The sequence below is a fragment of the Castor canadensis genome, chromosome 8, assembly GCF_047511655.1.
Source record: "Castor canadensis chromosome 8, mCasCan1.hap1v2, whole genome shotgun sequence".
NCBI lineage: Eukaryota > Metazoa > Chordata > Mammalia > Rodentia > Castoridae > Castor > Castor canadensis.
Window position 1 is genome coordinate 19527058 of NC_133393.1, and position 113375 is coordinate 19640432.

At 49.4% G+C, this 113375-nt stretch overlaps 2 protein-coding genes and 1 non-coding gene across 6 annotated transcripts; 1 reads left to right on the top strand and 2 right to left on the bottom strand.

The window, feature by feature from the left end:
- The first annotated feature begins 26674 nt into the window (after positions 1-26674).
- Bnip5 (BCL2 interacting protein 5) lies at positions 26675-46883 on the top strand. 2 transcript variants are annotated; one of them, XM_074082326.1, is made up of 12 exons: positions 26675-26967; positions 33742-34352; positions 35241-35360; positions 37227-37291; positions 37516-37735; positions 38403-38534; positions 39599-39660; positions 39905-40145; positions 40846-40971; positions 41704-41768; positions 43229-43477; positions 44443-46883. In XM_074082326.1, the coding sequence occupies exons 2-12, from the start codon at positions 33746-33748 to the stop codon at positions 44500-44502; spliced, it is 1947 nt and encodes a 648-aa protein (XP_073938427.1). In that variant the 5' UTR covers positions 26675-26967; positions 33742-33745; the 3' UTR covers positions 44503-46883. The 2 variants fall into 2 exon arrangements, with proteins under 2 accessions (XP_073938427.1, XP_020024516.2); XM_020168927.2 differs by having other exon boundaries at positions 45080-46883.
- Positions 46450-46522, bottom strand: Trnaa-agc (transfer RNA alanine (anticodon AGC)). The gene has a single exon. It is a non-coding gene; the product is annotated as a tRNA-Ala (tRNA).
- A 589-nt stretch (positions 46884-47472) lies between the features above and the next one.
- Positions 47473-91695, bottom strand: Pnpla1 (patatin like domain 1, omega-hydroxyceramide transacylase). 3 transcript variants are annotated; one of them, XM_074082329.1, is made up of 10 exons: positions 90137-90924; positions 68552-68784; positions 67305-67370; positions 66202-66411; positions 65231-65291; positions 60086-60676; positions 57786-57870; positions 56613-56735; positions 50219-50323; positions 47473-49679 (listed from the first exon to the last, which is right to left on the bottom strand). In XM_074082329.1, exons 2-10 carry the CDS (start codon positions 68702-68704, stop codon positions 49562-49564), a joined length of 1512 nt encoding a protein of 503 aa, XP_073938430.1. In that variant the 5' UTR covers positions 68705-68784; positions 90137-90924; the 3' UTR covers positions 47473-49561. The 3 variants fall into 3 exon arrangements, with proteins under 3 accessions (XP_073938430.1, XP_073938428.1, XP_073938429.1); XM_074082327.1 differs by lacking the exon at positions 90137-90924 and adding an exon at positions 90953-91695 and having other exon boundaries at positions 47474-49679; XM_074082328.1 differs by lacking the exon at positions 90137-90924 and adding an exon at positions 90953-91695 and having other exon boundaries at positions 47474-49683.
- Positions 91696-113375: the final 21680 nt, after the last annotated feature.

Here is a 113375-nt window from a genome sequence, read left to right on the forward strand (position 1 = left end):
AGGCTGCAAGAGAGAAAAAACAAGTAACATACAAAGGTAAACCCATCAAAATCACAGCAGACTTCTCAACAGAAACATTAAAAGCAAGAAGAGCGTGGGGTGAGATCTTCCGGGCACTGAATGAAAATAACTTCAACCCCAGGATACTCTACCCAGCAAAGCTATCATTCAAAATAGATGGAGCAATAAAAGTCTTCCATGATAAGCAGAAACTAAAACAATATGTGACCACAAAGCCACCATTACAAAAGATTCTGCAAGGGATCCTGCACACAGAAAGTGACACCCAACTTAACCATGAAAAGGCAGGCAGCACCAAACCACAGGATAAGAAAAAGCAAGACAGTAGAGAGTAACATCAAGTTAGGTACACACAATCAAACCTTCAAACAACTAAGATAACTAAATGGCAGGAATCACCACATACCTATCAGTACTAACACTTAATGTTAATGGACTTAATTCACCCATCAAAAGACACCGTTTGACAAAATGGATTAAAAAAGAAGATCCAACAATTTGTTGCTTACAGGAGACTCATCTCACCGACAGAAATAAGCATATGCTTAGGATGAAAGGCTGGAAGAAGATTTACCAAGCCAATGGCCCCCGAAAACAAGCAGGAGTAGCAATACTTATCTCTGACAAAGTAGACTTCAAACCTACATTGATCAAACGAGATAAAGAAGGACATTCCATACTAATAAAAGGGGAAATAGACCAAAAGGAAATAATAATCATCAATCTGTACGCACCCAATGTCAACGCACCCAATTTCATCAAACATACCCTGAAAGACCTAAAAGCATATATAAACGCCAACACAGTGGTTGTGGGAGACTTTAACACTCCATTATCATCAATAGATAGGTCATCCAAACAAAAACTCAATAAAGAAATCCAAGATCTAAAATATGCAATAGATCAAGTGGACCTAGTAGATGTCTACAGAACATTTCATCCAACCTCTACACAATATACATTCTTCTCAGCAGCCCATGGAACCTTCTCCAAAATAGATCATATCCTAGGGCACAAAGCAAGCCTCAGCAAATATAAGAAAATAGAAATAATACCATGCATACGATCTGACCACAATGCAGTAAAAGTAGAACTCAACAACAAAAGTAAAGACAAAAAACATGCAAACAGCTGGAAACTAAATAACTCATTACTTAATGAAGAATGGATCATCGATGCAATAAAAGAGGAAATTAAAAAGTTCCTAGAAGTCAATGAAAATGAAAACACAACCTACCGGAACCTATGGGACACAGCTAAGGCAGTCTTGAGAGGAAAGTTTATAGCCATGAGTGCATATATTAAAAAGATTGAAAGATCCAAAATCAATGACCTAATGATACATCTCAAACTCCTAGAAAAACAAGAACAAGCAAATCCCAAAACAAATAGAAGGAGAGAAATAATAAAAATAAGAGCTGAAATCAACGAAATAGAAACCAAAAAAACCATACAAAGAATTAATGAAACAAAAAGTTGGTTCTTTGAAAAAAATAAACAAGATCGATAGACCCCTGGCAAACCTGACTAAAATGAGGAGAGAAAAAACCCAAATTAGTAGAATCAGGAATGCAAAAGGGGAGATAACAACAAACACCATGGAAGTCCAGGAAATCATCAGAGACTACTTTGAGAACCTATATTCAAATAAATTTGTAAATCTAAAAGAAATGGACAGATTTCTAGATACATATGATCATCCAAAACTGAACCAAGAGGAAATTAATCACCTGAATAGACCTATAACACAAAATGAAATTGAAGCAGCAATCAAGAGTCTCCCCAAAAAGAAAAGTCCAGGACCTGATGGATTCTCTGCTGAATTCTATCAGACCTTTAAAGAAGAACTGATACCAACCCTCCTTAAACTGTTCCATGAAATAGAAAGGGAAGGAAAACTGCCAAACACATTTTATGAAGCCACTATTACACTTATCCCAAAACCAGGCAAAGACACCTCCAAAAAGGAGAACTATAGGCCAATCTCCTTAATGAACATTGATGCAAAAATCCTCAACAAAATAATGGCAAATCGAATTCAGCAACACATCAAAAAGATTATTCACCACGACCAGGTAGGCTTCATCCCAGGGATGCAGGGGTGGTTCAACATACGAAAATCAATAAACGTAATAAACCACATTAACAGAAGCAAAGACAAAAACCACTTGATCATCTCAATAAATGCAGAAAAAGCCTTTGATAAGATCCAACATCATTTCATGATAAAAGCTCTAAGAAAACTAGGAATAGAAGGAAAGTTCCTCAACATTATAAAAGCTATATATGACAAACCTACAGCCAGCATTATACTTAACGGAGAAAAATTAAAACCATTCCCTCTAAAATCAGGAACCAGACAAGGATGCCCACTATCTCCACTCCTATTCAACATAGTACTGGAATTCCTAGCCAGAGCAATTAGGCAAGAAGAAGGAATAAAAGGAATACAAATAGGTAAAGAAACTGTCAAAATATCCCTATTTGCAGACAACATGATCCTATACCTTAAAGACCCAAAAAACTCTACTCAGAAGCTTCTAGACATCATCAATAGCTATAGCAAAGTAGCAGGATATAAAATCAACATAGAAAAATCATTAGCACTTCTATACACTAACAATGAGCAAACGGAAAAAGAATGTATGAAAACAATTCCATTTACAATAGCCTCAAAAAAAAATCAAATACCTAGGTGTAAACCTAACAAAAGATGTGAAAGACCTCTACAAGGAAAACTATACACTTCTGAAGAAAGAGATTGAGGAAGACTATAGAAAGTGGAGAGATCTCCCATGCTCATGGATTGGTAGAATCAACATAGTAAAAATTTCTATACTCCCAAAAGTAATCTACATGTTTAATGCAATTCCCATCAAAATTCCAATGACATTCATCAAAGAGATTGAAAAATCTACTGTTAAATTTATATGGAAACACAAGAGGCCACGAATAGCCAAGGCAATACTCAGTCAAAAGAACAATGCAGGAGGTATCACAATACCTGACTTCAAACTATATTACAAAGCAATAATAATAAAAACAGCATGGTACTGGCACAAAAACAGACATGAAGACCAGTGGAACAGAATAGAGGATCCAGATATGAAGCCACACAACTATAAGCAACTTATCTTTGACAAAGGAGCTAAAAATATACGATGGAGAAATAGCAGCCTCTTCAACAAAAACTGCTGGGAAAACTGGTTAGCAGTCTGCAAAAAACTGAAACTAGATCCATGTATATCACCCTATACCAAGATTAACTCAAAATGGATCAAGGATCTTAATATCAGACCCCAAACTCTTAAGTTGATACAAGAAAGAGTAGGAAATACTCTGGAGTTAGTAGGTATAGGTAAGAACTTTCTCAATGAAACCCCAGCAGCACAGCAACTAAGAGATAGCATAGATAAATGGGACCTCATAAAACTAAAAAGCTTCTGTTCATCAAAAGAAATGGTCTCTAAACTGAAGAGAACACCCACAGAGTGGGAGAAAATATTTGCCAATTATACATCAGACAAAGGACTGATAACCAGAATATACAGGGAACTTAAAAAACTAAATTCTCCCAAAACTAATGAACCAATAAAGAAATGGGCATGTGAACTAAACAGAACTTTCTCAAAAGAAGAAATTCAAATGGCCAGAAAACACATGAAAAAATGCTCACCATCTCTAGCAATAAAGGAAATGCAAATTAAAACCACACTAAGATTCCACCTCACCCCTGTTAGAATAGCCATCATCAGCAACACCACCAACAACAGGTGTTGGCGAGGATGCGGGGAAAAAGGAACCCTCTTACACTGTTGGTGGGAATGTAGACTAGTACAACCACTCTGGAAAAAAATTTGGAGGCTACTTAAAAAGCTGGACATCGATCTACCATTTGATCCAGCAATACCACTCTTGGGGATATACCCAAAAGACTGTTACTCCAGAGGCACCTGCACATCCATGTTTATTGCGGCACTATTCACAATAGCCAAGTTATGGAAACAGCCAAGATGCCCCAGCACTGACGAATGGATTAAGAAAATGTGGTATCTATACACAATGGAATTTTATGCAGCCATGAAGAAGAACGAAATGTTATCATTCGCTGGTAAATGGATGGAATTGGAGAACATCATTCTGAGTGAGGTTAGCCTGGCTCAAAAGACCAAAAATCGTATGTTCTCCCTCATATGTGGACATTAGGTCAAGGGCAAACACAACAATGGGATTGGACTATGAGCACATGATAAAAGCGAGAGCACACAAGCGAGGGGTGAGGATAGGTAAGACACCTAAAAAACTAGCTAGCATTTGTTGCCCTTAATGCAGAGAAACTAAAGCAGATACCTTAAAGCAACTGAGGCCAATAGGAAAAGGGGACCAGGAACTAGAGAAAAGGTTAGATCAAAAAGAATTAACCTAGAAGGTAACACCCATGCACAGGAAATCAATGTGAGTCAATGCCCTGTATAGCTATCCTTATCTCAACCAGCAAAACCCCTTGTTCCTTCCTATTATTGCTTATACTCTCTCTACAACAAAATTAGAGATAAGGGCAAAATAGTTTCTGCTGGGTATTGAGGGGGGGAGCGGGAGGGGGTGGAGTGGGTGGTAAGGGAGGGGGTGGGGGCAGGGGGGAGAAATGAACCAAGCCTTGTATGCACATATGAATAATAAAAGAAAAATGAAAAAAAAAAAAAAAAAGAACACAGCAACAAGAAAAAAAAAAAAAAAAAAAGAATGTCATGTTTTCCTGGCTGGCAGTGAGTAACTCATCAACTTAGGTCTTGATCAGTTACAAAAAGAGAAAAGAGACTTTGACAAAGCAAATCTGAACTGCAGCCAACAGCAGAAGTTCCCAGTGAAACAAGGCCTGACAGTGTGGCTGACATTTTTGCCTGGTAAAGTGTGAGGCCTGAGTTCAAACTCCAATACAGCAAAACAAAACAAAATAAACAGAAGAGAAACAGAAGTGTGCAGCTCTGTCAAGTCAGCATTCTGAGGAAGCACTGTCCTGACTGTCCAAATTCATCCATTCCACTTAAGATGAGGGGAATCTGTCTGGATCAAAACCTAGTTCCCCCAGGAGGAAGCCAGTGCTGATGAATCCGCTCCCATGGTGGCCGTCAGGGAAATCCAGGGGTAGCAGATGAGCTGTAGGCTCAGTGGTTCACTGCTGGAGTCATTTGTTCCTCAGTCACATACAGTTGGGTCAGTGGAGCAGGGGTGGGATCCTCTCCAGGGGACAGAGGCTCTGCCATCTTCTTCATGTGATTTCCGCGTGGGGATGGGGCGGGGAAGGGAGCTGACATCCCGCCAGCAGGTAGGGGAAGAGAGAGCCGGGAGGATTGGGAGGTGACTTTATGGGATGGGCCTTAGTGGGCTCCATCATTTTTATCTGGTTTGTTGTCAGAACTCAGGCTGGTGGCATGTCCAATACAACCCTGGTCTGAGTGACTTTGTACCCTTACTCACATGTTCTCCACCCTTCTTTATCCTGCTCAGTGGCAGGAGGTGGTCATTATGGATTGCACCAGTCTTCTCAAGTGGTCCCTGTTGTTAAGTTTCCATTACGTGCAATCATGCGAGGTCCTAATGGATGTACACCATAATTAGAAAGGCCGGGAGGGAGGAGACCAGCCTGCCCACAGCTGCCTCTCTCTCTCCCTGCCCCTTGCCCATTGGGAGGCTGTATGCTAAGTCACAAGACACAGAGATCATTTGGTCTCCTGAGCAGCCAGGCATGGTGTATATGCCTGTAATCCCGGTACTCAGGAGGCTGAGGCAGGGGGATCTCTTGACTTTTGGTCAAGTCATCGGCAGAAGACTGGCCAAGGAGGCTATCACCCTAGTCCCTCCTCACCAGTTCCCACAGGTTGGCATGTTCCTCTATCTGAGGTCACAGTTTCTGTCCACTGCTCTGTCCTTACAGTCATTCTTTCCAAGTTGTGCCACAGCTCCTGCCCGGCACCGTCTAGGCTGAGGGGTCATAGCCCCAGAGGACAGTAGTGTCACTTGTTGGTTTTCCTGCACACTGCTGGCAACTAAATGCACTCATTACTGAACGCTCCACAGTGATCCTTCCTTCCATGGCCCCAACTGACCCATACCGACGCAAAGCGGCCGAAAATGCAGCCCGGACCTGGGCCGCACACTGGACGGGGATGCTGGTGGGCAGCAAACACCCTGCCCGTTTACGCTATGCTTTCTTGGCCTCACAGCATAGGCATGTGGGTATGTGACCTTAGGCCATGCCTCTTCTCTACACCCCAGTTCCTCCATCTGTAGGACAAGTGGGTGAACACCAGGACATCTTTTTAAGTGACATTCAGCCTGTCCAGTAACTAATGGTATCCTGGTTTCCCTGAGAGTCCTGGCTTTCTACAAGTGGATACAACTTCAGATATCTTTTTCCTTCTGCCTCTAAAAAAGAGCTTATCCCATAATGCATTGCCTGCCATGTATCTTCTTCTGATTTCCCATCAAAATTTCTCCATCCTGCGTTCCAGCTCCTAAGCCTTCTCAGTGCTTTGATAAATTAGGGTGGGATGATGTTTGCAGGGTGGGAAGAGGGTCCCTCAAACTTCCCTCAATATTATGTCTTCCCTTGAAATGTGGATCTTCACAGGACAGTGACATAATCTCTAGAGAAACTGGCAATGAGCTAGCAAAGACATGAGCCCAGCCTCCCTCTTGCCACACACCTGGTGACCTCTGAAAGTGAGTCTTGTCCTTCCCTACCACAGTCTCCTGCCTCTGGCAGTGGGAGAGGAGCTTGTAACCTGGTCAGACCACTAACAGACTATACCCATGACCTCAGTAACTGGTCCAGGTGTCCTGCCGACAGGACAGGGCACTCAGAGTCCTGAGACTATTTAACAGGGCTTACTGAAGATTTGCCCCAAGGTGGTGGTGTCTCTGTCCTCTGCTAAGAAGGGATGCCCCAGGGGCAAGGGAGGTGGGTGAAATCCTGGTAGGACTGTGCTCTACTTCCAATCTGGGGATCTCTGAGCTGTCCCAAGCCCTGTGGCTCTCCTGCAATTCTTTGACAAACCCAACAGCTTGCTAAAAGCAACCTCCTCTTCCTGAAGATGATTTGAGATGGGGTTCTGTGTCCACAATTAAGAAAACTCCACTTTTTGAGGAGCAGGTACAATTTTTGGACAATCAAAGAATTGTGTTAGGCCTGCCACTTCTCTGTCTTAGGAGGTGAGTTCCTGTATCTAGATGTTTTCAAGAAGAGACACCCCTTTGTCTGGGGGTGGCTCAGAGGAAATCCCTGCGTTGGAGCTCAAAAGAGATGTAACTGCATGGAGTCAGCTATTACCAGTAATGACCATAGTCGCTTCCTGAGAGAGGTTTTGTTTTTTTTAATTTTTATTTTATTCATATGTGCATACAATGTTTGGGTCATTTCTCCCCCTTCCCCCACCCCCTCCTTACCCTCCCCCGCCCCCTCCCTCTCCCCCCCTACCCCCTTGTTACCCGGCAGAAACTATTTTGCCCTTATTTCTAATTTTGTTGAAGAGAGAGTATAGGCAATAATAGGAAGGAACAGGGGTTTTTGCTGGTTGAGATAAGGGTAGCTATACAGGGCATTGACTCACATTAATTTCCTGTGCGTGTGTGTTACCTTCTAGGTTAATTCTTTTTGATCTCACCTTTTCTCTAGTTCCTGGTCCCCTTTTCCTATTGGCCTCAGTTGCTTTAAAGTATCTGCTTTAGTTTCTCTGCATTGATGGCAACAAATGCTAGCTAGTTTTTTGGGTGTCTTACCTATCCTCATACCTCCCTGTGTGCTCTCTGTGAGGGGGTAAAGGCTAGTATTTGAGTATGGCCAAGACTCCACTCAAATCCATAGATCAGGAGTTTGATTATCAGTGTAATACACTATGTCAATAAAGTGAAAGACAAAACCCACAGGTCTGTCTCAATAGACACAGAAAAGCATTTGACCAACGACAAAGGCTTTTGTGATAAAATACTCAAAAGTTAAGACCTGAAGGAGAGCCTCCTCAGCCTGACCAAGGCCATGTACAAGCTGCCACTTATGGAGGGAGATGAGATGCTTATCCTAATAGCAAGAGGTTCTAGCCAGGACAGCTAAGCAAGGAAAAGAAAGCAAAGGCCAACAGACTGAAAAGGAAGAAGTAAAACTGTGTGCTCCTAGATGACACAACATTGTATGCAAGAAACCTGAAGGAGCTAATACACAAGTTCGGTAAGGTTGCAGGATACAAGGCCAATTTACAAATGTCTGTTGAATTGCTACATGCCAACAATGAACATTTGAAAATGAAATGAAAGACAATTCCATTCAAAAAAGCATCAGAAAGAATAAAATACTATCTGAGCCCAGTAGCTCATGTCTGTAATCCCAGCTACTCAGGAGGCAGATATTGAGAAGACAACAATTTGAGGTCAGCCTAGGCAAAAAGTTAGTGAGATCCCATCTCAATCAATAAAAAACTGGGTGTGGTGGTGTATGCCTGTATTACAGCTACATGGGAGGCATGAGGAGGAGGATCCCAGTCCAGGTCATCCCAGGCAAAATGCAAGACCCTACCTCAGAAATAACCAAAGCAAAAAAGGCTGGTAGAGTGGCTCAGGTGGTAGAGCACCTGTCTAGCGATCCAGAGCCCTGAGTTCAAACCCCAGTGCTGCCAAACAAAATAAAATAAAATCATATTTAAAATGAGATACAAGATATACACTCTGAAAAACTACGAATCATTATTGAAAAAAATTAAAGGAGACCTATAAATGCACAGACATCTCATGTTCTTGGATTGGGTGACTTAATATTGTTAAAATGACAATAGTTGCCGGGCGCTTGTGGCTCACACCTGTTACCCTAGCTACTCAGGAGGCTGAGATCGGGAGGATCTTGGTTCAAGGCCAGTCCAGGTAAATAGTTTGTGAGATCCCATCTCCAAAAATAGCCAGAGCAAAATGACTGGAGGTTTGGCTCAAGCGGTAGAGAGCTTGCTTTGCAAGTGCAAAGCCCTGAGTTCAAGCCACATCCCACCAAAAAAAAAAAAAAGGTGTCAATACTTCCTAAACTGAGCTACACATTTAGTGTACTCCCTATCAAAGTTTTTTTTTTTTCAGAAAATGGACAAGCTGATCCTAACTTATATAGAATTCCTAGCAATTACATCCTAAAAATAAAGTCAAGGACCAGCTGGGCACCAGTGCTCACACCTGTAATCCTAGTCACTCAGGTGGCAGAGAGTAGGAGGATTGTGGTTCAAGTCCAGCTTGGGCAAATAGTTCATGACACCCTGTCTCAAAAATACCCATCACAAAAACCCTGAGACTAGGGCTGGGAGTGGCTCAAGCAGCACAACAGCCCGCCTAGCAGTGCAAAGCCCTGAGTTCAAACTCCAGCACAAGAAACAAACAAAAAAGTCAAAGGACACACATATCCTGATTTCAAAACTTATTACAAAGCCACAGTAATCAAAACAGTGTGGAACTAGGATAAGGATGTAGATTAATGAGGTGGAATGGGTGTCTTGACGCAACACAAACTTCTAGGGCAACTGATTTTCGCCCAGTGCCAGTGCCATCAATCGGGAAAGGACGGCTTCTTCAACAAGAGATACTGGGGGAGCCAGGTCTCCTCGTGCAAAAGAATGAAGACACACCTTTCTCACACCACACACACAAATTAACCTGAGATATATCAAAGGCATACGTGTGGGAGCTAAAACTGTACAGCTCTAAGACGAAAATGTAGGCACCTGTGTGACCTTGGATTCTGCAGTCACGTCTGGACACTTTTTTCTTTTTTTTGGTGACACTGGGGTTTGAACTCAAGGCCTCATGCTTGCTAGGCTTGCTAGGCAGGAGCTCTACCACTTGAGACACTCCTTTTTGTGTTAGGTATTTTCGAGATAGGGTTTTGAGAACAATTTCCCCGGGGCTGGCTTTGAACCGTGATCTTTCTGATCTCTGCCTCCGGAGTAGCTGGGATTACAGGCATAGCCACAGGTGCCCAGCTATGAAGAATTCTAATAAATCAATAATAAAAAAAGACATATGAACCAGTTAGAAAATGGACAAAGGACATGGACAGCAATTCCTCTAAAGAAGATGGGCAGCTAGCCAGGAGCACGCGGGAAGGTGCTCACATCACTGCGCACTGGGGAAATGAGTGTCAGAGCAGGATGAGGCTCGTCACACCTGCCAGGATGGCTGTAATAGAAAGACGAGGAGTAATGCGTGTCGGAGATGACGACGGGGAGAAACTGTAACCCTCACACATTGCCGGAGGGGCGCAAGTGGTGAAGTTACTATGGAAAACAGTTAAATAGTCTCTCAAAAAGTGAAAACTGCCTTACCACGTGGCCCAGCAACTCCACTCTGGAGTATATACCCAAGAGAACTGAAAACATGTTGACACACAAATTCACCCACAAATGTCCATAGCACCAGCATCCGTAACAGCCAAGAGTAAAAACAATCCCCGTGTCCATTGACTGAAGAATGGTGGTCTATCCGCACATTGGAATATTATTCGGTCAAGAAAGGACTAAAGTTCTATTGCCTGCTGTAACACGGATGAACCTTGTAAACATTATGCTGAGTGAAAGAAACCAGTATGACTGCACTTAGGAGATGGCCAGTATAGGCAAATCCACAGAGACAGTCGATGGATGATTGCCGAAGGCTGAGGACAGGGGGTGACTGCTAGTGTTTTGGGATTTATTTTGAAGCTGAGAGAAATGTTCTGGAAGTACAGTAGTGATCCGTGCAGGACTCTGTGAACGTATTGAAAAACACAGAATGGTAAGCTAGGTACTGTGCTCTTGCCTATTATCCCAGCTACTTGGGAGGCTGAGATTAGGAGGATTGAGGTTTGGGGCCAGACCCCCATCTCCAAAATAACCAGAGCAAAATGGACTGGAGGTGTGGCTCAGCAGTACAGTGCCTGCTTTCAAGCCTCAGTCCCACCGAAAACAAACAAATGAACATGGAATTGTACATTTTTCAGAGTGAACCTTACAGCGTGTGAGTTAGATCTTAATAAAGCTGTTATTTATAAAAAACAAAATAAAACCCAAACAGGTTTATGAGCAAACAGAGCCTCTGTGTGACATGGCAGCTTCCCCAAAGGGGCAGCAGGTCGGGGGTCACGTTCCCAGGCCAGGAAGAACGGGGAGCAATATACAGATTATAAACTCAGGTTTGGAATCCTGAGGGTCATGGCTTCAACTCCTACTTGCACCTCTTATGAACTTTGGAATATTGGAAAGTTGACTCAACTTCTCCTGAGCTCTCATCTGTAAAATGAGAATTATTCTTACTTTGTAGGGTTCTTTTGAGAATTAACTGCTTGATATCTTGGATTATTCAATAGATGATAGGAACTTTTTATTGTTTTCTCTTGGACCCAAAGGAAAAATGTCTTTGGAAGGTGACTTTGACCTTGGACTAAAGGTGGAATGAGCTGGCCCTGTTTAAATGAGTACACAAATGGATTTTGGGTTCTAGCTTCAGCTAGAGGGCTGTGGAGGACCCTGTGCAGGCACAGGGGTGGTCAGTGCAGGAAGAAGGCGGATGGAGGAGAAAGGTTGAAGCCCCTCAGCCTCCCATGAGTGTGAGGTTAGAGCCAAACGCTTTGCTGTGTGGCCAGGTCACAGACCAGGTAAGTTATTATCACATTTTGCTGCCACGACTTTCTCCCTTGCTCTGGGAAGGAGCTGGGGGCCCTCTGCAGTCTCAGATGTAAGTGTGAACCCCACTTTGGCCAGGACCCCCCCTTTGCTGAGTCAGTAATTCTGCATTTGTTTGAGTTTTTTTTTTTTTTGGTGGCACTAGGGTTTGAACTCAGGAGCTCAAGCTTGCTGGGCAGGGAACTGTGCATTTGAATGAACAAAAGCAGCTAGTGTTATTAGGGCCACATTTTAGTGGGGTTGCTATCTGGTTCTTTGGAACAGCAATGATTTTTACTTCATCCTTTGTGTACTTTCCAGACTGTCTACAGAGACAGATATCGGATTCGAATGTGGTCAAGAAACCATAACCAGCAAACAAGACTCATGACCGGCGCCCTTTGTCCAGGCTTTTCTCCCTCTTATCTTCCTGGCTCCCTGGAGATAAAGAGTGTTTGTTGCCTGAATCAATGGGAGTTCAGTTTCAGGAAATAGAAACCCTTGTAGTCAGTTTATTTCCAGCAGGAAGGAGTCAGGGGCTGACAGAGTCCCTGGAAGGCTGGAGGGATGGGTTCCAGGAACAGTTTACCTCAGCTGTGATGCAGACAGCATGGAGCCACGGTGGCCCTGTGTGGCAGACAGCTGGCATGCTGGCTCGTGACTGAAAACACTCAACTTCAACTTGACCTTGCTTGTTCCAGCAGGAAAATGCCCCACACCCTGCTTCTTCCCCACAAATCCTGGTCAGGGCACCTCCTTGCCAGTTTCTAGGTCATGGCTGAAACTCTAGCTGCAAAGGAGCTGGGAAGGTGCCCTTGACGGAGGTGGGGATGGATGTGGAAGAGGCCAGCCCACCAGGACAGGCCTCCATTCATCAAGATTTTAACATTTAATTAGGCTCAACACCTACTTGACATCATTAATCATCCTTTCACTTTTGTCTGTATAAAATTATATTTATAGATGCCTACTGATGGCATGTATTAACTTGCCCTGAAGCCCCAACTCTGAACACGTGACCCTTGAAAGGGGGAAGTGGGTTTCAGTGGAGGGGTCCCCGGGTCCAGTTCTCAGGGCCTGTGACCAGCTGATGTTGACCCCAATGTCCTCCAAGCAAGGTGAAGCTCAGGAGTTTGGTGGAGGAAGACAGCTTCCAGATTTTTCTCCTGCTTGATGAGCACTTCCAGGAGGAAGGGAAATTTCTTGTTAAGTGGCATTTTTTCCACCAATAAGGAGTCAGCTACTCCAGAGCAAGCATAGCAGCTGAGTGGCGTGTAAGAAAGTGCTTACCTCCATCATAATTAAATAAAGGCAAATTAAAACGAGTGTGGCTCATACACACTCAAGTTCAATGCTGTCCACAGTGGGACCCTGTGAGGAAGACCCGATCTGGAGGGGGCAAAAGATGCAAACTTTGGAAGGGAATTTTGTTTATTTATTTTGGTGGGACTGGGGTTTGCATTCTACTGCCCGAGCCACAACCCCAGTCCATTTTGCTCTGGTTATTTTGGAGACAGGGCTCCAGAACTATTTGCCCAGGCTGACCTCGAACTGCGATCCTCCTGATCTTAGCCTCCCAAGTAGCTGGGATTACAGGAGTGAGCCACTGGCACCGAGTGGAATTTTATCTTTTAATTTATCTTTTGGTGGTGCTGGGAATGGATCCCAGGGCCTCGTAGGCAAGAGCTCCACCCGTGAGCCACACCCCAGCCCCGGCAGGGGAGGTGACCCACTCTATTTCTGAGAATGTGCCTTTCTGAAATGTATCCACAGAGATGCTCTCAGAAGCGCTGCTTCTAGTGACAAAGTGTGGGAAGTTCTAAAAGTCTGGTGGTGGGTTTGGATAAGGAAATGCAATCAGCATAAGGAGAAGTCCATCTGGAGGCAACAGGTGGGAGTGACACGTGGTGCCCTACAGACACAGGGCTGGGACTTTGGGACCATCACCAGATGGAGATGCTGCCCTTGTCTGTGAACATTTGCAGCTGGTAAAAGCATCGTTTGAGCACTGGTGGAGTGGCTCAAGTGGTAGAACACCTACCTCACAAACCTGAGGCCCTGAGTTCAAAACGCAGTACTGCCAAAAAAAAAAAAGCATCATTTGAGGGTACAGTAAAGCTTACTTTCTTCTGTTCTGCAAGGTAATTTCAAAAAAAAATATTTCAAGGAATGAGACGGACAGCATGGGATATTCACCATAAAATGACAGGATATCAATGTCATGAAGACATGAAAATCTATGTCAAATGTGTCATTAGGATTTTATTTACTGCTCTGTGCCTCCATGGGGAGAGGAAAGTCTTTGTTGTCTGCCATCTTGGGTTTACAAGAGGCGGGGGTGCTGCCTTGGGGAGGAGGCAGTGACATCAGTGGGGACATGCTGACTTTTGTCCTCCTCCCCATGTCCTTCCCCCATTCTTGCCTGCCTAGGTGGGGGTGGGAGTGGGGAGGTCCAGGTTCCACCCCAGCTGTGGAAAGTTTCAAGAAGAAAGTCCACCAGCTGACAGCCATGAGCAGAGTGGGTAAAATGCAGGTGTCCCTCGATGTCACCTGGTGTGGAAAACGCCAGGAGTTTCCTGGAGTCCCGCACCCTTCTGTTCACCGTTTAAAACAAGAAACTAGCTCGAGGTGTGGCTCAAGTGGTAGAGCACCTGCCTAGCAAACCTGAGGCCCCAAGTTCAAGGCCCACCACCACCACTTCCACCAAGAACCACCCCCACTAAAAATATAAAACCCTAAGAAGCTACTTGAGAGTTGGAAGGGAAGCAGGAATCTCCCTTGTTCTGTAGCCTGACAACTCCCTGAAGATAATGTTTATTGTGACATTACCACAAACAAAAAAACTGAAAAAAACCAGCCCTCCTCCCCACTGACAAATGATGCTACTGATCCATGATGCTGGGTGTGGAGACAAAAGGGCCTTAGGGAGCTCACTCGACACAGTGGCCATCTCTGAGGTATGGGTGCTCTGTGGGTCTCGTGCATGGGTCACTGTGGCAGTATGACAGCCAAAGTGGCCCTGTGGGCCTGCCTGCCTGCCGAGAACCTTTGTTCTGGGGCTGGGATGTGGCTCAGTGGTAGGGCCCTCGCCTAGCACGTTCAGGACCCTGGGTTTGATCCCAGAAGAAAAACAAGAGGTTCTTGTTTTGATAGACTTTAAAGTCTGTCCCGAATCATTTATTTTCAGCTTGTGGGCGTTCTTACTTATCAGCTGAGGGGGCAGTCACCTGCTAATGCAAAGGACCTGCCCTTCTCTGAAACTGGGCTCCTTCCAGCCAAGGCCTGATGTCTGTCCCCTGCCACCTGCCCACATTCCCTGGAATTGCAGCTCACTTGGCTCAGAAAGCCTGGCCCTCAACTTTCACCTTGTGGCCACCTCTGCAGGGAGTCCTGGTTGGCTGGACTCAAGGGAAGGTCAGGCTGACTAAGAATGGAAGTCCCAAGGGCTGAAAGAGATGCTCTGATTTCGGCTTCAGTTTCCTCGAAAGAGGTTTTCAATTTTTTTTTTTTTATATTTCAAGATAGCTTATGTCATTTTATTTGATAATTTTTTAGGGCCATGAAGGGAACTTTTTCTTTTTTTTTTGCAGTACTGGGGTTTGAACTTAGGGCCTATACCTTGAGCCACTCCACCAGCTCTTGTTTTGTGTTAGTTATTTACGAGGTAGGGTCTTGAAAACTATTTGTCCAGCTGGCTTCGAACCGTGCTCCTCCTGATCTCTGTCTCCTGAGTAGCTAGGATTACAGGCATGAGCCACAGTGACCTGCTGAAGGGAACACTTTGAAAAGGAGGATCTTCAGGCCCTGCTATCTGTCTGGCACCACCCCTTCTGCTTGGCCATCACGCAGTGGTCCTGAGGGTGGGGAGGGGAGATTCCCGTGGACTCCTGATTCATAGGACTCAGGCAGCTGAACCAGGCGCCCCCATTGCAGCCATCTGGGTGGGACCCCTAGGCCCCGGGGGGCTGAGTGCAAAGCAGTGTATTAGCTTCATTCCGCTGCTGTAACGAGTTACACAAACTCACGGTGGCAGAGATGTGTTCTTTTGTAGGAGGCCAGAGGCCTCAAAGCATTGGCAGCAGAGGCTAGCTGCCTCTGGAGGCTCTGAGGGAGAATCTGTCCCATGCCTTCTCCTGGCTTCTGGAAGGAGTTTTTTCTTTCTTTTTTTCTTTTTTGCGGTAGTGGAGTTTGAACTCAGGACCTATGCCTTAAACCACTCCACCAATCCTTTTTTGTGAAGGTTTTTTTCGAGATAGGGTCTCATGAACTATTTGCCTAGGCTGGCCTTGAATGTCGATCCTCCTGATCTCTGCCTCCTGAAGTGCTGGGATTACAGGCATGAGCCTGTACTTGGCAGGATTTACGTTGGTATTGTGGCTGGGACATTCTGAGCCATTGTTCAATCACACACTGTAACTGGTTAGATAGAAATTAAGTAACTAGTAAATAGAAAGCATTAGCAAACAACAGTGTCTTTTTGATGGGTACTCATTTTGCAGACGGGCTCTTTTATTTATGCTATTAACTAAAAGCTTTCATTTCATCCCGATTTGCTAGGTGTGTAATAATTCTGCCTTTGTCTTTTTCAACTTATATATTTATCTATTGTTCTATCTATCTATCGTCTATCTCTCTATCTGTCATCTATCATCCGTCTATCTATCAATTATCTATCTATCTATCGATCATCTATCACCCATCTACTATCTATCATCTATCATTTACACCTGTCTTCTTTTCATTGTGTAAGTACGGGAGACAGGAGACCTGCCCTCCCCAGAGGTTGGGGCGCCATGCAGCACTGCTGGCCAGCACGGTGTCACACGCAGGTCTCTGAACTCACCCATCTTGCAGAACTAACTTTATACCCATTATGCAGTAACTCGCCACTTCTGGTCCCCCAGAGCCCGAAAGCACCATTCAACCTTCTGCTTCTGTGAAGTGTGACTGCTGTAGACCCCAGTGGGAGTGGACCCAGGCAGTGTCCGTCGGGCTCTGACTGGATCGTTTCAGTCACCTCTCAAGGTTTCTCTGCATCGTCACGCCCGGCAATGTCTTTTTTCATGAGTGAATGGTATTCCATGGTATGCATAGAAGACATTTTCTTTATTCATCCATCAATGGACATTTAGGGTGTCTTCATATCTTTGCTACTGTGAAGAAATTTTGCAGTGAACGTGGGCATACAGATATCTCTTTGAGACTACAATTTCAATTTTTTCACATAAATACCTAGAAATCTATTTTTAACATTTTGAGGAACTTCCAGACTTTTACACAGTGGCTGCACCATTTTGCATTCCCATTACCTATCTTTAGTTTATCTTGTATTTCAATCACATGTCTTACTGCATTGTCAGAAATTCTAGAACTGATGGTACCTGATTTCGTGATGAATGCCTCCCTTTCTTCCTGCTTCCAGTTGGAGCATCTCCAGTGGCTCACTTCACTATGGTGTACGTTTTCAGGTTTTTGAAGAGTTTTTCCTTGCTTGCTTCTTTTCTTGTTTTTGAGTTTTTCTCAGAGCCTTCAGTGCAGGTCGTGGGGTAACATAACGGGCCAGGGTCCCTCTTGTATGGATGATGAATTATTTTGCCCACGTCTTCCTGTCCCAGAGGAACAGCCTGCTGGGCATCTTTTTGCATGTGTTTTCACAAACTGGGTGCTGTGTTTTGCATGCTTCTGTTTTTACTTTGCATAAAAGTCTCTGAGTACGACCGCTAGGAGTTTGGGATGCTTCCTGCTTACCACGTGTGTCAACTGGGAGCCTCCGATGCCCCAGAAGTCTCTGGGGCCATTACTGCACGGACATGTCCTCCACACTACCACAGGGCAGCTGTGGGTCCTTGGACTAGTGGCCTTTGGAGGCTCTGTGAGAATTTTGGGGGCCTATTGCTAGGAGTGGAATTGCTGGTTCCCGGGGAAAAGTACACACTTTGATTCATAATGTGTGATCCCAGAGAGAATGGCTGCACAGTCCACACACCTTCCCCTGCCAGCAGGGCATGGATGCCCATGTTCCCATGTGTGTCCTGGTCGTACACAAAATCTGGTGAAGAACAAAGAAACCAAACACTTGCGTTTCAGGAAACCCTTTCTCCCTCCCATCCCCAAAGTCAACCAGCCTTGGCTAGTTTCTGCTTTGCCAGTGATCACTTTCATTAATCTAAATAATGTTTTGAATATTATTTAAGATAAATAATTTTATCTTGCAAAAGAATTATCCTTCTGTGTCTCCTTTCTGAAATTCTCATCAGGATTGGCACCCATGCAGACATTGTCAAACGTTTTTGCTGGAAACCTGTGGCTGAGGCTTCTCAACAGTAACTCTTACCTGGCCCTAAATCATCTTTGGGGCTGGAGGTGCGGCCCAGTGGTAGCACACCTGCCTAGGATTCCCGAGGCTCTGTTCTCAATGCCCACCACTGTAAAAAAAAAAAAAAAAAAAAAAAAATCATCTTTGATTCCCTAAGACATGATAGCTGAGTTAGTTACTGCACTTTCAAGTTTAATGGACTGCTTGTTATGGGCAAATACTGGGCCTTACTGCCTGTAGCGATCCTGTCATTTCCCTGATAACAACTTAAAACACCCAAGTCATAACTCAATATTAATCAAGGTCCACAAGATACAGTCCCTCACCTATTTTTTGTATGGCCCACCAGTCTTAAGAATGGCTTTTTTTTTTTGGCAGTACTGAGGTTTGAACTCAGAGCCTATACCTTGAGCCACTCCACCAGCCCTTTTTTGTGACAGGTTTTTTTGAGATAGGGCCTTGTGGAGCTATTTGCCTGGGCTGGCGTGGAACCGCGATCCTCCTGATGTCTGCCTCCTGAGTAGCTGGGATTACAGGTGTGAGTCCTCGGTGCCCAGCTAAGAATGGCTTTTAAGGACAGGAAGTGTGGCTTAAATGGTAGAGCACCTGTATTGCAAGCACAAAGCCTTGAGTTAAAACAGTAGTCCCACCAAAAAAACAGCTTTTAAACCTGGTACACATGCCGATAATCCCAGCTACTCAGGAGGCAGAGATGGATCCAGGCTAGCCCAGGCAAAAGTTAGCAAGACCCCATCTCTCCCACAACAAGCTGGGTGTGGGGTGTGCGCCTGTGGTCCCAACTATTCAGGAGGTGGAGTAGAAAGATCTCAGTCCAAAATCAGCCTGGGCAAAAGTCAAAAACAAATTCCAAAGCAAAAGGTCTGGGGATAGGCCTAAATTTGTAGAACTCCCGCTTTGTAAGCTCAAGGCCGAATCCAATCCCTCAAAGGGGAAAAAAAAAGGAAGAAAGGAAAAAGAAAATAATGGCTTGTTCATTTTTAAATGTTTGAAAAAAATTCTTTTTTTTTTTCTGTACTGGGATTTGAACTCAGGGTCTCACTCTTCTGAACAGGCACTCTGCTGTCTGAGCCACGCGCACAGCCCTTTTGCTCTGGTTATTTTGGAGATGGGGGTCTCACTTTTTGCCCAGGCCAGACTAGACTGAGAGCCTCCTATTTTATGCTTCCTGTCTTCACCAGAATCCGACTTTTTTCCTTCTTCTGTTGAGATGGGATCTTAAACTTTTTTCCCAGGTTGGCCTTAAACTATGATCCTCCCCATTTCAGCCTCCCAAGTAGCTAAGATTACAGGTGTGAGCCACTGGTGCCTGGCTGAAAAAGTAATTTTTTTAAAAGAGTAATTCAAGATGTGAAATTCATATGACATTCAGATCTCAGAACCCATAAATAAGAGTCTTTTTGGAAGCCAGCCTTGCTGTGTGTTTCAGGGTTATCTCTGGCTGCTTTCTGGTTCTGAACACGGATGTGAAGTTGTCACCAAAATCCCAAAACTGCAGGCTGAAAATCCTATTCTGCAACTCTTACAGAGAGCTTTGCCCCTCCCCTGGTATAAATGATTCAATCAACAATCCTCAAGGGCAAGCTGCTCTTGTCCTGTGGACATTTACTGTCCCGCTAGGGAAATGCAGCACAGGGTGATAACTGCTGGGATGGAGCCATAGCGGGATGGGGTTATCTCTACCCTGGGGAGATCAAGAAAGGCTTCCCAGAGGTGGTGCTGTCTAAGTGGAGACCCAAAGATTGAGAAGGAACCAACCCAATGAAGAAGGCTGAGGAGGCGGGAGCTGGCAAGAGGAATGTTCCAGACAGAGAGCAGCGCCCACCTGCAGAGCCAGGATCAGGGAGACATTTGCATTATATTTGCATCAAAAGCTTATTTGTAGTTGGCCAAGCTTAGTTTGCATATGAATGAAAATTTGCCTATTTAGCACTCTTGGTGATACAAGCCAGGAAGGGGGAAGGTCAGGTCATAACTCATTCGTTTGTTCACTCATTCATTCAACTCATATTGACTTTGCCTTCTGAGCAGATCTCTGCCTATGGCCCCGGTGGTCCCGTGAGAAAACCTCTGGACCGAAGAAGCGATTTGCATGAGTTTGTGTGACACAGGGCCAGGCAAGGGGTTCGGACACCTGAGGGCTGAGAACCGTGCTTGGATATTGATAAGGAGTCACATTGTGGATGGCCCAGGTTCACAGCACGACTTGTGACACGTGGGGATCTGAAGAATCCCCAGTCTCACCATCCAACGCCAAGAACTCCTCCACCTGACACAGGGAAGGAGGTGATGACACTTAGCCCAGTCTCCAGCCGTTGATGACACAGGGATTTCCTATGCTGAGCACCCCATGTACACAGACCCCAGTGACAGTGGTCTCGGGACCCCCAAGGGTCCTGCCCACCCTCCCATCTGGAGGGGGCACTTTGGCTTTGCTTTGCATTAATAAACCTGCTCCTGCTTAGGTCTCTTCTGTCTGTCCTTGAATTCTTTCTCAGGAGACCAAGAACTTTCTGGTCCCTAGACCCAGCGACAAAGGCTCTGGAAACATGGGAGGGAGGGCCCACTTCACTTCCCTCCCCCTCTCCCATTGCCACCTGGTCATTTCCCCAGCCTCCCTTGCAGCTACGGCTGGAATTATCACCCAACTTTGCTCAATAAGACAGGTGACATCTGCTGAGAAATGTCTGAAAAAGTCTTCTGATTATAGGTGATGTCACACATGACACCATCACTTCCCCTCTTGCTTGCCTTTGCATGGAATTGTGAAGGTGGCACAATAGAATCTGTGGCAGCCTTGCTGTGATCATGAGGTAATGAGTATCTGCACAAAACTGGTCATTGAACTGCTGCACCAAACCTGGGACTGCCTGCCTTCAGGGGACTCCTAGCTACACAAGGTCACTGTGTGTTGTTGCTGATACCAGAGGTTCTGAGCTGCTGGCAATTTCACACCCGGGGACACCTGGGCACGTGTGGAGACATTTCTGGTTTTCACTACTATCGTCTAGAGGCCAGAGGCCAGGGGTGCTGCTGTATCTCCTGCACTGCATAGATGGCCTCTCCCTCCAAAAAATTATTACCTAGTCTAAAACATCAGTAGAGCCACGAGGAAAACCCCCAGCTTTCTTGGCTGATACAAACTGTGAGAGGTGACCAGGGCCATGGGAGGGTGAACAGGTCAAAGTCCCCTGAGGGTGCAGGAAACAGGAGTTCATAGAGGAATTCCTGCTGGTTTCATTCATGTAACACTGGCAGGCTTAGGGCAAATCCCACGGGAGAGCTGTGGACTCCCGTCCCACAGGTGAGACTCCAGTGTGGCGCCTCTAGAGCTATGGCTGCCTCTACCCAGTGCCTGCTGTGCCCCACAAGAGTCACCTCACTAGAGTTTCCCAGTGTCCTGCAAGGTGGTTGTTGTCACTGGAGTTTTAAGGCAAAAGTCCCAGCTCTGAGAATCCTGACAGATGAGGCTCCCCGATACACCATTACAGACAAGTAGTGGTGAGGGCAGAGAAAGGAGATTTATTTGAGTATGGCCACATTGAGAAGAACAGATGAAGGGGTTCAGTGACCCCAAGTTGGTCTTGGGGTACCGAGATGAGCCTTAGGCTCAAACAGAGGAAGAATTGGGGCAGGGGCAAGAGGCATGCAGAACTTCGCAGTTGCAGTCAAAGTGCGTCTGGTTGATTATCATCTCAGTTCTGGTTCTGTGAGGTGGCCCCTGAGGGGACATGTTTGCTCCTGCTTTAGGGATGAGCTCATCGTGGGGTGATCTGGCCATGAGGCTCTGCTGTTCCCAGAATCCAAGGTGACAATGACTGGAAACTTTCAGGAGCCTTTTTGAAGGTCTGGAGCAGGGCATCATGAAAGCTGACAGCCTCTGGTACCTGTATCTTTGTGCCTTCAGCAGTGGGGAGTGATGAGATAGATGGCAAGCACTAGTTTTTAGGCAAACACTCTGTGGGTGATTAACACGTCTACATGCAGAGCTAAGCAGGAGCTGACCCGAACTTTTAAGACAAAGGAAACAGATGGAAAATGAGGCAGGCAGGCCAGCCTTTCGTCCTGTTTTTAGTCACCTGGTGGGCCCAAGTGAGGAGTCGGTGCTTTTCAGCAAAAGTAGGTTCTAGGTATCTGGTGTCATGTCACTTATTCCCATTGCAAAGCTGGAAAAACTGAGGCTCAGAGGTGACAAGGGGTAATAGCATGCTTTGTGAAGACTGATTGTCGGGGCGTTTTTGTTTTTTATTGACACAGGGTCTCACTATGTAGCCCAGGTAGCTCAGGCTGGCCTTGAACTCATGCTTCTCCTGCCTCAGCCTCCCAAGAGCTGGGATTAGAGGTATGCAGCACCACACGTGACTGACTGGTAGGTTTTAATTTGCCATTACTAGGAAAATCACTTAAACATTTTACCTTTTTGAACCTCAAGTTCCTGATCTGTGAATAGCCATCTGTACTTTCTAAACATTATTGAATGGGCTTATTAAGATAATAACTTAGGTAGAAGCTCTTAGCACAGGGCCTGTTACAAGGTGAACCTTTTGCAAATGGCTGCTGTTGTGACAATGACCAGTGCGCCCCCAGGGGGCAGGCAGTGGGGTTGCTCTGCCCAATGTCAAAGCCAGGTTTTACTGCCTGAGTTGCCCACCTGCAGCAGGGACCCAGGACTGAGACAGGAGATTCTGGGAGCCATAGGGAGCCAGCAGAGGGTCAGGAATGGCCAGGAGGCCAGGGGGCCTGGGCGGGAGTCAACAGTCACTGATCACTTTAGGCAGAGACTGAAAGGATATTCTGAGATTACACTGGTCCTCCGTCCCGACCAGGCCTGAGTGGTGAGGTCACAGTCCTTTCTGTCCACCTGACTGAGGAGGGGAGACCTATCACCTGGAAGCCCAGTGGGTTGGAGCTGATTCTAGACAGAGGGTGTGGCCCTGGAAGGAGGGTGTGGTCACCAGTTTGGTCTTTGCCCTGAGGTCACCAATGGCTGGAGCCTCAGGTCTACAGGTGAATTCCTTTGTCAGAATGGGGACAGATTTCTGCGAAGCAGGGTTCCACACCTAGAGAGAGTCCCTTGGGAAATTTCTTAGCTTGGTTCCCAGAACCGCTTCTGAGACTGGCTCCCCCTCACCCAGCCCTCTTCACTGGTGCTGTCACTTTCACTCAAGGCCAAATTCATCTGGGGACCCCATGGAGGTGGGCTAGACAGGCACAGGGGATAAAGGCTGACTGTGTGGTGGGTAGGGACTGATGGCACCACAGGGCTGTATTATAGCAGGCCTTCATAAACGTGTGACCACTCCGGCAGTAAAAACCAAGACCAGGTGCTAGTGGCTCATGCCTGTAATCCTGGTTACCAGGGAGGCCTCTGCTACACAAGAGGATCACAGTTCAAAGCTAAGCCAGGCAAATAGTTCATGAGACCCTAACTCAAAAGTACCCAACACAAAAAGGGCTGGTGGAGTAGCTCAAGGGTAAGAGTGCCTGCCTTGCAAGCATGAGGCTCTGAGTTCAAATTCCAGTAGAAGCAAACAAAACTAAATCAAACCACTCCAAACCAGCTGAGACAAAACATGGCCAGCCAAGACCACAGCTAACTTTTCTTTACTTCACACGAATAGTGTTTGCATATCATTAGCCTCACTCCCATCATGCATTCGATGCCCCAACTCATTCAGAAATCCCATATGAGGACAGAAAATGGAGTAGACCCTATTCTGGGCCAGTCCTACCCACCCCCATCTTGATTTAGGGATAACTCTCCATGCCTTGAAATCCTGAGGGCCTGTTTCTTTCTTGGGGAGCCCACACTGCTCCTTGGGGTGCAATAAAGCTCTCTCTCTCAAGTTGTGCTTTGTCTCCTCTCTGAACTCTGTCTGTGATTGGGACAGGAACCTGGAGGCACCAGATGGAGGTCCTGGCCTTCCTGCCAGCAGCATCCAGTTGTCCAGTGAGGCCACACAGAAGGCAAGTACTTTCTAAAGAGACTGCAGACCCAGGAGAGACTGGAACTCTCCACACTGCACTGCTGAATTGCTCGGTTCAAATGGCTTCCTAGCTAGGTTTTAGCTGGTATGACCTGTGCTGATACAAACGCACTTGTAAGTGTTGTTTGGCGCCTTGCTGTGGTAGCTGTATCCAGGAGTGGACTCGCTGAGTGACGTTGTAGGTGGTTGTCAGCAGTAGGGGACACTGCCACCCACACTCTGCTCTCAGCAGCAGCATGACAGTCCTGGTGACCAGTGCTACATCCTTGCCAACACTTGGCATTGTCAGTCACACAGCTTTATCCTCTGTGAAGAGGCAGCACTGTGCACGTGTGATTTGCTCGCTTTTCTGGGTGTCATACTCTTCTGTGTGTGGCGCTGGGGACAGAAGCCAGGGCCTTGTGTATGCTGGGCAAGAACTCTACCACTGAGTGGCACCCAGACTTTAGATGTTATACTTAAATAAAAATCCACAAAATCTGTCCGTCTGCCAGCTTTCCTCATAGCACTTGGCTGGTCTCCCTCTGAGTCCCATTCATGGAAGGGCAATCTGTCCAGGTGCACAGGGCCAGCCTCAGAAAGGACCCACACTTGTTCATGTCTGTCCTTGTTTTCCTTTTGTACTGGCCACTCTGGCCTCCTGGACAGGCAGTCCCCAGAGCCTGTGTCTAGGTCCCTGGCACAAGACTTGGCCTTTGGCAGACAGCAAGGACCTAGGTTGCCCCTCTGGACCCCTGAGAAGAGAAGGTGCAGAATGTCACAGCAGCCCCATGGTGGCTGTCCACCAAGCCCTATGGAGGGTTTGGTCACAGCCTAGGTGCCTGCACAAGATCCCAAGAGGCTCTGTGCCCTCCCTTCCATCTGCTTTTTTTTGTTTTTATTGTGATAAAATATACATGACACTCATTTCCAAGTATATGCTCAGTGGCATTGCATCTATTCATATATATATATATATATATATATATTTTTTTTTTTTTTTTTTTTGGATGGGACTGGGGTTTAAACTGGGGACTTCAGACTTGCAGAGCAGGTGCTCTACCACTGAGCCACACCTCCAGTCCATTTTGCTCTGGTTATTTTGGAGATGGGGGGGTCTCACAAAGTATTTGCCCAGGCTGGCCTCAAACCTTGATCCTCCCGATCTCAGCCTCCCAACTAGCCAGGCTTACAGGTGTGAGCCACTAACACCTGGCTGTGTCTATTCATATTGAACCATCATGACCCCTGTCCATCTCCAGAACCTCTCCTTGCCCCCAAATTGAAGCTCTGCCCCCATCAAACACTAGCACCTATTCTGTCACTTGTTTCTGGGATTTTCTCTGGGGACTCCACAAGGACAGAGCAGAGTCCATTGCCCTCTGGGTAAGAAAGAGTCCACAAGTCTCAGGTAGCACACTGCAGTTTCATTAAATCAATAAAAAATAGTGACTGTTACTTAACCGTTGTTTGAAGTCTGGGTTTCCTTTAGGGTTAGCAAAGGCTCTAAGTTCAGTGCTGAGACAGTGTGTAGATTTAAAACCTGTTTGCTGACAGGTTAATGAAGCCCTAATAACTCTTTTAGCAACAGGGAAATACTGGCTGCTTACGGGGACCTCACTCAGGGCCAGGCACCGTTAATCCACAGGGAAAGGAAAGGCACCCGGTACCCTTTCTTCGTTTTTTAGTAAGTACTTCACTTCTGGCCCTGTCGCCGAGTTACCTCCTGAGTGACGATTCATTTTCTAAGTGAAAAACAAGCTCAGAGACCTCATGTCCTCTGTCCAAGGTCACACAGCTGGCAGGTATGGGCCACCCTGAAGCTCCATGAGTCGTCCGTATTTATTTTGGAATCCTCCCCAAGTAATTGAGTGAGGATTTTTAACAGAGTTTTGCTTTTATTTAAATAAAGCCAGTTTTTCTTTTCTGATTTTCTAAAACATGTTTGTATGCTCCATCTCTAAAAAAATATAGCCAGACACTCCAGAAAGTGAAAACCTGACTTTGCAAGCCCTCTTATGATACATAGTGGCCTTGCCCAGGAGGCAAGGTTTGGCAAACAACTTCCAAGTTCATGTTTTGGCTGGGCACACTGGTACATGCCTGTAATCTCCGTGGCAGAGGCAGAGATCAGAAGGATGAAGGTTCAAGACCAGCCTGGACAAAAAGTTATTAAGACCCCCATCTCAACAAACAAATTGGGCCTAGTGGCATATGCCTGCAATCCCAGTCATGTAGGGAATGTATGTTGGAGATTGGAGGCCCAAGCCTGGCCCCAGACAAAAATGAGAGACCCTATCCAAAAAAGTAACACTTTTTTTTTTTTTCTGTAGTCTTAGCACTTGGGAGCCTAGGGGTGTGGCTCAAGTGGTGGAGTGCCTATCAAGAGCAAGCACCTGAGTTCAAACTGCAGTATTGCCAAACTCAGGTTTTATCTGCAAGTCATTCCATCCATGACCTCTTTTTCCTAGTTCTTTCTGTGATCTTCAGAGAGAACAGAGGCAGGGTGTGGAGGTGATAAACCTAACCACTCCCCCTTTCCCATAAGGGTTTTGTTTTCAATTGCACAGACTGGCAGCTGCCCCCAGCCAGACACGAGGTTGTTTTCTGAGCATTGGTTTCTCATTGGGATCTTGGTGCAATAAGGAAGTTGTCAACTAAAACTATTTTTTTCCTGGGCAGCTGAGCTAAGCCTCCTAGTGCGGGGGGAGCTGGGAGCGGGAAGCAGCTGGGAGGTGACAGGTAGGGCAGGTGGGTCAACCCCCAGGCTTCTGGATTGGCTACTGTGAGCTCAGAGCTGTGATATATACTCCAAGGTGGCTGCACACAGCCAGCAGCAGCAGCATCTTCTCCCTGGAGAACTGGACTTGACCTTGGAGGATCCAACTTCCAATCAACAGGAAGTGTTGCCCAACATAAAGCCCGAGATCCAGAGGCCCCAGCCCAAAGTTTCCAGCGTCAGGTGCCACTTTCGTGGTCAGAGGTTGGTGGATCAAAACCCTCTCCTTTGGGGACTGAAGCAGTGGGTAGCTGTCTAGGGGTCCTGGAAGGAAGAGGAGTCGAGAGTTAGACCCAAGTCCAGTCCTAATTCTGCTTCTAGCTTGCTGGGCTTAACTAGAGCTGGTTTCCTTGTCTGGAAAAGAAGGGACAGGGTTCAATGACCACAATCCTAATCGGTGTCACTTGAAGAGTTCTGATCTCAAGTCCCAAACCTGTTATTAGCTGCTACCCTGAGTGAGGACTTTCACTCCCGTGGGCCCTGGTTCCCTCATCTGTAGAATAGAGCAGCACTACGTCCTGTCTGTGGTTTCCCTCTGGGGCGTTGCAGAGGCCAAGTTCCAGGATGTATGGAAGGTACCTAGTGAAGGAGACCTCCACCAGCAGGAAGTGTCCTGGCTACACTACGGTTCTGTGATCTCTAAGGTGTTTGAAAGTTAATCCAAGGATGGGGGGAACTTATTAAGAACTCTGGTGGCCTGCTGCTCTCTGATGGGGATCTAGGGGCAGATTGGATTAGAACCCATCACCCTACCTCAGTCCCTGGGCAGCATGGCATTGCCTGTGGTCTTGGATAGAGGACAAGATGGGGTGGGTGAGGCAGCACAGCCTCTAGGTTGGATGAAGGGAGTGGTGATCGTTTTTTGGAGTTCTCCAGCTTTGTGAGCAAGTGATGTCTTCACAGCCCCAGGCCAAGTCTTTGTCAGTGGCCAAAGGGTCACCACTAGAAAGTTCATTCTTTTGAGTGCCAAAGGGTCCTGAAAAAATGAAAATCTCACCAGGCATGGTGATGGAGATCTGTAATCCCAGCATTTGGGATGCTGAGGGAGGGGATCGTGGGTTTGAGGCCAACCTGGACTACATAGCAAGACCCTGTCTCAAAAAACTAACAAAACCAACCAAACAAGATGTTGAAAGTCTCCCGCCTTCTGGAAAATAGGCACTGGGTGAAAGTGTGTTTGGTGATGACAGGTGGCCAAGCTCCATTGCTTTCCACTGAATTGGAGTGAAGCCCCCCACAGGACCATGTGGCACTCAGAGGCCCCCTGGGACCTTGGGGTGCAACAGGAGAGTCACTGGACTTGGAGATGTCGGCCCTGGTGGGAGACCCCGACCCATCTGCACCTGGGCCCCATGGGTTTAAATGGATGAGCGCGCGTGTGTGTGTGTGTGTGTGTGTGTGTGTGTGTGTGTGTGACTATTCAGAAGTGGCCACCTGGGGACCATCCAGGACCAGGTGCCAGGTGTGTGATGGGTTTAACTGCATTGTAGTTAAGGAGCCACGAAGAGGTCTGGCATCAGGCTGAGAGGCTGGAGCAGAGAGGGTGTGAGGGCGAGGTGGTCTCCTCTCAGGTGTGTGAAGGACAGCTGCCACCAACTTCAGCCCAGCCTAAGGTAGGTGGCCCTTAAAACCCAGGCTGGCCGCAGTGCAGTGTTCTGCCTCTGTTCTCTCTGATGGGAGAGGCCTATCAGAGCCTGGAGTGTGGCAAGATGGATTCCCATACTACAGGAGGTGGGTTGAACACTTCACAGGTCCGGTCTAACTTTAGGAGCCTCTGAGGGACTCCACAAAAGAGAGAGGAGACCTTGAACAGTCCCCACCTCACACCTGGAAAGCAGGACAGGCCCAGCGTTGAGGGAGAGAGGTCCACCTTGTCCCTGCCAGTGGAGGTTGAGGGACCCTGGGAGCCCCTCGCTACCCTGCATTTGGGGAGGGGAGGGCTGGGGACCACAGCATGGTGGGTGCTCAGGGCAAAGGCTTTGTGCTCACCCCCAGGGGGTGGGGGGCTCCTAAGCCTGAGCAATGGCTGTGGCTACCCTGTGCCCGTGAGATCACGAATTCAGGTGCTGCCTCAGTTTCCTGCTGGCTTTCTGCCCAGGGGTCTGTGAGGCCTGTCCTGGGTTTGCAGTCTTTTCTTCTGGGGTGCAGGTGTTTGTCCCTGTGAACATGTGGCTGTATGTACCGGTCATGGTGTGGGTGCAGATGTGGTTTTTTGTCAGCATGGATTAGCAGATTTGCTCACTTGTGTGTGTGTGTGTGTGTGTGTGTGTGTGTGTTAATATTCGGAAGCGACCACTTGGTGTAGGGGAGAGAATTAGAAGAGAGAAGGACATTCGGGTCCAGCTGTCTGCTCCATGGCTGAGGGACCTTGAGGTCTTGGCTTCCCCCTGCCAGCCAGTCTGACTCACAGAGCCCTGGGAGTGAGAGGGCTCAGGAGGAGCGCTGCTGGGTTTGCACAGATCTGTGTATTGTTTACTTGTTCCACAAACGAGGGCCTCACGGGCCAGGGGTGCGGTGGGGCAGGGGACAGAGCAAACCGCAAGGATGGTGATTATTCTCTTGGGACAGAGAAAATATTGGATGTTCTGTGTCCGTGCAGGTTTGCAGTGTGGGTGACAGTGACTGTGGGTGTGGACTGTGGTCCATATGTGTTTGCCACACACATTGTCCCCTTGGAGCAGCTGCACAGGTGTGTGGCCGGCAGGTCACAGTTGAACATCCACTGGGTGAAGGACAGGGTGGAGGAGCGATTGGTGACCTTTTCTAGGAAATGGCAAGTCGTAGCTAGAGTAACAGGGCCAGGTAAGCACATTAGAGGGGACCCTATAAATGAGGTCAGTGCTGGTTAGAGGGCACCCTATAAATGAGGTCAGTGCTGGTTAGAGGGCACCCTATAAATGAGGTCAGTGCTGGCTAGAGGGCGCCCTATAAATGAGGTCAGTGCTGGTTAGAGGGCACCCTATAAATGAGGTCAGTGCTGGTTAGAGGGCACCCTATAAATGAGGTCAGTGCTGGCTAGAGGGCGCCCTATAAATGAGGTCAGTGCTGGTTAGAGGGTGCCCTATAAATGAGGTCAGTGCTCGATTTAGAAAGTTAGCCACATGCAGTCACGTGCCTGGGAAAATAGGTGAACTTCCTGCTCCCAGGTCACTGCCATGCACTTTACCTGGCGGTCTGCTTTTGTTGTCAAACATGTACCCAGTGGATGTCGCGCCTTAGAAATCCTGTGATCTGCACATCACTTGGGTATTTCTGGGCTGATTTGGACTTTGCTCTGAAAGTCACTCTCTGCCGAGACAATAAACATGTTTACCAGAGTGGCTGGGTTTACATGTGAGGATGGTGTGCTCCTGCCTCCCGGTTTCGGGAGTGGGCCAGGGTGGGATTCCGCCCTGAATGTAAACAAGAAAAAGAGGAAGAAGAAAGTCGCTTTCGATGAAGCCTGGATAAGCAGAATTTCACACTCAGAGCAGTTAGAAGATTTAATTGTGGCCCATGTAGAAGGGAGGAGGTGATTTTTTATTTTTTTTTTTTGGCACTGCGGTTTGAACTTAGGGCCTTGTGTTTGCTAGGCAGGTGCTCTACCTCTTAAGCCATGCCCCCAGCCCTTTTTTGCTTTGGTTATTTTGGAAGTAGGGTCTTGCTTTTGCCTGGGTGGGCTTGGAACGTGATCCTATTTGTGCTTCTCTGAGTAGATGGATGCCAGGTGCACGTCACCATGCTCAGCCACTGGTTGAGGTGGGATCTCTCAGACTTTTTGCCCAGGCTGGCCTCAAACTGTGATGGTCCTGAACTCTGATTCCCAAGTAGCTGGGATTACAGACATGAGTCACTATGCCTGGCTAGTTGATCATATTGAAATAGTCTTCATTTTACATGTCTTCAGGATATGCCACCTAGAGAGGGCTTACCCTGGGGTAGGGGTTTTGCCTGCCCTGGTCAGCCACACTTACTCAATCCCTGGTCTGGAGCTGGAATAAAGTCTCTGGAGTATAGCAGTCATAGGTGGGGAAGAGCTGGGGGAGCTCGGTCACTGCCACCTAAAGAGGAAAGTAGATATGATACAGCACTTGCAGGGAACGAGGCGGGGACAAGGTCACTGGGTTTGGCGTTGGAAGGCCTTGGAGACCCTGGAATGACTCCTGAGCAGGGAATGTGGGAGCCCGGGCCACATGGCAGCCATTCATCCACCTGCTCCCTGCTCTGGGGCCACAGCAGCTGCTGCCTCCTGCTCTTCTCCTTACTTCCCTCACCTCTGCCTGGGCTTAGGCCCTGGCTGTCCCGGGAGGGAGGGGGTGGCCGAAATGGAGGCAGTTTTCTTGAAAACCCACTGAGGAGGGAAGGCGGCTGTGGTGGGATTGTGCGGCTCTGCTTAGAAGCAGCTGTGTGTTCTCTGAGGGCGGGAGGAGGGGGCCCATCGTGGGCCATGGTCGAGATGTTTCCATAGTGATGACAGCTTTTTAAAAGATGACTGTGTCTCTCTGCACTGCTGGGTGGGGACCTCCACCTCTCAGTGAGACGGGACCCCTGGAGCAGAGTTAGCACACGAAGAAAGGGAATAAGGCAACACGGGTGCTCGGCTGATTTTGGGGTTTGGTTGTAGAACAGCTTCCCTGCCAACCCTGTCCTATTTTCCCTGACCACAGGAACATATGGAAAAGGCAGAGGGAACCCTGACACTGTCAAGGAACTATTTCCAGCTCAGCTTACTTTGGTCTTACAGCAAGGAGCCCCTCTGCCTAAACCTGCCTTCCCTTAAGGCCACGTGCAGCTGCAGCTAAGGCACCAGGAGGAGGGGGAGGCATTTACTGTCAGCTGTGCACACAGCAATCTTGTTGGTTTAAAGACCAGAATTTTCTCGTTTGGACACATGCGACATCTTTCTCACTGTTACGTCTCTGGAACCGAGTGTAATTCCCGGGAATCTAATTAGTGGGTACAAAGATGACTTCTCCTCCTACCCACACTATCCTTCAGAGGCACAATGGCGAGGCAGCCAGCCTCTGCAGCTCTGAAGGACGTCAGTCTGTTTCCATGGAGGGTGCAGGGATGTGACACTAGTTTCCATGCGGCCAGATGTTCCTTTTAAGGAACACCAAACACCAAATACAGCCTTCCACGTGGCCTGCCTCCTCCCCTGGCCTCCTTTCTCATTTGCTCCAAGGCTGTCCACGTGGGGATACCCAGCAGTGCTGTGGTACCGTGGCCTCTGATGACGGTGACAGGGGGCTGCAGCAGTGTTTGTCCATCCTCCCAAGACTGGGGCTGAAAGGAGAGAAGGCATCCTGAATGTCACTGTCACCTTCAAATCTCTCTGTGTCCCCTGCCTTTCCTATTCACCCTGTGTCTTTCTCACACACTCCCACGGAGCCCATGTGTACGAAATTGTGGTTATGTTGCTTTTGCCTCTGTGTGGAAGTATGGAGAGTGTACATTTACAGTAAATGGATCTGTTGGTAAAGGCAGGGGGTTTGATGGAAATACATAGTTTATAACACAAGCCACTAAATAACACTTAGTCAATCCATGATAAAGCCATAATAACAAGCAAGAATAGGCGGCCCATGGACTTGAACTCCACAGGAGCCTCTGGGAGCTCTGGGTTGGGGTTTGGAACCACCTTTTATTTTTTCTTTTAACTTCCACCATAGGTTTTGAACAACTCTGATAAAGTTGGAAAGCCCCAGGAGTTCAGATTAGAGAAACCCAAGTTCAATGCCATGCCCACACCCAGGCCTGCTTAGGATGCACCAGGAGGGGCGAGGGTTCTTTTGTGTTTTCCCGTTGGCAGCGGCTTTGTTCTAGAGGGAGTCCCAAACCCTCGAAGCTCTGAGATAGGACGAACCCAGTAGAACTAGGCTTGTGACGACACATAGTTTAATATTATTAACCGTGAGCTGTCAAGGTGCTGGGACCTAGCAAAATAGACAAAGGGGAGGGAGAAAGGCTCAGTTGATGAGATTTTAGTCGATGGGCTGCTATGAGAAGGTGCCATTTTAACAGAGCCCTGGAGGCAGTGAGGGAACAAACTATAAGGCTGCCTGGGGGAAGAATGGTCTAGAAAGTCCAGCTGGCCACAGTGAGAACTCTGATGCGGAGTGGGCCCGGAGGAGGGCAAGAAGCATGACAGTGTGTGAGTGAGGCACAGTTGGAAGAGGTGATAGGGACCAGGCCACGTGGGGTCTGCAGGCGCTGGAAGGGTTGGACTCTGAGTGGAAGGAGTGCATTGGAGGAAGGGAGTGACGAGCTCTGACATGTTGGTTAGGCCATGCGGTTAAGGGGAGGTCACAGAGGGGAGGCCCAGAGAGCAGGGAGGCCAGTGAGGAGACCACTGCCTCCTAGCACTAGCACAGGCGAGCTAGGCAGTGATGGTGGCTGCAGGTGACATGCTCTGAAAGTGAGGTAGGTAGGCTTTGCCGATGGGTCAGAAGTGGGAGTGAGAGAAGGAAAGGAGTCAGGGATGACTTCTCATTTTTACAGCCTGGTAGCAGACAGGGTGGCCTTGGGCCTGCTTCAGACGAGGACACGGCCAGCCATGCAGCACGAGCTGCCCAAGTCCCAAGGCCTTTGAGGAGCAGGTCTTGGCCGCTGCTTCAGCTACACAAGTTTCCTGTCGCTGTGGTAACAAATTCCACTAACTCAGTGGCTTCGAAAAAATGCAAATTAATTATGTTTAATTTTGGAGTCAGCAGTCCCAAGTCACCTCATTGGGCTAAGTGAAGGTAAGGCAGGGCTGTATTCCCCCGGGGCTCTTTTGAGGCCCATTAACCAGCCATGGGATCTGGTTCCATTTCTTCCTCTGGAAAGTAGTTCTAATGACACCCCTCTCCACCCAAGATAGCAGCTTTGGGAAAGTGTCACTGGGACGGGGTGAGGTCACTTTCAGTAATGGCAGGATCAAGGCCCCATCAGCCCAGTTAGCCAACCTTGGCCATTCCTGTTGGCCTTTCCTAAGGGAGCTGTTTGTTTTGGTTGTAGCTCAATGGAGCACCTGAAGGGCCCACAGAAGCCTCTGGCGGATAGGCGAGCCCAGTCTGTGGACAGGTCACAGGTCCCCAGGAAGGACTCTGAGGCAGGGAACTGCCAGTGCCTCTCCCTGCCCACCACCACCTGCAAGAGGACACTTTGCCGGGTGGCCAGCGATGGGGCCAAATATCCTGCAAGCCCCTCTCAGTCTGCAGAGGCTCAGAGCACCTCAGCCTCAGCCCTCACATTGGAGGAGACAAGGCAGTGTCCCCCCAGCGAGCAGAGTCCCTCAGAAGACATCAAGAAGGACAAGGCCCAGAGGCGGGCCCAGCAGGGGTGGCTGAAGACCATACTGAACTTCCTCCTCCTCCTCAGGACAGGCCCTGAGGAGCCCAGGGAAAAGGCCATCAGGAGGCCAAAGGGAAAGGAGGAGCCCCTTGAGCCCCCAGAGGCAGCAGAGGAGCCAGCCCTCAGAAAGAAAGCCCAGGAGAGGAAGGCCAGCCGCAAGAAACACGGGCACAGGAAACATGGTGCCGAGGACACTGAGGGGCCTCAACACCAGGAGGCCAGAGGCCAAGAGGCAGGGCTGCCTGAGGAAGCTGATCTGGGCCCGACTCACAGGGGTGAGCAGACAGGCGTCCCTAGGGTGACCCCAGTGCCCCTCCCAAGGCCAGAGCATTGCTCCTTAAAACTTTCAACAGAGGAGACGTGGACGGTGGGGACATTTCTCTGAGGTAGAGTAGCGCCATGGCTGAGCACTTGAGGTCAAAACACTTGAGCTTGCACTGTTCCCTGCGTGTGTGGCCTGGGGCTGGTGACTCTTCTTTGAGCCTCAATTGCTTTTTCTTCACGTACACCCTTGCTGTCTCAGGGTGGCACGGCCCACAGGAGGGTGCTTGGCACACGGTAGCTGTTGCTGCAGCTATGAAAGTTGAGGAGCACAGGCGAGGATAAGCAGGAAGGTTGACGGGGAAGCCCTCCCTGCCCCCACTGGTTCATAGATGGCAGTTGGGGTGCTGGTGCCAACTTGGCTCCATCAGGCCCAAACCTGCTCTGTGGGTTTGAGCAAATGGCTGTCTCCGCAGCCTTTGGTTCCTCACTTGTGAAATGAAGGAACTAGCCCCCAGAACATTCCAGGGGTCATGGCTTTGCCCTGGAGTGCTCAGAACTCATACATTCAGTCCTACAGAAGCACACACCTGCATGCACACACTCACTCACACACACTCACAACTTCACACCCTTCCACATGAACACAGACACATAGCAGTGGTTTGGGGTGGGGTTGGGGGCTATAAGAGATACCAGGAAGACCCAGTTGAGAGGGAGCCTGCTGTGAGCGCCTCCCGCAACTGGAAATCATGGCAGACTTCTGACCCTTGGCTTAGGCTTAGAGCTGGCGACAGCAGGGCCTGTTGCACTGTGAATTTGGTGCCGTTTTCTTGTATGGATGAACAAAGTCAGAAGAACGTCACTGATGTATGTTTGTGTCCCCTTCGTCTATGTTCTAGGTGGACAAGATTCCAATCTCCACCAGTTCTTGCCCTTCCAAGGGAGGAATGCTGGACTCTCGGACACTCCTCCCCAAGCTGCAGGGCCCCTGCCAGAAGAGGAGCTCAAAAAGCCTGATGGTAAGTGCCAGTCCCTCGTGTCCTCACCTGTGGCTATCACCAGATGACAGGGATTGCTCTGCTGGTCACTGAGACCTTGGAGGGTGGCTCTCAAAACACACGCATTGCTCTTGCTTGCCTGTTTGGCTGCTTCTGGCCACACTTATTTTAGAATGTCACAGAAGGGAGTTTTGGAGTTGGAAAAGCTGCTGACACATTCTCCTGCCTGTGTGTTCATGGCAATGGGTTTTCCTTTTGCATCTTAAGATTATTCTTAGACTCACAGAGCACAGAAAAGCCTCTGAAAAGGCTGGGTGTGAATTGTGAACACCTCTGTGTCCCAGCTCTAAAATTTATTTTATTTAAAAATATATAGAAGTGTAGTCACTGGGGGCATAGCTCAGTGGTAGCATTTGCTTAGCATGAAAGAGACCCCAGGCTCAATCACTAGCACTATAAAATAAAATAAAATGTGGAAAGAATAGTTCACTGCACTCTCGTATGGCCACCATTGGTAAGTGCTGGCTTGCTTCCTATCAAACTGTACATATAATTTTGGTGTAGAACCGCTTCAGAAAAAAATGGTGCTTCATCTCTAAATACTAAACACAGGTCACTAGGATATAAAGACAGTGTAATACACACTCACAAGAATGTTATTTTTCCCAACCATAATATATCAACAAAAATATCCTATTCTTCTAATTCCCTGAAAAAGAATGGCCATGTTTTAAAAGCTAGGACAGAGGGGAGCTATGCAACTCAGAGTAGCTGAAAGGTATTTTCTTTTATTTATTTATTTTTTTGGCAGCACTGGGGTTTGAACTCAGGGCCTGATACTTGCTGGGCAGCCACTCTACCACTTGAGCCACCTTGCCAGCCCTTTTTCGTGTTGAGTATTTTCATGATAGGTTCTCACGAACCGTTTGCTGGGCTGGCCTCAAATTGCAATCTTCCAAATCTCTGCCTCCTGAGTAACTAGGATTACAGGCATGAGCCACTGTGCCCCACTTGAGACTTTTTAGCTAGTTATTTTGTAGGATATTTACTTTACAGCTAATTGTTTGCTCACCTAAGAGCGAATCAGCTGGTAGACTGAGTCAAGAACTGGAAGCAAACAGACTTTGTAAACAAAAGGGAAGAGAGGGCAGCCAGCCTGGGAACAAGAAACCTTTATTCTTACCTGTTTTCATGTGAAGTCTGCTGGCAGCCTGCAGAGGGCAGGCTGGGCACATCGTTCTGAGTAATGTTGACTGGGTATCAACGGAAGGAAGCCATTTCTGTTGTCCCTGGCTCCTGTACAGAATGTGGTGGAGACATGAGTGTGGCAGGCTGTTGATGTCACCCACCCTGCTAATGTCTTTCCTTCTTCACCTTAGTTAGGCCCAGCATCCACCATTTCCCACACTGTGATTCAGCATCAGCCTTGCAAAGTGTCTCCAGGCTCCTTCCCTCATTTGATGGCCTGGCGGCCTCTGAGGGGGGCAGCACCAAGATTTATAATCCACATTTCACAGGGAAAGAGAGGAAGGCCCACAGAGGGTGTGAGATTTACCCAGGGTCACACAGCTCACCGGATCAAAGTGGACGCTCACAGATCGGTGAAGTTTAAAGGACTTAGTAGGGCAAGAGTTGACTGGCTGGAGGGTGACCTGAAATCTCTTGTGTGAAATGTCAACTCTGGCTCAGACCCTTCCCCCTCAGATTTTCCATCCCTCCCTCAGGAAGTACCGCCCCTGGGATGTGATACTCCCCCCTTCCAGGAGCCGTTTTGAGCCCCTTACTTGGTACAGAGGCCCAGGTCGGTGTCAGAAGTTCAAGATGGGCGTTGGAAAGTGTGCTCTGTGCATTTAGAGTGACAGGTGCATTGCATGTGCTCTCTTACAGAGGACGCTGTCATCCTTATGATTGTGGAATTGCTCAAGAAAGTGGGTGACCAGTGGGAGGAAGAGGTGAGGAGCAAGTGCAGAACTCCCACTCTGTGCAGATCTAGGGGGCCCTTCTCTCTCCTCCTTGTTGGAGCTCCACCTGTCCTTCCAAGCCACCTCAGTCCCTCCCTCCTGCTCAGGGCTCAGAGCTGCCCTCCTCTGGGGCCCGCCCCTATGCAGTGCTGGGCTGCTGGTTCCTTCTCTTCAAGGTTAGTGGCCTGACTCAGTTTCTCTCTTCTCCCCCACAGCAATTGCAAGCTCCTCAGCCAGAGGTGGCTCCACAAAACCCAGCAGTGGCCCTCGGGAGGAAATCCCAGGAAAAAAAGCCCAGCCTCAAGAGGGTCTTTTCTCTTAAGAAACTCAGCCCTGAGGAGCCCAAGAGAGCGAGCAGCTCTGAGGCTCGGTCGCCCAGGAGGCCCGGCTTGTTGTGTGTTGGTGGCCACCGGCCCTCCATCTCCAACAGCCTTGGTAAGCAGGCCTGGTGTTGCCATGGCAACAGTGCAGCTGCCTCCAGCTCTGGAACCTTCCCAGGGCTGCCACTGGCCACTTGAAGGGCTTTGGTCCCCATTCTGAGTTTCCCAATTGAGCCGTGGGTGGTGTGGGGTGGGATGGGGAGAGAGATGCCGGCTGATCACTTCCTCACACACCCTCACTCACATCCGGGCAACACCCCTAAGCCTTCCATGGGGATTGTGTTTAGGGGTCCCGCAACTGCCCACATCTCTGCAGCCTCAGCGTCCACACCTGGGAATGGGGTAAGGTATCCAGGAAGGAACTGGAGCCAGGGAGGCAACACAGGAGCAGATTCAGGCCCATGGTGCTGGATGTGGTCCTTCACTCATCCTGGAATCCCTGGAATCGGGCACCTACTATTCACTTTGTGGATCGAGCCATAATGGCGGAGGGCTGGAGCCACCAGGGAGGGAAGAATGGCAGGGAAGCCCAGGAAAGCCAGCACTATGGAAGTTTATCCTTCGCTCCTAAACCAGAGGCTGAGCCCAGCCACTCACCTGCAGCACAGCAGGGCCTCAGTGTGATGCATCCTGGCATCCCCTATAGAGTCAGTACAGCCACTGGGCATGGCTACCACCTTCAGACCCATGCAGTGTGCCCACTGGTCCATTCTGTTCCCCAGGCTCAGAAGAACCTGGAGTCCACGAGACCCTACCTGGCCATGGTGAGGTCCCAAGCCCCTTGGAGCTTCCCACCCAAGCCAGATGCCAGGGACTGGAAGAGGAGCTTCTGCTGGACGGGGTCCCAGAATCCAGTGAGTACCCCTCTCCTTTTCTCAGACACCTCTTGGGGGGAACTTCTGGCCTGACTTGTCCACTTGCAGAAGAGAAACTGAGCCAAGGACAGGCAGTGGCTTGTCCAGACCTTTCTCTAGGAGCCTCAGGCTGGGGAGGGAGCATGTGCCCAGAGCACAGGCCCGAGTGAGCTGGCCTGCCTGTCACACACCCTTACATGATAGCAGTGACACACTGGCTCAGTGAGGCAGGCGGCAGGCAATCGGGGAAGGGCAAGGACTTGGTAGATGGCCTGATCTTTAGGGCCTGGTATTAATCTGAGCTTGGACCCCCTCTAAGTGTGTGAACCTGGCCAAGTCACTCCATCTCTGGTCTCAGTTTCCCCCTCTGTAAGATGGGAGTAATCACAGCACCTCCTTCCTAGGGTTGTTGGAAGCTCTGAGTGAATTAAATCCTAAAAAGCTTTTAGGCAATTCATGTCAGCTTCTCTTTGCTGTACTGTTGTTGTTAGGCCAGCTTGAGAGAGGAAGGGGGCAGGGGGCAGAGGCGGGAAGCTCGACAAAGGCAAGTTGCTGTCACTGTTATTATTTTATCATTGGTAGGGCCAGGCCTAGACTCATAGTCATTGTCAGTCCTCTCTCCCCCTCTGCCTCTCCACCTATCTGTCTGTCTCTCTTTCTTAGGTACTGGGAATTGAACTTGGCCTTGTGCTTACTGGGCAGGCACTTTACCACTTGAGCCATACCACCAGCCCTGCCTTTTTCCTGGATTCTGCCTTGTGCACCTTTTGTAAACAATGCTCCTTGCAGGGGGACTTGGGAAGGGTCCCTGAGATGAGGATGGCACTGAAAGGGCCTGTGGGGAACAGGCCAGGATCCCTTTTCCAGAGGCAGGGCCACCTCTTTTCCCTTTCCTGAGGTCCCTGTTGGAGAAAGGGTTGAGTGTACTCTTGGGAAGCCAGCTTTGTCTTCAGTCCACCTAGAGGGGTGCAGCCCTGCCTAGGACCCCTGGGAGGACAGTGGGAGCTGCCTTGAATTTGAACTTGTCATAGAAGAGTTTCTCTAAGCACTCTGATTTCTTGTAGGAGAATTTATGCAGAAGATCCTTGCCCTGCTGCGGGATGCAGAAGAGCAGGAGGGAGAGCAGGTGAGGAAGTCATCCCCCTGGTGCCCCTGCCCTTCTCCCGGGACCCCCATACTGCCCCTCCTGGGTGCAGGAACTCCTGCTGCTTCCTGAGCCTCCTGCCCACTCCAGACCACACTCAACTCCCCACCATACCCATTCCCCAGCGTGGAGCTCCATGCTCCTTGACTAGGCCACACCCTCTAGTCCACCTGCAATCTCCTTAAGGTTGTGGACCCTGACTCAGTTTCTCTTTTCCCCCTCACAGCAACCTCAAGTCCAGGAGGCAGAGGCAGCTGTAGAAAACCTGGCCCCAGTCTGCAGAAAGAAATCCCAGGAGAAAAAGTCCAGCCTCCGGAGAGCCTTTTCTCATAAGAAATATGGCTCCAAGGAACTCAAGAGGGGGTACACTGCCGATGCCTCCAACACAGAGGTCCGGCCACCCAAGAGGCCCAGCTTCCTGCCCCTGTGTGTGGGTGGCCAGCGGCCCTCCATCTCCAGCTGCTCAGGTGAGCAGGCCTGGTATTGCCATGGTAACGGAGGCTTCCCCGAAGGTCACCTCAGTCTTGACTTCTGTTTGACTTTCCACACTGGACAGAAGGGAAAGTGTGGGGAAGTGGGGGAGAGAGGGGTCTGATTGTCAGCAGGACCCACCACTCAACACACACCCTCCTTTCCTCCATCATGTCCCCACAGAAACACTGAGACCAAGACACTGTGAGACCCAAGCTTCTGTCCCCTAGATCAGTGTGTCAGAGGCCCTAGGAAAGCAAACAGGAGCTGAGGGCCAGGTTTGAAGAAGACGAGCATGGCCTGAGCTTCTGTGGTTTTACTGCACACAGTGGGGACCACTGGAAGACAGTGATTCCCTGACATTTGTGAAGTGCCTACTGTAGGACACTGTCACACATTCTATCTTGGTTCACCTTGGTCCCTCTTTCACTTGACGGACAGAGAAGGTGAGGTTAGACCAGTTGACTTGGCAAAGCCTCAGGAGTGAAAGAGGAAGTGGTTCACTTCCAGTCTGCCCCATTCCAGACTGCGCGGGGGCAGAGGGGCTGGAGGAAAGATTAGATTAGATTAGATTTCTGGAGAGGTTAAGAGAGCTCTGTGACCACCACCCCCCCACCCCCCGAGGCAGGGCAGGGCTGGGAATTCTGGGGACCTGAGATAGATGTAAAACACTCACAGGGTCTCTCTTGCCCTTAGGTCCTGAAGGTCTGGAGTGTTGGCAGCCCTCGGCTGCAGAAGGGGGACCACTTGGGTTCTCAGAAGCAACCCCCAAGACCAGAAGCCTTGCATCAGAAGGGCGACCTTCGCTGGCGTGCGAATCTAGTTAGTACTGCCCTCTGTCACCTGGGACAGCTAGGCAGCAGCTCCAGGAGGGAGCTAAGAGGGCAGCTGCAAATACCCCAGGAGACCCTAGGAGAGGGGAAAGGGCAGACACTTGTCCTTTAAATGGGGCTGCTGGGCAGTGCTGTGGTGACACCTGTCCTCCAGCCCAGAACGCCGTGTATTCTGTGGGAGGTTTGCTTGAACATTTCATGTCCAGTCTGGCGTCATGATCGGTGGTGTGCTCTGACAGGCTCTGACCTGTAGCATCTGTAGACTTCAGGGGCATAAGCACTTCTACCTTGGCTGTTTCAAGCTGCCAACAGTTCATAATGACCACTCCATAAGTTTCCTGCCCATTTGCACCCCACACACCACTGCTGATAACCCAGGCGGGTGGGCGCTCCTGCTGCACCAGCACCTGTGGTGGCCTGTCCCCTCCTTGCATCCTGGTTAGCCACTCCCGGCCCAAACTTCCACTCCTGATGATTGTCCACCTGGAGTTGACTGTGGTGGCAGGGGAGGCCCCCAGCCATGGTCCCTTCCATTTCTGGGACGCTCCTCCAGTGCTGGCTTTAGGGAAGATGTTTCTTCTTCTGCCTGACTGGCCTGGGTGCCGCATTTCAGAGAGACAGTGCTGTTGTCAGCAACACAGGCGCTGTGGCAGCTTTCTATCGTGGGAGGGGGACTGGGCGTCTTCCCCTCTCTGGCCCTTACCCTTCCCTCTTTCCTCAGAGGACCTCATCATCCACGAGCTGGTAGCACTTCTTCAGGAGGTGGACGGCGAGCTGGGGAAGCAGGTGAGCACCACTGAGTCCTCCCCAGGCTCCCTGGGACCTGGGCTCAGTCTTCTCCACCTTTGTGTCTCTGGGTGACCTGGGGCCTCTCTAAGCCTCAGTTTCCTCTTTTGCAAAATGGAGTATAATTACCTATTTGACCAAACTTACTGCCTATTCAGAAAATGCCAGGCACGTAGCAGGTGAGGCAAATGTTTGTTTAAAATAATAAAATGCTTGCGGGGCTCCCTCTGCCAGCCAGGACCTCCCCCAGTCTGAATCCTGTATTTGGGACTCAGGTCACATCCAGAGCCTTGGAAGCCACCCTGTGCCGTCCAGCCCTTGAATCTGCTCCTCTGCAAGGTCCCCTTCATGCTTTCTTGGCCGTGGCCTTCAGCGTTTGTGTCCCCAGGTTTTTTGGGGCACTGGGATTGTAACACAGGGCCTCAAGCTTGCTAGGCAGGAGCTCTACCATTTGAGCCACACCCCAGCCCTTTTTTGCTTAGTTTATTTTTGAGATCATCTTGAGCGTTTGCTCAGGCTGGCCCCAGACTATGATCTTCCTACTTCTGCCTCCTGAGTAGCTGGGATTACAGGCACGTGCTACTACAGTGGGCTCTAGTTCTTACTAGAACTAGATTGGACTTCCCTCTGGTTAGCCTGTGGATTGGCCTTCCCTCTGGTTAGCCTGTGATAGAGGCTCCCTGCTCTTGAAAAACAGAGCCTCCCCAGAGAGGCAGAGATCCCATGGGAGGGGGTTGTTGACTCCTCACCTCAGCACCCATCCAACTCCTAGCTGCCAGCACCTACATCCCTTTGCCTGAGGACCCAGAGCCACTGTTAGCAAGTAGTAGGTGAAACTAATACTGTCCACTTCCCCAGTGGCAGCCTCCACCAGTGGCTGATTAGCAGTGGGTATGCAAAGATCTAGTCCCTCCCTGGGGAGGCCTACCCTGAGGGATTAAGCTGCAGGTGTCCACTGTGTGGGCTGCCTTCCCATCCTGTCCCAGGTCTCTGTTCCCAATCAGCACTCCAGGCTTCATGTAACAACTAAACCACCCGTATCCAAGTCCTTGGCTCTGCGTCTGTCCCAGGGACACCACCTCTCATATTCAGGGAGGAAGGAGGGAGTTGGATGGAGGAGACTAAGAGTCAGACAGCAGACTCCATGAAACATTTTATCAAGACCGTCTCACTTGATCCCCTCCTCAACAGTCCTGGGAAGGGGATAGTATCACCCCATTTTGCAGATGGTCAAATGGGCTCAGCGAGCTTACTTCACTGAATCATCTTGAGTCTGAAGGGCTGTCCTTCCTTTTCCTGCTTGGTCCTGCTGTGCGCTGGACTTTGCAGAACTGATTCTGACCAGTGGGGAATGGCAGAGGGATTTGCTCATTTGGGGAATGAGCCCAGAGCTGGGGCAGGGGACAGGTGGAGGGACTTCTGTAGTGACACTAGTGACCCTCCTTCATCTCTGTTTCCAGATCCCGCGTCACCCCAGCTTTAAGAGGATTTTTTACGAGTTCTCAGACACCTCCCTCAAGAAGCTGCTGTCCACCCTGCGCAGCCAGAAGGCCTGTTCTTCCGATGGGGACAGGAGCCTGGCCAAGAGATCCTCCCCGTTTACCTTTGGCTTGGTTAATAAATTGTCTGGTAGTCAGAGCCGCACCATCTGCAGCCTCATGGGCTCCAGAGGCCACTGTGACCAGCACAATTACGCCCAGTTCCCGCAGGTGAGAGAGGGTGGGGAAGGACGGCATCCATACGGTACAAGGGACACGGGGCCATGGGCAGCCCTAAGTGGACCTGCCTTCTGTCTTCTTCCCTCTCTGCTCAGCCAGAACTTTTAGGATTCAGTTCAGATGCTACCTCTTCACTGAGGTCTCCCTAGACAATTCTAAACCAATTTGTTTCCCGAAACCTCACTGATTTTACTCCATTGTTAGCATCTTCTTTATTTGGCTCTGAGCTCCAATCGTAGGTCCATTTTCACACTTTGATGCCTATGTGGATATTGATTGGACCGACCCCTGTCTTAGCTAGCCTTGTTCTCTCATGGACTCTGCTACTTAGCTTCCCAATACCAGAGTGTGGTAAAATTCATGATAAAATTTAAGTGAGAAACAAAGTAAGGCTGTATTTCAAATAAGGGGTGGTGGGGGTGGAGGTAGGGAAGAGTCTCGTGGGCTGTTGGGTCCGGGTCATGCCCTGCCTGGGCCTCAGCTGACAAGCCCCACCCCGTGTCATTCTCACGAATGGGCATCATCCCCGAGGCCCTGGGGTGTCCCTGTTAGAGATAACACTGGCCACTGGTTTTTTAAGTGGACTTTGATAAACAGAAATCCCCCTCCCTTCAGTCCTTTTCCAATTCACTTGAGATAACTTAGACACTCGAGGCAGATCTGTCATGTGGCATCTACTGGGTGCAGGTGGGACTTTAAAGGAATCGGCTGTTCTGATTGTTGGGTTTGGACACACAGAACCAGAACTTGTGCACGCAAGGGGTCCCCTGGAACCAGAGCTTTTTGCACAGTTATCGTTAGTCGGAACACCCCCGTCTTCCTCTCCTGGAGAAGTCTCCAGAAAGCTGGTCTGACTGCAGGAGAGCTGGACCTCACCAATGCTCTGCTTTTTTTTCCTTGCGGGAACTCCTTGTGACTTTGGCCTCTCTTCTCTTGCCTCACTGTCTTCTCCCCAGGAACAGGGTGCCACAGATGCTTTGTCCTCGGAGTGGTGGAGTGACCTGAGTATTTTATAAAACGCAGGATGGAAAGATCCATTCCCTAACGTCCTCACCGGCCCTAACTAACTCCATGAATGGTTTCCCTCAACCATTCACCCACTCACTCACTCATTCACTCATCCATCCATCCATCCACTCATCCATTCACTCATTCACTTGTTCATTCATTCAGTCACTCACTCACTCACTCACCCATTCATTCATTCATCTATCTATCTCTTCGCTCTCTCAAGTTCATCCAGCAGATACTGACTGTGCTTAGCTGGGGAAGTCCTGCTCCAAAGACTTCGCATACTAGTGGAAAAAAGACACATTTACAAATGATGAAAATAAACAGCCATCAAACGCCAAAGGAGAGGGAGCTGGAGCAAGCTGGCCTGGGAGGCTTCTGGGAGGCAGCAGGCCATGACTTCAAGCAGCAAGGACAGGAGGCTGAAGCTGGGGAGGAAGGATGAGCATGCAGTGAGGACAGAAGTGCTGCAAGGACTGAGTCTGGCGTGCAGTGTAGGCGGGGTAGTGAGAAGTCTGTTTGCTGAGCGAGACCCATAAATCACTGGGCCATGGCTAACCCTGTGTCCTTTTTCTCCTCCAGAACATCACAAGCCTGGAGGGCTTTCAGAGTCCAGACTGAAAGCCATGTCTAACACTGAGGTTCCCTGGAACTGGACAGGCATTGACAGGAGGCCGTGAAGATGGCTGTGATTTCCCAAGCCCGTGCTTCCCAAACATGCCTGGGGACAGAGCAGACGATCGTTCTGTGTCCATGCACTGTTGTCTGTGGATGCAAAACACCTTCTTCCATGAATGCTGGATGCAGAGGCCATGTTGGGCAGCCAGCACTGGGTGGGGTCAGAGGACCAGGCTCACCTGTTGAACCTTTCCCCAACAGGCTGTCATGCAGAAGCCCCCCGATGTTTCCCCAGACGTTAGCCTTAAAAGTAATTTTTTATTTAATCTCCAACCATGCACTCAAACAGACGTGCCTGTATGTGCCACATGTCACTTATCCAGTCGGCTAAGATGGATTTGTAAATGCTTCCTGAGAACTCTGCAGGCCACAGACTGGGGAGACCTGTAGATTGGGGAACCCTTTCAACCTGTGTCCTGTAATTCTACGGCCAGAGGAATGAGGCTGATACCTGGACCTCTCCCTTCTCTTAGTGTTTGCTAAGAGTCAGTGAGAAATGGCTGTGAAGGGTTCTGAGTTCTTTTTTTGGTGATTGTTTTTTTGGCAGCACTGGGGTTTGAACTCAGGGCCTCACACTTGCCACACGGGCGATCTTACCGCTTGAGCCACTCTGCTGAAGAGATCTGAAGTTGTCTAGTGCCATGTGTGATTTTTATTACAGCTACATCTGGTTAGTTTTCAGGAAATGGAGGAGTCTTAGGCAGGTCTGGCATGGATAGTTGCGTGAGTGTTCACTGCTCAAGAGTCCCTTACCCGAGGGGCAAGTCATACTTTAGACGCTGTGGATTTATAGTTTTGTGGTCACAATTTTGCAGCTGCTGGCAAGAAAGTGTCTTAAGAGTTTTTTTGTTTTTGTTTTTATTTTTATTTTTGTATTTGCACAAAGGCGAGTGTGGGGCAATAGAGGCTCTGCTTTCTGCACAGCTGGTCAGGTTCGAAGCTTGACACAGGTGGGCAATTACCTTACGTCCATAGCTGCGTGCAGCTAACAGGGCTGCAGACAGACACACCCCTTGGCCATTGTCTAGAACCTGCTGGACAGCAGATTGAGCCTTGTCACCCTTGATGGATGTTGACTGCTGTGCTGAGCCTGTGGCAAGCACAGTGGGGCGGGAGGAGAATAAGGTCAGGAAGGGCCTGGGCTCTCAGATGGGGCTGGCTTCATTCAACGTTATTTAACCAATTCCTTATTTTTATTCAATTGTTCACTTTTTTTCTTTAAACTAATGCTAGAATTAAAACTGTTCATTTTGCTCTTTTTATCTTTTTTTTTTTGGTGGCACTGGGGCTTGAACTCAGGGTCTCATGCTTGCTAGGCAGGCGCTCTACCACTTGAGCCACTCCACCAGCCCGGGGCTGGCTTCAGACCCAAGGCAAAGCTTCAGGGAGTTCAGTCACACACACACACACACACACACACACACACACACACACACACACACACACACTGACAGTCCTGTCATTGTCCTTGATGCTTCTGAGAAGTGGGTTGAGGTGAGCTACTTATGGATTCACCTTTGTCGGGACACAGCTCAACAGGTGAAGGAGAAGGAATTGTGAACGGAAGGTCTGGAACTTTTTGTACCTGGTGTCTTATTTGCAGTGATGTACTTTTGCTCTAGGAATATTTGCTATGAGTTCCCGATGCTGGCATCCAACTGACATTTTTTTATACTGTTATTTGAGCAAATAAAGAAATAGACTTGCACAGAGGTGTGATGTGGATTATTTTAGTGGAGGCCAGAAACCCCACTGCCACATCTGGGACAGTCTGTTGCCTGCAAAGCTGGGGGTTCTGCCTCCCCGTCCCTGCCTGGGGTCTCTCTGGACCTTCCCCATGTGTCCTATTCTTGGGGTGACAAATTGTTGAAGCGGTAAAAGGGGGGGATCCTGGATTGGTGTCAGGAGACCTGGGTTGTAGTTCAGTCATCTCTAGGCTGGTGACCTTGGGGGGGCAAGATAGTCACCTTCCTGCCCTGACTTTCCACAGCTCTGTGACTCTCAAAGTGACAGTTCATTGCATACCTGGGAAAATCTAGCTTGGTCTTGATGCTACATTATCTCTTATTAGTCCCTCAACTCTGGTGCCCCAATTCTGTCACCCTGTACCAGGGTAAAAGTGGGCAGAATGCAGTACCAGAGCTTTGGTCCAGAGAACAGGTCTCCATGGAAATGCATGGGGTGGGGCTCCATCCCTTCTGTGCACACGAGTTCCTCCTCCCCTCCCCCTCCCCATTCCTCCCCTCCCCCTCCGTCCCCCTTGCTAGGCGCCCTACAGCCACACCCCCAGCCCCAATATCTTCTTTTCAAACCACATTTCCTTAACCCAACCTCTGGCAGCTCATGTAATTCTCTGAGGGGAGCAGGTAACCTTACACCCAATCCTTGGCTCAGACAGGAGGAAAGAGACTCAGAGTAGGATGTGTGTTGTTCAAGGTCACTCAGCAGTTACAGACAGAACCAGGTCAGGCTGTTTTAGTGCCTTAGACTCCGTGGTCTAATCCACTGGATTTGTTATGCAACCAGTGTTTATCGAGCACTTACAATGTGCCAGGTACATTGTCACAGGTGGGAAAGACATGGCACCTGCACTTGGGGTGCTCTCAGACCCCACCGGCAATGGGGATTTTGTGCTAGTAAGAATGGAGGAAGTGGGACACAGGGTAGGGGTGCTGTGTAGGGTGGGCCTCCTCACCTCACACTAAGGACACTTTTAGGGAACAGTGAGTATACACGAGATCTTGCTGCTTTCAAAGTCTGTTAAAAGATGGACAAGTGACACTGTGACACAATTAATTTCCTTCCTCTGAGAAGCCAGGAGGTTAATGGGTGAGAGACGAGGGGGTCAGCCAAGCTCAGACAAAGGGAGGTGACAGCCAGTTACAGGTGGTTGCGCTGCAGGTGTTGTTTAGACACACCTGGGGACATCGGCAGGCCTCACCCGGGAGCCAGCAAGACCTCCTTTCAAAGAGCAGTGCTGGGCGCAAGGAAAACAACCCACGAGTGTTGATTAGAAGAAGAGAGAGAGAAAAAGGAGAGAGGAAGTAACCAGGGTTTAGGAAATACAAACAGACTTAGCAAATAAAAACACAGGCTGCCCAGCTGAAGGTGATTGTGCATATTTGAATTGCGACACTGGGGGCACACTTCTACCAAAATAATTATTCCGAGTTTATCTGAAATTCGAGTTTTGGCAACTCCAGAACTAACACAAGAACAGTTCTCTTAGTTTCTTCGAAACAAGAGAATTGGCGGAAGTGAGGGAAAATCTGAGCAATTTTCTGATCTTGAAACATAACTGACGTCCAAAGCGTGTGGGTTCAGAAATGGCTGACGAGGGCATTTTTATTAAGTGCCATTCCTCTGTGCCCAGGGAGTGAGAATTCCCTGTGGATTACAGGCCTCAGGCCACCACAATGTCAAAGCCACGCCTGGATGAAAGGCCGCTCAGCCGGCCTCTTCCTCCCACGACAGCTCCAGGGCCACAGCGTATCCAAGGCTGCAGGACACCTGGGACCTTGGATCCCCCTCGGCTCTCTCAAAGGCACATTCTGTCCATATTTTGAAATGGCCATTAATGGTCGGTTGGCTTCCCAGGGCCTGCATTTATATGACCTGTGTCCTGGGTGACCAAGTCAGCTCACTGTTATTCTCCACCCATGGTTCTAGGCTTTGCATTCTGGGATTTGTTAAGCAAATGTGGTTGGAGGCTTCCTTCCCGGGCCTGGCTGTGGGGGTGAGGGGTCCCCTCTCTGGGGGGCAGTGGGACACAGCTTTTTCTGTCCAGGTGGAAACACTGGGACTCAGGGTGTCTTTCTAGTGGAATGTTTGCATTGAGGTGTGAATGGCAGACAGTCTACATTTGTTGGTGCTGGGCGAGGAGACGTCTGGTCTCCTAGTTCCTTGACATCTTCCTTCACCAAACGAAGACTCTGGAAGTCCAGGGTGGCCGGTCTTCATGGCCCACCACATAATCCCTGGGACCACCTGCATGCCAGGACCCCTCCATCAGGCGATCACAGGGGGAGATTTGAGGGACCTCCATCAGGCGATCACAGGGGGAGATTTGAGGGGAGGGTCCAGAGATTCCACGTGGAGCCCTAGTGAACTTTGAGAGTTAGAAACAAAATGAAAGGACTTGGTCTCTGGATGCAACAGGAAACAGGAAAGTGTGTCCTTGACTCCATCCTGCTGAACCCTGAGTTTGTCCTATGGAGCTAGGGAGCTGGGATGACCTGGCCAAGCATGGAGGGAGGTCTAGAGCCCGGCTGGTGTTGATGTCCATCCATCTATCCGTCCATCCACAGCAGGGTAGGAGGAAGCCAGGGCTGGTCCCACAAGAAGACTCTCACCCTGGGGAAACAGATGCTCTGCACCATCAGGCAGTCATGGTGTCATTAGACTCCGATGGGCCTGGAGTGTGCTTAGGGCAGTGGGTGAGGCGAGGCCTGGGCTCCTCAGGTTCTCTCCTGTTCCTGCACCGGAGTTCTCTCTTGGCTCACAGCTTCCTAGGAAAAGGACATGAGCCACTGTTTCAGAGTCCTCCCATCCAGGGCATCCCTAGCCTTAATCCCACAGAGACTTCCGTCCCTGGGGCAGCCCTAAGCAAGCTGCTGGGCCTGTGATCACCAACCCTATGTGTGGAAATTAGAAATCTGGTTTTGTATCAAAAGTCACTTGGAGGTCCGCTGCTGCTCTGAAAATGTAATTCTGTGCTGAGAGGTGATAAAAGGTGTTTGAGAGCTTATTCTGTTTACACAAGTTCAACTGCTTCATGGTGATTCGGGAAGGGGAAGGAGTGGAGTGGTCTCTAGGTCTTGAGTATAGGTCGCACACTATACAAGAACATGGTGCTGCTGGGTGTGGTGATGCATGCCTATAATCCCAGCTACTCGGGTGACAGAGGTAGGAAGATCCAGGCCCCAGGCTGGCTTGAGCAAAAGTATGAGTCCCTATCTGAAAAATAAACTAAGAACAAAAGGACAGGGGGAATTCTGGGACAGGTGGGGTCTGGCCTCAGGGGACTCCTGGTGAGTTCCACACCTCAGGGCAGCTGTATTCCTGGATCTGCTGGGATGAGGCCTGTAGGTGACCCAGATTTCCTCAGAAGTGGATCGCAGAGGGCAGTCGGGTGGACAGGGAGCAGACCTGGATGCAGGAAGCCGAGGAGAAAAAAAGACAAAAGGGACAATCAGAAGACCTGCTGTGTGACCCAGGGTAAGTCACTTGCCCTCTCTGGGGTGTGACCCCGAAGAGCCTGCTGGGATGGGGACTTGCACATTCTTGAACGATTTTCAAATCTGTCACTCTGTTGTGTAAATCGTGGGGTGACTCCCTGGCACCACACAGGAGGTCCAGCCCCATTAACAGGGCAGCCAGATCTTCCCCTGCTGTGTTTCCAAGGCCCCTCCCTGCCTCCATGGGACTGGCGTCTGCCCACCCCCCTCACCTCCTCCAGGAAGCCCTCCCAAGACTCTCCAGCTAAAAAGGTGAGCTGCCTCCCCTCTGCTCTTCATCCTATTCTAGGCCAGTGGTTCTCAAACCAGCTCCACGAAATACACACAGCTGGGTACGCCCAGTTTCTTAGTCAAGAGGCCCAGGCTGGACCCAAGGATTCAAGGTTTAACACACTGGCAGGTAATGCTGGTGCCGCTGACTCTGGGGTCACAGTTGGAGACACTACAGGCAGATTCGAGGCTCATCTACTGCCTGTCATTCTCCCTCCAGCCAACAGAGGGCAGACCAGAGGCCACCGTATGTCCCAAACAACAGGGACTCAGTTACATTTGAAGCTGTGTTCCCAAGTCAGTGAATGCAAGAGTGCTATGAAAGAAAAACAGAAAATCAGGCGTGACAAGTGACAGAGTTCTACCTGAGCACGAGCTGTTACTATTTACCATGGGTCAAGTTCAGTGTCAGGCTTTGCACTGAATGTGCCACAGAACCCCATCCAGCATGGAGCTGGAGGATTTTATTGCACGTGAGGCCGTTGCTGTGTGTTTTGGTTGGTGCCTTTACCTCTCTGAGTCTTTCCCACAGAGTTAAAATAATTCGTTAAATGTGGAATGGAGTCCTGGTTTTAGTTGAGTGAATGAATGATCTTAGTTGAGTGAATTTTTACAAATCCTAATCCTGTCGGAAAGACGTTGCCAGGCCCACCAGACATCAAAGCACACAAGAAGCCCAGAGGTAAAGCGTCCAGGCCCATGGTGGGACAGCAGGCCCGACACCAAGGACAGACCAGGACACCAGACAGGGCTGTTCAAATCAGCAGGAATGGGAGGGGCGATGGTGGTTAATTAGCTAATTAGGTGACATTAAATGTAGTAGTTTGCATCAGTCAGTTTGAACTAAGAGCCAACCACTGGCACAGGTCCACCGTCTCTTCTCTGCAGCCTTTTGGGCAGAGGGCTGGTGGGGAGGCTCAAGTGGTGGAGCGCCTGCCTAGCAAGTGGGAGGCCCTGAGTTCTAACCCCAGCACCGCCAAAAAATTAATTAATGAGTCTCCTGGAGGGTAGAGATGTGCTTTTGAATTTGGAATTTTTCAGATTTTGGAAAAAGGAAAGTAGTGCAGTGTCTTATGTTTTGTCACTCCCCGGCGGGGCCTGGGGTGCCTCACAGTGAAACGCTCGTTACATGGGGTAAAAAAAATCACAAACAATGTCATATCTGTACAGGGAGCGTTCGCTGTCAGAGTAGCCACAGATTTTTTTTCTCAGAAGTTCAGTTCTGGAGTCATAGGTAAGGCCTGGTGGGCCAGTGCCATGTTGGTGACTGTGTGGGTGGGAGGTCCACTCTCTGGTAAACTCTGCAAAACTGCTAATCCCCTTGAGGGCAATTTGATAACATGCAGCAAAACTTTCCCAAAACAGGTCTTTTTTGGCAGCACTGGGACTCGAACTCAGGACCTCCCACTTACAAGGCAAGCACTTTACCACGTGAGCTGCTCCTCCAGCCCTTTTTGCTTCTGCTTCTTTTTCAGGTTGAGTGCTGTACTTTCCCTTCCCAATCCCAAGGCTGGCCTTGGACCTTGATCTTCCTATCTCTGCCTCCCGTGTAGTTGGGATTACAGCCATGTGTCACCATGCTCAGCCAGTCGAATACCTTTTGACCTAGGAATTCCAGTTCTAGAAATGTCTACAAAGGGACAATTTTGTGTATGTGCATAGGGTGTGATCATGGGGACGCTTACCATAGTAACGCTGGTAAGAGCAAAAAGCTGGAAACAAGCTCCATGTCCACCCATAGGGGACTGACGGAATAAACACTGATACACGCCCAAGGGAATACCACGGATCCATTACTAACTCAGTAAATGTGCACCTCATATGGAAAGAAACAGTGCTTCAAAAGTAGACTTTAAAACAGCATGGAGCACTCGAAGCAAATCAAAAACACACGTCTGTCTGCTTGCGCTTAGAAAATATGGAAGGGTATTCACCAAAATACTAACTTCTGGGTGGTGGAGTTTCTGGCAATTTTTACTTTTATTTATGCTTTCCTAAATTTGAAGTGTTTTTGTTTTTTTTTTTTTTTTTGTAATGAGTGCATGTTTCTAAAACTGGAAAAAGCACTAAGATTGCTCACTCTAGAAAGAAGGCAGGTATAAAACAAAAAACATGGGTAGTGTTTCTTGTAAGCGACACACTGTGCTACAGCAGAGCTATGGGTTGGGCATGGCAGCACACGCCTGTAGCTCCAGCTACTCAGGAGGTGGAGGTAGATGGATTGTGGTCTGAGCCCGCCCAGGCAAAAGCTTGGGACTTTATTTGAAAAACAGACTAAAAGTAAAAAGCTAAAGAGTGGGGGGCACGGCTCAAGTGGTAGAGGGCTTGCATAGCAAGTAGAAGGACCTGCGTTTAAATCCTGGTGCCACACACAAAAAAAGGGTAGTGATTGCCCTGGCCAGGGTCAGGAAGCAGGTGACAGGACCAGACACTGCGTCCCTCCTCCATGCACTCGGGCTCACTCTCTGCTCCTTCCTCTGGTGCTGCAGGTTTGCCATGCCCCAGACTCACACGAATGTCCCCTGCAGGCCTGGGCACCGGTCCTACGGCCTGACGTGTCTGCGGTCCCAGAGTTGCACAGAAAGCGCGTTCAGCCTCTCATCCCAGCCCCAAATAACCAAGGGGGAAGGCAGGGTTAGATGTTGTAGGGAGAATTTGACTCCACGAAGTAGTGAGTGCCCAAACGGAGAGACTGGGCTGACCCAACCACTGCTCCTTCTCCTGGGAGCCTCTGCGTCCAGAAACCAGCGACGGCCAACTGGCCAACTCGGGTTAGATCCTGGCTCTCCTTCCTCCAACTGTGTGACTTTGGGCGTGTTGCTTAGCCTCTCTGTGCTATATGCATGAGTACTGCATACGCTTTAGCTGTTGTTATTGCACTCACATTTGAATGGGGGAGACTATGGAACTCAAAGAAGAGGCTGTCTTGTGGAGGACATTTGGAGAGCCTGGCAGACATGGTACACCCAGGAGGCTTGGGGACAGGGTGGGTCTCCCCCTTTTCCCTGGGTAGCCTGTAGTTGTATTAGTCAGTTTTATCACAGCTGTGACAAAATACCTGACAGAAACAACTTAGGGAAGGGAGGATTGATTTTGGTTCTTGGTTTCAGAGGGCTCAGTCCCTGGTCACTTACATCTGTGTTTCTGGGCCTGTGGACAGAGCATCATGGTGACAGGAGTGTGTGGCACACAGGAAGCAGAGCAACAACAGGAAGGGGAGGGGCAAGACTGGTCCCAAGCCACGCCCCTGTGACCTACTTTCTTCTGGCTCCACCTTCCTCAGTTTCACCTCCCAGTAATCTATTTGAAATTTGAATCCACCCATGGATTAAGCCTCATGATCTAATCCTCTCTGGAAACGCCCTCGAAGTCACACCCAGAGGTGGCTTTACTAACGTCCTGGGTGCTTCTCAGGCAGTCAAGTTGACAGTCAAGATGAACCATCACAGCAGTCTTTCCACTTGGAAAGTGAAGGCCAGGCATGGTGGCTCATGCCCCTGCTACATCAGGAGGACGATGGCTCGAGGCCAGCAGCATGGGCAAAAAGTGAGACCCTATCTCAAAAAACCCAACACATGCACAGTCGCACACAAAAGGGCTGGTGGTGTGGGTCATGTGGCGGATCGCCTGCCTAACAAGCATTAGGCCTTGAGTTTGAACCCCTGTACTGCCCATTTGGACCAGTTACACAGTCAGGACTCAGAGAATCACGGAACATTTGTTGGAGGAGAATGATGGCAGCAGAGAAAGGTGAGGCTGCTGCCCATATCCAGCCCTGCTCCTGAGGAGGACATGGCAGGCGTAAGTGCTGGCCCTGGAACAAAAGGGACGTGGCACAGAATCAACCCTGACCTTCACCTCAGCCCGGGCAGAGCTATCTCAGACGACCCATGGACACATGAAAGAGAGGTGCTTGCTGTCTTAATCCACTGAGAGCAGGGGTTGCTTGTTACGCAGCTGTACCGAAGCAGTGATAACTGACTTACACAACCGGCTCAAGGATGAGTGTGAACCCCTGATTAAACCACAGCTGCAAGTCGTGTATGGAACATCTGCCCTTTAGTTTTGTTCTAGCCTCTCTTCTCTCATGGACAGGGTGTCATTTGGGGACTAGGAGTTTGCTCAGGACTAGCCAGTGAATGTGACAGTGTCTCTTGTGACTGTCATGAAATGAGCAGATTTCTCTTGGATCACCCTCCACCCTCTCCCTCCGCTTCCCTGACAGTAGACCTCTCCTTCCAGAAGGTTCTGTAAAGCCACCAACAGCCACCTGCCTAGCACAGGGCATGTGACCCCCTGACTCTGTGACCCTGGTTTTTAACCATGGCCTATTTCCTAGAAAGCTCTTTAACCCCAGCACATTCGTCCATCAAGACAGTGCTGGCCTCCCGGCACCTTCCTGCTGCCCTGCCACAGTAGGGTGAGACCTGGCCTGGAGTCAAGGAGCCCGAGGCTGGGCCTGGCCGCCAGCTGGTCCTCCCAGCCCCAGGGGTACTCCGCACACCCTCAGCTGACCCCCTCCCAAGTTCTCATGGATGAACCTGACAGAGAGATGTCCTCAGAGGTCAGGGAGGACTTGGGGCTGAAGACCAAGGAACGGAGTGAGAACAAACCCAGGCCCCCCGACACTTCCATCTGCCCCGTGGGTCCCCGCACCTCCCTGCCCACCTTTAATCCAGAACGGGATGTGAAGGTTTGACCTGGTCGGCTCCAGGAACCTCCTTCCACTACCCTCCAGGCACGGCCCTGCCCGGGTTCTGGTGTGCTTCTGGCTACCAGGATGAGACTGATCCTCACCTACCTGACAAACCCCTGAGCCTCCCTGGGGACCCCACTTGGGACAGGGGTAACCAGGAAGGATGTTACTTTGATGGACTCTCAATAAAAGCCTGAAGCAAATAAAATAGAAGTGTGGCGCTATTCCACTCAGAAAATACTCTGATAATCCAGTGAGACAGCTTAGCTAACACTCGGCTTGGTTTGGTTAGACTTGTGGGTGTGTCTGTCCATCTGCATCTGCCTTTAGTAAGTGTTAGGAGGCGGGGCATGGTGTGCATGTCTGTAATCCCAGCACTCGGGAGGCTGAGGCGGGAAGGCTAGGAATTCAAGGCCAGCCTGGACTACAACGTGAGTTCCAGGTCAGCCTGGACCTTGGTCTCAAATTAATTCACTCATTAATTTTAAAAGATTATGATTCAGCAAAAATAATAAAACTTGGTTTGGACAAGGTCCAAAGCTGAGCACATTCGACCTTATTCTTCTTGTCTTTGGCCTTGAGCTGGGTTTGGGGAAACCCTTGAAAGTCTGGGATGGGGTTAATTCGTTTTGATGTTGCCAGGCCTGGGAGAGTTGCTCCTGGAGGAGGCCGAGACGCCAGGACTCCGTGACAGCACAACATGGAGGCAATGGAAGGGGCCCCTGGGGTCTCAGTTGTGTGCTGGCCGTGGTGGGCTGTGCCTGTTGAGGGCCAAGCAGTCAGCCACGTGTCTAACTTGGTTTTGGGGGTGCAGTACTGAAATGTGAGCTCAGGGCCTTGTGTGTACTTAGGCAGGAGACTGCTTGTTGAGCCAGGCCTTTTTTGGCTTTAGTTATTTTTCAGCTCAGGTCTCAAGCTCTTTGCCTGGATCAACCTCTAACCATGATCCTCCTCTATACACCTCTTGAATAACAGATTATAGATACGCACCACCACCCCTAGCTTGTTTGTTGAGATGGGGCCTCATTAACTTTTTTTTTTTTTTTGGCCCGGCTGGCCTCAAACCTTGATCCTCCTGATCTTTGAGATCAGGGATTTCATGTCAGGGGTACCTAACCCCAAAGCCCAGGCACCTCACCCCCTTTCTCCTGGCTCCCCCATACTCTTTGGAAGGTCCCAGTGGATGGGTCCAAGCTGCTTCCCCCGGGACTTGAGAAATGTTAGCGACACTCACTGTGCTTTTCCGCCTTCTGTTTTGGACCGTGGATGCCGGGGAAAGCATTTTCTGGTGCCATTTGTCTTCTGTTTGTTCTTGAACACTTTGCTCACCCAGCTTGAGTTGGCAGCAGTGCTCTCCCTGGGCAGGAGATGAAGGGGTGCTTTGTTAACGGCCTGAACAGGGCACCACCACCTGGGTCCTGCCAGCTCAGGGGACAGGCACGCCAGTGCCACTCAGTCCGAGGTCCCCAGCAGACGACTCTGGTTATGGACGACCATTTACCTAAGTAACACCAGGCATCTGCTCGGGGGCACTCAGGCTTTAAAGATGCCAGCCTGAGGAAATTTCACTCATGTGAACACAGCACAATTTGTGCCTAGGGTCAAAATTATTAAATTTATACAAACCCTGCCAAGAAGTCTTATGGATGAAATTAGACAATGTGTGAAGCAGGTTGGTCTCAGTAAGTGTGACATGACACACAGCGGACATCAAAGGTGGGAGAGACTCAGGCCCTGCCCTCCCCTCCCTGCAGGGACAGCCCAGCTGCTGCCCCCAGAGCTGCCCCAGGGAGGGACGAAGGTGTGGGTTGGGGGTGGGGGAATACACTTGGCCTGTCCTCCGGTCCTCTGCTGTCCCATTTGCCAGCAAGGGAGCCTGGGTGGATCTTTTGTTTGGTGGGACTGGGGTTTGAACTCAGGGCTTTGCTCTTGCAAAGCAGGCGCTCTACCACTTCAGCCCCTCCCCCAACCCCCAGAGATCTTTAAACAATACAGATCCCTGGTGCGCTGAGTTCTGCAAAGAGAGTGATGGAGTCCAAGCTCACGCCCCAGACCACTGACGAATACTGTAAAGTGACTTTCTGGGTCCTGATGACGATACATAATTTGGACAGAGGAGGCCTTTGAGAGTCGGGGGCTCCCGAGGCCAGGCCAGGGTGCTGGGTAGCCCCAACTGTGACTTCACCAGCGAGTGAAAGGGATGGGAGTGCGCTCTCGAGGAGCACTTCCCCAGTGGATCCCACAGGGTGACACACTGTGTGACCAGGTGAGTTCCCACGCACTGTGTGCAGGGAAACGGGGCTTGTGAGATGCAAAGGCTGGACTGTCACCACGCGCGCTAGGACAGGACCTTAGCGGGCCCCTGCCCTGACCAGGGGAGAACAGTCCCAGGTGAAGGAGAACTCACGTGATGTTGACCTTGCTGCCGGCTTCCTTCCCGGTGACCTGGACTGGAAGTGCGGTGCTTTTTGCGTGGGAACGGGTGCGGGGAGCTGCAGCCAAAGGGAAGACACAGGAGCTTGAGCAAGCGGGGTGCTTGGTCCTGTTTTGTTTTTCTTGCAATGGGGCCTCACGCTTGCTAGGCAGGCACTCTGCCACTTGAGGCACTCCACCAGCCCTTTTTAGTGTTGGGTTTCTTTGAGATAGAGTCTCACATCTCCTGCCCGCTCCTCAGCCCCCGTACCCCCCCTTCCCCCTCTCCCCCCCTCGCCCGGGCTGGCTTCAAACTTCAGTCCTACTGATCTCTGCCTTCCTAGTAGCTGGGGTTACAGGTGTGAGCCACTAGCACTGGCTCAGCTCCTGGTCGTTTTGGAACAAGGGTGAGTGAGTGTGCATAAAAACAGGACAGTCTCTAGAAGTCTGTGGCTCTCAGATCCTCATGTTAACCTTGCTGAATCTAACGGGGACCCAGGGCAGTGGCTGTGGAGGAGGGGTGCTGCTGACCTTTGATGTGACATCAGCAGCACTTCCCTCCCCCAAAGCTGTGTTAGGGGACATCTTCAGGAAAATCCCCTGCTGTATGTAAGGTTTTTTCTTATGTTATCTTGGAATAGACAATGTTAATAGTTCATTAATATTAAATATTAAAAGTCTTTGCATGTTTTTGGATAAGTATGGGGTACATACTATATGAAGATTAATTATTGGATTATAAAGCTAATTGTTATACTACATAATTAATATACACAAATAAAAGTAATATAAAAAAATTCAGATTCCCCTACCTGACATTCTTTAGTTAGGGACCTCTTAGATGGCGCTAGCTGTCCCAAATTTACTTGCAGTGAGGGCTGTCCCTTGCCCCTGGATTTTCCTAGGGCCTTTTGTGAGCTCCCCTCCCCCAATACCACCCTGGCCATCGCTCAGTGAAGGACAGTACTAAACCAGGGAGGGGGAGGGCGTGCGCTGTCACAGGTGGCCAGGATGTCACTGTCAAGGCTGTGACAGGGTTACCTAACCCCTGTCCTATTGCAGTCAGAGCCAGACGACTCTTTGTTTAGGGCTGGCCTGTGCACTGTAGGATATTTCAACAGCATCCCTGGCCTCCACTCAGTGACGGCAGCCAAAAGCATTGCCAAACACTGCTCACCTCTCCTGGGACCAGAATCACCCCCACCTGAGATCCTCGGGCTCTGTCTGCTCCGGTGCAAAAAAGAATCGCCAGAACAGGCCAGGGCTCTCAGGCACCCAAAGGTGGCCTCCCTCAGCCCAGGAGCGAGTGACAAACAACTGCTTTAGCAGGAATAGGGAGTGTGTGAAACGCTGATGTCTTCTGATGCTTTTGTCTCATTGTGGTTAAAAGAATCAAAGCAAACCTGTTCCAGAGAAAGGCTGTTGACTTGGGGCAGATCCCCAAAGAAGGAAACCGTGCAGACCCGTGCTGGTTACCACAGTAACTGTGGAAGTTTGGCTGGTGGACCAGGACAACTGGGCTTCCGTCCACCGGGACTCTTTTCTCTCCAGTCCCCACCCAGCCGATCTGTGATGGTCACACTCATCTCCCTCATCCTGACAGCTCCTTCCCTGAGACACCCTATCTACTCTGCCCCATCCAGTCTCACAAACCACGAGGGTCTAAACCCTGCTCTCTCCCTTCTTTTGGTGGTGTTGAGATTTGAATTCAGGGCAGGCATGCTACAGCTTGAGCCATGCCTTCAGTCCTTTTCAGTGATTTTTTTCAGATAGGTTCTTGAGTTTTTACTAGGGGCTGGCCTCAGACTGCCATCCTCCTATACAGGGCTTTACATACTTGAATTTATTGCCTACCTCCCTACCTTGGGGCTCCCTCTATCGTCGGGATGACAGGCTTACACCACCAGGCTCAACTTGTTTGTTGAGATAGGGTCTCACTAGCTTTTTGCATGGACTGGCCTCAAATCTCCACCTCCTGATTTCCCTCTCCCAAGTAGCTGGACTTGTACATTTCAGCTGTTCACACAAGTGGGCAGGAGAAGCCCCCGAGGGGCCTGTAAAAGACAGACCTCCGGACTTACGACTTGTGTGGTGGCCCGGAAGCTGTCATCCCAGGAGACACTTCTCCTACCTCTGGGCGGCCACACTTGGAGAACCGCTGAGCGATCACAGTGCCCCCTGGTGGTGGCCGGTCCTCACAGAGCAGAGCTGCTGAAACTCCTGCTAGGGTCCCCAGGCCACCCCTAAAGCAGTGGTTGTCTGTGCCCCATGGAGAGGAGCCAGGACGGGCCCTACCTTGGGGCTGTCCTGGGCCTTGCTCCTCCACACATGGCCCTGCAGGTGACGTTGAAGGGGAAACTTGGGGTGACGTTTGAGGTGCTTCCATAGCTGAGGGCCCCAGCGATGGCCTGGCTGACAGGGATGCCGGGGAAGGTGGGGATTTGAGTGGCAGTCCAGATGGGTGTTGCTGCTGCTGAGGTGACGCAGGTGACAGCCCTGGGGGTGTGATGGGCAGTGAGGAGCCAGGCGTGGAGCTCGGTGGTGAGTGTGGAGCTGAGAGCAAGGCAGGTGACACAGGCAGCGAGACACCTGGAGTCTGTGCTGGGGCTGAGGCCAGTGGCAAGGCAGGTGACTCTGCAGGCCCCTCACATGTGGACTCGGGTGTCTGCCCAGGTGGGGACACAGGCAGATGGTCAGCCCTTCCATCCCCTCTGGGAGTTCCCTTGGTGTCACGCTGTGCGGATTCTTCCAGACTGGCCCGCTGTGCTTGGTGGCTCGGCTGACTGCGTTCAGGACACACACTGCCAAGGGCAAGCTCTATCTGGCAGTACACCTCCACCCGGGGGAAAATCACTCTCTTGGAGGGAGAATTGAGGTAAGCAGCATCTAGGACAAACAACAGCATGGGTCAAGGTGGCACTAACGCATCCCCAGTATCAGGACGGCACCTGCAAAAACGGCTCCCCAGTCACCTTCATAAATAGGAGTGGTGCTTTCAATGGCCTTGCTGTTGCTGTACTGGGGGTTGAACTCAGGTCCTTGCACTTGCCAGGCAGGCGCTCTACCACTTGAGCTGCGCCCCTAGTCCTTTTGCTCTTACTTTGTTTTACAGGTAGGGCCTCCGGGTGGCCTTGTATGGTGATCCCACTATCTCTGTCTCCAGAGTAGCTGGGATTACAGGCATGTGACATCATGCCTGGCTTGTTTTTGAGATAGTCTTGCGCTAAATTTTCTTTGGCTGGCCTTACTTGAATTTATAGTGAGAAAAACAAATGTGATGTATCCTGGATTCTTGGAGCTCAGTCTAGTGTGGGGAGGCAGGCATGGCTGCCCAAGTAGTCCAAAGAAATCTAAGAAACAAACTAGGGCCTGAGTGAACAATAATGTATCCATGATCACTCACTAATTGTGACAATGTACCATATTTTATATAAAATATAACATCTAATTTAACATCTAATAATATCTAATAATGTGATACATGAGTAATAGGGCAGGGAGGATAAGGAAGCCCCCTGTACTGTTTTCACAATTTTTCTCTAGATCTAAAACGATTCTCAAAAAAAGCAAAGCTTATGAAACATCTGGATGGGGGATGGGCAAAAGAACTGAACAGTCACTTCTTCACCGAAGAAGACACCGATGGCAAAGAAGCAAATTCAAAGATGTCAGTCAATAGAGAAATGCAAATTAAAACCACGAGCACACACCTGTTCGAATGGCTAAGATCAAGTGACTGACCAAGTGTGGGTGAGAATTTGTGAAGCCGGGACTCTCAGCCCCCGCTGGTGGTATGGCCACTTTGGAAAACACCTTGCCAGCGACCTAACAAGCCAAACATGGATTCTGGCTCTACATCCAAAAGAACTGAAAACAGGATCCCAAGGAGAAAGTCACAAACCCACGTTCATTGCACTGTTACTCCCAACTGGCAAAAGGTGGAAGCAGCCCGACCGATTGTCCATGGTTGGGATAAAGAACACAACAGAACACAACAGCCTTAAAACAGAAATACATGCCAGGGCGACCTGAGGCCTCTATGCTCAGTGAAATAAGTAGATCACAAAGGGACAGAGATTGCCTGATCCCACTTCTCTGAGATATACAAAGAAGTCAGACTCAGAAACAGAGGAGAATGGCAGGTGTTCAGGAAAGGTGGAGTCCTTGAGCAGTGGAAATAGTCCTAGTTTTGCAAGACGAGAAAGTTCTAGAATTCAGTTGCACAAGAATCAGAATAGATTTAACACTGTACACTTAACAATGTTTAAGATAAGCCAGGCGCTGATGGCTCACGCCTGTAATCCTAGCTACTTGGGAGGCTGAGATTGGGAGGATTGGGAGGCCAGGCTGGGCAAAAAAGTTCTGGAGACCCCATCTAAACAGGAGGATCAAGGTCCAGTCTTGCCTGGGCAAAAAATGGACTCTATGTCCAAAATCAGCAGAGCCAAAAGGGCTGGAGTGCCTCGTAGCAAGCGTGAAGTCCTGGGTTCAATCCCCAGTATTGCAAAGGAAAAAATATTTAAAATAGCTATGTGTGTTTTTCACTACAATGAAAATATGCGTGTATGTATATTAAATATACACGCACCACACGATCCGGTTACTCTGCCCGTGGGTGTTTACCCACGAGGAAGGAACACATGTCCACGCAGACTTCCGTGCACAGAAGTTTCACTCTCAACAGCCCGACTGGGAAACAGCCTAAGTGTCCAGCAGCAGGTGACCAGTGACTGAGCTGTCGTGTACTCATAATGGAATTGAATGTGCAAAAAAAGGGGAATGAGCTGTTTATACTTGCAACTACGTGCAGGAGTTCCAGAGTAAATAATTACGCACAGGGAAAGAATCCAGAGAAAAGAGTTCAATCTGTAAGTCAAACGAACCCACAACGGTGGAGAGCAGACCGGCGGCTGCTTAGGAATGAGGGCAGAGGAGACATGGAGCAGGGAGAGAGAGAGAAGCAGAGACAGACAGACAGAGACAGAGAGTCAGAGGCAGGAACAGAGAGAGAGTGAGACAGAGACTCAGAGACAGAAAAAGAGACATACACAGAGAGTCGGAGAGAGGCGGAGAGGCAAAGACAGAGAGAGAGAGAGGGAAAGAAAGAGAGAGAGAGAGAGGGAAAGAGAGAGAGAGAGAGAGAGGGAAAGAAAGAGAGAGAGAGAGAGAGCTGTCAAATGGTGCAAAGGAGGGAGGGAGGGAGGGAGGGTGGCCTGGGTGGGCATGCTGATGCGGTGGTATTCGGGATTCAGACCCGGCATCCTCTGAGCGCGGCCTCCCGCGTCCGTCTGTGCCGGGACGTGCCCTTCACCTTGGCAGAGGCTGCGGAGGCCTTGGTGGGGGCGGGGGGGGGGCGGGGGGGGGGGGCGGCGCGCTGGCCTGCAGAGCAATTGTGTGATATGAGCGAGGCCTTGGGAGGGAGGAGGAGCAGCGGAGGGTGACAGCTTTTGGGGTGCGGCTTCCTACTGGGGGTGACCCCCATCAGAAAGCACTCGGATTGCAGGTGGGGACTAAGAGCAGGACTCTGGGCGCCCACGGTATTTCTCTGGATGTGTCAGCAGCTCCTGCTCACATCGGAGGCCAGGAGAAGAATCTGGTTCTGTCACATGGGAGAGGACTTGGCGGGGAGGTGTAGGCCGCAGGGACTCCCTTTGCCTGAGTTGCGCCTGTTCCCGCCTGGAGGGACTCCAGGGCCACTGCAGGCACCTGCCTCCCCATGCACTGCCTCCCCATGCACTGCCTCCATGATTTTGGTGGATCCTGGAAAGTCCACAGCCTGGTTTAAGGCCACGAGTCGCACCTGTGAAACCGCCCTCACCAGCTGTGGGCGGAAGGGTTGGGGGGCACAGGGTCCCCCAGAAGCAGGAAGGGTTCCTGAGCCTGGGAGAGAACAGGGCTGCTGAACACCCACTATGTAAGACCCCAGAACTTGTCCCTAGAGAACCAGAAAGAGCTTTGGAGGGGAAGACGGGTGTGGAGGTGGCCAGAGGTATACAGGGGTCTCCTGGGGGCAGTGAAGTGATGTCTGCTCCAAAATCCAGGTCTCAGCCCCCAATATGCACCGCCATTGCCGGGGGGGTGGAGGGGGCTCCCCAGCTGGTGGCTGAAAGGACCAAAGCCCCAGCCAGCACTTAGAGCTCAGTTTTCACAGCTGTCACCTGTGTACGTGTGGAGGAGATGCAGGGAGCACGAGGAGTCTGTCCTGCAGATAGGCGAGCATGGGGCCTGTCCGCGTGGCTCTGGTGCTCTGGGAGGAGCTGCCATCCGTCTGACATTGTGCCGGGCCTTAGGCCTTCAGTCCTCACAATGAAAATCCGAGGTAGGCTCCACTATTAACCCTCTTTTGCAGAGAAGGAACTGAGCCCCCGGGAGACCCCACAGTTAGTGAGTTCAGGAACTAGGCTATAAACACCCACCCCCCTTCTAAAGGATTAGGAAACCAAGACTCAGAGATGGGCAATAATTTTCCCACGGTCACACAGTATGGAGGGTGGAGTGAGGGACCCAGGATACTTGCTTTCGGGGTTCATGTTTTGTACATCCTGCTGTTTGTCTCCCCCAAGTCCCCCAAACCCCTTGATGGGAGAAAGGATAAAAGGAGCTGGAGTAAGCAGGAGGAAATTTTCAAGAAGCTGGGTGCCAGTGGCTCACGGCTATAATCCTAGCTACTCAGGAGGCAGAGATCAGGAGAATCACGGTTCAAAGCCAGCCCCAGGCAAATAGATCTCAAGACCCTATTTTGAAAATACCCATCACAAAAAAAGGACTGATGGAGTGGCTTAAGGTATAGGCCCTGAGTTCAAACCCCAGTACTGCAAAAAAAAAAAAAAAGAAAAAAGTGAATATATCTTAGAGGAAAACCTCACTTAATCCTTAATCTCACCCTTAAACTGCAGTTTAAAGCTACACACACATAAATGCACCACAGTATTACATATAACAGGGAATATTTGAAAACTCAAAAGCATCAAGAAGCCAAGTTTTCTGTTCAACTGTGCGGGAATATTATACAACTGTCAACAAGACAGAGAGCACATGACAAAATGGAGAGAAGTTTCTGAGTAAGGGTCCTTTGATCCAGGAGTCTCTTTATGTGACTCCATGTTCTAAGGAGTTGACCATAAGTACAGAAAAACTTCGTATTTCTTTTAACAAGGACTCTTCACGGAGTTAAAGCACTTAATGTATGTCTTGGAATCATTCCATCCATGCTGCCAATGTGCCGAGGACCCGGGATCACCTTTCCAAACCATTATCAGCCCAGGGCTCTGATTCGTTGAACCATATGTCACTCAAAGACCTACAGGAATATAAACTACCCACATCCAGTCCCCTTTCCAGGCTGCTGGGTCCCTGTCCAGTGTTCTGGGGTTGTCCAGCCTTCCCTTCCTGTCCTGCCCCACTTGCCTCCTTCCTTCCCAGGACCCACTGGGTACTCACTCAGCCGCCTCAGGTACAGGACTGTGTCATCATAACCCCGGTAGTAGTAATCGTGCAGGATCTGGATGGGGACACCAAGAACAAGCAAGGCTGCAGAGACAGAGAGAGCCCCCGTACTGTCCCACCCAGAGAGGCCACTCCATCACTCTTGCACTTTACCAGATGGGCTTTTCAAAACGCACCCATCCACCGGCCATCCCTTGCTATCTTCAGGGAGCTGGGGAGCAGTTCCTGGTCACCTGGTGTGACACCCAGTTCCAAGCATGTCATTTACCCCCAGACAGGAGGAGGGGGACATGTTGGAGAACCCGGGAGGACACATTTGGGCAGAAAGACAGCAGAGTTTGCAGCCTGGGCTCAAGTCCCAGTGCTGTCACCTAGTGGCTGTGTGGCTGCAACTGCTCCCACCCTCAACCCCTCATCTGTCAGATGGGGATAGGATTGTAACTGTGCAGAGGATTCTGGAAGATAAACAGGAAATTGCCCACCACGCCTCTTCTTTCCTGAGAAGGGGCAGATGGCAAATATTTTGGGCCTTGACAGCTACAGACAGTGTCCACTGTATGTTCTTTTAAAAAAAATTTTTACATTTTAAAAATGGAAAACCTGTTCTTAGCTCCAAGCTGTACAAAAATCAAGCCACAGACTAGATTTGGTCCATGGACTCTTAAGTTGCTGACCACTGCAGCTATAGGTTGCTTCAGTCCTCTGCTGTCAAAATGGAAGTGACCAGATAGCACCCACATCAATGGTTCTCTTGTCCTGTTTACAGGGGGAAACTGAGGCTAAGAGAACAGGGCCATTGTTCAAGGTCACGCAGCTACTTAGCAGCAAAGCCATGGTGCAGGACTACAAGGAAGTGTGAGGGGTCATTTGAAGGAAGGGGACACAGATGTAACTTGAGTGGCCCCCCTGGCTCCCGATCTCATCCCATCCCAGCCCTCTGTCCCTTGGCCCCTCCTGCCTCTCACCACCAGGTCGGGGGGGAAGAGCGCGTGCGTCATGCGTGCGATGTTCTCCAAGGAGAACTGGAAGGAGAAATTGCACAGACGGAAGTCATGGAAGATGGCAGGGCAGTCCCGGGGACAGATGTCCTGCTGCCCGCTGAAGGTGGAGATGGTGATGGAGTCCGTCCAGAAGGAGCAGGGCTGCATGCTTGTGAAGCCCCCGTCTATGTACCGCTGTTGGGGGACAGAGAGGCTCGTCTGGACCCAAGAGCTCCCCATCTAGGGACACAGCAGGGCCACAACGTCCTTTGGGACAAGCCCTGAGATGGGGGTCCTCGTGGATGAGGGCTGTGCCCAAGGTCACTTGGTGAGTCCACAGGCCACTCTCTGTCCCTGCACTGTCCTCCCTCTGCCGTATTAGTGGTGCTGGCCCGGGGGGATCCTGGCCTTTGTGTTGGGGTCCATACTTTGGATAAAGCAGGAGGCCAAGCCCCCTGCCCCTGCCTCACCTCCCGCCCCTCCCTCCAGGGGGCTTCTGCTTCCTCGCCTATGAATGGAACAGAAGATGACAAATACCAGGGCTCTGCCTCTTGGGGTGTCTGAGAACACCCTGCTGACCCGCAATGCGGGCTCCATCTACTTAACGCCTGGGGTCAGAGTGGGACCCGCAGCACTGGCACCTCTGAGGGTGAGGAGGGGCGCAGAGCCTCTGCCCACTCAGACCTACTGGATCACAATCCCCATCATTTTATGAGACCCCAAGTGATTCATGAAAGAAGGTCTGAGCACTGGCCTAGGTGACCCTGAAGATTCCCCATTGTTCAAGGTCCCATATCTTGGCATTCCAGGGACAGTCACTCTTGTGTAAGTCTGGGAAAGTTTGACAAGCTTGCAGGGCCTTGGTCTATCCATCTCAGTAACGGATTGATAGGTCCAGAGGGAAGCCTGGCCCGGAGGGGCTGGCTCCACCTACATGGGAAATTCTGAGTAGAAAAACACAAGAACTTTCCAACTCTAGATCCTCCCACTGTGTGCTGAGACCATCCCCTGCTTCCCAGATGTAGGTCCCAGGACCCCGAGGTGCCCCTAGGTCCCAGTTCGCCTCTCTCAACACTAGGAGCACTTACCACACCACGGTATGTCGGGGGGATGAAGCCACAGTAAACGGGGACGAAGCAGCTGCAGTACAGGGCCTGGGGGAAGAGCAGGGCTGAGATGGAGCAGGTTCTGGAGTCGGTGGGGAGGGGGTCTTAGCTTGAGACCACTGTCTTCCCCACTACTGGTCCCAGCTTCATTAGCCCCAAAGTGGAGGGGCCAGCCTTGGAAACAGAGCCCCAAGTTCATTTCCTGGCCTGGTGCTCACTAGTTGGGTCATTGGTAACCTATGACCCAGTCTGTAAGGGTGAGGTGGCCTTGATATCTCCAGGGTCGCTGATGACACTTTCCATTAACCCAGAGGGATTCAGCAGCCATTAATCTGTGTCTGTAAGATGTTCACACGTGGGGATGCTCATAGATGGGGAGGGGGAGGGAGGTGGCTGGGACATGACTGTAGCATGGCGGGGGGCTGGGGGGTGATGGGCTGTGGTGGCGGTAAGTTTGTAACTCCCCCAAGGGAGGGGTACAGGGAGGGCAGGAAGGAAAGGGCTGTGGCGGGAGGGGCTGGAGTTTGGTCAAGCAGGTAAAGCAAGGTGAGAGCAAGGGGAAGGAGTCCCAGGCAGAGATCACAGCAGGTGCCAAGGCCTGGCCTGCTTTGGGTGTGGCGTGTCAGGTTGGCACTGTAGGAAAGGAGGTGGATGGGGCTGGGAGAGACACCACAGCCATTAGGGGTGAGTGAGAGGCGGTCTGGAAGGGCGGGCGTTAAGAGCCTGGGGCACGGGGCGCCCCATACCTGTTCATCCTGCCCCAGGGTGAGGCCAGTGTGGGGCTGTGAGGATGGGTGGCAAAGGCCCAGGTTTGGGAAGGGGATGGAAGGCCTTGACCTTTGTCTGAAAGGAAGCTGGGCATATCCCCAGAGCTGCCAGCATCAGTGGTTCAGAACTAAAACCTCTGTCCACAAGCCCTGTCCAGGTGAGTGTGCGTGTTTCTGAGTGAGAACCCATTCGGTGACAATTTTATCTTTTATCAAGGGCTATGGGAGAGAGCAGCAGAAGGGATCTGCTGGGACCTCCGACGATTCCACAAATTGGGAGGAATTCAGGGGAGAGCACTGCCAGGCTGGGGGCCCTACAGGACCGTGGCACCTGTGGCCAGGAAGGAAGAGAAGGGCTAGGGAAGCAGAAAGGAGAAGGAAGGGGGGAAGTGGCTGTGTGGGGAGCCTGTGGCCCTCCCCCCCTCCAGGCAGGGTGTGTGACAGTCCCCAGGCTCCCCTTGCCTCAATGAGCTCCTCCTTGGATGTGTACTCTGAGACCACCACGCTCTCTCCATCGGTGAGGCGCGTGAGGCCCACGTGCAGCTTCCCGGTGGCGAACTTGTAGGAGTCCTCAGGCAGCACACGGTACAGAAACTGCCTCATCTTCTGCACCATCTTGCAGGACGGCGACAAGGGCCCCAGGAAGGACTTCTTCACCTCGGCCAACCCCACGTTGAGGACTCTGAGGTACTCATCTGCAGAGGGAGCAGAGGGCAGAGGTGGCATCACCCAGGGGCCGCTGGCCAGGAGAGGTTCACTGTGACCTCACCATCTCATCCTGGTTTTTGTTGTTGTTTGTTTTGGTTGTGAGTGGTACTGGGATTTGAACCCAGGGCCTCGCATTTGCTACACAGGAGCTCTATACTTGAGCTGCACTCCACTCCTTGTGTTTTAGTTTTTCAGAGAGGGTCTAGCAATTTTTCCCGGGCCAGTCTTGGAGTAGCCTCCTGAGTAGCTGGGAGCACAGGTGTCTGCCACCATGTCCAGTTGGTTTTTAAGATAAGAGTCTTGCTAACTTTTTCACAGGCTGGCCTCGAACCAAGATTCTCCTATCTCTGACTAACCCCCCCACACCCCACACCCTGGTTCTCTTTCTATGATACTAAGTTAGAAGCATCCAGAGCCGGGCATGTACCCGCTTCTTGCTGACTGATGCTAATTCCTACCCCGTGCTACCCCCTGGGAAAATCAGGAGTGGAAATGGCTCTGAAAGTGATTGCTACATTATTCGACAATGTTTTTCTTGGCACTGGAGATTGAACCCGGGGCTTTACCCATGCAAAGTGACACTCGTAGCCCTTAAACAAATATTTGCTTGTGAAACAACCTCTATCAGCACTCAGGTTTGAACTCAGGCCTTCACGCTTGCTAGGCAGGCACTTTACTGCTTAAGCCATGTCCCCAGACCTTTTTGTTTTATTTTATTTACTTTCTCCGCTGGGGCCAACCTGGAGCACCATCCTCCTATTTATGCTTCCCTCAGTGGCTGGTATGACAGGCACACACCACCACACCCAGCTTTTCTGTGAAGGCAGGATCCTGCTAACTTTTTGCCCAGGCTGGCTTCGAACCACAATCCTCCCAATTTCAGTCACCCAAGTATCTAGGATTACAATGGTGAGCCACTGGTGCCCAGCTGGAAGAACTCTCTTACAGTTAATGTCAGGTAGATGTAGCTGCTTGGGAAGTTGTGCCATCCTGAGCTCTCTATCGTAGGAAGTAACCAAGCAGAGGCTGAGCAAGTACCATCATCAGGGCTTGTCAGAGGGAGTCCTGCATGGTGGAGGGCTGAGAGTCCTTCCAACATTGAGATTCAGAGATTCTCACAGGCACCTTGCAACATATCGGGGAGTAATCACAGTGTGCCTTTCTCTCCTGTTCACAGAGTGGCTGAGGCACAGAGAGGATGATTTGCATAAAGTCATGCACAGCAATTTGGGAAAGAAACCAAAACTAGGGATACTCTGTTCCTCTCATGCTTTTTAGTCCTCAGGAGTCTGGGAGGTGGAAAGACAAGACTCTTCAGGACCATTTTACAGATGTGAAAACTGAGGCAGAGAAAAGCATCTTGCTTTAAGTCAGACAGCCAGGCAGTGGTTTTTTGGACTCCAAACCCCATCTTTGAGTTTCCTCAGGGTTTGGGCTGATCCCAGGAATGGAGAGGCTGAGTGAGCCTGGGTTGCCATGGTGATGATCTTCCCTCACCAACACTCAGATGGAACCTGAATCTGGATGGAGAGGGACCATCTCAGGAGCATCTCAGCTGCTCCTCCCAGGCGGTGGAGCTTTGCCATACCTCAAAGGAAGGCGGCAGCCTTTCCACTGGTAGCTTATGAAGCAACTGAGCCTCTAGATAGCAAGGTGTTGGGTCACTGAGGTCTCTGGAGTGGAACCAGGATGGGGTCTCGCTGTTTCTGGAATCCTAATGAACAACCTCACACCTGCCTCCCAAAGGTCAGTGACCTTCCTATGTGCCTCAGGACCAGGGCATTGATTCAGCTTGTCCTACAATCGCGGGCTTCAGGCAGGAGGCAGCCCTCAGATGATGGAAATTTGTTCTTGTCTCACAAAGCATAAAAACTCATTGTGGAAAAAATAATTTTGAAAAATGCAGATAAGCAAAAGAGAATAAGAAAAGTCTTAGAATTCCTCCAACCAGAGATTAACAGTTGGTCTGTCTTCTTAAACTATGTATTTTATTTTTTTCTTACTTATAGAAAATCATGCCATACACAATATTTGTAAGTGGCTTTTTTTAACCTAACATAGTATGTCTTTTCCCAGTCAACAAATATCTATCCAGAGTGTAATTTTAAAAACAGCATGGAGAATGATTGTAAGGCTGTACATTATTTATCGAGCAATGGGAGTTGGCTAGTTTGTTTTCTTTCTTGTTTACTTGTTTTTCTAAACAATGCTGCGATCAATAACCTCGTGCTAAATTCTTTGCCATGCTTTCAATTACTTTCCTTAGAATAAATTCCTAGAAGCAAGACTGCTAGGACAAAGGTATGCATATTTAAAACCTTCAGTGTGATTTTATTTCATCTTTCATTTCCAGTCAAGTCTCAGGTATTCAGGGAGGGGGGTTGGCGAAAGGGACAAAACATCCACTAGGATGACGGAAATCGCAGTGTCATTTCCAGTGGACTCATACCTGAAAATGGTGTATTCTGGAAACTAACAACGGTCCAGCCAGAACCCTATAGCCAGGGAGGAGGGGCAGGAGGACTGTTTTCTCCCAGTCTGGCTTAAATTTTATCTTGTTTACTGAAGCACACGCCAAAGGATGCCTTTATCTCTGCATCTTCTTCCCCAGGCCAGCTCTCTCTTTCTCTCTCTCTCTCTCTCTCTCTCTCTCTCCCTCTTTCCCTCCCCTGCCACTCTTTCCACCTGGGGAAAGAGTAACTAACCTGGTTTTAAATAATCAGATCTCCACTGGTAGAAAAGCAAGTGTTAAGCACAGAAAATCCTGGGTTCTGAGAAGAGACATAAGTTTAGCTCACTTCTTCATGCATCTGTGTACCTTCCAGTACCTTCTCTTATTTAAAGGCCACATTCCAAGCCACAAGCTGCCAGGCTCTGGGATGCAGTGACCTGCACTGGTCACAGCAAGGTGGGATTTAAAAGTAGCATCCAGGGCCCAATGTGTCCAGTCAGGAAAATCAAGACTGGTTCTTTCCACCCTCCTGCCTCCACTTCTGCTCAGAGAAGGAGGTTCTCCAAGGGCAGGTCCCTTTCCAATGGCCTGTCACTGTGCCTTGTTCCTCAAAGGCCCTTCAGAAGCTTTCCCTGTGGGCTGGGAATCCCTCCAGGGCCACTTGGTGGGTCCTGTCAACTTGGGGAAATCTCACAGTCTCAGAATGGAAAAAGGGGAGCTAGAAAAAAATCATTGAAGGGGAAGAAAAAGAATAACTTGCTGTATCTTATTTGGTTAAGTGTGTAATGCTTGCTCCCTTCACTAGAGCAAGCTGGTCTCTGTCTTGTTCATTCCTCGTGCTCAATACAGTGCCTGGATAGGATGGTGATAGGAGCTCTAATAAACACAAATACATGCATAAATAATTAATAATGATTTCTTCCAGAAATCAAAGAGGGATATTAAGGCCCAGAAAGAGAAATGACTATTCAAGAGATACTTCTTGACTTAATTACCCAAATAAAAGCTTGGAGACAAGATCCTCCCAGATAGAGGGGGAAGTAACAGAACTAACTACATTGACTAGTTCTGATGGATCTGTTGTGCCAGCGACTTCAGCAAGACACTAAGGAAATACGACGAGGGACTAGGGGTTCTGAAGCTGCTGGAAGCCACATCCAAGTTTCAGCCACTCGGGAATTTCATTTTTTTCTGTGATCACACCCATTTCTTGGAAAGAGCTCAGGCTTTAGAGCCTGGTAAATTTGGTTCAGATGCCAGCTTCACGCATACTATCTGGGTCATCACTGGCCAGTTAAATACCTTAATTTTAACACCTGTGCAGTGGGATTAAGAATACCTACTTTATTGGGATGTAAGACCAGTTTAAAATTGTCTGCACGCAACAGAATAGAGGATCCAGATATGAAGCCACACAACTATAAGCAACTTATCTTTGACAAAGGAGCTAAAAATATACGATGGAGAAATAGCAGCCTCTTCAACAAAAACTGCTGGGAAAACTGGTTAGCAGTCTGCAAAAAACTGAAACTAGATCCATGTATATCACCCTATACCAAGATTAACTCAAAATGGATCAAGGATCTTAATATCAGACCCCAAACTCTTAAGTTGATACAAGAAAGAGTAGGAAATACTCTGGAGTTAGTAGGTATAGGTAAGAACTTTCTCAATGAAACCCCAGCAGCACAGCAACTAAGAGATAGCATAGATAAATGGGACCTCATAAAACTAAAAAGCTTCTGTTCATCAAAAGAAATGGCCTCTAAACTGAAGAGAACACCCACAGAGTGGGAGAAAATATTTGCCAATTATACATCAGACAAAGGACTGATAACCAGAATATACAGGGAACTTAAAAAACTAAATTCTCCCAAAACTAATGAACCAATAAAGAAATGGGCATGTGAACTAAACAGAACTTTCTCAAAAGAAGAAATTCAAATGGCCAGAAAACACATGAAAAAATGCTCACCATCTCTAGCAATAAAGGAAATGCAAATTAAAACCACACTAAGATTCCACCTCACCCCTGTTAGAATAGCCATCATCAGCAACACCACCAACAACAGGTGTTGGCGAGGATGCGGGGAAAAAGGAACCCTCTTACACTGTTGGTGGGAATGTAGACTAGTACAACCACTCTGGAAAAAAATTTGGAGGCTACTTAAAAAGCTGGACATCGATCTACCATTTGATCCAGCAATACCACTCTTGGGGATATACCCAAAAGACTGTTACTCCAGAGGCACCTGCACATCCATGTTTATTGCGGCACTATTCACAATAGCCAAGTTATGGAAACAGCCAAGATGCCCCAGCACTGACGAATGGATTAAGAAAATGTGGTATCTATACACAATGGAATTTTATGCAGCCATGAAGAAGAACGAAATGTTATCATTCGCTGGTAAATGGATGGAATTGGAGAACATCATTCTGAGTGAGGTTAGCCTGGCTCAAAAGACCAAAAATCGTATGTTCTCCCTCATATGTGGACATTAGATCAAGGGCAAACACAACAAGGGGATTGGACTATGAGCACATGATAAAAGCGAGAGCACACAAGGGAGGGGTGAGGATAGGTAAGACACCTAAAAAACTAGCTAGCATTTGTTGCCCTTAATGCAGAGAAACTAAAGCAGATACCTTAAAGCAACTGAGGCCAATAGGAAAAGGGGACCAGGAACTAGAGAAAAGGTTAGATTAAAAAGAATTAACCTAGAAGGTAACACCCATGCACAGGAAATCAATGTGAGTCAATGCCCTGTATAGCTATCCTTATCTCAACCAGCAAAACCCCTTGTTCCTTCCTATTATTGCTTATACTCTCTCTACAACAAAATTAGAGATAAGGGCAAAATAGTTTCTGCTGGGTATTGAGGGGGGGAGCGGGAGGGGGTGGAGTGGGTGGTAAGGGAGGGGGTGGGGGCAGGGGGGAGAAATAAACCAAGCCTTGTATGCACATATGAATAATAAAAGAAAAATGAAAAAAAAAAAAAAAATTGTCTGCACGCATTAGGTGCTCAATATTGGTGATGTCAGCAATTCCCTATGTGATGGGGACAAGGTTTCTGGCTCTCAGCTGTCTATCTGAACAGGAGCAACGGCCCTTGTCTTATCAATGTGTGGGCTCATGTGTGTAAGCAAAATCAATGTCTGATGGAGTGGCTCAGCCAGTGGAGCGCCTGCCTTGCAAGCTGGAGGCCCTGAGTTCAAATCTTAGTACCACAAAAGAGCAAAGAAAGAAAAATAGCAAAGTGAAAGCATGGATAGAGGGTTGTACCCAGGATTCGGAGTGGTGTGGGCACCTTTGGAAACTCCCTCTTCTGTCAATGTGGGGGGCCCTATAGGCTTAGTGTGGAAAAAGCCAGGCTAGAAAAATCACTGAAAGGGAAGAAAAGGGATCATTTGATACGTGTGCATTTCCTTTGGTTAAATGTAATGTTTGCCTCCTCACCAGAGCAAGGATGGTCTCTGTCTTGTTCATCCCTATCGTTCAGTGCAGTACCCGGAACGTCGTTAGGCACTTAATAAACATGAACACATGCATAAATAATAAAGAATCTCCAAAAATCTAAGAGGGACACTGAGGTCCAGAGAGAGAACTAGCTAGTCAAGATGACACAAAAGGTAAAAAAAGGAGGGCTTCTCTTCCCCTCCTCCACATGGCTTCCTGCTAAGTGAAAAATCCTAGAACAACGGACACTTGGAGGCTGACAACTCAGGCTGCTGGAGATCGCGTTCCCAGAGAGCCCGAATTAGACCTGCAGTGCAGTGCAGGATGGATCTGCGGTGGAGGATGGGGCTGCAGCGGGTCTCAGCGGACTGGTTGCCTAGCAACAACCTTCCGCTCAACCAATCACAGGAGGCGCTGCGCGGCCGCTCCTCCAGCAGCAGCAGCCCCGGGGAGGGGAGGCGCGGTGAGGAGAGCGTTCCCAGGAAAGCCCTGGCCGTTCTCTGAGTCCTTGGTGAAGAACCTGGGAGTCTGCTGCTCCTACCTGGTCCCAAATTGCAGACTGAATTCTCAGCTGCATTTTCCTGTGGGTAAATCTTGACTACCCGACTCCACTGTAATAATAGTAATTATTATTATTATTATCCTAACAACTGTGGTTTGCCCAACAGTCTTTCTCGCCTATAACCTGTTTATCCTAACAGTGACAGCTAACCCCTGAGGGGCAGTGGCCCTGGCTTATGCTCCATTTTATTTCTATACCCCACACTGAAAGTCCATAGAGACCCTTTGGTCCCTGAGTTTTCAGTCAGGGAGGCTTTGTTCAAAACAAATCAAAAATGGAAACCTGATGTATAAAACACCCAAACGGATGACTGTTTGGGGTTGAAGCCAGGTGGAGTCCAAGACCATGTGCCGTTGTCCCACCTCACCTCCAGAAGGAAGCTTCTCAAAGCACCCTGAAACTCTGATGAATCCAACAGCCTAGGTCAAAAGTACTAGTGCAGTCCAGTCTCTCACTCTACTGGTGAGAGATCCAGCCCAGGATAACAGTGATGCTCCATGAATATTGGATGGATGGGTGGGTGGATGGGCAGCTGGGTGGATGGGTGGGTGGAGGTATAAAAGGAACAATAGCAGTGATTTTATCTTAACTAACAGATACAAGGGCCAAAAGGTAGCTATAAAGTACGAATGGTGTTCATTGAAAAAGAATCTCACTTGCAGCAGGTTGGGGGCAGGTTGCTTCCAGGGAGAGAAGACGGGATTAGGTTTTAAAGTTGGACTGTTTGTTAAAGCTTTTCGCTTGTTTGGCCCCTGGGATGATCTCCTGGGTTTGGGGTCATTGTCTTATAATATGAGAGAATTACCGATGTAAACTGTTTACTATTAACTATGTAAACTATGTCCAGCTCTAATTGATGGAGAGTTTCTGTTTGAAATTCCTCACCTCTGCTCTATTCTGCCCCTAGGTTTAGGCCATTGTCTTATTAAGAACACTCTCAGATGTAAATTACTCTTAAGTAAACAGTAAATTAAACTTTAAGTAGCTAACCTCAAGGCCAGGAGGAACTGACCCTCCTGAAATGTTCAGTTTAATAACAATGGGAGTGGCCAGGTGTCAGATTCAGTGAAAAGTCAACTAGATGTCATCCAGTCACAAACGTAGTTTCAAGGTAGGAGAGGTGGACCCAAGACAGGCAGGGCCTGTATCACTCCTAGACTTCAGCTATCCTATGGCTTAGCTTTTTTGTTTCACCATCCTTTTGTTATCCTTTCAATTAACTTTGTGCTTTAACTCCAGGAGTTGAGTAAAGGCATCTTCAATCATCAACTTGGTCTGCACATGATCTCAGGTCAACAATCGCCTTTCAGAGGGGTGGATGGATGGATGGATGAATGGTCAGACAGACGGACGGAGGGATGGATGGATGGATGGATTAAGGGTGTATACATATAGTTCCACACAGTTCACAAGTCTATGTTAGCAGAAGCAGAACCAGAATGTATGTGAAAACTTACATTTTCCTGCTTGGCTCTGAATGCATTAAAGGTATTAAAAGCGAAACAATTTTCTGACCTACTTAGCCCTTACAACCAAACCAAACAAAAGCAATACAATCCTCCACCCAGACCTTTCTCTAACCCTAAGAGTTAACTAGAGTGTCGGGTTTAAAAGCACAGTTTATCTTATGTCAGGTTGCCATGGCAACGGAAGTCCCTCCTGCAGGTTCATCACCAGCACCGTTTCCAGCCATGTGTCTGCAGGCCTCTTTCCTGCCCTCAGGTACAGGTTCCAGGTGCCTCTCCCCCAGAATCCAGGGACAGTCTCTCAACATTCACTCCACTGAATAGCCTTACTGATCACTCTGGGATGAAACAGGCAGGGAATGTGTCTAGGAAAGACACTCAGAATGTCCCCTTTTCTCCCTGTTTTCCTTGGTGGGCACAGAGATCCCTTCAGGTCCAAAGTAGATATTGATACTCCCCTCTTTAGGTCCTCCCTGATCACTGGGGTAAAACCTTACTTGGTGATTTTGAGAGGACAGCATTGGCTCACCCAAGGATCCACTAGTCAACTCCTAACTGCAATGGCAGCCAAAGATATCTGGAGGTTTTGTTTCCAATAGTTTGCCTGTTTTGCCCACTGAATTGGAAATGGAACTCAACTGTCTTTTTTGAGTTTGATCTCAAAATGAAGCAAAGAGAACAATGGTATTTTACTTTCTAAGAGAGCTGGTTTGACAATGGAGTCACCAAATGCAGTGGGACATCCTGGTTGGGTTCTGGGTCAGTGAAATGACATTTAGTAGAAAAGCTGGTGACATTTCTAATAAATCCAGTGAGTGGTGATGTACCGGGGTTGAAGTCTTGGTGTTGCCAGGTGTCCTGTGGCTATGTAAGTTGTGAGAGCCCAGAATCTGGATGAAGAGGAGACAGAAATATCTGTGCTACCTTACAACTTTTCTGTAAATCTCACATTATTCCCAAAGAAAGTTTTTTTTTTTGCTAGCTGAAGACCAAGCAAGGTTATTAGGCACACAGAGCCTGGTGCTCCGAGGGGCTCATGTCTACCTCCCAACAAGCTGCTTTCCAACTGGATGCTCCTACTGTGACATCACATTCAGAGCTTTGCCAGGTTTTCCAGATTCTCGTGCCTTCCACAGGAAAGCACAAAGGATTGTCTCCGGAGCAAATCTTTATCCATTTGGCTGGAGAGATTAAATCTAAGTTAAAACATGTAAATGCAAGTTCCTTCGAGTGAGTCGTACCTGAACCCAACGTGGCAGTGGGACATTCAACCACTACAAAATGACATCATTTCAGTCACACATACAAAGCCCTTTGTGTTTGTCACACCACTTGGTCTTACTTTCTTGACCAATGTGCAAATGACTGCTTGGCCTGTGGGGTTGAAGAAGAAATCAGCCATGTTGCTTGCAAAACCAATTCTGAAATCATGATTAGATCCTAGAAATTTAGAGAAACCCCAGTTTGGCTCTGTTATATAAACCTGGGGAATGATTAATCTCTCTAACTCCCTGGTTCCTCATTTGTAACATGATCAAGTTCATGTGTATTTGTAACATGATTAAGTTCATAGTGTATTTATGAACTTAATAAGGTTATAAGGGCATTAAAGAAAATCAGGATGTGAATCTGAACAGAACACCTTCTTACAGAAAGCACTGCCAACTCAGGCAGAGGAATAACTCTGGGAATTACTTTTTTTTTTTTGTGGTACTGGGGTTTGAACTCAGGGGCTACACCTTGAGCCACTCCACCAACCCTTTTTTGTGTTAGGTATTTTCGAGATAGTTTCTCGTGGAATTAATTGCCTGGGGCTGGCTTCGAACTGAGATCCTCCTGATCTCTGCCTCTAGAATAGCTAGGATTACAAGCATGAGCCATCAGCGCCCAGATCTGGGAATGATTTTTAATGAAGATATTTTGATTCTGGAAATGTACCCAGCTGAAATCCAAGGTACAGCTGGGCGAACATGTACACAAGCAAGCATGCTTGCACACTTTCCCCGCCCCCCGCAACAGGAACAATTGGAGTTGTCATGCATGTCTTAAAGAACACTGGGGAGACTTCTGGCTCCAGTAATATGGTGGGCTGAGCTGAAAGGAAGCTCTCCAGCTTCTGATAGAGCAATAACAATGAAAAACTCAAAAATAAAATAAATAAAATAAAATCGTAAGTCATGGTTGAACTTAGAAGAAAGACAGGGAAAAGTGAAGAGGGGCCTGAAAGTCAATGCCACATGAAGGACATGTATGATGTATGTGGTGGCCATGGGGACTGTTATCCATCAGAAAGTGATGATACAAAGATGTGGTCTTGGCTTCAGGGTCTTGGGTGAGGGGACAGGGTTGAACTAAGACCTCTGCCTAAAGCCAGGACCCTCCAAAAGCTGTGGGATCTGCTAAAGGTGCCAGCACTTTGTGTCTGCCAGGGCTTTGGGTGAAAAAACACAGTCTCCCATTAAAAGGAAGCCTCAAGCCCACACCGCATGTACTGTAGGCTTGAGTTGACACAACCTACAGAGGAGCGAGCGTGAAAATGGTCCCCAGTTGGCGATAACCAAGGGTGCCAATCCAGGGCCAACGAATGAGCTCAGGTAGGACTTCCTACCACCCCAGCCACGTGGGATTCCCACAGAACATCCAGCCCTAGCGAGAAGAGCTCACAATTACGTTAAACACACTAACTGGACCCAGGTTGGATTCCAGTCACACATATATGACTGGAAAAAAATATATATTATGGTACTGAGGTTTGAACTCGAGGCTTCATGGTTGCGAGGCAGGCACGCTACTGCCTGAGCCATACCCCCACCCTAATTCCACTCACCTTTGTTGGTTTGTATAAATAAATTAAGTTCTTTAGGGTATTCTTTAGTTAAGATTGAAAAATAGCCTGGCACTGGAGGCTCACACCTATAATCCTAGACACTCAGGAGGCAGAGATCAGGAAGATCGCAGTTCAAAGCCAGCCTGGGCAAATAGTTTCAGAGATCCTACTCAAAAGAACCCATCACAAAAAATGGCTGGCAGAGTGGCTCAAGTGGTAGTGCACCTGCCTAGCAAGTGTAAAGCCCTGAGTTCAAATCCCTGTACTGCCAAGTAATTCATCAAGGACTTACTTCAAGACTAAGATTTGCCAGGCACGGTGTCAGGAATGCATTCGTGGCTTCTTTTGTTTCTCGCTTTAACATCTGAGGTTTGTGATCCAACCCCAAATTACAGATAGGCAAACCCAGGGTGAGGCAGAGCACTGGTCAAGGTTCCGCAGCTGAACTCCTGTCCCACCCTCTCCCTTCCTGGGAGCTGTGCTCTCCATCAGCCCTGCACTGTCTTTTCCTCAACTGAGTGACAGTGAGGCACATGGATGACCAAGGAAAGGAGCTACCAAAGCCAAGGTCCCCAGGAGGGAGCCTTCTCTTTCCAGTGCCAGCCCAGAGGCCCCAGTGAGCCTGCTACCCAGAATGCACCTTAACCCAACCGCCAATGACACTAACTTCAGCCAGGAGGCCTTCAGTCCCAGGACAGCCCAGGTGTGGCAGGCAGATTAAAACACCTGTTCAAACTTTTAAAAGATTACTGGAAGAATTTCTTCAAATGAACTGTTAGCAAGAACTCCCCTTCCCAAATGAAACAGACAACAACTATGAGCTTCAGGTGTGTCCTCCTCTTGCTTTCCCTCCCCATCCTCAAAGCCCCAGGACTCCTGGGAACACAGTTTGAAAACTATTGACCTGAGTGAGGTCCACCTCCAATGAATCAGCTTCTCTGCCAGGGTCCTAATGCATTAGGGACATTCTAGTGTCATATGTCACATCCATAACTGCAGGAAATAATCCAAGACCCACATAAAACCCAAGCTAGAAATTGCAAAGCCACCTTCAGTGTCACCCCTACCCACAGCCAGAATTCAAGTGGCTCTTGTTTTATGAGCAATTTGGGGGAGCCATCAACCCACCGGATCTCAGACTGCTCCACCTTTTGTCTGGCTTATAAAGTGAGACCGAATCCCTGAAACATTAGCACCAGCCACTCTGGTGCTAGCAGAGGTTGACAGATTCTCAGGCCAACTGCACACCATGGAGAGGACAGAAGGAGCAGGTGGGGGGTGTCATGGAAGGAGTGATATCCCTGGACAGGACAGAAGGTCATTCTAGGCAGAGACTCAGTGGGTGCTCAGGCCCTGCAGCCTCCTCCCCAGGAGCAGACTGACTTGACAGGTGGCCCCAGAGTCATGGCCTTGGTCCCAGGCTGGGACAGTTTCTCTATCATCTCACATCACCCATTATGGTCTGTGGCAGAGATTTCTGGTTGTCCCTAGCATCCCCACCTTCCTTAGTCACTGAACCTCTGCTTCTTAGCTGGACATGTGGCCTCCCAAAATAAAGTCTGTATTTCCCAGCTTCCCTTGAGGTCAGATGGAGTCATGTGACTAAGTTCTGATCTGTGGAATGTGAGCTGCCAGGATTCATGTCACCTCCTGTACAGGGAAGAGGTGTGTCTCCCTTCCCCTTTCTGACTAATTGAAGGTCGTCCTGGATCATGGGAAGGGCTGGGGTCCTAACTCTGTGGAGCTGCCATGCAGCCTTAGGGGACTGAGTACAAAGGTCTGTCTTGATTAAGCCTCTGCTGCTCCAAACATTGCAACTTTGCCAATGACCCCTGGGTACGTGTGAGCTGGAGAGTTGATAGGGACAGGCCACCTCCCACAGGGAGCGGTGGGGAGGGAGAAGCAGAGGCCTCCTGTGGGGCTGAGCCGCAGCTCAGGGTGGTCACGCTGCCCAGTGGATATCTGGGAGCAGAGGGGATGGAGGGTGCAGATGGTGTGGATGTTGGGGACAGCCCAGCTTTGGGTTGACCCTTCCTACCTTCCTCACTAAAGCCCACCCTGAGAGTCCACGTGAGAATGCGGTGTGTTGAAGCCAGGCACATAAGACATGTCTGCGGCTTTTGATCTCAGAAGCCAAGACCTGGGTTCCTGGTCAGCGCCCCGTCCCCCGGGGGCTTCTGGTCCCTGTGCTGTACTTCCTTCAAGCAGGCCTGGGAACCCTGAGGATTACAAGCCTGACAATCCGGGACTCTCGGAGAACAGTAGACATGGCATATGAGGTTTGCGCTGAAGATGGAGAGACAGCCGAGGCAAAGAAGCTAGGGGATGGCACCCCTGGGAGAGGGGACAGCTTAGGCAAAGGCACAGAGAAGTGGCACATCCCTCGAGGACAATGAGAGTGAAGAGAAGAGCTCTGCCCCACCCTGTGTCAGCAGCCCTTCTCCACTGGGTCTTTAAAGGCTCATCCTGTGACTTGGGGACTGAGAGACACTGGAAAATGACTGCTTTCAAGGACAAAGCTAAGTGGCAGGATGAGCTCAGCTCCAGCTCAGTGCTCGTCACTCCCCTTGCTAAGTTGGGGCAGGGTCACTGAGCAGGCGCCCGCCCAGCTCACTCCATGCCGAGACACCAGCCTGCGTGTGACAGTGACAGACACATCAGCCTTATCTGTGGAGAATCAGATACTTGAGATGCCCGCAGAAGCAAAGCCGAGGAAAGGGTACACGGGACCTCTGTGTGACATTTAAATTGCTTCAGAATGAGACTTATTTTAAAAGCCTACTACAACGACGAGGCAGTGTTGGGGGTACAGAAAGGACATCATTCTGGCCAGTGCTGGTCATCACTGCAGCTGGATGACAGGACCTCTGGGCTTGTTATTTTATTCTGTCCAAAATGCTCAAATATTTTTCCAGATTAAGGAACTGGAGACAACAAAACCCATTATTTTGTAAAATTGATATATACTAATAAAAAAAGAAAAAAATCCACTTAAAAAAGTTTTAAAAATGGGCATGAATGTCCACAGAAACATTAAGCATAATAGCTCAATATAAAACCAACCGAAATAGTTACCATCTAACGAATGGATAAGTAAATGTGGAACAGCCATTTGGTGGAATATTGCTTAGCCTTTAAAAAGGAATGAAGTGCTGTTACATGCTTCGACCTGAAGAACTTTGAAGGTTTCTTCTGGGGATAATTAAAATGTTCTAAGATTGACTGTGGTGATGGTTACATGACTACGAATATATTGAAAGACATTGAAATGTATACTTCAAATGAATGAGTTGTATGGGATGTGAATTACATCTCACTAAGGTGATTTTTTAAGTTTTTTTTTTTTTAAAGAGAGGGAAAAAGAAAAAGTCACAAGAGTCTGTGTGCCTCTATCAGTTTCTTGGAAAAATGGGCTGAGTATGCAGATGGACTAAGGGGAAGAAAGAGACCAGTCCCTCAGCTACTGGCATCTTAAATTACCCCAGCCTGGCGCCAGTGGACTGAAATTGTTTTTCTCTGTCTTGAAAAAACCTAACCCTAAATTCTCTTAATAACAAGATAAGAGTTTGGGTTAGTCTGGGATGGGATGGGCATGTACAGCCTTCCGTGTGAAAGGCTTGACCTCTTTTCTTCCACTGCCTGCTCTCACAGAGGTGAGAGTTTTCCCTGTTTTCCATGGTGCATGGTGCATGGCACATCGGGCCATATGCAGAGCTATAATAAACACGGGTGCCCAGCACTGCCCCAGAAACCCCCATGGGTACCGGAAGAGTCAAAGCTCCCAGGTAAGTCCCTGTGCACCCATGATGGAGAAGAAAGAGCACAGGTGCTAATGAACACTCAGTGACCAGAAGCAAACATCACCACGATGATGCAGAGGACAGTAAGTGCTCCATCATGAAATGTTTCTTTTTCATTTGTGTTTGCACTGGACCTTGACATAAACAGGCCTTTCTTGCTGTGGTTTTCGGCCTGCCATCTGAAGACCTGGGCCACCTCAGGCCATGTGCTCGATGACACAAGGACATGGAGCAGCTCTGTGCAGGCCTCCTGACAGTTGCTCCTTTTCTTCAGGCATGGCCCTTCCCCATCTGAGATGCCCTTGCTGAGCCAAAAAAGTGCCTCTCTGAAACCCTGATATCCACTGCCCTGCCCTGTTCACAGCACGAAGCACCCCAGGTCTCCACTGAGTGACTTTGTGGTGTTGTCACGCCGCGTCTTGCTAGAAGCCTAGATTCCTGCCCAACCTGTCTCTACCTGTTTGACTTCCGCCCACCCTTTAAGCACTGGCTCAGCCGTGGCACCCCTGAGGCCTTCCAAGACTGTAGGTGTTGGTGTCTCCAGTGCCTTTTAATGACCTAACGTCCAATGGGAACTTGCTGGCTGCCCTCGAGTGCCAGTAGACGGTAAGGCCTTGAGGGCCAGGCAAAGGTGAATTCAGCATCGCATCTTTGTACCTCTGCAGGGTGGCATATGTTCCACAAACACTGGAGGGAAAGGGGGGAGGGGTGGCTTGCCACTCACTCTTTATGGGGCAAAAGGTGCCAAGAGATAGCCTAAGGGAGATGGGGTTTTAAGACTACTAAAGGTCCATTCTTTGATTAAAAAAATTTTTTTGGTGGTACTGGGGTTTGGATTCAGGGCCTCATGCCTGCTAGGCAGGTGCTTCACCATCTAAGCCATTCAGCCAGCACTTTATAGTGATGGGGTGTTTTGAGACAGGGCCTTGGGAACTATTTTCTCAGGCTGGCTTTGTACCTCCATCTTCCTGATCTCTGACTCCTGAGTAACTAGGATTATACTGGCACCCATAAAAAAGAAAAAAAAAAAAAAATATATATATATATATATATATATTTCTAACCCCACTTGTAACCAGCTGGGAGATTCAGGAACCTTGCTGGTGTCACAGAGCCCACCTCTCCTCAGGTGAAAGAATGAATGTTGACAACACATCTGGTGAAAACTGGACATGTGTTAAGTGCATTTACAAACATCTTCACGTGGCTGCAAATTGGCCCTATTTTAGGAGTAGGTGCACCTGTCAGAGATGGACCCTCTGCCACATCAGCTGCCACAGGAAGGTGACAGTTTCAGGACAGAAGAGCCCAGGCTGGGAGCCAAATGAGGGTATGCAGTATGTGTTGGGGAGCCTGGGGGCTGCATGTTTAAGAAATTTGCTTTCAAAGGAGACAATCTCTGAGTGTATGCAGATAGTGTATTATGTATTCATAAAATATGCTGTGTTCCACCAACAAACTTGTAGAACTAGTGAGAGTGCCCAACAAGGTCGCTCCAAACAACATCAGTATGCAAAACCCACTAGGCTCCCTTCTGTCAGAGATAATCCATTTGATTTGAAAATACCAAAGAATCCTAGATACTTGGGAGGCAGAGATCAGGAGGATGGAGATTTGAAGCCAGCCCTGGGCTAATAGTTTGTGAGACCCTATCTCAAAAAGAACCATTACAAAAAAAAAAAAAAAAAAAAAAGCTGGTGGAGTGGCTCAAGGTCTAGACCCTGAGTTCAAACCCCAGTACGGGAAAAATAATCCCCTTCCTCATATCAACCAACACTACAAGACCCTGGAAAATAAATTCAATGAGACATAAAATCTATATTAAAGAACAACAACAACAAAAAAAGATGAGAATAAATACAGAGATCGATGGATATATTTATACATGGGAAGAAGTAATTTCAATCAAGAGCCAAACACAGCTTTTCATATCGGAGGGGGAAAAGGCCAGGAATAATGGAGGCCACGTGTAGAGAAGACGTGGAGGAGGAGGAGGAGGCTTGCACATGTGGTGTGCTCCTTATTCTAAGGCTGTGAGGATTTAAGCAGTGTCACTGGGGCAGAAAAAGACAAATTAGCAAGGGAAGAGAAGGACAAGAAGAACAGTCTCAGAAGAACGAGCAACTTGAAGACTGCAGAAGAGACGCTGCAAACAGTGTGGAGAGAGCCGCCGCCAGCTGGTCTCACATGGCAGACAATGAAGAAATCTCTCATCAACCTCTCAGCAGGAAAATTCTAGATGGACTAACCTGAATAAGAAAGCACACAACTTAAAAAAATGTAAAAGACGGTGTGGGAAAAAACCCATCACAATAAAGATTAAAAAACACAAGTCACAAGAGGAAGATGGCACCCTGGACTGCATTAGACTTAATGTTTTCTGGGTGACAAAATCATAAAGGAAGCCAAACTAAAACTAAACTAAAATAAAAAGAGGAGTCACAGAGTGGAGAAGACAGGAGCAGGGTCTATGACAGATGGCTAGGACACAGAATACAGTGGACATCTAGAAGACAAAGAAAAGAAGCAGACAGAACAAGGCCATGAGCTGGCCAGTTGCAGAAAAGGAGAGAGAAGGGGTCACTAGGCAGAGGGGCGCACCCTCGCCCGCCATTGGGACGTGCAGACTGAATATGTAAAACCAATGAGAGAAAATTTCCTGCTAGAGTGACATAAAACTTTCCAGTCTGAGTACCCAGAGTTCCTTGAGGGGAACGAGAATTCGTATGAGCTGCTCGTGACACAGGGGCTGGGCAGGAAGTTAGGACACCTGCATGCTTGGGCATCCATGAGGAATCACTTCATGGGCTGCCCGTGTTAATGGCACGACTTGTGACACGCAGCAGGGTCTTGCTTCCCTGAAGCCCCCCCAGAGCCCAGACTAAAAACAACTCCAGTATAGTCCCTGCCCAAAATACGGGAGGAATTGATGACACGCAGCCCAGTCTTTGGAAGTTAATGTCACATAACCCTGTTTTTCAGGACTGACCGTCCCTATGTCCACAGACCCCAGCAAAAGCCTGAGTCTTGGGAACTCCCCCCCTCAAGCACACTGTGCCTTCTTGAGCCTGCCCACCCTCCTTATCTGGAGGGGCACTTTGACTCTGCATTCATAGATCTGCTCCTGCTTAAGTCCTTCTGTCCTTGAATTCTCTCTCTGGTGAAACCAAGATCTTTCTGCCCCCCACCCTCACTAGATGGCCCAAATCTGGGGACATATTTTGGTGAGCCGAGCCAGGAGGCTTTCAGGAGACTCCTTACTTAGGACAGGTGACTTTATTCTCCTCTGATTCTGGTAAGCCAACCTGATTCATTACCGATATGGGGGGTGGATGGACCACCTTTTCAGTTTTACTGTCATTCTGGATTGTTATCTTGTAAAACTTGCACAACAGTGAGGTTTACTCTCCCCACTCCTGTGTCTGAGAAGACCACAGACTCACCCACCAACAAGCTTTTTGTATCCTCAACTTCAATGACAGGGTAACACCTACAGATTTCAGGAGCTGTGTTTTCTCTCCCTTCTGCCTTCTTGCTTGTACTAAGCTTGTACCTTTGCTGCTCAAGGTTGATTGGAAGTTTTGTTATCTTAGCCAGCCCTAGCTGGAATGCAACATTCCAAACTCAGATTCATGTATGATAAATGGAAAACACATGTGTAAAGACCCCCTTGTAAAAATTCAAGCAGCAGTGAAGTTTGCATCGTATCTGCAGCTGTGTGGACAGGTGTCTGTGTTTCTTTCTGTCACAAGTATAGTTTGGGTTTAAAAAAAAAAGGCAAAACAGAAGAAGTAGGCGAGGAGATGTAAAGGGTGTTATAAAGAGGGAGAGCATTTTTGGAAAAGAAAAGATTTTGTATGTAAATAATGTTTTGTCCTAACAGCAAAGGATTGTTCCAAAGTGACAAATAAGGGCAAATCCAGAAGTCTAACAGTACACTTCAGAAGGACTGAGGTAGGGTTTGTGATGAGATAAAATTGATTTAAAAAAACCAAAACTCTGTCTTGGTAAATTTAGAAAAGATTCTCTAAAGACTCCTCTTAAACTCAAATAAGTCTGGGAGACAAGTGCGTCACCGACGGTTCGGTTCTGAGAGACTCTGCTCTCCTCTGTGAAAATGTACCTTCAGCTGGAGACGTGGCCCACGTGGTAGAGCGCCCGCCTAGCAATCACGAGGTCCTGAGTTCAAACCCCAGTGCCACCAAACAAAAGAAAAAAGCAGACATAGCTGTATTGTTCTTAATCAACTTCACTATTACTTTCACTGTACTTTGCGTCTTGTTTGAAATCTTCTCTTGAAAAAACACAAGGACCGAGGAGCCCAACTCCCTGTACCACCAGGGGCTACATCAGAACAGCCGTGTTGGAGAGCACTTTGATGCAGTGTGGCCATGCTAATGACACCTCGCCCTAGAATGACATGTGTGCCACGTGGGCATGGCAGACACGACCGGGATGTTCACTGTGACATTGGGTACAACCACAAATCTGGGTGGGTCCATCAATAGAACGACTAAGTGAGTTGTGACACAGTCTTTATGGGGTGTGGTGACTTAAAGAAAGCCCCGAGACCCAGTTGTGGTTCTGTCGCCAACTGATGCTGGTACTCCACACAAGTCACCTCTCCTGTGCAGACTGCTCTCCGTAAGATGTTCTTGGGTTCATTCTCTCATCCGCTTCAGGTCTGGGCTTAGGTTCTCCCTGCTCAGAGTGACAACCCCACCTAGCCCGGACTCTCCACACAATCAGTGTCCCCACCCTGGACACTGCTTTGCCAAGAAGAACTATGACTGGGCTGGTGGAGTGGCTCAGATGGTAGAACACCTGTCTAGCAAGAGCGAGGCCCTGAGTTCAAATCCCAGCGCACCAAAATAATAATAATAATAAATAATAATAATAAAATAAAAAAGGAAGAGTGCCAACTTTGGCCAGGAGCCAGGATAGATCAGGGGAATCGAGGCATGGGAAACAGCAGCCAGCAATTCAGAGATAGACATGTGCTAATGAATAGCTGGAATGGAAGCACACAGACATGATTTTCTTCACTTTGAACTTCACACTCCCTCATTATGCTGCAACACTGAGTAAGGAGGAAAACCAGAGCAGTTCTTTCCCTCTGACCTTGCCTGCTTGCCCAAGTGGTGAGTGTGCTCTGGGACCGAGCAAGGATATCTTAGAAAAAGTAATAAAAAACACTTGGGAAGGTGATCCATTTGATCACAGAAGCGTTTGCAAAGTAAAATATTTATCTCAAAGATGAACACTATCCTAAAGGGACTGTCTGGCAGAGCCCATACTTTGTTTAAGGGGATGTTTAAGCATTCATGTCATTACCAACAAAATTTAGTAATCAGGTCAGCCTCAAAATCTCTGGGCCTAGGGGAAAAGACAGTGTGACAATGAGAGCCACCAGACAAGCCAGGTGTCCAGAACAAAGGGGAGCACTCACCCCCGGGTAAGCTAGGGTCAGACCCCCAACCCACTAATGTTAGGGCACTCCTTGCACCTGTTATCAGATGTGCCGCACCCATGTCTGGGCTGTGTCCTATCCTTCTATCTTTCCTTTGCTTTGCTTTACTAATAAACTTTCTTGGTCTACCTCAATGTGTTCTAAAATTCTTTTTTGCGACAATATCACAAACTCAGTACCCGAGGGCCAGGCGGAGGCCTCCTCCCTTTTGGAGACCTCAATCCTGGAGTCTCACTGATTCTGGTAACAGCCAGCTGGGTTCAAGTACTGTTTTATGACCTTAGGTAACTTATGTAAGTGTTCCACGACTCAGTTTCCTCCTCTGTAAGTTGGGATAATAACCGTTTTCACTGGGGAAGGTTGTTGTGTGGCCTGAATGAGTTAATAGGGCAAAGACCTGGAGCAGGGCCGGACACAAAGGAAGAGCCGGTTAATGGCAAATTACATGCAGTGAAATGACGGAAGTGAACCCTTTCCTGAACTTCTGCCATAATTACAAGCCGTGCACTCTCTAGTCCTTGACTCTATAGAGAAGGGGCCTTCACTGGCTCGAGTTCCCCTCCTCTGTGACCCTTGCCCGGCACAGCCTGGCCAAGTAGCTTTCGGACAATATTTATCAAATGAAATGAACTGAATTAATTCTGAAGTCTTTGAATGCCAGAGGGTGAAGACACCATGACTCACTGTTCAGAACTTGATAAGAAGGCAGAAGCGGGGGCTGGGGGAGGGGCTCGGGTGGTAGAGCACCTGCCTCGCAAGTGTGGAGCCCTGAGTTCGAACCCCAGTGCCATCAAAAAACAAGAAAAAAAAAGTCAGAAGGTGGGAGAGACAGGGTTAGGGAGCACGGCAGGCCCATGGAATGGATAGTTTTACCCAGGCCCCTTCCTGAAGGCCTGGCCAGGGTCCATTGAGTGAGGAGGCATTAACTGCTATACTCACAGAGGACTCTGGGTAAAGAAAGATCTGGAAGGATCTAGCTCTTAGCCCTAGATCCAGGATGGAGAGGGGTCTGGAGGTGGCCAGGGAAGGAGGCTCCTTCCACTCTGTACATTTTACTCAGATATTTTCCCATCGTTTGAACCATTTGTTCTTGCAAGAGGCGCTCAGTAGTGGACAATGTTACTACTATTTAAAATAAAGACCCCCCACCCAGCATAGAGGTCCCAAGCAGGAAGGTGGCCTGCACGAACTGGATGAAGGGGACTGTCTGAAGCTTCTTCCTCCTCTTTAGTGCACCCTAAACTCAATCTTTGTCCTGTCCTTACCACCAGTCACGCACCACGTGCCACATTCGTCCCTTACCTCATTTCTACCTTGCCTCTTCCAACCTGCTCTGCCCAGGAGTTGGGGGTCCTTAATGCCCCCCACAACTGCGATAGTGGATGGTTTCTGATGGCTTCCCTGTGTCGGATGCTGTCATAAGCAGTTGGCTCATGTTAGCCGGTGTGAGAACAAGGGCAGAGCTGGCTGCTGTGGCTACAGGCCAGCCCAGCTGCCTCTGTGACCTCACCTCCCGCCGCCCCCTCCGCTCCATGTCTCTAGACCCCAGGATCGTCTTTCCTCTGCACCTTTAGGTGACTCGCCCCTCACATTGCTCAGGCCTCTGCTTGGATGTCACCTCCTCAGAAAGGTCTTTCCTTACCACCTTTCTAAAATAGTCTCTACTTTATCCTCTGCCTTGTCCTGCTGTGATTTATTCACAGATCTGAATAAATCACATTCTGTCTCCCTCCTGGTCCCTCTGCTACCCCTCTAACCTTCAGGCACCTGAAGGGGTGAAACTGCACCACGCTGATTAAGAGTTGAAATTTTGTCCCTCCCAAGGGCATCTGCATTTTGAAAGGGGCCAGGGCAACACCACCCACCTAAGACTGGCATAACATCTAACCTTGGTGTGTTTAAGAGAGAGGCTGCCTTTCCTTCCCCTAAGCCCAGGACCCAGGTTAGCTCACAGCTAAGGACCTCGTGGGAGATGAGAGCCATCAGCTCTCTGCCAGTGGAGCTGAGGCTGCAACCTGATGCAAATCTTCCCTTCCTGCCTCCCGGGTGTGACTTTGTCCCCAAAAGCATCCCCAAGGCTCCAGAATCTCTCCTGGGAGCCCAGAACAGAAGCCTTACCCATCTCTATCCCGCAGATGACCAGGGCTGCGATCACCGCACCTGCTGACGTCCCTGCAAAGCGATAGGTTGTGTCCAGCATCCGGGGCGCCAGGTCTCGCAGGGCATCCACGGCCCCTGCCTGGTAGTAGGACAGGAATCCACTGCCCGAGAAGGAGATGGAATGAGGGGTGTCCGGGTCCCCCTTGAACACCTGCTCTTCCATCTTCTGGGCCTCTGGCCTCCGCAGGGAGCAGGAACCACCCTTGGGTGTCTGGCTGCCTCAGCTCCACTGGCCACTCCCTGTGAGAACTTGTTCCCAGCTTCCCTGACAGCCTGGAGCCTGGAATGTGGCTGGCTTGGCCGGGCACCCACGGGAGGCTCAGACAGCCACTGCCTGGGCCTGTTTAGCTCTGCCAGAAGGCGGCCCCAAGGCTGGTAAGGTGCCTGGCCCCAGGTCAAGGTGCAGAAGGCCCCAGATGTGTGAACAGGGTCCTGAACCTTGTGCTGCTTCATTGCGTGCTGGGACTCATCTCAGGCCCAGGCTCCTTAGCCCTGGGCTCGGTGCTCACTGTTCCCTGCACAGGACTGTGCTCAGAGAGGCGGGCACTGCCCAGCTGTCAGCGAGAGGCTCCATGCACCCAGTTGCAAAACCTCTGCCAGTGGCTTTCTGTGTGCCTGCCTCCCTCCCTAACACGCTGTTGCAGGGAAGGAGTGACAAGCCGCCTCCCTCCAGGACGCCTGTGTCCCCTCCCCAACAGAGGTTGGGCTACTTTGTGGCTCTGGCTTTGAGCAGGGCACACAGTTCCCGTGTCACAACTCCCACATTCCTCCCACACACAGCCCCTCCCTGGCTCCTCCTGCAGTGTGGAGTGTGCTGTGTACCTGATTATTTTGACTTCTTACATAAGCACCTGTTTACTCACTAGCTTGTTTATTCTCTCGTTAGGATTAGCCATGGGAAAATCATAAAGGAAGAAAAATTTGGCTTCAGGGGTTCTGCCCACCACAACTTCCCACCTCTCACAGCCCCTTCTTCTCCCTTTCTGTTTTATTTTATTTAATTCTTTATAATTTTTTTTTTGAGAGCCTGGCTTCAAACTCAATATGTATCTCAGACTGGCCTTGAACTCACCATCTTTCTGTCTCAACTTCCTGAGTGCTGGGATTACAGCATACACCACCATGCCTGGCCTTGTCTGCTTCCTTTGACCCTGGGTCAGCACCTTCTCACCAAGCCCCAAACCCTCATGTTACCTCCTAAGTGTCCGGGAGGAAATCAACCTGAAATCTAGATCTTTCCATGTGTAGGAGCCTTCATATTGTACCTTCTTCTCCCTGCTCTGAAGTGAAAAGTTGGAAATGGCAATATTTAACTCATGATGAACAGCTTGGGAGGTCCATCTGGGGTGTCCCGGTCGGGACAGAGATGCTTTGGTAAGGGAGGTGGCACATGGGGACTAGGATCAGGTCTAGGGGCTGCCGCCATGCTCCCTAGGAAGAAGGCTTCACCACAAAGTTCTGACATGGCAAGATCTCATCCCACTACTCCTACCACCACACAACGGCAGGATCAGAGTTCATATCAAGACACCAAGTCCCTCTCCACCCCCAACTCCCAGTCCAGCCCCAGCCTCTCTGTAGGAGGTGACATCAATGGCTTTCTGGGAGCTCCCACCAACTCGGGTGGCCTCACTGATTCCAACTGGAATTCCACAATGAGCGCAATGCCCAGGATCCATAAGGAGGGAGTGTCCTGTCTTGGGTAGATCTTTTCAGACACGTAAGTTACCTCCACTGGGGAAGAGAACTCTTTGTTAGATGTGAGTGCAGCAGGAGAAATGTGTGTGCACGCATGCAGAGCTATGAGGTGTCCTGTATGGCTGGGGTATGACAGGATGGAGCCATCAGAGGAACAGCAGAGACCCTTCATCCTGGGAAGTCAGGCCAGCCCCACTGGGAATGGGGGCCAGTTCCCTGTGGACCAGGGTGGGACAAAAAGAAGCTCCACCCCCTATCTCAGGCTTCTTGGGAACCAGATGGGCAAATGCAGGATATCCAGAGACCTGTGCCAGGCAATGTGCAATTAAGTCCTAAATTGTGCAAGGCTGAGACTGCTGCTGGAAGAGTTAAGAGGTGAGAGAGAGTGGAGGAGGACAGAGGATGCCAGGGAGAGCACCATTCCTGAGCGCCTTCCAAAGGAGGGAAGCCGTGATGGGTTCAGACGTGCAGGACAAGGGCTCTGGATCTGGTTGACTCCCGGCTCTGCTATTGCCAGGCATGTGACCTGATTCTCTGAGCCTTGGTCTTCTCTGTCTATAAAAGAAATGATAAATTTTATGCTCCACGAGAGTTATAAAGGCAAAAAATAATGGCTGTGAACACCTGGCAGGTGGCATGTCTGTCATTAGAGAGGGCGATAAAGTCCAAGGTTTCTGGAACAGATGGACCTGAGATAAGGTGGAACAGAAAGGCCAGGCCAGCTCAGCAGAGGACCGCCGATCCCTGTGCAGCCATCAGTGGGCATGGGGCTTCCCAGGCAAGACAGGCTTGGAAGGGAGACAGGACCAGGGCTGGAAGACGAGGAAGGACCATGGTGGCAGCCAGACCGGGCTGGCAGCTGAAGGAGACACGTTAAGGAAGTCATTGCCACAGAAGAGTGTTAGGACACAGGACTGGTTGGATGGGCGGGTTGAGTCACAGCTGGCGCCTCCTTTACAGCCTGCAGGGAGGGAGGGGTAGGGCCGCCTTCGGCAGATCTGGGGAAGCTGGGTGGAGGGTGAGTTTTTCTTTGAAGATGTGTCCGAGGTGACATTGGCAGGGATGACTCAATGTCAGGGTAAGAGACGCTGCCATTGAGGTGGGAGTGTGAGAGCTGGAGGTGGGCAAGGGGTCCTTGGAAGGGAAGACAGCTATGGAAATGTCTCTCCTTGAAGATCACTGGATGTTCCCCGTGGAATAGGAGCGAAGCCACCTGCTCCATAGGGAGCAGCGGCATCCATTCAATGACTGCATGTGATGCTTAGTTCTGTGGGGACACAGAGGCCACTGCAGGCAGCACAGCCTGAAGCAGATTATGCACTCTCAGGAGTGCATATGAGAAGGCCCTAGGGGAGCCATTGGCTAGGACTGTGCATATGGACCTAGTGTGGCCTCCACATCTGACCAGGGTGGGTGAGCCACAGGCCTTGGTGGTGAGGGACTCAGAATGTCCTTCTCCCCTTCCCTCCATCCCGACATGGCACTAAAAGCCCTGGAACTTCAGGTTGACATTGAGACAGAATTCCTGTCCGACATTCCTGCTTTTGATTTTCAAAGTCATCTCATCATCTTAGTCGCTCTTTTAATGAAGTTACATTTCTGAGAAACTCACACAATTCCGAGACTACCAGAATGGATGCATAGAGGGACCAGAGCTGTCATCAGGATAAGATATGTAATATATATGGAGCCACCGAGACTGCTCTTGGAAGGAGACAAATCTAGGTTCCAAGTTGGCTTTTCTTTTCTTTCTTTCTTTTTATTTATTTATTTTTTTGATGGTATGGGATTTGAACTCAGGCAGGCACTGTACTACTTGAGCCACATTCCCAGACCTTTTTGTTTTAGTTTACTTTTCCATACAGGATCTCAGGTTTATGTGTGGACCATTATCCTCCTATTTGTGCATCTCTGTGTAGCTGGGTGACAGTCACGCAACACCACACCCAATTTTATATTGGTTGAGATGGAGTCTTGATAATTCTTTCCCCTGGGCTGGCCTTGAGCTGTGATCTTCTGATCTCTGTGTCCAGGGTAGCTAGGATTACAGGTAGGAGCCACTGTATCTGGCCCTGGGCTGGCTTTTCAATGATGGTATCCCACCTCAGCTTCCATCTTGAACACTGTAATTTAGTGAAGAACCTGGTCATTACTGATGCAGCATCCCCTCTGAATATTTGTGCCAAAAATATATAACCGGAATCTAATTGACGTCTGACTTGCCATTTATAGTAAATGCAGAGTTTGAAGAAGTTGAATGTTGCTAGGTAGAAAAAAAAAAAAGAGAGACAAATTGAGACTGGAGAGGGCTGGCAGAAATTGCTGCTGGCTACACAGCAGCCATCCCCAGGAGCCCTGTTCCCTTCCTACCTCCCTGTCAAGCAGCTGAGAAGACTGATACTTGGTTTCCTAGCCTCCTTGCACCTAAGGGTGCTCATGTGGCCCACCTCTGGACAAGGAAAGTAGGAGAAACTCACTGGGTGACTTCTAAGGAACACTTTCCTCTTTTTGTGTCCCCAAAATGCAGTAGGATTCTGAAATCAATTGAACGGGCCTCTGAAACTACCTTTTGAGGATTGTGACTTAATTTTGAAAGCTTGATCAACAAACTTATAGGGGTGTTCTCTGTGAGGTACAAATGTTTAAGGCTTTTCTAAAAGTCAGAAATTTAGTCAGGTATGGTGGTTTATACCTGTAATTCCAGCTACTCAGGAGTCAAAGATCGAGAGGATCTCAGTTTGAGGTTAGCCCTACGTTCCAAGATAGAAAGTTAGTGAAATTCTGGACTTTGCAAAGCCTTCTTGGTAAACACATTGCAAGGCATTGTGTACAGCCTCCTCCTGTGTACTGTACTGTGCAGACATGAAAAATAAACCCGTTTACTGTGTATGTGTAAATGGCCGGCCCACTGGCTGCTTCAGCCAGTGTCACATCCAGTGCAGCTCTACACAGAAGACTAGGGCTGTGCTTTGTAAGTATGATCTGTAAAATAACTGGGATGAATTCCCATGTTCACCTGCGTAAATAGATTTGTTAACTAAAGTACTTTAAAGGGGAGAGAAATGACCCAAGCCTTGTATGCACATATGAATAATAAAATTAAAAAAAAAAACTAAAGTACTTTAAGAAAAATAAAAATCTGTAAATAAACTGATTTATAAATAAAAAAAAAAAAAGAAAGTTAGCAAAACCAGGTGTGCTGGTGTATGCCTGTCATCCCAGCTTCAAGGGAGGCATAGGCAGGAGGATTAAAGGATTGAAGTCTGAAACCACCCTGGCAAAAAGTGGGAGACCCTATCTGATAAGTAAAGGCAAAAGAAAGGATTGGGGGTGTCTCAAGTGATAGAGCACCTGTCTGGCAACCGAAGCCCTGAGTTCAAAATCCAGTACTGCCAAAAAAACAAAACTTGGAGAAAGTTTGACCTAGTGGCGATGGTGATGGAGCCTGCTGGCTTCCTGTCATGTGGTCCTGTATGACCTTGGGGTCATCCATGCAGCCGAAGAGCATATTTCTCTCGTGAAATAGCTCAGACACAAAGTACCCAAAATAGCACAGCAACCACTCACATACCCAGCAGCCAGATGGAGCAAATCTTAACATTTTACCACCTGCTGGACGGACAGTTCTTTGGTTTTAAAGCAACGAGATGCCCCAGACAGAGGCGAAACCACCTTGAACTCTTCCTTCTCCTATCTCTCCTGCTCCCTCCTGTGGGAACCAGGTTCCAAACTGGTGGGAGTCTTTCTCTTCCTTGTGTCTATACTTTTATTACAGGAATGTTTTCTGAACAGTACACGCTATTGTTCTGTAAATATTTGCATATTTCACATGGGCAAACACTCTGTGTTTATTTTGCCACTTGCTGTTTTTACTTGGCCTTATGACGCGTAGCTGTCTTTTCCGTAGTGCTGCTTTTTGACTACCTGTTACGAGACCCTGAGACAGTGTGTTCATCACTCTTCTGGTGGATATTCAGGTGGCCCACAGTGTTTCACGGTAACCACCAGCACCAGTGTCATCCTTTGCCTGCATGGGAGTTTCCTTGCTCACCATATGACTGTATCAATTGTACCCATGGGATTTTAATTTATGAAGGTGACAGGGTTACTCCATGAGAGGCTAATATCCTTGAAAGAGTTTGGTTATTTACAGTCCCCTGCTGCATGGCCACCTGGAGAAGCACCAGGTGGTGAGGGAGAGCAGGGTCCAGAGAGCCTTTGCTGGGTTTTTCTTGGGAAAGGTAGGCAGGCCAGGGAAACCATTTAGGATTGACTACTTGGAATATGGTGGGCAGGTTCTAGGCTATGGGTGGCTGCAGTAGACTGGCACCTGGCCCTGGGTGACTAGGGCAGAAGAAGGTTGTCACTAGAGTGTCAGGGCCAGTTAGAGGAGGCCATTCCAAGTGTAGTTTCTGGGTTGGTTAGCTCGTGTAGGAGAGGCAAGCTCCCCAAGCCCTTGCTGTTGTTCTGTAAAAATTGCTCTAAGGGTTGGTGAGCCCTGGGAGGGACAGTATCTCCCCAGTAAGCAAGCCACAAATGCCAGAGCATCAAGAACACACACAGTAAGCCAGTCTGGTAGTTCTTGCCTGTAATCTCAGCTACAGCAGGAGGGAGAGGTAGGAGGCTCACCATCCAAGTCTGGCCCCAGCAAAAGAGCAAGACCCTATCTGAAAAATGACTAAAGCAGAAAGGGCTGGGGACGTGGTTCAAGTGGTAGAACACCTGCCTAGCAAGTGTGAAACCCTGAGTTCAAAACTTCCCCCACCCCCCAAAAAACACAGACTAAGACAAGCTGGCGAATACCGGAGGCTCTTCCTCAGTGGACGAGGTGTCGTCAGTTGCTCTGTGCAGTGGTTGTACTGCTTCTGATCATCTATCAAAGATCAAATTGCATCACTTCTCCTGGTATTAACCAATTATAAATTTGTTTCCCAATCCGAGGGGAGTGAAGTGCTACCTCACTGCTATTTAACTCATCTTCCTGTCATTTGTGAGGTGAGGTGTGACTTCACACGTTCACTGGCAGTTCAGATGTCCCCTGCCCTAAATTGCTTGTTCTTAGCCTTTTCCTATTTGGGGCGGGAGGAAAATCAGTCTTCCTTAATCCTGAGTAAACTTTGGTGCTGATGATAACCCCGTTTAATGTGTCGCTCCCACTGTGTGTCCTTTAACCACCCCCCACTTTTTGACTTTTTAATGCTGTCTTGTCTGGTACAAGACTTTTAAAATTGAATGTAATAAAATGTGTCATTCATTTCCTTCATGGTTTATGTTTTTGTGTTGTAAAGGCAGTAAAATGGTCTGTAGAAAATAGTCTAACTGATTTAACCATCAAAACCTAAGGTATTCGTTCATTCTCACCCAACCGTTATGTGAACAACTTCCCACCACCTATTTCAAAAATCAATTCTTGCAGGAATTTATCCTGCAATATTAACACTTACAGGAGCTCCCCCAAAAAATAAATGCACAGGGTTGTTAAATATAGCATCACTTGTAAGAGCAAAGCTCTAGAGGTAACCTAAACGTCCATCAGTGGGGTGCTACTTACACGAGTGATGGCAGAAGCACCTCATGTAACTTGCTGCACTACGGGAAAGAGCAAGGCTAACATGGATCTGCTTATCGGGAAAGCTCTCCAACATATATTGATAAGTAGGAAAATTTTTTTAAAAAAAACCTGTTTGGCAGGACTGGGGTTTGAACTCAGGGCCTCACACTTGCTAAGCAGGCACTCTACCACTTGAGCCACTCCACCAACCCAAGAAAAATAAAAATGTTTTAAAAATTAAGGATGCATGCAACAATAATATGATAATAAAAATATAAATTAAAAAACGTCAGGGTGGGGGCAGGGGGGAGAAATGAACCAAGCCTTGTATGCACATATGAATAATAAAAGAAAAATGAAAAAAAAAAAAAAAAAAAAGTCAGAACCAGAAAAACTAAGAATGTGAACGGTAAGTATATTATGCTAGCACTTATGTCTAAGGGGGAATTTACGCACATGAAATTGCAGGGGTGACTCTATTAAGGTGACGTTTGTCATTGCCAATCTCTGTGCTGTTGTCATTGTCACTTCATTTCAGTAAGCAAAGGAGAATTGCTGTGGGGCCACGTTTTCTGGCAGTTGCTATTGGTTTTGGCGTTGGAGCAGTGTGAGGTGAAGAGAGCCTTCCGTTCTGATAGCTGAGAAGAACTCGGGTTATTAGAAATGACAAGGGACTGGGCCTCACAGAGACTGTCACAACCTGTGCCATGTCGTGGGGTCTGCCGGGGAAGAGTGGCACTGGTGGCCCCATGCTGGCTGCTGTGGTCTGGGGAGGGAGAAGCAGGGGATGAGGGGCTGTCCAAGGGGCAGAGGTGGGTGGGATAAGTGGGGGGACAGGGAGCATGGACTGAAGGTGGGGTGAATCCAGCCAAGAATGTCACCTGGGCCCCTGAGCTCTGAGTCCACTGTCTGTGAGCCCCAGGCTCTGAGTGTCTGCCTGGAGGATGGGAAGAAACTCTGCACCCCTCTCCCTGTGGAGGGGCAGAGCCCCAACATCAAGGGTCCCGGACATGAACTCCCGAGAGGAAGAAAAGCCACGCTCCACCTGGGAAAATGAGCGGGAAAGGCTCTGTGCCCTGCTGGAGGTTAAGAAGGAAAGGGATCGGTGAGCACCCACAGAGCAAAGTCAGACTTGCCCCAGCACTAAGTCCCCGGCCTTTCTCAGGGTCCACTGTCTGCAGTTAGGGAGCGAGCTGCCCAAGTCCAAGTCACAGCTGGCAAGTTCTTCAACCTCCTCCCGGAGGGTCGTCCTGGCACCCGGCGAGTGCCTAGGAAGGTCAACCCATCCACTCATCACCTTTGTGAACTCCGCACTGCTGCGCTTTGGGGAGTGGTGACCAGTGGTGACACTGACCTGTGAGGTGGACACACATGACTCCAGCTCAAGCCTGGCAAATAAGCTGTGGCCTAATTGGCTCATTTGCCCTGGCCAGGCATGTGGCAGAGTCCGTCAACGCACTCTTTTCCCAAGGGAAAAAAGGGGCACTCGGAGGCCCTGTGGACGGGGAGCACCTCTGTGTCCATCCATGTGCCCACAGCTCTCCTGCTTCTTGTCTCGAAGCCCCTCTAGAAAGACACCTTGGCACATAGCAGGACCCCACTTCATAAATATTTGCTGAAACCGGGCACCAGTGGCTCACGCCTGTAATCCTAGCTACTCAGGAGGCAGAGATCAGGAAGATCACTGTTCAAAGCCAGCCTGGGCCTAATATTCTCGAGACCCTGTCTCAAGAAAACCCATCAGAAAAAAGGGCTGGCGGAGTGGCCCAAGTGGTAGAGTGCCTGTCTAGCAAGTGTGAGGCTCTGAGTTCAAACCCCAGTGCTGAAAAAAAAAAAAATATATATATATATATATTTGCTGAGTAAGTAAATGCTCACTGAGTGTTTTCTGTGATAGGGAAGCACTGGGAATGACCTGACGTCCACCAACAGACATGTTATTAACTTGTGCGCCAGGGTTGGGGACATGGCTCAAGTGGTAGAGCGCCAGCTTAGCAAGTCCAAGGCCCTGAGTTCAAATCAAAAAACCAAAGAATTGTGCTCCAGTCACCTTACAAAACCAGGAAGTCACTGAAACGCGAAAAGCTAGAGAAATACTTGCGATGTCATCTTAGAAAAATAAAAGGAGTCCAGATGGCTGGGGCACGATGGGCTCCATGTTTATGATATTTGAAGCAGGAAGGCAAGATTCAGAGGAGGGTGTGTGACACGCCGCCATCTGCGTAGAAAGGTGGGTAAAGAACGCTGGCGTTCAGCCCTGAATGGTACACAAGAGACAGAGGGGGTCTGTGGACAGGAGGGGCCGTCGGTCACAGAAAGACTTCTGTACCTTCTGAATATTGATCATGTGAACATGGTTCCGATTCAAAAGTGAAATAATTTAAAACACTTCTGGTTTTAAAACAAATACGTTTTTTGCTACTGTATTTCCCGATCTTAAGGTACAGATCCCACCCCCCCCCCACATTCTAAGGTTTCTGGTGTCAGGATGTGTTAGTCATTTCTTAAGCAGGTATTTAGCTCTTTCCCCCCCAACAAGCTTTCACTAACTTCACGCTGAATGTTAGAACTGTTGATATTTTAGAATCAAGGAAATACGGTGCATAAGAAAGGTAGGCATGTGTTTGGGTGTGGTGGTGCATACCTATAATCCCAGCAACTGGGAGGCTGAGCTAGAAGGATCTAGATTTCCCTGGACTACACAGTGAGACCTTGTCTCAAAAAAAAAAAAAAAGAAAAAAAAGGTGGGCATGTGGGAAGGGCGCATGGTGGATTGTGGAGCGCTTTCCTTCTCGAAATGATCTTTATGGTGCATGTCTGCCATCTTTTCAATGTTTCCTTTCAGTTTAGTTAAGGTGCTTTCGGGGCCCATGAGCAGTTCGGGAGAAGTTCCCCAGCACGAGGTGTAGCTGGCAGAGGCAAAGGAACAACCCACGAACCCCCCACTCCCTCAGCTCGCTGGGCCTAAATAGGCCACAGAGCAAAGCCCCGGCCCTGAGTTTAGGTATAAACAAAGGCCACTTGTCCTTGGATGTTTCAAGAGATGCCACCTTCTAGAAAGGGGCTCATTGGTGTCTGTTACAGCTCTTGGTTCAGCCCTGGGTTTTGGTGCTGTGCTTGGTGGGAAACACTGACCCACCCAGAGCCTGCGGGTCAGACACCGCAGGGGTGAGGCACAGAATTGTGACTGAAAGGTGGCCTCGAAACTCTACTGCTGCCTCCAGAAGTTCAGACCAGTCCTGGCCTCTTCTGAGAACCCCGGTCTTACAGATCACAAGAATTCATTTAAGAAACACCTGGGGTGGACTTGGGAAGGCCCTTGCAGGGTCACGGTGCAATGTTCAGACTAAAGGCCCCACGAGTCTTGTGTGGCAAGTTCACGGGTTTCTAACTGCATGCCTCCTCCTTTGCTGGTGAAACCAAACCTAATTCTGTTACCTTCTGTGGGGCTCCATCCTGCAGGCCCTGGAACAGGGGAGATTTAAAAAGAACAGGTGGACACCATTCTGTGTAACACAGAGAGGAACTCTGTGTGGGAATTATGAGAAAGCTGTTGTTGTTCTTGGAAAGATGAGCAAAAATTCTGCAGCCAGTGATGGTCAAGTAGCTCCCATGGGGCCGCAAACATCCCACGTGACAAAATTATAAAAAGCACCCATGACAAGGCTAGAGAGTGGTCAAAGCACATGGATATTGGAGGGGAGTCAATGCTTGAAAGAAGATAAATAGCACGGGATAGTCCGCTTTTCTTGGAGTTTTTTGTCTAGTAAGGATCTGGTAGATTGTTTAAAATTAGGATATAAGCCACAGGTGTACTGGCAGGAAGACAATCAGAGCAAAGAGTTCAGGTGACCACACAGCTGGAAAGCGAGGCAGGAAACCCTGGAAAGAAGGAGAGAGGGCTGGAGGAGTGGCTCAGGCGGTAGAGCGCCTGCCTACTCCATTGGGGAGGGGAGGAGGAGGAGAAGGAACCACAAATAGGTAAGCCTAACTTTTGTGTAAAGACTGTAAAACTGAGCCAGGCACTGGTGGCACACACCTGTAATCCTAGCTACTCAGGAGGCAGAGATCAGGAGGATCACGGTTCAAAGCTGGGCCCAGGCAAATAGTTCATGAGGCCCTGTCTTGAAAATAACCAACATTAAAAAAAAAAAAAAAGGGCCAGTAGAGTGTCTCAAGTGGTACAGCGCCTACCTAGCAAGTGTGAGGTCCTGAGTTCAAACCCCAGTACTGCCAAAAAAAGAAGTAAATACCTGAACCATTTGGTTTCAGAGTGATGCTGTTTGGTTTTTAAAATCCCTGCTTATAGAAGAGGAAATAAGATCCAGAGAACTGACATTTGATTTGTCCCTACCTTGTTTGAGCATTGTTCAGTGTTTGATGATGCCTGCAGCTAAGGTCCAGTCACACTGGGATGTAGGCCCCTGCCAACCCCCGGGCATCCTTTTGCTCCTGTCTCAGTGAGGAGCACATGTCTACCCTTTCTGTCCACTCACAGGAGCAGAGGGGTCTCAGCCCTGTGATGGGCTTAAGTCCAGTGGCCAGGATGACAGGTTGCTGATGGAAAAAGCGGGGCTGGCCCTTCCACTGCCCAGCGAGGACTTGTCAAGGCTACTCCAAGCAGCCCAGCCTGTGCTAGTCAAAGCAAGGACCAGACCAGGATGGGACACTATAACTGAAAAGAGCTCAGGGTCAGAGCAAGAGCAGAAACAATTGTTTCTCAAAAGAAACTTAAGTGTATATTTTTATTTTAGTTATTTCATTTGGACAGTGCTGGGGTTTGAACTCAGGACCTTGCCCTTGGCTAAGCAGGTGTTCTACCCTTGAGCCTCCAGCCCCAGCTGATAGCAGTTATATTTTAGATGAGCCTCTCTGCTTTCAATATTCTTTTTTCTTAATTTTTTCTTTTATTCATATGTGCATACAATGTTTGGGTCATTTCTCCCCCCTTCCCACCCCCCCTTGCCACCCAACCCCTCGCTTCCAGGCAGAAACTATTTTGCCCTTATCTCTAATTGTGTTGAAGAGAGAGTATAAGCAATAATAGGAGGGAACAAGGGTTTTTGCTGGTTTCAATATTCTTTGACTTAGTTAATTTCTGGAAATTTGCCCTAAGGAAATAACCTAAGCATAAGAAAACTCCAGATGACAGAGGTCATCCCGGCATGATTTTAAACTTTCAGGTACAGAAAATCCATATCATCTGAGAATAAAGGAATCATTGAATAATCTGTGGTGCACACCCAGTGAACTATTAAGGGGCCATCTTTTCAGTGTTTACACTCAAAGTGTACTTAGTATTGAACTGGACTGTCCCTCTGTCACCTTTTCATTCAGCAGATGAAAAGGATGGAACAAAGTTAAAAATGAAAATTGCAAGGCAAAGATTTTCTGTAAAGAACTAGCGATAAAAATTGGTCTCAGATATATTAGGAAGGCCTGTCCAGGCCACTGTGATCTCTATCCATGCAGGCCCAAAGCCCTCCATCTGCCCTGGGCCTTCCCTGACTCTGCTACCTTTCCCTCCTCCCAGCTCCTGCTGCCCACTTGGCCTGGCATCAGCCGCCCAGAAGTGCTGACAACTGGTGAGGCGCCTGTCTCCTTCCACCGGGCTTCCCGACATTGGTGTCTTGCTGTTTAGACTCCTTTTGTTCTGCACGGCCCAGCCGTCCCCCATCACCCACCAAGTCCTATTGGACCTGCGTCCCAGCCCTCGTCAGCCCTCCCCGCCTCCCTCTCCCTTGCATCTCCTTCTCTGTCCAGGGCCTCCTTGTCCCCAAGGACCACAGCCCCATGACAGCTATGAATGCTCTCTCCAGGTGCAAGGGGCTGCAAGCAACAGAAAACTCAACGTGGAGCAGCTTTCATTCGGAGGAAGGTCTGTTCTCTCTCTTTTTTTTTTTGGTGGGACTGGGGTTTGAACTCAGAGCTTCACACTTGCAAAGCAGGTGCTCTACCACTTGAGCCACACCTCCAGTTCTTTTTTCTTTTTTTTGCCATACTGAGGTTTGAACTCAGGGCCTCATGCTTGCTAGGCAGGCACTCCACCACTTGAGCCACTCCACCAGCTCCAGTCCATTTCGCTCTGGTTATTCTGGAAATTCGGTCTCGTGAACTATTTGCTGGGGCTGGCCTTGATCCCCAATCCTCCTGATCTAAGCCTCCCAAGTAGGTGGGATCACAGGCATGAGCCACAGTGCTTGGCTAAGTCCATTCTTTTATTTGGCAACAACCCTCTTTAGAAAGCCCTCTAGAGGACTCTCCCTTGGGGTCTGCTGGCTGGGATCGGCTCATACATCCAAGCCTTGGCTGTAGAGGATCCTGGCAAAGTCAACATTTGGCATTCTCAATCTCTACAGTAGGACCCCACCTCTGCCAGGAGGGGGAAGGGGAAGGGGGGCTCCCAGCAGGGTAGGCAAGCAGCAGTGTCTACTCAGACTTCCCTGCCCAGGGTCCGCCCACCCTTTGATATCCCCGACCCCACCCCTGGTCAGCCATTCTCCATTGCTTTAGTACATCTAGGGTTCTATTGCAGGAATGGCCTCCCCCTTCACTCCCCCCTTCACAACACAGTGGGGGCTTCAGCCACAGTACCAGCTGCTCGGAACTGTCCCCACCAAGACTGACACGTATCCCTCTGCACACGGTTTACAGGTGAGGCAATCACAGGGCCACACCTACCTTCAAAAGAGCACTGGAAGCCCCCTTGTCACTGTGCAGAGCGAGCAGCTCGAGCAGTCACCAGGTCTGCAAGTGTTTGCTGAGCACTGCCCTGGGCCAGGGCAGCCACTGCAGAAGCGGTGGGAAGCAGAGGTGCGGTGAAAGCCTCTCCAGTCTGGAAGGCAGAGTCTACCCTCTGCTTATGCCTGCCTGATAACATTTAGACTTCCGGCAGGTGCATTAGCTACCCCTGTAATCCCAGCTATGTGGGAGGTAAAGATTGGGAGGATTGTGGTTGTCAGTCCAGGCAAAAGTTAGCCAGACCTCATCTCAAGCAATAAAACGCTGGGCGTGGTGGTGGTCTGCCTGTCATCCCAGTTACCAGGGAAGTGTAAATAGGAGCATCAAGGTGGAGAGACCCTATTCGAAAATTACCTAAAGCAAAATTGACTGGTGGCGTGGCTCAAGTGGTAGAGCACCTGCTTAGCAAGTGTGAGGCCCTGAGTTTGAACATCCGTACTTCCAAATAAAAAGACCTCCACTGTCATCCAGGAGCCAGGCTCTTTCCAGCCTTGTGCTGTGATATCCTCAGCTTTGTGGGCTTTCCTATTTGCCATTGTGCCTCACAATCACAAGATGGCTGCCCTAGCCCCAAACAGTGTGTTTGTATTTAATGTAGAAAGAAGCAGAAGGGGTCATGGAGGTTTCTTCTTGTGACTGTGCATCTTAGCTGTTCCCAGAAGCCACTAATAGCCAAAACATGGTTCACACGGCAGAGTAAGGTGGAGAGGAAACATCTGGCTTTCCAACCTCTGTGCTCGCAGAAGGCAAAAAAGGGGCTGGTAATGGTTTGGGAGCCAACAGAAAGTGGTCACCACAAATGAGGACTGTGTGACCAATGGACGTTTACTGCAAGGTTCAGGTTTTTATGATCTGCTTCTTTCTTTCTGGGGAGGACAGTACTGGGATTTGAACTCAGGGCCTTGAGGTTGCTAGATAGATGCGCTACCACTTGAACCACTCTACCAGCCCTTTTTGTGTTGGTTATTTTTGAGACAAGTTCTCACTTTAAGCCTAAGCCAACCTGGACCACAATTCTCCTATTTGTGCTTCCCGAGTAGCTGGAATGACAGGCGCACACCACCACACCCAGCCATTGCTTGAGATGGGGTCTCTCAAACGTCCCACCTTCCACTGGCCTTGAACCTTGAGTCTCCCACTCTCTGCCTCCTGAGATTTCAGGCTTGAACCACTGCCACCTGCCCTGGTTTTTTATTTTTAATAACACTTTAAGAACCGTCTTCATCACAATGACTAATCAATATTGAGCCCATCTTTTGTGTGTGCTGGGCTCTGAGCCACGCGTGTTGCATGACTTTTTTCATTCTGTTTTGGCAGCCCGGTGACACAGGCTTTGTCAATCTGTTTCACACGTGAGGAAATTGGGCCCCACAGCAGCTCAGCAACTCGCCCAACTTGTTCAGTTGCTAGTAAGTGATGAAACAGGATTTGAACTCCAGGGGTCCAAGCCTGTGTTCCTATCCTAGATCTCAAGTCTGGAGTGGAGCTGAGAACGAATCACACCTGAGTCCCTTATTTACAAGGTGCTGAGACAGAGGCCCAGAGAGGGGAAGTAACCTGCTCGAGGTTACACAGCAAGCCCAAGTCAGAGCCAGGCCCCGAAGCCCTGAGTCCTTCTGTCACTGGGCTGCCTCTGTGTGGACACCCCACAGAAGTCAGCTGATCTTCGAAAAGACAAAATGCTGCTGGGTGCTGGCAGCTCACACCTGTAATCCTAGTTATTCAGAAGGCAGAGATCAGGAGGATGGAGGTTCAAAGCCAGTCTAGACAAATAGTTCTTGAGACCCCATTTGGAAAAAACTCATCACAATAAAAGGGCTCGGGCAGTAAGAGCATCTGCCTAGCAAGTATGAGACCCTGACTTGACGAAAAAAGAAAGAAGCCAAACTTGGGGTCCTGCAGACAACTTGGTTTTTAGAAAAGTTATAATGGAAACAAGTTGTTTTCGTTTTTGGATCAACACTTGGTGGTAAGTTGGCTCAAATCCTCCCATGCCCCAGTGGAAACTCCAGCCTGTGTAATATTCAGCGCTCAAGTGATGAGGGGAAAGAAGCACAGAGCTCAGCTGAGAGTATCAGGGTTGCGTAACCCAAGGCGCCTGACCAGAGATGCTGCCTCCTGGAGCCTCTTGACAGAGTGGAAAGTGGGCGCCTGGCATCCCGCTCTGCCACCTGCTACTGTGGGGTCTCTTGCCCAAGGCCATTGGGGAAACTGAGCCAAGCTGCCACACAAAGTGCCTGGCACGCGTGGGACTCGGTCAATATCTGCTCCCCTCCGGCTCCCCCTGCTGCTTCCCCTCAGTAGGACAGACACACAGCCGGCACCCTGTGCCAAGGCATGCACCGTGTCCTGTTTCAGAAGGGGCAGCTGCTTCTGGACAGAGTCTAGGCTTTGTGGTTGTGTTGCAAAGTCATTTTGGAGCCGGATGCAGACACAGAGCAAAGGCTGGAAGCAGGTGCTCTGTAGTCAAAGGGGCTTTGAATTTTGGCTCTGTCCCTTGCTAACGATGTGTGTGGGTTTGTGACCTCCTACCTGCTGGGCCCCATGTGCAGAGCACCAAGTACTGTGCTGTCACACAGGTCCTTGGGGCCTGGCCAGATCCTCCAGTCTCTTCTGCAGAGTATTTCATGTGTGACGCAGCCTGGGTTAGATGACACATGTCCTCTGCTTCGAGCTGGGGACAGAGAGCAGCCCCGTGTCCTGTCCTCAGAGCCTCAGGGGTTGGAAGAGGTGCTTGGCTGTCACCTCTGGCTCTCGACACCGGAGGTAGTCACGGGCATCCAAACACCTGCTCGGAAGCCCTGTCACCGAGTCCAAGCAGGAAGCATCAGTTCAGCCAAAGTCCAGAGTCCTGTAATTTGGGTTCAAGTGGGAAGACCTCTCCCAAGGCCACGAAGAGCTGATCAGGCTCTTGTCCCTGGGTGAACTGCAGGGGCCTTGGCCTCCCTGACCTGCCTCCACTCCCGGGACACAGTTCAGCTTCCGCTGTCCACTTTTCCTTATGCGATGGTAGGAACTTGCCCTCAGGTCCTTTCCACACTCAGAAGGAAATACATTCCACAAATGTGCACCCACTGTGTGCCAGGCACTCACTCCCCCAGGTGCGGGGACAGAGCAGGGGACAGACACAGTCCCTGCGCTCATGGGACTGGCTGAGTAAAATACACAACGGAGCAGGCGGAGCCGTCTGTGCTGGGCTCAACCAGGCAGAGTTGTACCTGGTGAACACGTGGAAGGCACAGGCTATATTAATGAATCCTGGCACTTGGGCTTGGAAGGAGGGGAATGACATTTGAAGGTGACAGCAAGAAGGTGGTGGGCTCAAAGGACAGTAGGGATCCTGGAGGAGAATTTTTGAAGGAATGAGCTGGAAAGAGGTCCCATTGTGGTCTTTTGGAAGGTTCGGGCTTGACTGTGGGACTGAGGGGCGAGACAGGGGAAGACTAGAGCCCTGGAGGAGAGGAAGCCACAGAACTGGGAGGTCAGAGGTCATCACTCAGGAGGCAAGTGGATGGGGCAGGGCCCAGCATGGAGGCAGGGGGAAGTGAAGAGAGGATGGGTGGGCATGGGGGAGAGCTGGGAGACCCAAGCCAAGCCTGGGGTGAGCTGGGGCACCAAGAGGCTGGGAAGTGTGTAGGGGATCTGATTTCCACCTGCATCGAAGCTGCTTGCAGAGCACTCGTGGTGCAGTCACCCCCGCACCGAGCAGCAGGCAACCTCTGTCTTTTTATGTCATCTCTGAGATAATACCAACTAGACAGTCCCTTGGAGTTTGAAATTATATGGGTGATAATTCATCTTGAACAGCACTGGGTGAAGGCAGTGGGGTGGAGGAGTTGAGGGCCTGGGTTCTGCTCCTTCTCGTTCACTCACTCACTGCCATTGCTACAACAGGGACAACCATGGCACCAACCTCTTCTTGTTTCTGAGAAGCAGATGAGCTCAGATACATCTGCAGGGCCATGCAGACTCAAGACACGTTGGCCAGAGGTTCTAATCTTTCTAATCTTTGCTGGCAAAAGAGAGGTGGCTTGAGGCGTTGTGCCATTAGTGTTTCGGTGGTAGAATAACAGGACGAAGCCGAGAAGCCGTCCTCCCTTGGCTAATTGCTTTCCAGAAGCCACTGGGAGGCAGTGTGGCCCCAGGTCTGGGAATCAGGGACGCTGGGTTTCCTCTTCAGACTGTGCCGCCAAGGGCAAATCAGGATGAAGTCTTGACTTGATCACCTGTAAGTGGGGTCGATCATTCTCTCCAGGCCCTCGAAAAGCTGTCTGAAGACCAAGTAGAAAATGGTGTCAGAGCTCTCTCCAGGGTTGGGTGCTCCCCTACGGTGTGCCGGACACAGAGGGGAAGGAAGGCCACCTGCTCTCCCCTGATGGAGCACCCAGGGACAGGGCCTGTACCTGGACAGCCAGAGCGAGTGGGAGAAAGTGCTGTCAGAGGAACATGCTGAAGACTCGGATCACAGAATGAAGGACTGTTTTTATGGCTCAGCCTATGAGCTGATGTGGGGAGAGTCTAACGAAAGTCTAAGGACCAAGTATGTTAGACCATCTTCCAACAGGTGCACCTGCCGGGCAAAGTGACCTGCGTGCAAGGCTGTTCACACAGAAAGGTCTGAAACTAGATATGATCGGAATCCCCTAAACGGCCACTGAATAGAGGACAGGTTGACTACATGGGTTCCAAAGCAGAATAAGGAATAACTCGCAAAAGTAGTAACTCTTTGTGAGATGACACAGACAGCCTGCCAGGAGGTACTAAGTGAAGGAGGAGGAGGAGGAGGAGGGGAAGGAGAAGGAGAAGGGGAAGGGAGGGGAAGAAAGGAAGAAGAAGAAGAAGGAGGAGGAGGAGGAGGAGGAGGAGGAGGAGGAGGAGGAAGAAGAAGAAGAAGAAGAAGAAGAAGAAGAAGAAGAAGAAGAAGAAGAAGAAGAAGAAGAAGAAGAAGAAGAAGAAGAAGAAGAAAGCAGTACATATAGGATGCTAGCATTTGACATCCATAAAAAAGCAAGGAAGAGTATCTATGGAGTATATACTTATTTTCATATGCATAGAATATTCTAAAACTACTTATAACTCTTGTTGTCTCTAGGAAGAAAAACTGGGAAATGGGGTAGGAAGAGGAATGTCACTGTATGTCCTTTGTTTGGTACCATTGATTTGGGGACCATGTAAATGCAACATCTATGAGACAGGGAGGAAAAAGGGGAGGGAGAAGGGAGATAAAGAGGGGGAGAATAAAGAAAGCAGAGGGGGGAGAGTTGAAGAGAGAAATATTGGGCATGGCTCTAGAATCAGATAGATTAAAACATTGCAGCGCCTTCATTTCCAGCCGTGCATGAAAGGGGCACGATGAAGTCACCAAGCCTCCAGCTTGGCTGGGCTACTGGGAGCTTCAAGCTGGGTGTGGTTGCTGGAGCTGTTTAACCAGTCATGGCTTCTGTCTAGCCCAGCTTCCTGGAGGGCACTGGCAATTCACCTTTTCTTCCTCATGCAGTGTACCAGATGTCAGCCTGCGGGAGCCCCTGCTCCTGCAGGTCACCAGGACAAAGCAGGGCTGGGTGGGGAGGTCTCTGGTGGGCTCCCAGCCCCACTGAGCCCCACATCCCATCATTCTGGGCTGCACCTCCTCACCAGGTGACAACAGCCACTCTCAAACAGGAGCCCAGCAGGCATCTGAACTCCTGGGCCTGCCTCCTTAGGACACCTCGGGGTGTCCTCTTAGTTCTCCCAGAGGGAGCTCAGGCCACGGCTTACATCCCAGGTCTCTCCAGATCCTCACGGCCTCAGGAACATCCAGACCTTTCCACCTTCGCTCTCCAGGCTTCTCTCAAGAATCCTGTCTCTCCCCCCCCCGCCCTGCCCACTTAGTGCACATCCCCCCACTTGCCTGCAGGGGAACAGCAGCTCAAGGGTCCGTTCCCTAGGACCCTCTGATTTGGACCCCTGTCCTTCCTTGGGTGCCCACGGCCTCACAGCACGACCCCAGTTCCTGGAATCAGTTTATCCTGGGTAACATCACCGCTGGTCGCAGTGCTAGCATGGGGTATGGGTGGTTATTACCAGGAACGTCAGCCATTAGCCCCATGCTGCAGAGAACGAGGTGTCACTGTACTTTTTCATGGGAAGAAGTCAAGGCCCGGGGTGTTGAGAATTTGTCAGAGGCAGCAGAGCAAATGGGTGGTGGCCCCGGGTGTATCCTTCCTTTACTTGGCTGTTTTGTGCGTGTCCTCCCCCTGTCCCCTGTGAGACACACTCTCTGGGAGCCGGGTAGTTTCTCCCTCAGAACCAGGCCAAGTCCAGCCCCTGATACTTCAGCCCCAGGAGCCTCTGTGCAGGTGGTGGAGGGGCCAACGGTCAGATCTGGGTTGGCTCAGAGGAAAGGGGTGGAGTGGAAGTCACCTCCTAGAGAAGAAGTGGCCTGAGCAAACAGGACAGGGCCACCCTGCTGAGTATGGGGCAGAGGAGGTTCTGACCCTAGGATCCAGGAATTCAAGGAATTTGCTGAAAAGGCGCTGGGCACAGGGCCACAGTAAATGTCTGAGAGGCCCCTGGGTACCACCCTCCACACCCTCCCCTCCACGTGCACCCCAGGCGCAGAGCCTCTTGCTGTCTGTCCCTCAGGGTTGGTGTGAGGCCTGAGAGCCACCTCAGTGCCTGTCACTCAGGAACTGGGATGCAGTCAGGAGCACGTCCTGTGATGGAAGCTTTCGGGCCAGGACTGGGGAGGAGGGACCACCCCGACTTACCACATTTGCCAGGTGAGTCCACCTGGCAAATTAGAACCTGACCAAGGGGAACTTTGTGACTGCTGGCGGAGTGCGGATGGTTACAGCCACTTTGGAAAACAGCTACTGAAGCTGACAGTGCATTCCGCGGGACACTGCACCACGACAGACAGAAAGTCTTACCTTCCCCCCACACACCTAGAGCAACAATTAAGGGCATTTTCGCCAGTGCATGAATTTCCACAAGCAAACCCTGAAAGCAATCCAATGTCCCCAGACTGCAATGAGAAATCAATCACGTTGACTGCGTACAATGGAACCCTCCATAGAAGTGCAAAGTGAGCCGGGCGCCTTCAGCCACTCCACCTGCCCTTTCTCCTGATAGGTTCTATCCAGGTAGGATCTTGCAAACTATTTGCCTGGGCTGGCTTCGAACTGAGATCCTTCTGATCTCTGCCTTTCTGGGTAGCTAGGATTACAGGCGTGAGCCACCAGCGCCTGGCATGATTTAAAAACTTATATGCATTTACCAAAGTATGTTACATACACACATATGAGATAGCATGACGAAACTCATCAAAGCAGTTTAAGAGTGGAGAGGAGGGTGGGCTACCGGAATATAGTAGCGGCCCTGAACTTGCTCAGAGTATGCCGTGCGCATCTATGAAGCTGTCACAAAGAAACCCCTTGTGCTATTGACATATGCTAACAAAAATGTAAAAAATGATGTATACATTTTATAACTGCTATTTTTATGTCTGCTCAGTATTTAATACAAACGAAATTTTAGAGTGTGATCTAGAACCTTGTGAGTGTGCTGCCATTTGTACAGAAGGACACACACACAGTTTCACACTAGAGCACGTCTGCAAAGGTCCCTATGCAGCTGGTCGAATGGGTCATGTCTACAGAGGGGAACCGGAAGGCTGAGGACAAGGAAGGAAACCTTCCATAAACCAATTGAAATTAAAAGTGATAGAATTCGAAGAGAGAAGACAGAGAAGGAGACAAAAGGGAAGAAGAAGAGAAAAGTGAAGACGTGAGAGGGTGAGGACAGGAGCTAAGTCCTGGTCCTAGCTCTGGCTGTCCCTGGGAATGCCCCGGGGGCACGGGGTGGTGCGGGAACAAGTCCCTCCTCAGCCCAGGACACCTGCACGCTCACCCCTCCCTAGACCTTCCAGGCCCCACCCCATCCTAGTTGATGCTTTGAGTCTAAGGACAGTGACTAGGGTGGCCCCTGGCTCTTTCCCTGACCCTTCCTGACCCTATCTTCTTATCTCTGACCTTCTCACCCTGATCTGTGGGATTCCTTTGAATGCGCCTCCCTCCTCCTCTGAAGAGTGATCTATGGCCCTGAGGTCAGTCCCCCGAGGCCCCAGTGTCCTTGCTGCATTGCCTCATCAGAACCTACTGTCCTTCGCTCATACCAATCATTTAAAGGGAAACAGGCCTGCTCTGACTGAGGTCACTGTGTGACTCAGGGATCATGGCCTTGGGAGGTAAAAACATGAAGTGCCGATGGTGAAATTTCGGGCATCGGTGTGTGGTGGTGACATGCAGAGGCTTGAGGACAGAAGTTCCAGAGGCTGGTGTCCCCCAGAGCACAGCGGGCAGGGATGAGCAGGAGGTGCAGGGATCTGGGTGGCCCTGTGTGCTGAGGGGT

Coding starts and splice junctions, on each gene's coding strand:
- Bnip5 (XM_074082326.1), top strand. CDS start 33,746: ATGGAGCACCTGAAGGGCCCACAGAAGCCTCTGGCGGATAGGCGAGCC. Junction 38,535..39,598: donor GGACGGGGTCCCAGAATCCA/GTGAGTACCCCT, acceptor GATTTCTTGTAG/GAGAATTTATGCAGAAGATC. Junction 41,769..43,228: donor ACGGCGAGCTGGGGAAGCAG/GTGAGCACCACT, acceptor CTCTGTTTCCAG/ATCCCGCGTCACCCCAGCTT.
- Pnpla1 (XM_074082327.1), bottom strand. CDS start 91,157: ATGGAAGAGCAGGTGTTCAAGGGGGACCCGGACACCCCTCATTCCATC. Junction 65,292..66,201: donor TCTTCCCCCCCGACCTGGTG/GTGAGAGGCAGG, acceptor GTCCCCATCCAG/ATCCTGCACGATTACTACTA. Junction 60,677..65,230: donor CCTGTACCTGAGGCGGCTGA/GTGAGTACCCAG, acceptor TGTTTGTCCTAG/ATGCTGCTTACCTCAATTCT.